Genomic DNA, 139,587 nt, shown 5'->3' on the forward strand with positions numbered 1-139,587 from the left:
TTCGAACCCAGGCCTCCTGGGGAGACTAGGTCCTGAACGCGGCGCCTTAGACCACTCGGCCATCCTGCTTGGATTCTCAGCGGCCGTTGCCTGGCAACAGCCGCTGTGATGCCTAGAGATGAAAATGAAACATTGCACCTATATGCAGCAACAGTGTGGGACTGTTGTGTTTTTCAAGATAATTATCACTGTGGTCATTAGAAAAAAAGAGAAGCACTGACGGTAAGGAAAACAAAGAATTTTGCACTCATTTTTTTAGTTTAATATGTGTAGGTGTGCCTTATGAAGTGGCTCATCCCTCTCTCGTCTTCTGCTAAAGCAAAGAAGGAGATTCGGGTTCCTGTGATGGTGCGTCCCCAGAAGAAAAAGTGTCAACTCAACCGAGTGATTGAGTGTTTTAAAAAAGTGAGTGTTTGCCCACTTCTGCATCAAACTCATGCCACATTCCATTAAGACAGACACTCAAATTTTGCGGTACAGGGATCCCTGACAAAATTGTTTTTCTTTTCCAAGGACCTCATATCCGAATGCCAATAACCACAACTACAATGTGTGCCGCTAAATACCATAGAAATTAAAAAGTAGCATTTTTTTAAATAATAGGTTAATAAAAACGAATCCCTATTTTGTCAGGATAAAATACAAAAATAAGAAAATGTATAAATTATACCGACATAAAGCCGCCTCACCTGTTGTAGTGATGGGAAAATGAAGCTTCAAATTTATTTTATGAACTATTTGTTGTATGTTTTGTCTCCTCTAGAGGGCACTATTGGTTTAAATGAAGGGGTTAAATAAATAGCAAGTCGGTGTACTTTCAGTCCAATGAGAGGGAGAGGGCGCCCTCTAGAGGAGTAAAAAAATACAGCAATTAGTGTATGAAGCAAATTAAAATAGGCAATATGATCAAATGTGCTGTGAACTCCCGAGGGTGCCACTAAATTGTGATAAAAAATAAATAAATCACCTTCAAATATACAGTGGTGCCTTGAAATATGAGTGCCCTGTTCTGTCTTGACTTGCAAGCACAGTATGGTGGCTTAACTCAACTACCTTCACAACAAACGGTGGTTTTGACGATATTGATAAATCCTCTTCAAGAAAGAGGATCCAAGCTCTTTATTTCTGCTCTTAGCTGAATATTATTGCTAAAGAATCACATAGCCTCCATTACGCAAATGCTAACATTAAATTCTAAAGACACACAGGCTACTCATGTATTCGTTATCATCTGTGAAGAATGACTATTATTGCTGCCATACTGAGAATTCGAGAGAGGAGCTGAGCATCGATTATCTGTTTTATACAGCCCCCTGGTGGCCAAGACACATAAGAATGAGCATCAAAATTGGCATTTTTTTTTTTTAAAGAAGTGTAATATCACAGACGATGCTTTTCTCATTTAAATAAATGAGATATATAGAAAATATATAAAAAATAAATAATTTTCAGGGTCTTTAATGTATTAATTGTATTTCTATCAATTTCAAAGAGGAACAATTATTTACATTTTTAACTTCCAAGTGTGGCCGGAGATCGAATTGAATTATTATTTTAAGGCACAACTGTAATTCATCAAAATTAGTTCTGATTAATAATGCAAAACAAAAATGAATAAAAAAAACTTAATGCTAACAAAGATTCAAATGTAAGGCAATGCCAAAGATCCAGTAATGAAATAGAACCAATTTCATGTCCATCATTTAGCACAGCATACTGTTAAGTTGTTGTGAGAGGAGGTTTCTAAATTGTAGACAAGAGTAACAAATACATTTGAGTAGTTATTTTTGTATTTTTATATGTACAAATAGTGTCATGATTTCCAAGTATTGGATTTTTATAGTTTTTTTTTTTGTTTTGTTATTAAACTGTAATTAATCCACCACCAGTGATGTAATGTATTGATCCAGCGCGAGCATCTGACTTTCAGTAAATGGAAGGTTTGGCAGCCGGCTCGGCTCTAACTGACATCACGGAATGAGAGGGATGAGACAGCACAAACAGGCTGGACTCAAGGAATCGTTACAGTGTTATTGCTATCGCTCCTAGCCAAGCTTATCAAACCTCCGACGCCATGGAGGATACCAGAGGGTCTCAGCTCATTCAAAATCTGACTTTGAGTGCTGGTACAGCCTTGAAGGTGGTTTCTTTGACGCCCACTTTCCAGCATGTCACTTGGATCCGACAGAACATCCGCAAGAAGGAGTGCTGCTTCTTTGAAAAAGGTGCCCGGTAGGAGGACAATTGTTTTATTGACGAAGTCGCAGGAGTTACTTTGTCCAGTGGTGACTTGAGATACAAGTTTAATTCGTTCCTTCTCCACACGCATGTCTCAAATCATCTTTCTCCATTGAAAGGAATGGAAATGCCATTAATCTGTGCAAGCCTCTCGAAGGAACAACAAAATATTTTGTAATATGATTTTGTTGAGAAAAATATCTTTATTGTTGCATACACTAATGACATAATAAAATAACATTTAATTAAATTAATCATTTTTAGTTACACTTGGATCAACTGCAGATGCTGTGCGCGAGCCCATAGATGATGTTTCCTATTATGAGTTAGAATTAAGCTAGCGGGGGCTTACCTAAAGAAAATTTGATGCAGAACATCTGAATGTCTTTGTTTTATGATTAATTTGACAGTAAACTTGTAGCGGGAAAAACCTCACAAGTCGGCTCACTTGTATCTCAAGTCACTGTTGGCGTTGAATTTGTTGTTCCTCGGCTCACCACAGAGAGGATGTGTGCATGTGCGGCTACTCCAAGAGCGAGCATGTCACCGACGCCATTCAGACGGAGGGCACAGGTGGCGGGACCTGGGACCCGCACATGCACGTCCGTGAAGTACCCACAGATGCTTTTGGGGACATCAGCTTTGGTGGTTTGAGACAGACGACGACCAAGGTGAACAAAAAAAAAAATCTGTATACATATTAAGTAGGAGGCTGGTGAAGCGGTAGTAAAACAGCCAAAAAGACCAAGGCAGCTTATAACCATTTTGGCCCAGCATGTGAACATTAATATGAACACGACATAAAGTGACACAAATCTTAAAGTATACAATACTATATAATACAATACAACTTTATTCATATAGCGCATTTCATGTATTTTTGTTAATATTATGTTTTATGCTAATAGCTCAATAATATCTGAGGGAATTGCGTTGTGTTATCGTACAATTCCGAACAATGCCCAATTTGTTAAAAAAAATGTGTGTCGTTGTTCTTTCTCCATGTTTAGTATGCTCGAGTGTCTACAGACACCAGTCCTGAGGTGCTCTACCAATTAATGACCGAACAGTGGAAAGTCTCCCCACCCAACCTGCTCATCTCTGTCACCGGGGGGGCCAAGAACTTCTACCTGAAAACACGGCTCAAAAATGTCTTCCAAAGAGGTCTCATCAAAGTGGCCCAGACAACAGGTACTGGCATGCAACTGTCAAACAAAATCCAATATGAATAAACACTAAGGTTGAATTTACACGGCATTGCTCAAGTGACCCCAATTCCGATTTTTCTCCTCCACGTGGAATCGGATATCCTCCGATCCCGATCTGACATTGATCGTATGAGGATGAAAATAAGAGATGACTCAGATATATTGACATTCTGGCGGTCTTGTAATGGGGAGATAGTTTACAACATGTCTTTTAGAGCCAGACATTATCACAGTACAACGATTGATGATGCATGCACAGTCTGGGTGCTGTATCACAATCACTGAGGCTGATACAGGATACAATTTTAATACATGTTTGTCAAATCCTGGTACCAAAGCTGCAGTGCACAAATCATAGTAAACATGTTGCATTAAAAGAAACTACTTCTACTAAGTGTTGCTTTCTGAAATCTTGCCATGAGAAGCTACTCCCGTCACACATCCTAAGTCGCACTACAAAATTCACACCACTAAAATCATGCAACAAAAGCTGCACTGCAAAATTGCAGGATAAATGTTATATTTACAGATGTTACGTTGGAAATGTTCCATTGCGGTACAAATCTTACTGTATGAAAATTTGCACTACGGAAAGTTAAGCTTGGGAATATGCGCCGATATTTGTGCCACTAGAAAGTGAATCCTGAATATTATCGATTTGAACGTGAATTGCTTAACTTGAATATTTGAATTGAAATCTGAATATTTGCATTGAAAAATTAATTATTGAATTTAAAACTGAATTATTGAATTACATAAATTGCATATTTATTGTTTAATTTGAATCAGAATTTTTTTCAATCTACAATTTATGTCATTCAATAACTCAGTTTTCAATTTAATAATTCACTTTTCAATTCAAATATTCAAGTTAAGCAATTCACATTCAAATCGATATTCAGATTCAGTTTCTAGTGGCACAAATATCAGCCCGTATGGGAAAGTTGAGCTACGAAGGATATTTGACTGTTCGGACACCCAATCATCCACAGTGCGAATACGTCACTCAAGGTTTTTTGTTTGTAGGGAAAATGGTTAAATACAATAAAATAGAAAAAAAAAAAAAACAAATTTTTGTGCAGGTGCGTGGATCATCACGGGTGGAACCAACACAGGTGTCATGAAGCATGTGGGGCAGGCTGTGAGGGATTACTCCCTTAGTAGCTCCATGCAGGGCCAGATCGTCACCATTGGACTGGCAACATGGGGCGTCATTCATAACAAAGAGGTGTTGGTGCATTCGCAGGTACACACGACACAATTTAGTGTCAGTCATCATCTGCAAAATTTTTATGAGCCGTGTTCTTCCCAGGGTTGTTTCCCCGCTCATTACCCGATGGACGTCAAGGGTCGACTACCCTGCCTTGACAACAACCACACCCACTTCCTGTTGGTGGATGACGGCACCTACGGTCGCTACGGTGTCGAGATCGATCTTAGAAGTCGTCTAGAGAAGTTTATCTCTGGAAAGACTCTTGGAAACAAAGGTTATAAAAACATACGCAATTTTGTGTTACAGAAGTTTTTCTGCGAGTTACAAAAGTCATATAACCAAAGTTCTATTACCAGTCATGTTGCTAAAGTCGAATTATGAAAGTCGTGTAATGATTAATGCATGACCGAAGCTTTTTTTTTTTTCAAATCAATATGTAAAATGTTTTTTTTATATTGCCAGCTGTTGGCGTGACCATCCCTGTGGTGTGTGTGGTTTTGGACGGCGGCGCGGGCACTCTCAATGTGAGTCGTCTCTTGTGTCCTCATCCTCCCCCTTCGCCGTCTCCTCTTTTTCTGACCGTGTCGTGTCCACCTCCCCCTCAGACCATCTACACGGCCATGCTCAATGACACACCGTGCGTGGTGTTGGAAGGTTCCGGAAGAATGGCCGACGTGATCGCCCATGCGGCGGGACTACCCGTGAGCCAAGTCACCATCAGCCTCATCCACCGCCTGCTCAAGAAATTTCTCAGCCTGGAGTACGACAACTTCACAGACCTCAAGATCATTGAGTGGACCAAAAAGGTAAGTGAGCAGAATCACTTTCTATTTGTCTTGACTTGATCTATTTATGCATCCTCTTCCTGTGTCAGATTCAGGACATCATCAGGATGTCTCACCTGCTGACGGTGTTCAGAGGAGGTGGAGACAGTCACGGAGACGTGGATGTGGCCATTCTGCAAGCACTATTTAAAGGTGAACTTGTACTTGCTTTTAGATGATTCCACATCCTTTTCCAGATGGGTTTCCAAATCTGACCTCCATTGATATCACTAAAACAATTTCCTGGAAGATTTCCTGCTGACTTAGCGAGAGTGGATCTTCTGCCACTGCATACTTGGGAGCTACTTCTGAGCAATTCACTGGCAGTAGAACCTCATTATCAAAACCTCCAGGGAAAGCCCATCCACTGCACCAATTAGACCGTTAATGGTGCTGAGACAAAGTGCTACCAAAGGGCTGATTGAATAAGAAAGTGCCAACAAAGTTCAGCGGCATTTTTATTTTAATAATTCAATAATAAATCCATGTTTTATGTATATATATATATATATATATATATATATATATGTGTGTGTATATATATATATATATATATATGTGTGTGTATATATATATATATATATATGAAATAAACCGTTCTGTTTATTAAATAGAAAAGAATTGAATAAATATAATAAATTAATTAATTTATTTATTATAAAGTAAGTAAAGTCACCGTTCTGTATTATTATTATTTTTGTTATTATTATTTTAAATGGCCGGTTAATTGGAATACATTTCTTCTCCAATTAAATCCTTCCTCTGTATTAAATATGAAATATAAATTCCAAACAAAAAGAGCATCACCAGCCAAATCTGTTTTTGGGTGATCCTACCCCCCTAGTATTGCAGACTTCCCAGTGAGAACGTTTCCTTATTTGTACCCTGTCTGTTCAACCTTTCAGCTTCAAGGGCCAGCGCATCACAGGTAGTGGAGGGATGGCGCAGACAGTTGGAGCTGGCTATAGTCTGGAACAGAGTGGACATAGCCGCTACCGAGATTTTTACCGACGAGAGTCAGTGGAAGGTGAGTCGGTCGAAAATGCACTGCTAGCAAAGAGGCCAGGAAATTGGATGAAAAATTGCGGCTGTGCATTTGGTACCCAATTATTAAGTGCCATGTTCTACAATTTCCTCCCATCCTCCAGTCCAGTGATCTTCACTGGGCCATGTTCTCAGCCCTGGCCAGCAACAAGCCTCAGTTTGTGAGCCTCCTGCTAGAGAATGGTGTGAGTCTGAGAGAGTTTCTGCAGAGCGAAGACACTCTGTGTGAGCTCTACAAGCAGCTGCCCAACTGCTTCTTCCTGCGCAAATTGGCCAAACGCGTTCACGCCTCCTGCTACCGGAGAAGAAAAGTGTTTGCCGTCAAGAACCGCGTGCGCTCCACGCAGAGCGAGGGCATCGCCTTGAGTCACGTGTCGGACGAGTTGCGCCACCTGCTGGGGAACTTCACCCAGCCGATTTACCCGCCGCCTACCATGATGTACCACTTTAACATGGAGGACGCGGCATCGGTGAGACAATCGCTCCGTTATCTATTTATTTGAAACGGCTTCCCGCTTATTACATCTTTAAATTTCTGAAGCCGTCGAAAATCACATTTGAACAAGTTTGATGATTGACACTGTCATGTAGTACAGTTCTGCACCTCGGCATATTTTAACTCGTGCTGGGCGGATTGATCTGAATTTTGATAGTTAGTGCTGGGCGGATTGATCTGAATTTTGATAGTGCTGGGCGGATTGATCTGAATTTTGATAGTTAGTGCTGGGCGGATTGATCTGAATTTTGATAGTAGAGATACCCAGTCAGTATCAATGTCAGATTAATATTGAAGGATACAATAATTTCAGTTTTGCTCTGCACCTGCGCCGTTATCAAACAGGTTGCCAGATTTGCCGCTTTTGTCTCAGCACCGAGCAGGCAACAGTTTGCTTACTCAAAGTCTTTCGAGCAAAAAGCGTTGCTTAAGCCCTACCATCATCCTTCTAGCTGTCGAGAAGCATGTCGGGTTCCCAAGCGCCTCTCAGGGTGGACCTTGCTGAGGCCCACAGAGACCCAGCCAGGGACCTTTTTCTTTGGGCCGTCGTGCAGAAAAATCGGGAGCTGTCCGAAATCGCCTGGGAACAGGTAAGCAAAATCCCAGTGGGAAAATATTCGATACCAGAAATTCTCAACAGCTGTCCCTCAGTATTTTAGTTGGCAGGAAATTGTCAAAATAGGCCCGTTGCCTTTTCACTCTTGACAACGTTATGTAAAAGAAACTTGAGAATGATTCGTTGCGATTGCGTTACTTCTTGTGCCAGTCTAAATAACACCATTTTCTGGCACTCAAGAATTCTCTAAAATAGACTAATTCTATTCTGAAAACTATACAAAGTGTATTTTTTCATTTGCTATCATTAGCTAATTCAGCGTGTTTGTTGCTTTGAGGAGTTTTTATGAAAGCCTGATCCGGCACAGGCCAGCTCAAGTTTTGTAGAATGACAAAAAAGATTCATTTTTACTTTGAGTAAGTAAATTTCAGAATCTGTAATATGGATGTTCGGAAAATCACTTCCCCATACCGTGTATATGATAACTTGTATGCTGATCGAACCAGTGTACAGACTGCGTGTCCGCCGCTTTGGCCGCCTGCAAGATCCTGAGAAAAATGGCTGAGGAGGGTAGCGACGCCGATGAGGCCGCAGATATGCGCGAACTGGCTGATCACTTTGAGATGCACGCCATCGGTATGACAATACACCACGCACTGCGGAGAACAAATGTTGAGATATTATTCAATTATTGTGTGTTTGCGTTTCATTGTAGGTGTGTTCACTCAGTGTTACAGCGGTGGGGAGGAGCGGGCGAAGAGGCTGCTGGTTCGTGTGTCACCATTTTGGGGCAAGACCACGTGCCTGAGGCTTGCGCTGGAGGCTAACTGTAAAAGCTTTGTGGCGCTGTCAGGTGTCCAGGTACACTGAACCACCTGGCCTTTTTTTAGAAAGTATCTGAAAGTAATACTTGAGTAAAAGTACAATTACATGTTGGCTAATGAGCGACGTTCATGAGCAGCATCTTTAAAGGATGTTATACATGTTCGTGTGCGTGTGTATCTATATCTGTTCTCCAAAAGGCCCTCCTGACTGAGATCTGGTGTGGCGAACTTTCAGTGGACAATCCTGTCTGGAGAGTGACAATCTGCATGATCTTCTTCCCGCTTATCTACACTGGCTTCCTGATTTACAGGTGACATTCGCATTACTGCATTATAGAAGCTTTCGGCTTATAGTTATTGTATCCTGTTTTATTGTATTAGGTTTTTTTTGTTTTTTTTTTGGTCAAAAGCAGTTGCTGTAGCTTTTATACACAGCTGCGCCTTATAGTCTGGAAAATAGGGTAATACGTCTAACGTTTGGAGCAATTCCATTACGTTCATGAAAATTTCCCCATTCTTACTAGACCTGACGAGCTAATCCAAAAGCAAAATGAGAAATGTGAGGATATCAAGACGGTGGCAAGCGTCACAGGAAGTGTGCTCCGAACCAAAGCTAAAAGCTCGTGAGTAAATATTTATGTCCAACATCCAGAACAACAGGCCATTAAGATAAATACTGACGATGCCTCCTATTTTATAACCCCAGTAGCGACCTCACGACCATGAAGTCTCTGAACTGCTGGTCCAGACTAGTTTCCTTATACAGCTCGCCGCAGGTGAAATTCTACTGGAATATCGTGTCCTACTTTGCCTTCCTCTTCCTCTTTGCGGTGGTGCTGATGATGGACTTTCAGACCATGCCCTCCCCGGCAGAGATTTTGCTGTATGTGTGGCTCTTCTCTGTGGTGAGCGAGGAAGTGCGGCAGGTAAGAAGTTCCATGCATGCAGGCTATGTTTAAAGTTAAATTTTCCCATTGTTAACTATTGTGCAAGAGTGAAATTAAACTATATGAAAATAAAACTGTACTTGGTACTAAGAAAGAATGTGAAGCTTTTTTCAGAGCGGTGCTGCCACCTAGTGATGTTTTATAAGTATTACTGGAATTACAAATAGTCCATATAAAAAAATAATACTAAAAATAAATGAAACATTTTTGAACGCTAACAAACCTGCTCCAAAAGTCATTAAAACTTAACTTAAAAAAATACATTTTAAATTAAATAAAAAAAATAACCACAATGAAAAATCCCAAACTGAGCAGCCATTTTGCCTAAATCCCACTTCTTATACTTTGGCACACCCCTACGATGTAGTTTGAGCAGCCTGAGTGGAGTCTTGTATAAGAAATTTGGGGTGTCTTTTGATCATCCGCTGTACCTTTTGTCTTTTTTACCTCAGTTATTTTATGACCCTGATGGCTTTGGGTTCCATAAGAAAGCCAGGATGTACATCCGAGAACTTTGGAATATTTTGGATGTTCTGTCCATTGTCCTCTTCATCATCGGCCTTGTTTTTAGGTGAGCTATCGTTTCTTCCAGCACAAACCGTCATCTCTCGGCTCATCATGGAATCTCGTCATCATTTGTCTCCTCAAGGCTAACGACCAAGCTGTTCTACGCCGGCAAGATCGTCCTCTGCATCGACTTTGTGGTCTTCTCCTTGCGTCTCATGGCCATCTTCAGCATCAGCCGGACGCTTGGACCTAAGATCATCATCGTCAGGAGGATGGTAAGAGGATCCGGATAAAAAAACGATGAAGACAGAGCAATTCACCAGCATCATATATCTCTTAGATGATGGACATGTTCTTCTTCATGTTCCTGCTGAGTATCTGGGTGGTGGCGTATGGCGTCGCCAAACAGGGCATCCTGATCCACAACGACAATCGACTGGAGTGGATTTTCCGAGGGGCCGTATACGAGCCCTACCTCATCATTTTCGGGAATGTCCCCACCAACGTTGATTGTGAGCAGACGTGGCAAAATCCTCTCTCCATGACTTACTAATTTAGGAAATTAAAAAAAAAGCACCAACACAGAGAAAAGGCTTTAATACTTACCAAAAAGCTAATGACTGTCGTTACGTCATCTTCGCGAAGTCCTATAAAAGTCTGAGTGCCTTGAGTGATGCATTAAAAAAAAAAAAAAAAACGAGCTGACCAGAGACAGGTAATAGATGGAAATAATTAGCTTGCAAATTTAGCTTTGTGGCTGATGGGCTTCCTCCTGCAGACATTCCAGTTATTAAATAAGACCATTGTGAGCAGGCGTGGGCAAACTAAGGCCCTGTGGGGCCACGTTAAACGTTTTAATCTGGCCCACCAAACTTGAAAAAAATAAACCATGTTAATGTTTTATTTTCTATATATTGTGGGCTGTCAAAGAGAGATATTTTGTTGAAATGCTTTTGTTCATTTTCATTTAAAATTAAATGAAAAAACATTTAATTTTTTTTTCTCTGATGAGGTGAGGTTACCAAAACTCCATCCATCTGCTCCTGGTCCGGCCCCTCTGTCAAATTTTAGAACCCATTGTGGCCCACCCATGATCCTGAGGCAACATAAAAGTGGGCGTCGGCAACATTTACACTCACTCTATTTTCCACCCTTAACTCATTCACAACCAGCCCAGTAAAAAAAAAATGGATTTTGACGTATTTATCCGTCAATGGTATTGAATGAGTTAAGATTCGTTATTAGAAAAAATAACAGGCCACATAGTATGTTACTACCAAAAGTGGAACAACCTGTTATTTTTTTTCCCTCCCTTGGTTCACAATTGAACCGTCGTAAACCGAGGTCGCCCTGCGTTTAGGGTGCGGGGAAGGCCGCTGTTTGCGAAACATCAAATCCATTTTGGTTGCGCTATTTTGGTACCAGGGAACCATGGGATTTCCCCATTTCAGATTCAGAATTTGACTTGGACTCCTGCAGCATGAACGGCACCGACCCCTTGAAGCCAAAATGTCCCGTGCTGAATGAGAACCAAACCCCGGCCTTCCCCGAGTGGCTCACCATCATCATGCTGTGCGTTTACCTCCTCTTCGCCAACATACTTCTGCTCAACCTTCTGATCGCCATCTTCAAGTAAGTCCTCCCTCCTCTTTGTTCGCTCAGCTGTCTTTGGGAATTTTACACAAACTTTCCGTCTCTGGCGGTCGCAGCTTCACGTTCCAAGAAGTGCAGGACAACACTGACCGTATATGGAAGTTCCAAAGATACGAGTTGATTAAGGAGTACCACAGCCGCCCAGCTGCCCCTCCTCCCTTCATCATACTGAGCCACCTTTACATCTTCATCAGGAATGTGCTTCTTTGCAGGCCGCCACTTAAATCACGAAAGTTCAGTGAGTACAACGCCACAAGTTCATGTTTCTGGTGTCACGTTTTCACATCAAATGGGACACTTGATTTTTCTCTTTTTTTACACTCAGGAACCGAGCTTCCTCATATTGAAGAAGAAGAGCTGCTGTCCTGGGAGGCCCTGATGAAGGACAGATACCTCCTGTCCACCCAGCAGCAGCAGAGTCAGACCATGGAACGATGCATCGTGGACACTGCGCAAAAGTAGGAACCTTTGCAATCTTGAAATCTGTCCATCCCTTTCCTATAGCGCTTGTCCTCATTTTTGGTGGCGGGACAGGTGTACACTATCTGAGTTTGGGAAAGTAGCCATTGTCCACCATGGACTAGAGCTTTTGCTAGTCATACATAATGTTTGGAGTTTGACATGAACCAATCATGTGATTTTGGCATGAGGAGGATGAAGACGCAAATGAAATGAGCCCGTAAACAATACCTTAAATGATTAAAATCTATTTAATGCGAGTCGGCTTCCCTGTCTACACCCACCCAACATCAAAGTTCTTGTGTTCAAATATTCGAATTCTGCGTTATTTCAGTGGATGAGTTGGCTATTCGTGGTGGATGTAGATTACTGAAAGCAGTCCCTCCTCATGTGATTAAAAAAATTGTTTATTTGAAAAATTAAGTATGTAAGTGACTCATGTATTCAACAATGTATGTTCTCCAGGGTCAACACCATTTCCGATAGGTTGGAGCGGGAAGAAGAGATAAGCTCCGCCATTTTGATGAATCGTCTGGTCCGACTGGAGGAGCAGGTTGCGATCCCATCTTTACCCAATTATGCCCGGAAGACAGGGGCATGTCCCACTCGGTGATGATCCACTGAATGCTACCTGCAGGTTGTCCAGTCAGCCAAAGGCCTGCAATGGATCATGGAGAGTCTGAAGTCCAAGGGTCTTGCCGGGAAAGAGGAGCAACCACTCCGTCTGCTTTCAAATATCTCACCTTTTCAATGAATGTCATATCATTCATTTCCATTCATTCATTTTTTTTTCCCTTTCCTTCAGCGATTCTTCCAACTGGGAAGGACCCTTCCGAAACCCTGGAATCCACTCAAGAGAAAGCCGGCTTCCATTTCAAAGCTCGACAGTTCCAATACCCAAACAGCAAAGTCACTCGCTTCCCCGTACCTGAGGAGAAGGTGCCGTGGGAGGTATTCAATATTTACATTTCACTCTCTGATCCACATGCACTGCTTCGAATTTTACTCAGTCACACTTTATTTTTTTTTTGATTATTATTTTTTTTTTTTAGGTCAGCTTCACCTCATACATGCCTTCGTACTATAGCTCCGAGGACAATGTGGATGGGTATGTTTTATGTTATCAGACTTGCAAACCAAAAATGAACAGTGGCACCTCTGAAGTCGTATGGAGAGAAATCTTAAACATCGTGAAAGTCCATTTAATCAAAGTGAAGCACCTAGTCCCTCTCTGAGTGTGTATGCAGGGATAGGGAGGGTATTTTTGGTGGGTGCAGAACCATTAAAACAGGCCAAAATCCAGATCCTAAATCCATGATGTCACATGACTAGCCACTATATCCGTTGCCACTTGCAAGTTTTATTTATTTAATATATAATATTACATTTATGCTAAACTTTTTACATTAGTGTGACCGTTAATATTATAAAATGAGTTATAAGAGGCAAATACAGATTTTTTTCAAGACTTATATTACAGCCTTTTCACTTGTTTGAATGTTAACAGTGTTACTTGAAATTCCCTGTACAGTGAATATCGTTTTTATGATTTTAATTTCTTTGTTTGTAGTAGGTCTTAAAGCAGCATTCTGGAACTTAGACCTTCGAGGTTCCACTGTAGTTGACTTGGCCACCAAGACGTTTATCTACAGTATCAACAAGCAACTTTTATATTATATATATTTTTTTTACTTTTATATTCATGATCCTATTGTTGTCTTCTTAACAGATTGGACACTGAAGCCTTGGAAAATTACAGGTATGATGTTCGGATGGATGAATTCTGATACCAATACTTTAAACCTGACATCTTGCATCTGACTCTCTTTTGACACTAGAAACCCTGGAGGGAGGACCGGCATCAGAGGCCAGGGTTCACTCGGCCGGCTGGGTCCAAATCTGCACGTAGACCTCGTGATTACACGGTCGGTCCATTTCAAGCAAAATATCAACACAGAGTTCTCGATTTCCGCATGTAATAATCAGAAGGCTTACATGCTTGTTTTCCCAGCTTGCGGGACAGTGGACGCTCCGTTTTGGAGTTTCTGGCAGTCGAAGACGAGCAGCATAAAATGGTTCTACCAGGGGTCAGTACGGGTTTGCTTTTTAACCTCAAAGTAGGTCATGTCAGGTGACGCCCCACATTTGACGAACTCCCGCAGGGACTGGTTGAATCTGCAGAACGTCTGCCATCGGCTCTGATGAGAACCATGGGCAAGAGCTTGTATGAAAAATTACATGAAAAAATAGCAGAGGGAATACTGGTAGGTCTATTTCAACACTTTTTTTGTAAATGTCACTATTGTCATATATTACAACTTTAATCTAAAAAAACTATGAGTTTTTAATCTATAAAATAACATCGTTGACAAATGCATTCTTATAGTTTTGCCACTTAAACCTTTTAAATATTTGACTTTGTCCTCCCATAATGTACAGTTTTATTAATGTAATAACACAAATTTAATAAAACCAAATGCAAGCATTATTCTCACAATATTAATCATTAAAATATCTTACTTTTATCTCTAAAATATACCGTATGACTATTCTCGCAATATTGCCGCTTTGATCTGAAAGATTTTTCACAAAAACATACAACTTTCTTCTTATTTCTTATTTTATTCTTACTCCTTTTTTCTCTTCTTTCTTCTTTGTCACAACTTCAGGTGTTTGAAGGCTACTTGGATGACACCAGGAACACAGATAACGCCTGGATAGAAACCACGGTCCTGAACGTTCACCTGGATTCAAGTGAGGATTCGGAGGAACTCATCAACATGGTGAGAGCCACAATAAAACATTTCTCCGAGGTGTGCCATCAACCTGAGCCCCTTCTGACCCCGCCTTCCTCCCAGGTGGCATGCAGTCGCGGCTCTCTGCAGTGGCAGGAGGTGAGCGGCAAAAACGGACTTTGCTCAGACCAAAGCGACGCTCTCCGACGGGTCGCCATGCTGCATAACAGAAATTCATAACTCATGGACATATCCACATCACTTGAAATATCCACTGAAGTCATATCAGTACACGCTACTCAAATGTCCTGCACAATCTTTCAGGTGTTACCGCTATATGTTGCTCTTCCTTGTAAATGCTCACATATGACTCCATAACATGCATCTTTTCATAATCCATAAACAACTAGACATTATCTTGGACCGTAATAAACCACATGTATACACGATAATGTTCATATGAACCTCAGCAAAGACTACTTGAATGTTTACTTCTAGAATGTTTCCTGCTGCCATTGCATTCCAACGTGAGTTTATAATTTTTGTTACTTTAAAAAAATAAAGCCTTTCAAATAAATAAATAAAAAGAGCACTATTTTGTCACCTTCTTTTGTATTCCCAGGAGCTCATAAACTGTCTGTTACACTTACCAAACACATTAATAATCTTAATTTCATTCTGTTTAATTTTTTTTTTTTTCTTAAATAATTCTTATTTGCTATGACAGGATAGACTCTTTGCATCACTAGAGGCACCCCAGGTGTCACCCTTATTTGCATACAAAAGTGCTTAAACCAGGGGTCCCCAACATGGAGCCCATGGGCATGAGGTCTCCTATAAGAACCATGTGAGTAGCCCGTGGGACAGTTCTAAAAATAGCTCACTTTGGGACATATTGATTTCTTGATGGTAAAGTGATAATTTGATAACGCAACTAGGTTTATAGAAATAAAATTGCATTTATATCTATTTTTCCTGCCTTTTAAAATCATTGTTGACAATTATCATGGGGAAACTAACACTATTACGCTCTTCACATAGATAAATTTAATTTATTATGACTAACAACAACACAATTAAATATAATTTGAGCATTGTTTTTTTTTTTTTTTTCAGAAGTAGCCCTTAACATTATGAAGTGAACATGTGCTACTCTTACCAGACACATCATTCTCAATTATAATTTAATTAATTGTGTTAGTATTTGTTATAAAAAAAAAAGTCATTTTACAACACTAACAGTTCCCATATGCCTCCATATTTCATATGCCAAAATGACCATGAATGCCACTTAATTTCTGCACAAATGTGTGTTTTTTATCAAGGTGTTTGCAGTTTGCAGTGGTGTACAAGTATGTCCTTATTCCTTGCATATACTTTGTTGTTCCATACTGTACTATAACTACAACCGCAATAGAATACAAAATAACAGTGTCAATTCATTTTGATTCATCTCTCCAGGACTGTGTTTTATTGTGCAGGTGTAACTAATATTTGGACAGTTTCTGTGGAAAATTGTGCCAACCCAGCACATTTGTGATTGTTTGTGTACGCTGCACCTGTCACGTCGTATTGAAGTCTGTAGGCATGCAGTGGTGCAGCTCTAGGAGGCCAGTATCGGTTTACACACCTTCCTCATTCCTGATCCCTCCTTCGTACAAATCACGTGTGTCTCTGTGAAAATATTTTGAAACTCATGGGTGAGGTTGTCCCGTGATTGGCTGAGTGATCTTGTGGTATTGCAAACCTATTGTGTCTTTTGTAGCTTCAAATAAGGTTATTTTTTTTCCCAGACAATTTATTTTACTCAGTTACAAGTTATATTGATTTCTTTATATATTTTTTTCATTAAGCACAACGGAAAAATGTACACCTATTAAAGTTAAATGAACAACTGAGATCTGAGAAGAACGGAGAACTATAAAATAAAATCTATGTTTACTATAATATGACTCCAGTGGAAAATCGTTTCAAAACAAAATCAACAACCACGTACAGTAGAGTTGAAAGAGCGCAGTAGAATTGTTTGTTTTCTGCAGGTCAAATCTAATTTGATGTTTTGCCGACACAAAAGAAAAAGCAAAAAGAAAAATGGTCCAACTTAAACATGTCAACGTTCTTGTAAGAAGACTGCTTTTACTGCACTGGGTTTTATTTGCAGGTGCACATGCAGTGTGGGGAGTCCGGAAGTGACGTTGCCAGCTCACGCGCCTCATCTGATTGGCCAGCAAATCCGTGGCCTGAGATCGACACACTGGGAGCCGACTGACATCTCGGGACCCGTCGACAAAGCTTGTACGGCCACAAACGGTAACGAAAAGCGATATCATTCATATAGTTAGTGAATTAATATAAACGGTCGAAATTTTAATGTTGGTGGGTCACGAGCGTTCGGTTGGCATGTCGGGTTCGAGGAAGCTAAAATTCCTCCGCGAGGGCAGCTGTCAATTAGCCGTTGTTGCCTTCAGGGACCTGACAGCTCCTGTTTATAATATTCTCTGTGTTGTTTTTCTGCGTTAAAGCTCCGAATGAACGCCCCTTCGTGTATCGTGTAGTTTGAATCAGCCGATAAAACGTCGTTGGCGAACAGCGCTGAGTATTAAAGGGTTAGAGTTCATATTCGCCGTCATTATGTAACCCAGTGTATCCACGTTAAAACCACATAATAATGTGGCATTTTCTGGGCTTGTTTTGACGAACAGAGAAAAGAAATGAGAGGTTGTCGCAGGGCTACTGTATTTCTATTTTTATTCTCAAGGTCCTTAGGCAGTGTTGTTGCGTTTTCACTGTTAAAATATATACTGGTACTATATCTAGTTTTTGCCATTCGTTTCAGTAATAAAATGAATTTTCTCCAAATAACACCACGTTTATTACTGTGCTTGGAGTTTGCATGAGAGGTTCTCGTTATCATTATTGCATTGCAGTTGGACATCACTGCAAACTAGAGATTTACCTATATGCACAGTTTCCCACCATTCTGTTCTGAATTAATGCAAGATCCCAAAATGTGTCAAAACAATCCACGTGACTTTCATACTGTATCTGCTGTTCTGGTTCTCAAGAATGTGAACCAGAAAACATAAAACAAAGAGAATTACACATGTAGTTAAAACCACCTCATAGCTTTGCCTTAGGTAAACCTGTTTAGCTTGATGCTAAGAATGCAAAATAACATTGATGTCACAGTATTACAAACGTTTAAGCAACCAATATCTGAACAAAATTGGTGCAGCAACACATGTAAGTTAATACAACAATACAATCAGGCATATATTATTTATGCTTTGTATATATATATATATATATATATATATATATATATATATATATATATACATTATATATATACATTATATATATATACACATTATAAATATATATATACATTATATATATATATTTTATATATATATATATATATATTATATATATATATTATATATATATGTATATATATATATATATATAAAAAGCACTACATCTTTCTGAGTTAGTTGTGAAAATCTTCTTTGTGTGTGTGTCTCTCTTTCTGTATTATACTACCCCCTGGTGGCCAAAGTCCGCACACTCGAAGGAGCAGCACAATGTGCAACCAGTAGTAAAGTAGAGAATGTGGCAAAAAACTGTTTATTTAAATTCTATTTATTTATGTCATTGCTGTATGTTTATATAGTTTTCTGCCAGAGGATGGAATGGATTAATGGCTTGACAATCCATAGTTTATGCTAAAAATATAGGCAGATAAATTCTGAAAGACAATTTATCTCTGTTAGAGTTATGAATGTACAATCTTTTAAGCGTTCACTACAACTTTATAACAACAAACCTCTTAATATAAGCATATTTGGATTTTCACCCTGTCCTTAGGTTTTATAAAATATTTTACTGGAACAGCAATGATACATATTAATTTGTGTACTGCCGCCTGCCGTCCGCTTATCCCCCTTTTAACGCCACTGTAGTGTCATAACCACTTCCTGTGTTGGCTGGTTGCCATTTGCACCGTATGTTCGCAGTCAGCAGCAAACGTGGCTCCTGTGTGCATGACTGCTGGATGCTGTGTACTGTCAGGATTGCGTTGCAGTCTCGCCGCTGCTGAGCAAGTGTTCACGTGTGCCACTAAAGGTTTTGGCTTGTCAGTGGCTGGTGCAATTACAGGTCAGCAGCCACAATTAGCCAAATGAAGTCCACCCTCTCACTGACTTTGCGCGGATAGATGCACTCTTGTCATGTCTCTCCGGTTTTAACTATGGCAAGAAGACACCTGACACCTGCTTCACAATTCAGCTGAACAACTATGCCCGTAAAAGCCCAATAACATGCTCGCAATGCCTGTTTGAGTCAATAAACTGTATTGTTGAAGTACATTGACATTCAGTGAGCATTTTCACTCCAGTGAGAGTACAAGAAAAAAAAGTGTGGGCCATGCAGTTCAAGTTGTTTGTATTTGTTATTGATCCCATTTTAAGTTATTTTATTTGACAATTTGAGATTGCGCTGTACGGTGGCAGTGAATTCAACTCACTCCACAACAAACAGCAGTTTGGAAGATAGTGACAAAAAAAAAAGCTTCAAGCTGCTTGTTGACACTCCCAGTTGAATTTACTGTCTAACTAAAAATCTAAAAATAGAGCAGAGATAATTATACCTAGTATATTTAGAACAACCACATAACTTTGCATAGGAACGTCCGCAAACTACTTGCTTATGAAAAACACCCTCGTCACAGTATTATACTGACAGACATAAAATGCACAGGCAAAATTATTTTTTTGTGCATGTCTGTATATCTGTATTATAATGCCTACTTGCAGCCATGAAGCATAATGTTGGGCTTGAATAACATTTTCATTCAATAGGGAATTGAAAAGTTTGAGTCACGAAAGGAATCAAGAATAATTTTTCAGTGCACCTATTGTATTGGCTTGCATTTGTCCTGAACTCTCTGCGGTTATAATGATGGCATCATAAATTGAGACTCTTGTTTTATTCAAAAACAGAAAAACAACCATCTAGGCTTGCTCACTTTTGTTATCAGTTATTTATGCATGCATGGGTTTACATGAGATGACCTTGGAAATGGAGCTCTGCTGACTACAGTATTTATGCTGAATGTTCTTGTTGCGTGCAGCACAGCCAGTGAAGGTCAGCTGAGTGGAAAAGGCCAAACAAACATTGAGGTCCGACATCACTCACGCCGCAATGTTTAGCCTTCGCGACACAACACCAATCGTAACAAATCATCTCGATGGAGAAAGAAATCAAATTTACATCCCCCACTGCTCCATTAGCTTTACTTGTCACAATCCCAGTTTCTGGTCGGCCAGCGCCAGGAGTGGGATTTTGTTGAGAAATGTCCGACAGGGGCTTTGCAGTGGTGAGCTTGGGGGCACTACGCTTAACTCTACATTGTTGAAGCCCAAGTGTGCTTACATCGGACTTTTTTTTTTTTTTAACCATGTTCAGAAACATAAAAGAAACAAGTCTTTAACTATACAGTAAGCTGGTTATAAATTCAGTAGAACCACTAAAGTTCAAGAACACTAAATTTCAAAGTGCACTGCTGTTATTTGCCCATAATAGATCCTATAGTAAGCTTTGATCCAAATGCTCTCTCTGCAGACGTTTATTGTTGTTTAAACAATTGTGTTGGAGCGTGCGCGCTCTGGTCTTAATGCATGCTTACATGCGCCATATTCATGCAAGGGCACGCTGCATTGAATGTACTTCGCTCTAGAGATGTGCTTGCTAGCCGAGCTTCTATAATTACCACAGCCTGCAGCGCCTCATGGGGAGCATATTAATACACACGAGTGGAGAATCGGAGCACATGAACTCATCATACAGGCCGCTCAGGCCTCTTGGCAGGAGTGCTGACATTTGGTGCGAGCTGTGTGTAGAACCGTGCGCGTTTGATCACAGATGATTATACAACACTTTAAATGTGTTCAGGTGTAATTGTTAAATACGATGCCCGGACAGGAGATTTATCTCCGGTCATCAAAAATAAACAAAATTACAGTGTCGTAGGTAAGCCTGTTCTTGCAGCAATTTAGCAGGATTTAAAAACTAAATGTAATGCATTAGGCGACAATATTATACCGTAATTAACTTTTCCTTATAAAGCTTGTTTTGATATTTATGAAATTTAAGTATCTAAATGTCCTATGTAAATAAATTAATCAGGCTTCATGTTGAAAAAAAAAGAAATTCCTTCATCAAAATTGGTGATGAAGTGCTGCATCCACGAGTGAAAATACAAATAATGCTATTACTTCGTCTTTATGGTGACCCGCTTTTCTCTTGAGTACAAGCAGCCGCTCGCCTCGTCGCAATGCCCTAGCTCAGGCTGTTGTCATCCTGATAATGAAAGATTTACTCTGCCTTTTCTCCACAGCACGTGGTGGTGGGAAGAGCAGTGGCTCATTTGCATGAGATTGCAAGTCTTGTACTTTTGGTCCATTGTGGGCTGAGTTCTGTATTTAACGCAGCTACCTGGGGGGGATTAAAGTTCTACTCTTGCCTTTGCACAGTTCGTGTTTGCCTAACCTGTCACACAAGAGAGCAGCTATCAGTAGCACCTTACACAAACAATTATGCGGGCGAAATACTAAGCTGACAACTGTCCTCTCTAAATTCAGAGGCCTTCATAATGTTTGATAAATACGCTGCGATAATCAGCGGTGCATGTAGATTGTGAACAGGGTAACAACTCTTTGTAGCTTACAAGTGGTGGTAGTGGCTAGCAGGTCCGGTATCTTGCCACTAGTTAATTTTTTGACTCATGGACCACCAGTCACGTGTCTTCCAGTTTGCCGTGTAATGGTCCACTCCACAGAGACACTGCTACTCACATTACACAAAACACAAGATGCTTTTTATTTTTTGCATGGCCCAAGTTGTTATTACTAAGTAACTAGCAATTGCGGCTAAATCTGGACCACTGAGAAAATGAAAGAGTTTAATGTTATCGCAACAATTTAGTACTAATCTGAATGAATTTACAGGAACTAAAGATGAGGCATACACGACTGATGGATTGTTGTGACATGGACAGAATTCACCCCAAGGGATGAAAACTCCTTATGTAATTTGCTCTCAATGCAAATTGGTCAAGCTGTTGGGTTGTAGGTGGGCTCAGCAGGATAATCTCACAAAAGCATTATCAGCCTCTCCAACTTTCAGGATGTTGTGTGCTCCATTCACTCAGCTGTACCCAACCTTTTGTGGCAACAGCCGAGCAGCCAGGCCAATTTTCACCCAACACCAAAGGCACAAATTCAACAATGTCATTTCTTTAGAGACAACGCGAATATGTCCCTGTGCTTGTTTGCTAACTCTTGGCCATTTTACTATAACAAATTCGAACCTGTAAGGTTGAACACATGATATTCTGGGATTTTTGTTTTCTTCTATGCAAGACATGCCTTGCAGCCTGGCGCAAAACAATGAGTTGTGTTTGGTTATGGTCTGACAAGCCGAGAGTGGTGTGGGAGGGTTCGTCATATCTAGAAAAGTGCCCACACTTGCTGCCTACAACTCTTCTAAACGAGTGCGAGTATTTAGTTTTTGAGTACTTACCGAAACAAGTACTGATACCTGTGGTACTTTTGATACTGTAACCTCGCTGCGAAGCTGATGTGCTTTGCGGGACTAAGACTGCAAATATTATTTAAAATGCACGTTATTTGTCAATTATGTTTCTTCGGTTCTTGTTTTACTTGTTTGATTATTTTCTGGTATGCTATTCAGTTAGCTAGCTGGGTAGAATCAAGTCTCTGGTTAAATTGGCGATGGTTGCCATCTTGGGCTGACATGTCAGTGGCTGGCTGCTTTCTGATAGCAGTTGGAAAGGTAATCCAACGCGCTGGCTGTGTTTTCTTTTATTGATGTTGGGGACACAGGAGCTGTCAGTGCTGCTGTTCCGCTGCTGGTGAAATAGTAATGAGTGTGTATAACGGGCCAGCGCCAGTGTGGTTTACAGCTGGTTTGCACTTGAAGCGGGGCCCCTGTTTTGTTACTGCGTGTCTTGAGTTATATTTGAATGTCTTACTGTGTTGCAAAAGTTTTGGAAAAACACTTTATTTGTGTTGTATACGAACGCACAGGCTGGTGACCAGCCGCCAGCCGACCTTTGGACCTTTGGAATTTGGGCTTGACGGTATCGCTTGCGGTTCACTGCTCAGCAAACAGCTCAGCTGTTTGAATTCCATGCTCCTTTCTGTTTTATGGCCAATATTTTTGTCTGGCTACCTGACTCACTTTGTCAATGTTTAACTGTATATGAAAATTTTCGGGAAATCTCTTGCCGACTCGCTGTGTCTCTGGACAGTTCGGTTCATTTTCATGTACAGTACATATCGCGGCGGCGGTTCGTGCCAGGCCTGGGAACATGTCTCCAACTTCCATCTGTCTCTTATAAATACTGTCAGTTTCAACGCCTGGATTGGCTTAACTATGGACTCTGGGATTGTTGTCGCACTCAAGAGGGCTTCTTTTATTTCTTCGCCTCCCAGTATTTTTGCTGCCTCTGACAAGTCAGTCTTGGCACTACAGCATCTGTTTTGTGGGACAAGTCTCATGATTGTTGTTAGCGATATCGCAACGTGTCCTATGTTGGTCATCTCCAGTACACCACATGGCACACACTGTAAGAGGAGTAGGAACACAACTTTATCCTCATCATGTGCAGTCTCTCACATTGACAAAATCAAGTCATTTAAGATGTTAAAAATGGGTATGCGTGAGTCTCGTTTCGTCAGATTTGGGCTTGTATAAATTATTGTTCACAGTAGCGAAGGGATGACATTTTTTTTTTATGTGTGTCCCATTCGGACAGCGCCCTCAGCCATCTGTTCAGAAATTTATCCTGGCCGCCATTTCACACTATTTAGAGGCCGTCTTTATCCTCACCACAGGATATCAGAGCTCTGCCTGCAGGGTCCCCCGCTGGGGTGGACTTTGCGGCCAGAGATCGGATGCGCACACACGCGCACACACACTCACACATACGCGCATATAAATAAACACACTTTCTCCGTGCATCTATACACTCTTCCCCAGAGGTTTGCTAACAAGACTACAAGGTGAAGCATCTGTTCCCTGAGCCACTCCTTTCATCAAAAGACCCTCCCATCTCATTGAGTCTCCTTTGATTTGGTCGCACAAACACACACAGACTCACTGAATCGTGCCTTGTCTCCACTGCAGTTTTACTGGTGACTCAACCTTTGAGCTGATGCCGTACTTTCACAAACAGCAACCTCCTCTGCAGCTGCTCTGACTTAGTGTACTTGCACATATCCTCTGAATCCATGTTGGCCTTGAATGAACTTTAAATGTCACTCCTCCGTATGAACCATTTCCTTTTGCTTTTGTGTGTGCATTCAGGTGAGAGCCGAGAGAGAAGCGAGGCCCAGACTGTAATGTGCAACCTCTGAGATGTCCAGCAAGACTCTTACGGGTCAGTACAGGCACAGAAGTACAAGGTGTGTTTGTGTGTGTGCGTCTGAGCGAGAGAGTGAAATGTATAAGTAGACTTAAGGGGGATTTTTGAGAGCTGTTTAATTAACTTGTGGTGCGAGAGAAGTTTGTCTGACAAACTGGCTCTCACTGTCAGTCCTGATTCCTTCTCCCTTTCTATTCTACTCATGTCACATTTCATCATCCAGAAGGAAAAAAATAGTTGCCAAACCAGCACACTGCACAACACTTGGCTCAGTTTCTTCTGCGTCATTTGATGTACGACGGGCTTTATGGAATAATTTCCAATCATTTTTAACTTATTGTGACAATAACAATATAAAATGTCATTGTGTTTGCGAAAAAAAAAAAGTGTTTTCTTTACATGTGTGCAGATTCTCAATAATCCAAGTTTTGGTAATCTGCAAATGTTGACTCAAGACAACTGGACTCTTTGTTGATTTTTTTTTCTTGTTTTCTGTAAATGTAAAAAAAAAATGATGATGAATGAAGTTGAGCGTGGGTGTTAAAACACTAGAGCTGAATTGATTCGTGATTTGATTTACAAAGGGATTTTCTTGTGGAGATAAAAAAAAAAAAAAAAAAAAAAACGGCTGTGTCCTACTTAGAGACACCATCAAAGCCCAACCTGCTCTTTCCAGCTGGTGCTGCTCCCAATTACATCCACCTCCCCCCTTCAACCCTTTCCCCTTCATCTCTCTTTCCTCCTCCTTTTTGAGTCGGTGCAGAAAGCTCCCCATTTCCTCCTCCTCCTTCTCCTCCGATTTGTGAACCTCGTGCTCTCTGCGTCAGACGACTCCATTCATGAAAAGTGTGACGTGAGCAGGTTGATAACGCTACCGACCGCCCACTCACAGCCCGTGTGCTGCCTGAGCAACCGGAATGCCTGTCATTCTCCCGCTTGTGACTCGCCCTCCTCCTGGATTTTTTTGTGCTGCTTTTTCTTCACCGTGACCAGTAATTTCTCCATCCCCTTGCCTCCGTTTTTTTTTTGCCAACCCTGCATCAGTGCTGAGGAAGAAGCATGAAATTGAGGTCTGTCCGACGTGAGAAGTCGAGTGTAGGCCGTTCATAAAGCCGGTTTGTCTGGTGTGTTTGGCCATTCCACCCTCATCGTGCTTATGTGTGGTAAGTGGGGTGTATGTTGTTGTGTTTCGAAGTGGATCAGCTGTTAGTGCGTGCGTGGTGGCGGTACTGCGGGAGCGTGTTGTGCAGTGGTGCGCCGGTGCATGCGTGCAGCGGCTATTTTAGGCTTTGTGGTGGTGATGCTGCTGCTGCTGCTGATTTGTGATGCAGTACGTCTCTGTGTCCTCTGAAGGACGGGTGACGATGGAGGCGGACAGAAACACATCCTGGCTCCCGTTAAAGGAAAACTCTTGAAGATATTAGACTGCTGTGTGCCGTCACTTGGTAACACGTGCCTAAAATCTGTCTGTAGTTGAACACATCCATACACATTCGCGTTACTAGTGTGTCAACTTCTACCTTCTCGTGAGTTAACCCATTCCTTTTATTTAGTCTTCTTGGCAACAGGAACAGTGGCACCCACTCTTGTTCTCTGCGACTAAGCATGTTTATGTAACTGCGCTGGATGAGTAGCCGGCAGCCGCATTTTAAAGTGGGGAAAGGAGGAATCATCCTGCTATTCGTTCTCTACAAAACATTCACACCATGGTTGAACACACCTGAGGCCACTCGAATGCTTTTGTTTGATATGAGAATGCTTTACATAGAATAAGATGACAGTATTTTTTTATTATTATTTTTTTTGTCACAATGTTTGAGATGACCATCGGCAGCGGCCTTCCAATGTGAAGTTTGCATGTTGTCTTGGATGTGTTTTCGGGTCCTCCTGCTTCCTCCCACATTCCAAAAACAAACTCGTAAGGTTCATTGAAGATACTGAATTATCCTTAGCCATGAATGTGAGTGTTAATGGATGTTTAACTATATGTGGCCTGTGATTGTCTGACGACCATTCCAGCACGTACACAGTCAGCGGCAACGCCATCGAAAATTGATGAATGGATGTTTCAGGCCGCATTAATAATCCAAGGTTGTCAATGCTTTTTATTAACACACCTCTCAACACATTGTGTGTCTTTGTGATGCAAATGTGTGGTCTAAAGCACAAGGGCGAGTTTTGAAGGACAGTTGTGGCAGCAAGTGGAGACAACATGGCGTTCTAGAGCGCACGCCTGAACACTTCGACGGTGACACAGTTGTTCGCCTGTCACATATTTGCTTTTGTCAACCACAGTTTTGTTATGAAATAGTGACCCTGTCATTTTCAATTATTTGTACTTTGATACACTTAACTACCATAAACATGGAAAATGATGACCCAGACAACACAATTATAGTAATTTCGCTCCTCTTTTTTTCCTGTTTTGGAAGACAGAATGGAATATTTAATCTTCGAGTGGTTCCTGTTTCCTAAGCAATAGTAGTAGACTAAACCCAGCTTCTAATAGCAGCACTAATGCGTATTGATTTTTTGGTTTCCTGCTGTGGTTGCCTCAGTCTTCTGGGTGCTACTTCCACTGCTTCCCATTTGACTCGTAAGCCCTCAAAACCTAACATGCATTTCTAAATTGCATATTCCTTTCAAATGATGTCAGTCACAGAAGCATGTTTGCCCCTTGTGCTGTTTTTTTCCTCTCCATCTTGTCTCTTTTTCCCCTCAGTGCTTGTTGTTAGTAGGCCAAGCAGGCCGTCCCTAGTAAAAGAGCACAAGGGGAATTGTTGTGGCAGCAGCTGCTCTGGTCGCTGTGTCGAATGTGTGCGCTGCTGTCCCCTGGCCGTGCAGGGCAGACAGTTCACATGGAGCCGGCTCCTCTTGTGTCCTTTGTTGTCGCTCGCGGTAGTCTTTCCCAACAGTGCGCGGTTACTACCGTATGTTGTTGCAAGCAGCCAGAACAATTTCTGGTCCTTCTCTGACTCTTGTTTGGATTTTTTTTTTCAAATGCTTCCAACCCACAAATTGCCTCTCTAGCTCACTGCTCTGCACCTCCATCTCTGTCTGCCTAATCTGCTTTTTCCTCCTCGCCCTCCTCCATTTCTGTCTCTTTGTATTTGTCCACCCATTTGCCATGTCATTTATTATATTCAGGGTCACATGGAGGCTGCTTGTGGTGTACAACCTACATTGATCTCTTGGCAATAAAAAAGCTGACACAATCACGTTTGCATTTACCTGTTATCTCAATGTTGTTGTTTTTTGAATGGCTTCAAAATGATCCTCATTCAATAAATCTTCATATCAGAAAGTAGGTCATTTGCGATCGCCATGGCAATATCAGCGACACTGTTCTCCTTATTACAAGCCAGTTATCATCCATGTTTTTCAAGGTTTTGTTGGTAACCATAATCCAAACTAAAAGAGCTGCTTAATACAAGAGAATTGCAAAGTCAGTGTGCCTGAACACAGCCAGTTCACTGTCTGATTCTAACTTTAATCCACCCAAAGTGGGTTGTTCAATCCCCTTCAGTTGGACTTGCTCCCAAGGTGGAGGAGTAAAGCAAAACCAGGCCTTTGGGGTTCTCATACTGCTGTATTTGTTACTGAATTTGTTTTCATGTTGGATGTTCCGACAAATATAAAGAATTGCAGCCGCAAATTTTCGAGGTCACTCATTTTGTAATCTTTGTTTACCAACATGAGATCGCTTTCCTTCACGGACCCTGATCATGAGTCTGCCCTGACAAAGGCGGCTCATCTGAGTGTGACTGTTCAACTCTGTCCCAGCAGACAGAAGGGTGCATTGACCACACATACTCAGACATCGCTTCATGGGGGTATATTTTTTCAAACGCAAGGAGTATTTTCACTACCTTTGTGGTGCCACGGGGGCCCATGTGGCAAGCATTTCTCGGTGAACAGTTCCAGCTCAGACCTTTCTGTGTGGATATGGCATATTCTCCCCCATGCTTGTATGCATTTTCTACAGTAAAGTAGGAAGCCTTTTGAATTCCCCATCGGTCTGAATATTAGAGTGAGTGTTGATTGTCTATACATCCCTTGTGATTGATTCAAGACCAGGTTCTTGAGTACCAACCCACTATGGTTATTTTGCCTAGAAACAGCAAGAAAATTTAATTGTATCCTTAATTAATTTAAAAAATAAGTAAAAGATCTTGACTCCCGACTGTCCTGCCATGCTGCCCTGACTAGCTCAGTGAAGGAGACAGCAATCGCCAAGCTTCTGAGAATGGCACTGGATGGATGCTGTGGCGACATGGAAACGAGTGAATGATGAAGTGAAATAGGGTCTAAATTGGTGCTTTGTTGGCCACACAGCTGTCAGCAAAGGAAAGGCTACCCTTCTGAGACACAGCGGGATCTCCTCTTAATTAGGAGTGGAGTGATAGAGACGCAGATGACGCCGCTGGGTTTGTCTATAGAAGTGTAAATGCATTGTTTACCTGTTTGATGTGGGTCTTTTGTTACAAAAATGACTTTTAAGGGTTCTTTGTGGTTACATTACAGTACAATATTGTGAAAATGAAAGCAATTGGGCTGAGAATGTGCTTTTTTTTCCCCCAATGGTGTAAAAGTGTCTTGCGCAGTGATTATTATGAGTAGTCGGCTTACTGGCTCCTGTCAGACACGCCCATGGCTTTTGTGCTCCTCCGGTTAATCCCAACATACATATTAATAACAAGGTTTGCTCCACTCAAATTAAAATTATACATTTGTGTAAAATAAAAGCAGTGGATTGAATAGGTTCCGTATTCTGCGAATGTGCAAGCCCGTCTCCGGAGCACTGTAAGGATTACAGGATCAGACAGTTTTCTCTCTTTATCCCCCTTCATCTTTCCTACTTTTCCCCCCATCATCATTGTCACAATATTTTGTTACGTCACAAGGACAATCAGTTTGTCCTTTTGGAAAGTCGATTAAAAGACGGTGTAAATGAAACCTTGTAAAAGCGCAGACATTATTTATGACATTCTATCCCAATAGAGATCTTCCATTAGAGGTTAATGGGTGAGGTCCGTTTCCTGTTCTTCCCGGTGTCAGATGTAGTTGCTGATTCCAGATTTTTAAGACCAGTCAAATGAAAGCAAGTGAGTGAAACTTCCAAAAGGTTTCACAACCAGTATTTAAGACAGTGGCTTTAAATTGGGTCATTTGGCTTAACATGTGAGCCACCTTCAGTCTTGTGTTTCTCACCAGCTGACCACTGCCAGCGGCGGTGTTCCGCATCAGCATGGTCCAACTCTAAAAAGTCTTGGCGAGGTGGAATTACACCTCGGCTCTCTACTCACACGGCTCGATTGTCTTGGCATTGGAATGGACGGATTTATCGGATACCCGAGAGAGCATTCTCTCGTTCCCCCTGCACTCTCAGCAACCTGCTTAGAGTCAAGCATGCATTATAGATGAGCTTTTGGCAGGTGCTACACTCTCACAGCACTCGGGTTACCCTCCCGGAGATAAATGCACACGGATACAGTACCTGCGTTCGCGTAAACGAGTAAACAACATCTCAACAGATCAGCAAATGATCAGCTTCTTTTTGGAGATCTACCAGAAGCCTTTATTAAGACTTGCTTTCCTTTGACCCACTTATCAAGACAAACTGCCACATAAATACTGCATTTTACTGTCTGGAAAATACTTTAGTCTGCTCAATCGGTGTGCTTCATACATGAGTTTCTTGTGTAGCATTTGGAAGGCTGTGTCCCCTCCCTGACCTTCTCTTTGCAGGTAGAGATATTTGGAGTCTTTTCTGAAAGATGATTGTGCGTACCAAAGCTAGCAGGGTGACTGCTGCGGCTAACAATGTGTGGCTGTGCCTACTCAGACGTTGGTCTGTGCGTGCCAGATGTTTGGCTCTGAGCTTCCCTAATACAGAGCAACAGTTTTAATCCCCGCTGTACTGATATAACGCTCCGTCGCAAAGCCCCGACTGTTTGTATGTGCCATCGATTTAGTCTGTTTGCCAGAATTTTCCCAGAAATGAGGCTATTTCTATCCAATGTGATGTTTCTCATCTCGTATGCATGAGTTTATAGCCTGCTTGATGTCTGTTTGTCATGACCACTTCCGCCCATGGAATGCTTGCACTCTGTATTTAAAAATAATAGTCATTAATGTAAGCTCATCCCATCCCAGATCTATGAGAGGATTTGTCTTTGCGGAAGTAGTGAGAGCTCAGTGAGATAGTAATCATGTTGTTGTGTTTTTTTGTGAAAGCTGTGAAATGAGCTTCATCATTAACATGTGACTCTGTTATTTGTGTTGTTTCTCAGGTGATTCGAATATTGGCGACCCAGTGTGTTAAGACCGCTCCTGACCAGGTGTACAAAGCCCATGTTCATGCATGACATCATGGGAAGTTCCCCCGAGGTTCTCTCATGGACTTCCTGCCCCAGCATGCTGGTGGGCAAACTGAAGGAGGAGCTCAAACTCAGTGTAGTTGGGGACTCCATGAAGAAATCAAACTCACCAAACTCTCAAACGCAGCCTCCGCTGGCTCCTTCCTCGATATTACCCCCTCAGATAATCACGGACCTGGCCCCACCCACGCACCTGCCTGTGCCCCTGCAGCTTCTGCAGCCGCCAAGCCAGGACGAGGAGACGGTGCTCGGGGGATTGAGTCCCCCAAACACGGCCTTGAGCGTGGACTCCACGCGGAGTGAAGGTAACCACTTCGACAACAGTGTCCTTCAACTGCAGGAGCACGACCACGAGGAACCCATCTCGCCGGCCTCCTGCGAGCATGGGGGCTGCGGGAGCGGAATGGAGGAGCATTCAGGAGACGGCGACTGTCATCTAAACCACGGCGGACAAGGTCACCCGCAACACCCCGATGACATCAAGCTGCACTTCCACAGAGCCGGGCCCGGGTCGGGTGGCTTTCTGGAGGGGCTTTTCGGCTGTCTCAGACCGGTCTGGAACATCATAGGGAAGACATACTCCACAGAATACAAGTTACAACAACAAGGTGGGCTTATGGCTGTACTGCATGAAGCTGTGCTGTTTGTCAGTTTGAATTGAGGTCAGGAAGAAGGTAGACTCACCATGCTGCAGGCTACAGGGTGCAAGTGCGGTGAGACAGAATTGGGCTGAGTCTCCTGGTTGACGTTCCAGATTATCTCAGTAGTTTTTCTCCACCCACACACAGGTAGCATATTTCCCCATATTGTGGCCAGGAGCAGTCTTTTGGCGTAGGGTCTTATTTGGGTGATCTTAATTCATATGAAGTATTGTAATGTAGATTATTTTCTTGTAGTGTCATTAGTTGTGTGTGGAAAGAACTTTTTTTTTTTATTTAATCTGATTTAATGTTATTCTGTTTTGCATAGGCTAAATATTATTCCACCAACACTCACTGAGGAGTTGTGCTTTAATTCTTGCTATTTTTCTGGGCACTGCTTCATTGTTTGTCCTGCATGGATCTATTGCAATACCCTGCGATTGGCTGGCCTTTAGCCTGAGTCAGCTGGTGCTCACCCGCGACTGTAATTAGGGCGAGTACAATAGAAAATAAATGGGTTAGATCTACTTTGAAACACCCTGTCAATAAATTACAGTGCAAAATCATCTGTCCTGCTCCTCGTTAATTTTCTTTCACTCCCTCTAAAGGCCACCGTAAACATCTGTAGTCTAAATGCCATGTTTGCCCTTCCAGAGACACCACTTGTTTGTTTGTTTTTTGTTTTGTTTTCATTATTTTTACCCGAGGGGAGCAAATAACGCAATTATTCAGGATGACGTATTTAGTGAGTTGTCATTTGGGTTAATTGCTGTCATTACTGTCACAAGACAGACAATTAGAGCACTGTGACACCTTTTTATATGTGCTTTCATCTTTTGTTTTCTTGTGGAAGACACAACACTGTACTGCATCCAAGTTTCCATTTACCTGTTTCCAGACATGTGGGAGGTTCCGTTTGAAGAAATCTCAGAGTTGCAGTGGCTGGGCAGCGGTGCTCAGGGAGCCGTCTTCCTGGGTAAATTCCGCTCTGAGGAGGTGGCTATCAAGAAGGTGCGTGAACAGAAGGAGACGGACATTAAGCACCTGCGGAAACTCAAGCATCCCAACATCATCAGTTTCAAGTAAGTTTCCAACCGCCTGGTTTGCATCATGTTGCACGCGCTGCTGCTCTGCTCACCCGTTTCCTGTGTTCTACCAAGGGGGGTGTGCACTCAGGCGCCTTGTTACTGTATCATCATGGAGTATTGCGCGCAAGGCCAGCTCTACGAGGTGCTTCGGGCTGGACGGAAAGTGACGCCCAGGCTTCTGGTGGACTGGGCCTCAGGCATCGCCAGTGGCATGAACTACCTGCATCTCCACAAGATCATCCACAGAGATCTGAAATCTCCCAAGTGAGTTTCCCTCCAGTGCAACGAGTGTTGTAAATGGCTGCAAGACATCATTTAGGTGCTAGGAGTTGAACAACTTCAGATTTTAGTTAATGAGATGACAGTTGAGTTGACACTGTTATATCTTTCTCCGTTGTCAGTTGTGGGCTTTCGCCTCAACTGTACAACCCCTGACCCGTTTATAATCACATTTGGGAGAAACTGTAATCAGAGGGACGTGTGTAAGATTCAGGAGTTAGATCATCACGCCAGGAAGCTAGTATATGTACCCTTTGCGAGAATCGGCGTGAAGCCCAACAAACAAAATCTGACTGACACATGCCTTCTGTCCATACCATCTCCGATGGACTAGTTTTATCGTATCGTGACAATTTTTAAAATAATAATTTAACATTAAATTAGAGGCACGTTGGAGCCAGAGAGGGATGATTTTTCACCAGATTATTTGAATAATATTCTACTGTCAGGTTGTAGAGAGTTTTAACATATTTGACAGGCAGTGTTTTGTTTCTTTTTTTAAAAAAACTGAATAGGCCTCATTTATTGAAACTGGTTATTGTGAAACAATCATTAAAAGGTCACATTATATGAATGAACTCAAGAGGTATTTCGACAACATCTTCATAGGACCTATAAAACGGACTTCCACACACACAGCTGTTTCACTTAGCTATTAAAGGACTTTTAGTTCCAAACAGTGTGACATTAACCTTCAGGATGTTAATAATCAAGTAGCCTTTATGCGAGTGAAGTCGCTTACCCTGAACATCCTGCGCACAGCATCCGCACCCCCCCCATGTGTTTAATCAATATTGGCGGGCTGCAGTGCTGCCAAACGCTGTGTTAGTCAGCAGAACCATTTCAGGCTGAATCTTCTGGAAATGTCATCCTCATTTGATTAATTGGATGAATCACATCCAGCAAGATTTTCAAAACGATGGGCTTCGTGTCATGCTTTGTAAATAATGATAATAATGTGTTATTATTTTATTTCTCGTAAAGTGGCGAGCGTCTGCTTTTGACTGTTGCAACTGACATTTTATGATGTAAAAACATGAGGTCTCACACCACAAGAGGGCAGTTTTTCATTTGATTATTTTACGTTCCCATGAAAATGCATGTCATTGTTACCAGTTTCATAAAATGTATATTATTCAAATGTAAACTTAACGTTGACATTAAACTTGAAGAAGAATTGGCTGTATTATAAAACTACAAAATTATGTACATTTATTGGAACACCTTTCCAGATCATTAAACCTGTCCTTCTCTGTTGTGTTTTTTGTAATAGTGTTTTGGTCACCCACAATGACTCTGTGAAAATCTCCGACTTTGGAACGTCGAAAGAGCTCAGTGACAAAAGTACAAAGATGTCATTTGCTGGTACGGTGGCCTGGATGGCTCCTGAAGTGATTCGAAATGAGCCTGTGTCGGAAAAAGTAGACATTTGGTGAGTTGTGTTTCACCTAAGAGGGCATCATTTTGAATTTCTTGATTTTTCCTGTTTGTGACGATCCCCCTGTTTCTCGCAGGTCATTTGGAGTTGTCTTATGGGAGTTACTGACTGGAGAGATCCCCTACAAAGATGTAGACTCTTCCGCTATCATCTGGGGGGTCGGTAGCAACAGTCTTCATCTCCCCGTGCCCTCCACATGCCCGGATGGCTTCAAAATCCTCATGAAACAAACATGGTGTGTGGGCGCATGTTGGAGAAAAAAATGGAAAAACATATAAGAGAATACTACAGCTATTTGATGCAAAAGCTCACATAGTAACTCCCTTACTCATTCATTACCAGGCAAGGCAAGCCCAGAAACAGACCGTCGTTCCGTCAGATCCTCCTACACCTTGACATTGCCTCGGCTGATGTTCTGGGAGCTCCTCAGGAGACCTACTTCAAGTCTCAGGTCTGCACTTCATCTGAAGACTTTCACCTTTGAAGAAGTCTGCTATGTACAAACCTGGTGGTTGTGACTTTGTTCATTCATTCATGTTCCATCCAGGCTGAATGGCGGGAGGAAGTTAAGAAACATTTCGAGAAGATCAAAAGCGAAGGCACGTGCATTCACAGGCTGGATGAAGAGCTGATCAGACGCAGGCGGGATGAACTCAGGTGGGAGCACCTTCAAGTAAAGATACTTTACCTCTGCTTTGTAGTTGAACACATTTTCTCATTAGGAATCATGGGAGATAATCAGTTCCAGGATTATGTTACAATCCCCAGCACTTTAACGTACAACATAAAAGGAGGCATTTCGGTGGAAATGTCGAAATAGCAAATTGTCTGCCACTGGTAATAGTAGCAGCCGTGATAGCCGAAATAGTTGCATAATTTGGTTCGACTTGCAACGTTGAAGTGCAGTTCAGGGATTTGTTAGAGCTTTTTTTTTTTTTTTTTTTGCTGATGTTTTCAACCCTCTCAGGCATGCACTGGACATCCGAGAACACTATGAAAGGAAGCTTGAGAGAGCCAACAACCTCTACATGGAGCTCAGTGCCATCATGCTGCAACTGGAGGTCCGAGAGAAAGACCTCATGAAGTAAGTGAATGAACGCCTTATCGCAGTAGGGGGCATCCTTCTTTACTACTGTTATTCGTCTTTACTCGTTAGCAGAGCACCACCTTCTTCTTTAGTTAGCCATTTTTTTTGTAGCGATAGCTGGTGTGTGCATTTTATATTTTGTACATCATATGACCCTGACAGGAGAGAGCAAGCTGTGGAGAAGAAGTACCCAGGGACGTACAAGCGCCACCTGGTCAGACCCATCGTCCGATCCAATGCTGTAGAAAAGCTGATAAAGAAGAAAGGAAGCATTTCTCACAAACCAGGGATATCCACCGCCAAAAGGTATGGCTCTTCCCTTAATAATAATAATAATCATAATTTAAAAAAAAAAAAAAAGTTTCAGGATACTTGTCAATCTCCAATTGCTTCAGATTTTAAAATGATGAAAAGAAACACTCTCTAGTCAAACGATCATTGACCATTGATCATATTGACCACTCCTAACTATTGGACAAGTGTAAATAAAATTCAAAGTTAAAATAATAATAAAAAAAAGTATCATAGCATAAAGTTTGATTTTTTTTAAATGAAATTAATTAATTTAATTAAATTTATTATAATTAAAATTTCTGTGTGTGCGTCCTCCAGGCCAGACTTGCTCCGTTCTGACGGGATCTCCAGCGCTGATCCCCTCCCCTCCCCCTCACCACTGTCCGCCAGCCCAAAGGTGTCCACGCCTCCTGGAAAATCTCGCTACCGAAGCAAGCCACGCCATCGCCGCGCCAACAGTAAAGGAAGCCACAGCGAGTTCCTCGGGGGGCTGAAATCTACCGCAGGAGTGCCGGAAGACGTCCGGTCACTACAGGAGCCTCCTCAGCACCATCATCACCACCTTCCGCTGCCTACCCCCGGATCGCCACTCCCGTTGAAAGGCCGCGAAGAGGCCGTTGTAAACTGTGCCAATAACCTGCGTTATTTTGGCCCGGCCGCTGCCTTGCGTAGCCCTCAGACTGATCACCTACAGAGACGTGTTTCCGGATCCAGCCCCGACCTCATCTCCACAGCGATGGATGCAGACACACGCCAGCGGACCTCTTCCACCAGTTCCAATCCCCTCCCAGGTGCCGGTCCTGGCTGTCCCTGCTGCCAGGCTCACCCGTTCCCTGGATGCCTTCACTGTCAGGAGACCACTCCTGCTTCCAGCCAGCCAGACTTGCCCGACTTTTCATTGCTCAGTACTCAAGAGGGCAGCCAGTCGACTTTGAGGGATCCCAACAAAGATCCCGGTTCTACTGGGGAGATCTCGAAGAAACCAGAGTCTCAAGAACAGGAGGCCTTCCAGAACAAACACACACTTCCTAATGCGCTTCCGCGTACACTCAGACCTCTGAGGAAGGTAAGCAGCTATTGGTCTCATAATGATTTGTGTCTATATGACGTAAAGTAAGGAGTAAGATGATCGCTTTTCTTCCAGGGTGGAGATGAGTCATCTGAAGAGGAGGAAGGAGAGGTGGATAGTGAAGTGGAATTTCCAAGGAGACAGAGGTACTGTGCCATTGCTCATTTTAATGAAATGATTACCGGTATAGAGGGGTCTCTGTTTACGACAGACCTCTGTTCCTACGGTGGCAAAGTAACACAAATTTTGTTGGAACACAGTAATCTATCACTAAAGCAGTCGTAAAGTCATAAGAATGGTAAACATTTGTATGAAAAATACCTCTTCTTTATCGATGCCCTCATCAACATTTTTGTGCTTCCTCCCAGACCTCATCGCTGTATGAGCAGCTTCCAGTCGTACTCCACGTTCAGCTCGGAGAACCTGTCCGTGTCCGACGGAGAGGAGGGCAACACCAGCGATCACTCCCACAGCGGGCCCCTGGAAAGGCTGAGCGCGAGCCAGGAGGAGCACCTAGACGAACTGCTCTCACACACGCCGGACATCCCCATCGACATCTCCACCCAATCGGACGGCTTGTCTGACAAGGAGTGCGCCGTCCGCAGGGTCAAGACCCAGATCTCCTTGGGAAAACTTTGCTCGGATGAGCACAGCTACGAGGTTAGTGGTTTTAAATCAAATGGTTTCTGTTACAGGGTGGGCTAGTCCTGTGAGCGCCACACAAAATTCATTCATTCATTCATTCATTTTCTATAGAACTTGCAATTTAAGCAAATATTAAACCATGTGGTTAATTAATAATAATAAAAGATGTCCTGTCGAAAATTAAGTCCAGTCACAAATGTTGTTTGTGTTGGAAAACATTTAATTTGAAGATCGATGACATAAAAACGGCAAAATAATAAATAGAATACTAATAGAATCCTCTCCCTGTTCTTTCTGTCCCGCTCTCTCTGTACCGTCATCCAAAAGGCAGATAACCAAGTAATGTGTTTTAAATCTAAAAAGACGCATAAACTGACACACTTTTAGAAGGATTTACCATTTGATCGAACGGTTTTACCTGAACCAGGTCCACATGCACGCACATATGCGCAAACGCACAAGAAAATCTCTTTGCAACTCGTCAAAACTATTTGAGAACATCTTTGCAATCTTTTACAAACCCTGATGAAAACCCCAAATTCACTCCATTAGCAATCATTAGATTGTGTAGGTGTAACTACTTTTTGTTCCTGGTGAAAATACTCAATTTGCCTTTCATTAAAGATACTGTCTCCTCCTCCACCCACAGAATCCTCTCCAATTTGGGGACTCAGACTGCGATTCATCCGAAGCCGAGTGCTCAGATGCCACCATCCGAAACAACAAAACAGCTCCTTCCTCATGGTGAATGCATCCTCAGGCACTTCTCTCTCTTTTTTTTTTTTGCCTGGAACCAATAGTGTCCCACTGGGTCATGCAGAGAAAACAGCAATAAGAAGACCATGATGTCAAAAAATAAATAGCAATCCCCGAACCCCTCCTCCGTTTACCAGACCTTCATTCCCTCATGTTCAGCACAGCATCCAGGCAACTCATGGCAGGGATTCCCTTTTAAAATGAACATGTACATGATATAGAATAACAGTCATAATTTATTTTTGAATTCTGAAGGACTATTCAGGACATCGGGTTGAAGAGAAAGACTCTTAAGACATATTTTGCAATTCACGCACATGCTAACCGGTTGCGGTGGTGAGAGCGACAGTGGGATGAAGATGCGAGTGGTAAGAGTGAAGCGGACGCAAGGAAGCTTGATTGGTTTTACTGCTGACAGCGAGCGGTGGCGAGTTACATCATCGTTAATCTCTCAGGTGACCCAGATGTGGAGCTCCATGCCTTTATCTGGCTGCAGTCACTGTCTTTTATTTTATTGAGTTTCATGGCAAAATCCAAAAATCAGCACCCGCCATCCTCTATTGTGGTGTTTCAAAATGTTTATTGAAGCTAAAATGACCAAAATGTGGATACACAGGTCAGTTGTATCTTCTGCGATCGAGTGGAAGTGCATTTAATTGCTCGGGCCAGAATTTCTCTTAATGACCATATTTGGACAGATATGTTTCCCCAAAATATCATCAACTGGCTTCACTATGAATTTAAAGAAACCTCGCATCCCTCCGTCCTCACCTCCAAAACCGGTGGTTCTCCCATTACAAACACCAGCATGACCACCGGCCTCGTAGCCGGACTCCGTTCTGTCCACTCATCAGGCTGTGAGTGCGCCCAGCATGCATGTGACAGCATTAGGTGAACCGGCTAGAACACGCTGAGATGGAATTGAGGAGAACAGCTGGAATGAACAAAACAAAGACGGAATCCAGCTTCTTCTCTCATCACGAATCAAATGAGGCTATCAGTGTGTGAGGACCCACAAAGCCCCCGTTAGACATTACACTTTCAAGTCTCATCTCAGGACTGTTCGAGAAGGACCGGAACAAACTGGACTGGACCAATTACTGTATGTTCGAATGTTTGGACAACCGTTGTTGTTTTTTGCACTTTTCCTCAAATGGTGGCCTCTGATCTATAATAATCCCCTGTAGTTACCAAGTAATAACTATGTAATTAACACCTCCTCCATTTTTTTAAAATAGGATAATATACAATTAAACCTCACATGTTTGTGGTTTCCGCAAATTGGTCCATTCGCAAATTTGATTAGCTGACAAAAAATATATATATGTTTTTGTGCTCAGGCCAAAGCAATTTCATCTCTTTGTATTTTGCTGCACATGTGAGTTACGGCGCGTCAGTTAGACAAAATGGTCTTTTGCCACCGTCTTGTGGCATCTGTAGATTGTGACAGTACAATATGAATCTTTTGGTTTATGTTGCACAATATATAATCCCAAAACAATTTTATTTAATTTTTTCTAAATGCACTATAAGGACATGTATACAAATGTTGAAAACCCAGGCTAAAGTTATCTCCTCTGTAACAATTCAACACGGGTTCTTGACACTGCTAACACTACTGCTTTCCTGTTTAGAGAGGGCTTTGATGCCATCTAGTGGCATATTTTTGTTTCAGGCAGCGAGTGTGAGAGAGCAAAATTGCAGTTCTGCAAAGGATTACGCTACTACATTATTGAATGGAAATAGTAAGACAGAGAGACAGCTCTGAATTTTATTCTGTGTCAACCAATCTACCAACATCAGCATGTCTAGCTCCACTTTTACAAAATCGCCCCAGCCACTATTTGAGGAAATAGTTTTCAGGTGCGGTATCCCATTTCTCTTCTCATTTTCATGCTCATCATCATATCTCATATAACACTTTCTAGCAGGGTACTTTTTACTGACGTAACGCTAAATGTTTGAGTAATGGCACTACTGTAAGTCCACAAAGAGCAAACCATTCCCCCTGTGCTTGTGAACAAAACAAAAACAATTAACAGTTGAGGTTGCTTGCTTAGGATCAAGAGCGTCTAGCTGGCTAGACACGAAGGCTGGTGGTTAGTAAAGCTTTTATTTGAATTTTGTATATTTATTTTTTGGTTTTGATTTTATTTTTTTTTATGCTCAGGTTTGTCGTGGCCAGCTGAAAACAGGAGCTAGGTGGTGACAAATATGATGACATATATAAGTGGCTCTGCTGCTTTTTTTAATTGAATTTGTATTTTTTATTTTTTTTGCTGGCCTTCAGATGTTCTCCAAAGTCGCTATTTTTGCTCTACTGTATTTAAACAAAAGAAAGGGATGCTGCATCTGCTGGATCTTAATTTATTCCCCCTTCTTTTGAATGTTTGTCATTCCTTTGTACAGAATTTTGGGTGAAGGCAGAGTTGATTTTTGTTGTCTGCTCTTATGTATGTAAGCGGGCTATTAGGAATATATAAGCCAGAGATCAATAAGGCCACGGGGCTGTTTTAATTTTCCTTCAGTTCAGTGTTGCTTCCCTCTATAAGTATCAGCAGTTGTAACTTGACCTGTCATCAGTGAGCTGGTCAAACTGTTTGAAAGAATGTTAGTGATATGTTTGACATCAGTATTGAACTGGATGAACCTATGATTGGACTGCTTCAATATCTGTTTATTTGAGCTTGAAAGGTTTTGCAAAAGCTGCGTGAGCTCAGGCCTCCCCCGAACGTGTCCTTTGTGTTTACGTTGGTGTATATGAATTAACCTCATGCGTTGTCATGATCAAGCTATGGATAATGCCTGGCATACATCCTGTGAAGTATGATTGTGGTTCTTTTTCTTCGTAGCTGGCCTACATGATTTTTGAATTAATTTATTACGAATGGCAAGTAAGTGTTCTTTTTAATTTCAGGCAGCTTTAGCGGGTATATTTAAAGAAAGCACAATGAACAGGTATGAGGACAGTATTAGGTTTATGTTCGGTGGATCAAATCGTCATATCTTATCGTCATCATTCCAGATAAAGTATGGATGTGGTGGTACTTAACAACATCAACAACAAAAATGGTTCCAAATGTTTACTCCAGTCAACATATCTCTTCTGTTTTCACCAAAAGCCAATCAGGGTGCAAGGAGACCACAGATCTGAAAGCATCTGTGATGCAGATGTTTAATTTTTTTTTTTTTTTACCCCTTTGTTTCTGTCGTTGTCACTCATATTTAATTCCAATTTGTGTCTGTGAGGTTGTTTCTAATTGTGGACATCATCTCATTTATGCGGTAAATTGTTTCTTTACTACACTAATTTTCCAGCTCCTCCTCCTGTCAAGTGGCATTACGATCAAACCAATCCTGTCAGATTCCTGTATTTTCCAGAGTACAGTACAGTGGACATTTGGGGGAATATTATCCAAGCAAGAAACTGCACGGAATAAATGATGTACTGTACCCAACATATTGTGCTGGTGCTTTTATTATGAATTGCTTCCATCACTTTTCATGTTGTGCATGTCCTCATTGGGGTTTCTATCTGCACCCCATCTCAGTTGACCTTCTGTGAGAGGCCAATCACAGGACACATTTAGACAAACAATCTAGAGGCAATGAGAAAGATGCTAAATGAAGATGTATCAATTAATAGTAGTGATGTTTGATTAACAGATTGCAGTTGAACAGGCCATGGTTTACTGTCAACGGATATGAGATAATTGCGTAATTTTTCATGATTTTGAAGACTGTTTTTATAAACGCCATGATTTTTTTTTAATTCTTCACATTTGGCAGGGTTATTTTCACAACACTCTTGCTGCAACTTGTCACATTTAGAAGGAATTTTCACTTTACATTTGTCTCTGTCCGTATATAATGGTCTTAATTTTGTACAATCGTGCATCTATCTATCTATCTCTCGCTCTCTGTAAAAAGTACAATCAGTACAGTACACGTTCAAATGTTGTAACGCTGTTATAGTTTCGGAGTGGTTAGCAAAGCCACGCCCACCGACAGGTATCCGTGTTGGACGTGCTGAACGTTTATCCGTCGTCTTGAACTCAGGGCCTCGCGAGCGGGCGGAGCTTATGTTTATACCACTTCTACAACTGCGTCGCTTGTATTTCCGGGCGGCCTGGGTAAACAAAACAATACTCCTTCGCTTTTCATACAGGCGGAGTCTAGAGTCCAACTACAGGAAAGACGTGGGCCACTGGTTGAGGTCAAGTTAAGCGAGCTCCGCCACTCTCAAGGAAAGGGAACCCACCCACAAGTGCTTGAAACGTGCGTCTACTACTTCAGAACTGTCGGGAGCGTCATATTTTGACTGACAAGACAAGTGACAAACATGGCGTCCATGGACCTGGAGAAGTTGAAGATGACGGGGGCTGGCCGTGCAATAGCGGTGCTCACAAGCGGCGGGGACGCACAAGGTGACTCCAAACCCACCTCATCTGTCTTTTTCTGTTCCAATTGAAAATGTAATTCTGCATTTTACGGAGTGGTCGAATACAAGTACGTGAAGCTAAGCTTACGCTAACGCGGCTAATGTATGTCAAGACTCATTTTAACAGGCTACTCTCTTGTTTCACGCTCACCTAAGCAAGATAGAACACAATATTTACATCAAAACCAATGTTAAAAACATACTAGTGGAGTAATGATTTATGGGGCGTTCACGGACCGTAGTAAATGTGGTCTATTTCGTCGTACACGGAATTTAAACTAGTTAATACTTAAACAAAACGACGCTCAGCAATAACCCTTAACCCATATAAAGTTATGAGGTAATAAACTTCACTGACTTTCTCAAGACGTAACGCCATCGTAGTGGCTGTCAAATTAAAAACAGTGATGCCTTGAGATACAAGTTTAGTTTGTCCCAAGACATGTTCATAACTTAAAATCTCAAATCATCGTTACCAATTGAAATTAATGATAATGCCAGACGAAGCATGTCACTACTACTATAAGTGACTTTGTCAACTTTCTGTTTGATTTTTTTTTTGTGGAGGATAAAGAATGTATGCCCGAATTGTCACACTATATTGTCTGTCTACGTGTGATGATGCACCGTTTTTGTTTAAATATCAGTTCCGTAGCTGAAAGGTTTTTAGCAGTTAAACTATAGATGTTATACATTAGGCTGTCTATGGTGTTTTGTATTACGCATTAAATTAGCAAAAGAAAAAATAGTCTGCTCGTTATGTTTGTTATAAAGTGAATTGACTTGAGTTGTGGTCATTACCACCAAAGAGCGATCGTATGTCTATAGCAATTCCTGATGTAGAGTATAATTTTTTGGATCATGTATTTTAACACTACGTGGGCCAGTTCCATTAGCTGCCATAGGTTCCCATATTCGACACTTGATGTGGTATGCTTTGGATCACAAACGGTTCCCATCGAAATATATATATTTTGAAAATATCTTGTGAAATTGTTAATCAAGATGTTTGTATTGTTTTTTTGCTCAGGGATGAATGCTGCTGTGCGAGCGGTGACCAGAATGGGCATCTATGTTGGTGCCAAGGTCTACTTGATATATGAGGTAAAAAAAAAATAATAATACATAATGGTATGGCATCATTGCATTTTGTTATAATGTGATGTCTCTTTTTGTAATCCTGTAGGGCTACCAGGGCCTTGTGAAGGGCGGCGATCACATCAAACTGGCACACTGGCAAAGTGTGACTAACATCATCCAGCTGGTACGTTGAACAATGTCATCAGTAGCCACCTGGCTGCGTTTGCGCCGAAAGTGGCTTACAAAAAATATCGATTTTTTTAACATGTTTACAAATTCTTAAAATCCGTACTATCCGTTCGTTTATATGATGTACTCGAGATGACTAACATAGTCTTGGAAGAGGTAGCATTGTGCCACAAGGCATCCAGGCGGTTGGAGGATCAGAAGAAAATACAAAAAAGAAAAAGTACTAGTCGTAGCTTGGCCTAAATTGATGTTGAGAAAACATTTAAGGATTTCTAATCGTGAATATTGAACATGTTAATATTTACAATTACAACCAGTGCCCATATTCCGAGATCAGGTAGGGAAAAATTACTTGGGACAATATTTCCCACACGTCCGATAATCGCGCCTTTGCTGACTTCGATTAAAAGGGGGGGAAAATGCTCAACTATGTACCCCATTTTCCATTTGAATTTTCCATTCAATGCCAGGGTGACAGGAGGAGCATTCTCCCCTCCCCTCTGTGACATGTAACGTTAATTGTGTTCTCAAGTACTCTGTCTCTTTTTTTTTCTTTATGCTAGGACTTTCATTATTTCATCCATCTTCTTGCCTAGTACAGGTTGTAATCTGGTAAGGGGCCTTGCTGCATGTTTGTTAGCCATCCTCGTGTCGTGTGTACTTGCAGCAAGTTGCAATCTAGTGCTACGAATCCTGGTGTCCATTTGTAGGAACTTGTGTAGTACTTGAAAGGCATGTTCTCCCCGTTGGAAGTGAACATCTTTTAGTGTGCCCCCCGCCCATCTGTTTTTTAAGACACCGTGCCAATAACAGTCCTCCCACATGTACAGTGTGGCCTTTAAATTCAAACTCAATCTGAGACGTCGACCACCCGCAAGCATTGTTTGCAGTGACTTTTTTTGGTAATCGAGTTATTTGATTAATTGTTTCAGCTCAAGGGGGAGGCAAAACGTATTTTGAATGTCATTGTCATTTTTCTGTAAAAAAAAAAAAAAGGGGGGGGGAGGGGGGTTAAAATGGGAAACTTTTTTTAAGATTTTATTTTAAAGCCGTCTGGCCGAGCCTTAATTTAATATTTACTGTGCCCAAATGTCTTTGATAAGCATGACAATGTTTCACGCTACTCCACAATTCTGACTCTGTCCTGTGACCCGGACCGCGTAGGGCGGCACTGTGATTGGGAGCGCGCGATGCAAGGTGTTCATGACCCGCCAAGGGAGGCTGGCGGCTGCCTTCAACTTAGTAAAACGGGGCATCACCAACCTGTGCGTTTGCGGTGGTGACGGCAGCCTCACCGGCGCCAACATCTTTCGAAGCGAGTGGAAAAGCCTGCTGGATGAGCTCGTCCAGAGTGGTGAGCCCAAGCCCGACGTCAACACCTCCTTTGAATGAAAATTATTATTTTATTTTATTTTATTTTATTTTATTTTATTTTATTTTATTTTATTTTATTAAATTAAATTAAATTAAATTAAATTAAATGTAATTAAATTACATTTAATTTAATTTATGAGCTGGTGTCGCTTTCAGGGAGAATCACGGACGAGCTGGCGAAGCAGCACAGCCATCTCAACATTGTGGGTCTGGTGGGCTCCATAGACAACGACTTCTGCGGCACGGACATGACCATCGGCGCCGACTCGGCTCTGCACCGCATCATGGAGATCATTGATGCTATTATGACTACTGCACAAAGGTAAAATGAGCACGGCAGACATGGACTATTATGACAAACCATAACCAACTGTACTGATTTGTTTTGAAACATCATTTTAACTTTCAGACAATTGTAAAAAATAGTTAGCATGCCTAAATTCAATGATGAATGTCAAAGGTGTGTCGTTACACAAGATAAGAAAAGAAGTTAGCCACTGTAAAACGTAAGCACAAAACATTTTTTTGCACTTCTGATAAGATGTCGCACTTTTTGATTCGATTTATATGTTTTTAGGATGGATACCCTTCCTGTTGCATTGCACTTTTTTTTCTTTCTTTGAATTTTCTTTCTTGAAACTTTAATTTCAAGCACAGCTCAAACATGCAAAAAAAAAAGGGAGAGAGTAATGGGTGATCAGAGAGTGATTCGATTTTTTTGGGGGGGCCACCTAAACATTCTGCAAGTGTGAGAGGGGAAATGGAAGGATTACAGTGAATTTTAGAGTAACAATGAGTATGAAGAAAACACGACTATCCAAAGGTGAGTTTGTTTGAGCCTGCTTGTTCTTGCCCAGACTTGACTTGAACTCTTTTTGCATCTCTCAGCTACACAATCTCAGTCAGTCAGTACGCAGAAGGTCCTGAAAAAAACAAACACCTGCTGTGCTTGTTGTTTTTCTCCTGACAGTCACCAACGCACGTTTGTCCTGGAGGTCATGGGGCGTCATTGCGGGTGAGCCTGAAGAATTATTATTTTATTTTATTCTATTTATTTATTTATTTTTTTGCTGCTATTGTCTAAATTTATCCAATGTTAATGTATTTTTTTTCTCCAGCTATCTGGCTCTCGTGTCTGCGTTAGCATCCGGTGCTGATTGGCTTTTCATCCCAGAGGCTCCTCCCAAGGACGACTGGGAGGATCGCATGTGTGACCGTCTCGAGGCGGTGAGCGGTCCAAACTCTGTTCAATGTTGGGAAGGGCATAATCATCGAGGAATTGTTTGCAAAGAAGATATCAATTGTGGATGTGCGTATTTCCAGAGTCGTCTTAAAGGGTCCAGACTCAACATTATAATTGTCGCAGAAGGCTCGATCGACATGCACGGCAAGCCCATCTCCTCCACTTACCTGCAAGATGTAAGTTTGGCTGGAAGAAGATTTTATTGTTCGGTTGAACATGTAACCATCTCTTCATATATCTCTGCAGCTGGTGGTGAAGCGGTTGGGTTACGACACCAGAGTCACCGTACTGGGACATGTTCAGCGAGGAGGGACGCCTTCGGCGTTCGACAGGATACTGGTGAGTTGTGTTTTCCGCATCTTGAAAACAGAACATGCAGCAATTATGTAACGAGTATGTCGCAAAAATCACTGCATTGGATGGGCCCAGTGTGTTATATCACACGCCTATGTTGCTTATTTTGGGCTTTGCATCTTTTTTTTGTGTTATAAAACGGTGCTCCAACATCTAGTAGCACTGTGTATGGTGATGTTTTGGGGGGAAAAAAATATTCAAAGGTTTTGAAAATTACTTTTTTTGTTTCTAGAAACAAATGTCTGTTTTTGTAGCGTTGGCATTTTTGGCTCATTTCGGGAAAATTAAAAAAAATAAATAAATAAAAAGGAGCTATCCTTATTTAACCATACTGAATGGTTTGAGGGACAAAATAAATGGCACAGAATCTGTTTATCTAAAAATGTGCTATGACAATGAATGTATCACGCAATTACATTTGTTGTATTTGTTTTGCTTTGTTTTACTCTCCTACCAAGTCAACCTTGCAAAAAATAATCTATTTGCTATTGACTTACCTGGTTAAATAAAGGTTAAAAAACAAATCATTGAATAAATAAAACATTTGGGTAGGACCGCTTAATGGTTAAATTAGTTTGAAGTATGTTTGAATCTGTCATGTTATTCCATATTTCCGCATACCGTGTTCGGTTTGACACTTTGACTTTTACTGCTCCAAACGGTCAGTTTCAAAGTTTCCGAAACAGGCGCTTGTCACTTGGCACTGTCACGTTCTGCTTTCAAAGGGATGACGTGTGTAATCAAATTGCTGGTCCGTACATCGGCAGTAAAATGAAATCAAGCTCTCGCCGTCGCCGTTGCCGCCGTGTATGTCTTCAGAGCAGCAAGTTAGGCGTGGAGGCTGTCGTTGCCCTGATGGAGGCGACTCCGATCACCCCGGCCTGCGTCATCGGCCTGTCTGGCAACCAGGCCGTCCGTCTGCCTCTCATGGAGTGTGTGGAGATGGTGAGCCCATCTTCCGGTGTCGACGTTATACCCACAAAGAGGTGCCGCCCTGCTTTGCTTAACTCACCCTCTCGCGCAGACACAATTGGTGCAGACGGCCATGAATGAGAAGAGGTTTGATGAGGCTGTTAAACTGCGTGGGGGGTAAGCACTAAGATTTCTGGTTATATAATCCAACTGTGGCCAAGATCAAGTTAAAGTCAGCCAGTGAAATTAAAAAGTTACAATTGAGCTAAAATGTCTTTGCAGGAGTTTTGAGAACAACTTGAACATCTATAAGCTTCTTGCCTTCCAGAAACCTGCCCAGATGAAGGTGAGTCTCTGACTCCAGTGGAACCTTAATTAATCCTTACTACGGTGTTCCCTGGATTAGTAACGATAATTTTAACATTCCTAAATTGGCCATATGTGAAAAAAATGACTTTAATTCCTTTTGTAGATTGTTTCTGAAAAAGTGTCTTTGAGTGACCATTTCCGCACTTAAAATTAATAGTGTGGCTAATGTACATAATCACTGCCACCTTGCACCTTCATTTGCAGTCTGGACGAGGTGTGTTGACCATCTGGAGTCAATAGGCAGATCACTTAAGATTTAAATGTTTATTTTTAACCCTTGATGGGTGAACAGGCACTCCAGAGCTATTTTTTTTTTATTTTTTTTTTTTTTCAAGTAAATTTCCCAATCATGGGGCATTCATGCGCCTGTCATTTTTGCTTTTAGAAGTTAACCACTGTAATAAATATTCCACTTTAATTTTGATGGTAAGCATCACAGTTGCACGGGTACACACACTCAAGTCAAAGTACTGAGTCTGAATTCTCCTCCCCGTAGAGTGACTTCTCACTGGCCATCCTGAATGTGGGCGCTCCGGCAGCAGGCATGAACGCGGCCGTGAGGTCGGCCGTGAGATTGGCCATCGCTCACGGACACACGGTCTACGCCGTGCACAACGGCTTCCAGGGCTTTGCCAATGGCGAAGTGAGCCCCTCCACCTCGGCGTACTTGACCCGGTTGATCACCATCCATCTATCTTGGTAACAAGGACAATGTGACTTTCTGTGACTCTGCAGGTGATTGAGATGGAGTGGCACAATGTGGCGGGATGGACGGGCCAAGGGGGCTCGCTGTTGGGTACGAAAAGGTGAGCTCCAGATTATGATGAGTGATGGTCTGGTCTTCTTCATAATGAAAAATCTACGACACACTTCACTATCCTTGTGCAGAACTCTTCCGAGCAAACACTTGGAGAAGATTGTGGAGAACATTGCCAAGTTCAATATCTCGGCTCTGCTGGTCATCGGAGGGTTTGAGGTAGAGTGAACCCCCTTGATGGCCTCAAAGATCCGGAGCGGGTTGAACGATATAGACTGTATTTAAAGAACTTCTGGTCTTTTACAGCAGTCTTCACTGTTTCTTTGCCACTTTCAAAGGCCTACAGAGGCGTGCTGGAGCTCTTTGAGGCCCGAGCCCACTACGACGTGCTGTGTATCCCGATGTGTGTGATTCCCGCAACCATCAGCAACAATGTCCCCGGAACCGACTTCAGTCTGGGGGCCGACACCGCCGTCAACGCCGCTATGGAGGTAACGCTGAGCAATTGTAATTAATATGCATAGCCAAGTGATCTTTTTCTTTATACCATAGTTTTTAAATTGAGCTGTAATTTTTGGGGAGGATATAATAGGTTTTGTAGACTTTTTGGGCTTACTTTTTTCTTACTGAGCAGCACTCTTTGATCAGCTGTTCAAAAGTGAAAAGGTAATAAGATTGCTGCGTTTTTTTTTTTTTTATGCAAGTACTTGGACTGATTCATAATTTGTCTGCAAGGGCTATAAAAACGTTTTAATCTAATCTACTAATATTTAAATAATCAACTTAATCCAATATACCAATCCTACTGCTGTGTGATCAAATTAGTTCAAACTTTCAGATTCTTGCAGCGCACACACACAGCCTTGAGTTATCACCTCCTGACACCTCCTATTAATTAATCTCCCCCTTAGGGCTGCGACAAGATAAAGCAGTCTGCTACAGGGACAAAGAGACGTGTTTTTGTGGTGGAAACAATGGGGGGCTACTGCGGTTACCTAGCGACCTGCACCGGTATTGCCGTGGGCGCCGACGCGGCCTACATCTTTGAGGACCCCTTTAACATTCACGACCTGAAGGTAACAGCCGTTGATTCTCTCCGCAATTTTTTTTTTTTTTTCCAGATTTAACTCCACATTATGTTGCCTTTTCACAGACCAATGTGGAGCATCTCACAGAGAAAATGAAGAAGGACATCCAGCGGGGGCTCGTGTTGAGGTCAGACTTTTTTCATGCTGTTCCATACATTCTACATACTTTGTGTTATCCGGGTTGGCAAACATTTGGGTTCATTGTTTAATTTTTAAACGAACACATTTGGTCTGATGATTCATAAATGTAGAAAAATAAATAAATTTTTCCTTTAAAATACAATTTATTTAACTAATTTTAGAGAAAAAATATTTAAATTAATACCCAGAAATATTTTGGGCTACTACCTATACAGTTTTATTAAAAAAATTAAAAAAAAAGAATAAGCCATAATCCATATTGTTTCTTTGATTTGGACTTATTTAATAAAAAATAAAAATTTAAGTAGCAATTCAAAATAATTTGTTCCAGTGTCATCACCCGTGTATTTGCAGATGTGATATTTTTTGGGGAACCTGTCCTCCATTATTCACCGAAAAATTCCCTCATTTTTTTTTTGTGCTTAGCCCAAAGCCCCGTCTAAATAAAAGCATTACTTTAATGTCATTTTGTTGTATCTTTGGGCCATTAAACTATGTAGATATAATCAAAAGTGCTTGTACTTTGTATAATTTCAAAGAGCAGCTGTGTCAATTGTAAACTTTTTTTTTTTATTGTGGGCAGCATCAATTACTTGCAGACGTCCACTGTTGGTTCATCCCGTATCTCCATCTATCATGAAACACTCGTCATCTCTTTTCTGTATTTCACTTCTTTTACTTGACAGAAATGAAAAATGCCATGAGCACTACACGATGGATTTCCTCCACAAGTTGTATTCCGCTGAGGGGAAGGGCATTTTCGACTGTCGGGTCAACGTGTTGGGACACCTTCAACAGGTGCTGCGTCAACTTCATTCAGATGAAAAAAGAAAACAAAAACTGAGTAAATGTATCTCATTCACCAGGGAGGGGCACCATCTCCCTTTGACAGAAATTACGGCACCAAGCTTGGAGTGAAAGCCATCCAGTGGATAAGTGAAAGGCTGACAGAAAATTACAGACAAGGTTTGTACCCGACAATCTTGTCTTGGGGCAACATTTTTCATTTTAAGCGCTTGAAGCAGCTGTTTTGCAGATAATGAACCCATTTTCAACACCTAAGGCGAAGTAGTTGTTCTATTGATTACCATTCCCAGTTGAATTTGATTGTAAAAATAAACATAAAAAAAAGAGAATTACGCGTTGTCCGTATAAACAAACCACATAAATTTGTCTTAAAAAAGACAAGCTCAATGCTGACAAACAATGCAAAACACCTCAGGCATATATTCTTTATCCTCTGCCAAAAATACTGTAATTATATAATAATAATATTACTGCAGCTTTCTGTACAGTTGTGAACGTCTTCTTCATGTTCGCACGTATGTATGTATCACACAATTACACCGCCTAAATGTTTTGCATGAAATCATTAAACTGTTCAATTCTTTCTATTTATATACAATACATTTAATTATTACAGTTTTTTTTTCATGTAAAGTTCAGTACTGTAGTGCTATTTCTCTTGGTGGTGGAACTGATTTATGTTATTTCCATTCATTTCAGTTGGGAAAATTATTTTACATATGACGGTTTGGACTATGTGCTATACTTTACATACAAAAAAAAAAAACACTGACACTCACATTCACAGGCCAGTATTTGGAAACCGGAAGCACCGGCAGGTCATCGAACCCAGCAAAGCATCCCACGACACCACCATAGCCTGATCAGTTAAGCGAGCCTAATATCGGCTGTGTGTGTCATCCTCAGGTCGCGTGTTCTGCAACTCCTCAGACACGGCGTGCGTGCTGGGCCTCCAGAGGAAGGTGGTCTCGTTCAGCCCCCTCACCGAACTCAAGGACGCCACCGATTTTGAGTAAGTCCCCGGGGGTGGATTATTATAATTTTTTTTTTTTTTTTCATCAAAATTGTACACACAACTTGAGGCGCAAATCTCGATCTGGTTGTGCACCAACATTTCCCAACCTCCTTGATGGAGCTTGAAAGCCGAAACTGCCCATAGATTGATAAGCCAAATTAAAAAAAAAAAAAAAAGTGGCAACTATTGCTTCATCAACAAAGCATTGAGTAAAAGCTGTGAATACTTAGATTAATCAAAAAAGCTTCAACCATATTAATAAGCACAGTGTAAACATATCAGAACACAAATAGAATTTCAAGTTCGTAAACTGTATAGAAAAAAAACAATTCGTTCTGTAACCACACCCATGACAGATGCCTCCAAATTGGCCTGAACGTCTTGTGACTTGACGATATGACGCCGTGTTTTGTCTCTCAGGCACCGCATGCCCAAAGTCCAATGGTGGTTCAACCTGCGGCCCATGTTGAAAATGTTGGCCAAGTACCAGACCAGCTTCTGCGAGTACATCCCGGGAGAGATCGAACACGTGACCCGGCGCTCTCTCAGCATCGACTCGGGCTTCTAGGCACCCCCAGACTGCACCTGGCACTTTTTTTTTTTTTTAAAGAAAAGAAAAGAAAAAAAATCTACTACTCTTCCTCCCGTGACATTTCTACATGCCTGCTGACATTCGTTTTTAAATCAAAACTGTCCAAAATATTGGATTTTAAAAAGTTACGGACATACTGCTGTTTTCTATAGAATGGGGCATTCACAACATTTAAAAATTTTTTTTTTTACAGTGGAACCACTAAGGTCCAACACAATTCTTTCAGGAACACGGATTAAAGGAAAGGGAATTGATCTGTTCCTGGGTTAAAATGTCACTATTATAAGTAGAGTTCCTGCGGTGTGTTTTAAAAAAAAAAATTAATATATATATATGTGTGTGTATATATATATATATATAATATATATATATATATATATATATATATATATGTGTGTGTGTATATATATATATATATATATATATATATATATATATATATATATATATATATATATATATATATATATATATATATATGCATGGATCTAAAAACAAGGCCTTCAATGGCATTCAAATGTTTAAAATCTTTTAAAAAAAGTCTTTGCAAAATTTAATGCATGATAATTAGGATGTTAGTTGTGAATAGTCTAAAATATCAAACATAACGTACCGAATGACTCTTGTGGGGAAAAACAGGCAGTTATGACAGCGGAACAGGATTTTTGTGCAAGTTAACTTTGTTGCCATAAATGTCAATAATTTACATTTTAAAGTTAAATAGCTAGTTTAGTCCCCCCCCCAAAAAAAAACTTGTTTTCTTTTTTTTTTTTTACACTGTACCAAAACAATATTATGGTTTTAGACGGGACGTTTACAGATGCACGTCATTTATGTATTGTGTTATTGTTGACCCTTTGGACAACATGGGACATTGGAAAGTTGCAATTAAATTTAATTTCAAATGTGATTTAAAAAATCATAACTTTAATCTGCCTTAAACTGTTGGAACCCTGAACAAGTCATTATTTTTACATGATCTACAAGTGTTAAATCATATTCGCTGGATTAAGAATCCATCCATTTTCCATTGGCACTTTTCCTCCGTGGTGCATTCCGATTTTGAGTGTCCTGACATCGGCTTCGGCTCACCCGCCATTCTTACAAGGGCAAGTGCTAGAAAAGGAATGGATGGATGAATGTCGACGTTCAACCATGTTCTTTATTCCAAAGTGCAGGCAAAGCTTTACCTTGTCAAGAGCGACGTTACGTTGTATTACTACTGAATCAATCGTCTCCGACAACCGAAAGATAACAGATAGTCCGATACCCGTTGTCGCCTTGGCTTGTCGTTTTACACGTAAATGTTGTTGACTTGAATAAATAGTTACACACTGTTATTAGACAGAACTGTGACTATTTGTGAATAATTCAAAGAATGCATGATTGGTTTAGTCTTCGTGGGTGGTGTTAATGATGAGTGTGATCAGCTGAAGAGGAGTAAAAGCATTACACGAGATAAGAATGCTCAACATTGAGAAAGGAACACAAAAAAATATCTTTAAAATTCAGATTTTTTTCTCAGAACTTGTAATGTTACAATATTCTTATGTTAGTAATAAACATATACTATTTTGAAAATACTGAAGGCAAGGTTGTCATTTAAAGTAAAAGTCATTATGAAATTGAAAAAAAAATGGGGGGAGAAAAAATAAAAATCAATGCGTCAAGAACCAACATGCGATAGTTACGAGAATGAATTTTTTACATTACAAAAACAAATACTTTACAAGGACAAGAAAAAAGTTTTAAAATGATTACAAATCGTGAATAAACCCGTTACTATACTTTTTAAGAAAGTCATTTGAAAAGAAAAAAATTAGTAATGCAACATTAAAATCACATTGTTACTCTGATAATAAGGCCCCTTTCCTTAATTAAAAAAAAAAGTAATGAGATTATCATCCCAATTTTTCAGGAAATAAATCTCAATAATACAAGAGTGAGGTAATAAATTCTGAGAATTTATTTTTATTTTTTAAATAGTGTTGCAGGACTAATGAGTAAGTTAGAAGAAATACATGCTTTTCAGAAAAAGTTCCAACAGTAAGTCATATGAAAAATAAAGCAAGGGAAAAAGGAGAAAAAAAAATCTGAATCAGAATATTAAGATTTATGTTGTAAATTACCAGAGAAATGTTTTGAAGGCTTTAATACATTCAACCAGATGCCACAACACAGAACACATATTTAGCCGTTTACATTGAACATTCTCTGAACACTCTTCTCAACGTTGTAGTAGAGAACAAAAGCAAACCGTGAATGTCTCTCAAAAGTTAAATGAAAAGGGAAAGTTTGTCGTGGTGTTTTCCTTATTATCTGCGGGGCTCTCAGAGGTGAAGGGGAACTGGAAGTCGTCTGTTTGCTCCGGCTGGTTGAACAAGAAATCCAGGCCTGCAGAATCGCATGTGTGAACATGTACAGTTGGGGGTTGGGGAGCGGGTGAGAGGGTCAGGGGATTCGATCCCCGGCTGAATTTGGAGGTTTGCTCACTTGCGAGAAAATGAACTCCAACAAATTCAAAAAACAGACAAAGTGTGTTTGGGATGTGAGATTACTTACCGCCGGATTTAGTCCCCTGGTTTTTCTGAAAGCAAAGTTTGGGGTTTTGTTTTTGCTTTGAATTGAAGGATGAAAATGTCAACACAAGAAGTGACTCCCATACCTTGTCGTCGAAAAAGGAACTGCTGAACGAGAATGACAGATCCTGCAAACAAAATGAGGTGCTAAGTATTTGGTTCGGCAGCCATTTGGCGTGGCGCTGTACTTTCTCCATCGTTACCTCATCATGGGAGGAGACGGCATCGAAGCCGAAACCGGAGTAGCCTGGAGTGCTGGGATTAGAGTTGAGCGAGAACATGAAGGCTGGAGATTTGCTAGTAGATGGGCCCTCAACTGGGGAGCAAGTTGGGCTAAAGCTAGAGTCAACAACACACACACACACAGACTCTCATCATTTTATCGTGCACTTTTTTTTTTTTTTTAAGGATTTGACATACGGAGCCTACTTAAATTGGAATGTTGGCGTTCCAGGTGCAGTGGAGGACGGAGGTTGTGTTTGATGACTCTGCAGTGGCGAAGGAGCGCCACGTTCCTGTGGTGGCTGCTCCTCTTCCTCTGCTGGGCATCCTTCCTCCATTTGCGCCTGCAATGCCTCCTCTTCCTCGGACACAGCTGACAGATTTGCCTCAACAACAAAATGGAATAAAAAGTAAAAAGAATGCTACTGTCTAAGACAGCACAAGCTTCAAAAAGAACTAAACCACAAAAACAACAAAGAGCCCTCAATATTTTCATTACATTTCAGTAATACTCTTCAGATTTTTTTTCCAATTCCAAATGCTATAGTGGTTATTATTGTATTTTATTGAATTATGTAAAATTATTTTAAGACAGAAATAAGACCATAATATATATCAATCTATTTATGTCCTTTGTTATAAGAGTGGTAATTGTTTTTAATAAGTTTACATTATTTATTCAATTAATAGTAGTAATTTTTAAAAATGGATTTAGAAATAGAAGAAAAATATAAACAAAATTATTAAATATGGAGACTGTACTGATTCGATAGATTTAATTTCATTCACATTAATTATTCTAATTTGAAAAATTTTTTTTATAAAGAAACATGTTTTTTATTTTATTTTTTAGTTCATTCAAGGCTAATAGATGGATAGAAAAACTAATGGTTAAAGTTAAAGTTTTCCATTCAATTAAAAAGATTATCATTTAAAAAAAAAAATGTTTTATTTCATATTCTTATAGTGATTATTTTTAAATCTTTTATTCAACTTTGATTTTTCATTAAATGCACTAGCTATTTTGAGACAACTATAAAAAATAAAAAGTACATTATTCAATGTAATTATTAATGGATATTTAAAAAAAACATACTAATTCTTTCCCGACTGAGATATGATGAAAAAAGCGTCAATGACTAATGTAGTGGTGGCCCAAGACTTATGCACAAAACTGTACACCAGCCACAACACGAAGTCACTTGCACACATCGACACATCTGTGTTCCTCTCCAAACTGATCATTTCAGATCACGTTGGTTGGGTGGGTTCAGTTGTCATTACTTGGCTGAATGGTTGGACCTCCCGGTCGTCCTCTTCCTCACCGGGCATCTCATCTGATCCTGAATGATCTAAAGAAGTATTGAGCACACGGGTTGGATTGTGCATGCAAAGCCGGCAAATTTGAGCATTCGAAAGCCGCGTGCTTACCTTGTGCCCTCAAATGTTGCTCATTGCTTCTCGTTTCATCAGCGCCGCAGGAAGACAATTCCCAGGCCTCTCTTTGTTCCTCCGTTTCTTCTCCAGTGTTTGCATCCGCAGAGGTTTCTGGACCGCTTGGATATTTCTTTGTTTGTCACAGTGAGTCGAAAGCGGGCCATCAAGAGAGAGTCGTGATCTATGATGACATCATACCAACGCACCGCAATCTCACCCTGGTAGTAGAGACAACAGCTATCGAATCCTTCACAGGTGAAGTCTCCATTTCCATTTCTGCTCCTTTGGTGGTCTTGAGTTGAAGATCACTAGAGGGGGTGGAAGAAGTTTTCATATGATTAATCTTGGTGTGATCACAAAACATGACATTTTAAAAGGGGTGTGTAGACTTTTTATATCCACTGTAACTGCGACTAGTCTATTTTCTGTGTAAGGACACAGTGAAAATACCTGTGTAAACCTTTGCCTGAGGAGGAACAAGGAGCACTAGAATCTGCAAAATCAAACATTTAAATGTTTAAAATCAATTCACTGCAGTACAACTCGAGAGCTTCACACTTGCAATGGCGTATTTAGGGACTCACTGAAAGAAAGACACAGTTCTTGAGAATTAAAACAATATTTCAAGAATAAAGAAATAGTATTATTGGTTAGGGGAGGAATAATATTAGATGGGAATTGTTTTAATCGAAATGTAATAGAAGAATAGAAGCATACAATCACAAATGAAACGTGTGTGTAATTTCGAAAAAAAATCTAATCTATTTCGAATAAAGACAAGAAAATAAAATATCATGTAAACACATTTGTAATATCACAAAGAAAAAGTTGTAAATTTAAGAGGTAAAAGGTGGAATATTACAAAAAGTATTCATTTTATGACAATGTATTAATATAAATAAATAATAATTATAATAAATTTGTTTTAACACATTAAAAAAGACAGAAGCAATTTTATGAGAAGAAAAGATGTGAAAAGGATGAGGACAATATTCAAAGAAAAAGTTGAAATTCACAAAATTGCAAGTGTAAACCTTAAACACGGTCATTCAAACTTTATTCTTGTAATATTGAGACTTGATTCCACTACACCTTGGCTGGCTTCACATGGTAATTACCGGTGACAAAGGCTCCACCCCCTTCCTTGGCTTTGACTGGCACATCATCATGCGACAACGTGTCATCATTTTCGATCAGCATCTTTTGTGCAAGTGATTTCTGATGAGTCTGAAACAGCTTCCTGTAACTTGCAATTTTGTCTTTGAAGTCTTCCCTGGATAGGTCAGAGGGGGTTGAGGCGGATATATACAAAATATACTTCAAATATAATGTGCTAAACCAACAATTGCCAGACCCACTTGTCATTGTCGTAATTGGCTTTTACACTCTCCAGTTCTGCTCTCAAAGTTTGCTCGTACTGAAGGAGCAAGCCCTGAGTCACCTTCATGCTAAGAGAAGAAAAAATAGTTACACAGCACTTTCAACAACAGCTGCAGCAGTAACTTACTGGAAGCCTAAAGATTTTTGCCGACTGAAAGCGAATTTGAAGGTTCATAATCCCCGCCACCACAGAAGAAGAACATTTCCACATCATGATGCTGCCAACACCGTGCTTCGCTGTAGCTGTGATTGACCATAGCACATTTTTGCCAGACTTCCAAAGAATATGTTTAGTACAAACACAACACTGCTCATCACCAAAAGAACGCCGTACCTAGTGAAGCATGATGGTGCAGGCAGCATCATGCTATGGAGGTGTTTCTCTTCAGCTGACACTGTGACCTCAGTCAAGGTGTAGGGAATTATGAGCAGTTCCAAATGGCAGTCAGCGTTAGCACAAAACTTGGCTTCTGCTAGAACGCGAAACATGGTCAGTCAAGGCCGACTAGAACTTTTTTCGTGGTTGATTAAGGTCACTTGTGTAACCACATTATTTCAGTTGTTTGACTAAATTGGTCCTGAGAAATACACTCCAATTATTGAATCAAATCAATTAATCAGTTGTTGGCGGACAAGCATATCCTCCGCACAGACATCTTTGGTTCAAATCCGGGCTCCAGTTTAGTCAGGGTAAGGAGTATAAAGAATGGATGAAAACATCAATTAATCGTTTCACACTAATATAATGGGTTAATACCTTTTTGCAACTGCCTTGTTATGTTTCAAAGTGTTGTATTTCACGTCAGCATCCCCTTCCTGTGTCTTGATATTTGTGCGCGTTGTTTCAATAAAAGTCCTCCTTTCAGCAATGTTTGCTTTATGAACTGTGGGCGCACAAGTCAAACTTAATGAAGCAGGAAAAGACACCCAAATGGGTGCCTTTTGGCAAAATTGCATTTAAAATAAAATTATATATATATCTATATATATACCTTCAACCTCTCGGTCAATGTCATTCTTCTTCTGAGAAAGCTCACGAATTTCAATGACTGAAAAGAAAAATAGATAGCACAGCATTTCTGTTTGCCATTTAGATCAATCTCAGCCAAGATCAAATAAAGCAATAACCATGTTAGCCTAAATTCCTCTTAACTTTTGGAAACAGACGACCCTGTAATTAACATTATGTTTATTCTAATTTAACAAATTAACTTACCCAAACGACAGAGGAGGCTATCAATGACATTGGGCATTGTTTGATACGCCATTATAGTTACAGTGCAGTATTACTTTAGCTTTCGCATTAGCTAATTAGCATAACTTCATTCGTCATTTTGAGGCGATAAAGCTTAGCTAGCATATTTGTTTTACAGAACATTAACTACAAACCAAATTAAACATTTAAACAAAATAAACGTTTAACATTTTTACCATGAAATACCATAAAATATGTTATTTTTTAACAGTAGTAGTTCAACCGCTTATCTAATTTAAGCGTTGGTCTTTTTCTTTTGGAAAGAATTGACAGATTTTCGTAGCGTTTAACGCAAGCGAAGGCGGGGCGAGGTTACAATTCAGGAAGACGTTTTACGTAACGCATCTGTACAGCCGGTAGCTCGAGCAATTCTAGAAATAACTTTACGTAAAGCGTCAGTTTGGCAGTCTTGAGCGCTGTCCTGGAGTAAGAGTCATTTTTGCGTAACCCATCTGCACGGCTCTTATGTGTCGCCCCCACCAAGTGCAACACAAATATCTGGTTTTATCTTTCAAAACATTATATTTCTACCCAAATGCTGATGCCGCTCTGTTAAGGTAAGAGTTTCTATCGGTTGTACTCCGTACGGAAGGGACGCGTCGTTTGCCGGCTGTCGGTAGACAAAAGAGCAGACATGGGTGGGATTTAAATGGGAGGAGAATGGCTTACATTGGTTTTTTTTTAATTCCTTCATTTCTGGTTAAGATGTTCCCAGGAACCGCGTAGCTCAATTAAAAAAATACGAGTCTCGAGCGAAACTACATTACATTATGATATATAACTCGCTGAAGCATAAACGATTCCATCCAATCAATCAAACATTGTTTGATACTCATAATGCGTATCCAGATAAATCTATATACAGTAAATTTAATTGGTGTGTTTTATATGCAAACAGCAATACATGCATGAACGCACAGAGAATGTAGGTCACCATCATTGTGCACGTGATTCATTTTGTGACTGGAAATAGAAAAAGTGTTGTTTTTTTTTTTTATTTTTTTTTTTTTATTGGCTCTCCCTGTATGTGTCTGTTGATGTCACCATCTAGTCGCTTCCTGCCCTGAACGCAATGAGTGGACAATAGTCTTCATTCAGTATAGTCTTGATAGAGTCGACGATACGCCAGCTGATAGGATGGCCCATATGGAGGAGTCTCAGACAGAAGGAGAAGGCAGCCCCCAGATCCTCTCCCTCAGGTCAGAATCGTCGGCGAACCACGTTGATGACAACGACGTGGGACCTTCCGTGAGGAGGAAGCGGAGGAGAAAGCGAGAGCAGCGTCCCGAGTCCATCATCGTCTATCGGTCCGATGTGGAGCGAGGGCCTGACGTTGACCAAGGAGGTGAAGAAGAGGGAGCGGAGAGGAGCGCCGAGGAGGGAGCCAAGTTCCTCTGTACACCCACAAATGAAGGTGACTCATCTTGCAATGTTTCAGTGCGACGGCAACAATATTACTTACATGTACGCAATATAAAGGAGGCATTTAAAAAAATCGTGCATGTTAATAACACATACACTCCCTCTGTCTACTCTACAGATGGAGGCTGGAGTCTTCCCCCAGACAGCCGCTATGTAACTCTAACAGGCACCATCACACGGGGCAAAAAGAAAGGCCAAGTGGTGGACATCCACGTGACCATGACAGAGAAAGAACTCCGCGAGCTGGCCAAGTCGAGGGAACGACTCGACGCCGAGTGCGAGGCCGGGGATGACTCCAAGCAGACCTGCAGTCTGGGCGTGTGCCAGGGGCCTCACGTTGTCCTATGGAGCATCTCCTGCGCCCCCGTGGTCTTCCTGCTCTCCTTCATCACATCCTTCTACTACGGCACCCTGACCTGGTACAACGTCTTCCTAGTGTACAACGAGGAGCGGACGTTCTGGCACAAGATCACCATCTGCCCCTTCCTCATTATCTTCTACCCCGTGCTCATCATGCCTGTGGCGCTGTCCCTGGCGCTATACTCGGCCGTGGTGCAGGTGTCCTGGGCCTTCAGCGGTTGGTGGCATGCCGTGAGGGACCTGGAGAAGGGATTCTGCGGCTGGGCTTGCGGGAAAATGGGCCTGGAGGACTGCTCCCCTTACAGCATCATCGAGCTGCTCGACTCTGACACCGTCTCCAGCACGCTGCAGAGCAAAACGCCCAGGGAACTCGCCCAGACGTCGTCTGTGTGAAACTGGATGGGACCGGTTCACGTGTGAGACGCATGAACAAGTGCAATGAAGACGACAGTGTGCTACTTTTGATGACTTCATGAACAGCAAGCGCGACATGCAGTACTGTGCAAATGTCCAAGGCTACCATTAGCTGTGTTGCAGCTGGTGAGCTGGAGTCTCTCCCAGCGACTTTGGGCAAGAGATATGGGACACCCTGGACTGGTCACTAGCCAATCACAGGGCACATAAACAATTGGGACAATTGAGAATTAACAATTTCTAAAGCCACACAAGGATTCTGATTCTGATTCTGATTCTGATTCTGATAGGGAGAGTAGGCAAACTCCAGATTCAAGCCTACAAATATTATATATATCCCATATTCATATATAATAAAGTCAAAGAAAGTATTTTTTTAATTTATTAATTAGATTATTCAATGTATTTACCCTGGTAAACCTTTTTACTAATAAACTATAAAAGTAATGGGTATGATAACATATATTTATATAAAAAATGCACAGTAAACCCTATTACATTTTATAATTATTTTCACTTATTTTAATCATGTATAGCTATAATATATTTAATTATTTTGAGTACTATTTAATTTATTATAATACACTATAATAAGTTGTCGATAGTGCATATATTATATATTTGAATATGCCTCTTACTATTCTATTATTACAGCCACTTATTTACTTCAGCTGCTTCGTTTCCATTTGCTCACGTGGAAGACGAACCAAGCGATTAATTGAGGTGCAGCATTTCGTTGAGTGGACGAGTCCACTTGTTCATTGTCTGTAATTTTTCCCCTTGTATCTATCATTATTTTGGTCCTACCAAAATCTATTTGCTTCTTTCTCTACGCAAGCGGCATCCCTCAGCAAAAATTTGCACCCTACTACTGATGGTTTATGTTGTCATAGAAACTGCCGTGAAAAAAGAATCAAACTAACAAAGCCTAGTGGTGGCCCAAGACTTCTGCACAGTATTGTATAATTCTACGATACACACAAAGGGCTCTGATTCACTCGATTCATTTGCGTGTGTGTGTGGAGAAATTGCAAGTTTACTTACTATTATTGTTAGTCACTTTTTTTAAGACTAGCATTCCGCTATTTCCTTTTGGGGCTCACCTGAAATGAGCTTCCTGCACTGTTAAAGTAGTTTTTCCTCGCTCACCAACATGGAAGTTTTTTATACTATTTAGAATCACTGTCAAACATATTAACATGATTTGTATTTACAATCAATTAATTCACATTGCTATCTGCTGTTTTTTTTGTAGCATTTTCAAAGTCCATGTGACATGTCTTATCTTAGTGTTTAAACATCATTGTACCGGCTGTATGTTATCTTAAACTGTCTGGTGTTAATTTTGAGTGAAAATTCCTCTGTATGACATTTTCAATACTGTCTTTTTTTTTGAATGGTTAATTTATTGTAACACACATATTTAACTGATGATGTGAAAATGTCAAAGATATTTGTTTTATACTGAGATTTTTGAAAGTTTGAACATTTCACCCTTGTATGGTAAATATGAGCTTCTCCAAACGATTGACGGGGATCATTGTTTTTCAAAAGGTCAGGTTGGAGCGTCTCATTCCATGTTGTATGAGGTAATCGCTTACAGTTTCCGTACACAATTAAAAAGATCAACTTGTTGCATGACAACGCCATGAAGATGATGCATTTGTGTGTTTTATTTTATTCCTGCAGCATTTCATTTTGTCCATCAATTTTCTGATTCCCAGCCAATTGTAGGGTTCATATAAATAAATTACTATTCACTTTCACATTCTCACTCACATGCAATTTAGAGTCTTCAAATCAGCTTAAAATAAACCCAGCATACATGTGTGTGTTTGAAATGTGGGAGGGATACGCAGTACCAGAAGCCGGAATTCAAACCTAAATCAAAACCCAATAATACTATTATGACGAACCATATAATAAAAACACCTGTTTTGCATTTATTATACAACAATAATAATAATAATTTGCCCTTTATTAGTCCCACAATGGGGAAATTCGAGATTCGAACCCAGGCCTCCTGGGGAGACTGGGTCCTGAACGCGGCGCCTTAGCCCACTCGGCCATCCTGGCAGCAACAGATTAGAATATAACTTCCTGTCATTATAGTGCTTCCGTCATTGTGATAAACACGTAAATATATTTTCAAAACATTAAATAAAATCAAACAAATGCAATGTTTATTTGTATTCAATTAGAAAAAAAAATAACAAAACGAACTGCCGTGGTAACGTGGTATTGGAGCCAATTCTTTCTCATCAGGAAGTGAACGCCATTTTCACCCGGACCTTTTATCAGGTAACACGAACGGTCTGAAGGAGGGAAACAAAAACACTAAAATGTCAAAGTCGAAAGTAAGTACATTTTTATTGAATGATTTATTGTAATTTTCAAACACGTTTCTTCTTCCTGCTTTTTCAATAAACTTTTTGCATTCGCAATGCATCGTCTCGTTCAAGAAGTGAATGGGCATGTTAGGACATGTCTGAAGGGGCAAGCTGACAAGCCTTCGTAATAATGCAATGACTTGAAATAAAATGGCCAACTTAATTAAAAAAACGTTTTTTATTTATTTATTTTTGTCTACTGCAGTCGTTTCACGTGCTGTGCATGGATGTTGGGCTTTCCATGTCCAACTCGGCACCGGGTGAAGACGCTCCATTTGAACTAGCCAAACAAGTTATTCAGAAGTTTGTCCAACGTCAGGTAAGATACCATTCATTTAACTGCCAAATGTTTTATTTACTCAGTACATAATATTAAGGACACACTGAAAAGCAAAATGACAATAACACTTCATGAATACAACTTTATTATCATACGATTTTAATAATAATAATATAAATATTTTTACATTGAAGATATACAAACAACTTGTATTCTTATAAATATACAATTTTGATTTAAAATTATTACAAGAATCTTCCAAATAGACCTGTTTTAACTGAAATATTATTTTTTTTACAGAAATATAACATTTTATTCTCTTATTATGCCAATCTTGAAATTATGTACCTTTTTTGTTGAAAATAAATGGCTTGTTTCTTCTAAAATTGAGACTCAATTCTGATTCTCAATTCAATTTTTTTTCTTTTCAGAGTGGTCACGTCAAGTAATAATTAATTAGAAATTTAGACTACACAGCTTATTTGATTATTTGTTTTCACAGGTGTTTGCAGAGGTCAAGGATGAATTGGCTTTGGTTCTGTTTGGCACAGACTTAACCAAAAATCCACTGGCTCAAGATGACCAGTACCAAAACATCACTGTTCATCGCAACCTGATGGTACCTGACTTTGAGCTCTTGGAGGAGATTGAGAATCAGGTCCACCCAGAGAATCAACAGGCAGACTGTATCCTTTGCTAGCATTTAACACTCGTGAAAAAAATATATATATACATATATATATAATGACATTAAATGAGATGTCTCCTTTAACTCTTGTAAAAAGGGTTAGATGCGCTTGTAGTCTGCATGGATCTTCTTCAAACAGGAATAAAGTAAGATTATTTGTTAACTATTTTGTTATAAAAGTGATTGAAATGCATACATATTATATATTTTTTCTTTTTAAGGGGAAAACGTTATGATCGACTCAACATTTACTTCCTGAGTGACCTCAGTGTTGAAGCAGACTCGGAGCAGTTGGACATCATTGTTGAAAACCTGAAACAAGCTGACATTACGCTGCAGTTCTTGTAAGTTCCAACATTGTGTTTTCCCAGTTAGGGGCATCCGCTCCAATAGATTCCACTTGAATAATTTAACACCTCGCCTCAAATAGATGCCCCCCGTTTTCTCCTCATCAAAACAATAACAGGTGGTGCCACTAGACTGCTGGAGCTGTAATAACTTTAACTATGAATGTAACTGCCGTGTGTTACATGAAATGCCATTACCACAACACATCAAAGCAGATATGGCATCTGTAAAGCTAAAGTGGCAGTGCAAAATATATACATCTATATTAAAAGGGATATTATTTACATGTCATTTAAATTCCTTGAATCTATCTTTCAATTTCATTTCAATTTTATGGAAATGGTTGATTTTTTTTGCATTGTGTAGTTTACCGTTCTCTGCTGAAGATGACTCGATGAATGAAGCAGGCGATGCGGGAAGAGGAGGTCCCGGCGCAAGAGGCTCAGGCAAAGGCTTGTCCCGGGAGCAGAAGAGTGGACTGGAGATGGTTAAACACATCATGCTCAGCCTTGATGAGCAGGACGGTCTCGATCAGATTTACACACTCAGGTGAGAAGGCCTTTTGAACTCAACAAAGCTCTGCTTTGACGTGATAGCACGGCTTCACACCTGTAAGCGATGTGGGTGTTATGCATTACAAGGGTTTAAAAAAATATTGTGTGGCCGATCACTCTAAAGTGGAATCTCATTAGTTGCGTATGTCTTTATATGTTTTCTTCCCTTGCACATGACTCGCAGGAATGCTATTGAGGGGCTGTGTATGTTTAAGCACATTGAGAGAAGACCCATGGCATGGCCCTGTCAGCTGACCATCGGCAGTGCTCTCTCCATTCGCATCGTTGGCTACAAAGCTGTACGTGAATTGGCATGCACTCTACACACTCACCAACCAGCACATACAGTCGCATAATCTGATGCGCTACAATTGAAAGAGAATGCCCACATCAAAACAACACTAGGTCAGGTGTCACTCACATTTTTTTTTTTTAACTCCGACTGAGATTTCCTAGGTACTGATTAAAAGGATGGACTATTAAATGGAAAACTCGACCCCTTTATGTGTCCCCTAGGTGACCGAGGAGAAGCTGAAGAAAACGTGGCTCACGGTGGACGCACAGAGCAACGAGAGGGACCACGTAAAGAGGGAGACGGTCTACTGTCTGGATGACGACAATGAGACGGAGGTGCAGAAGGATGACATAATCCAAGGTAAATACTTTCCGTTGTGGTAGCGCTATTTCTTTTCAGAGAATGTCACGCTGTCAATTTATCCACAATGCTTCCCGTAATGTGACTATTTACGGCTATCACTCCTGAACATGTGTGTTTCCCAAGTAGGGGTAAATTGCAGGGGGTACTTGAAAACATTTAATATTTTATTTTCAAGGTGATAAGTAGATATATCGTCATTTCATAAGACCGTCAATAAGTGGTGTATTTACGCTACTGCTTGTTTTAAGTTTGAATGAATGCTTAAAGAGGGCTTATTCAATTGAGCTTCAGTTTTATTTGTGGTAAATGTTATATCCAACAAAGGCATATTTATCATTTATTCTGATTGAATTCTCCAAGGCAATATTTTTTTTTATTTTTAATTTGTGTAAAAAGAGAAGATAATGCCTAAGAATTTAGTTTTTTAAATTAAGAAGACAAATTTTCCTAGAATAATCTTTAGTATTATATAGCACTTTTGGAGAATCATCAACATGTATGAGTTCCTTAGCTAATAATACAGATTATACTCAATCAAACATTGGTGGTCTGATATTGTATCTCTGTAACAAACCCTCTCTAAATAGATGGTGTATTTTTTTTTGTGTTACCAGGTTTTTGCTATGGGAGTGACATTGTTCCCTTCTCCAAAGTGGATCAAGAGCAAATGAAATACAAACATGATGGGAAGTGCTTTGCTGTTTTGGGTTTTACCAATCAAAACCTGGTAATATGCCATTTTCTGTTATTTATTTTGATTAAATTTTGTTATTGTTTGTGATTTCTATACAAGTTTTATGTTCATTTTGTTACCGGCTTGTCTACAGGTTCCTCGTCACTCTTTCATGGGAACTCAGACCATAAAGATGTTTGCTGCAGGCGACGATCAGGTAAGATCCACTTGCAGATTTTCAAAAATGAGTCCTGGCTTTGGTTCAATACCCAATGGCTTTTTCCCGCGCTCAGCATGCTGGGGTGGCGTTGTCCGCTCTCGTCCGGGCACTGGATGAGCTAAAAATGGTGGCCATTGTTCGGTACGCCTACGACCGGCGGTGCAATACTCAAATCGGAGCCGCTTTCCCTTGCATCAAGCTGAACTACGAGGTGATGTCCCAACGTCCTAATCTCAATCATTGTTGTGTATTATCCATCCATTCATTTTCAAGAACGCTTGTCCCAATTGCATTACTCTGCATAGTGATATTGTAAAGAAACATTACTTTCACATGCAAGTAACTAGTAATATGTTTCACAGCATATTTTGGAAGTCACTTGCTCAACACTGTCAGCCACAATGTCGTTCCTTTTTAGATGCTCGTTTATCACAGCCATGATTCCATGAAAGGCACGTTTATGTCGCAAAAACTAGTTTTGGTGAAATGCGCTCTAACTTTCAGACTCTGTTGCTAACACCAGTCATGCCGCTGTATTACCCGAAGTGCTTCTGTTTATATCATGGATGAAAAAATATCTGCCAATGCCGACTATTTAATTCATTGTCGACGATTTTGAACATGGACCTAGTCATGACTAGTCGTCTGTGGCATTGTGAATTAATTGATAAATGACCTTGTTTTACGTCTTTACAATTGTCAAAAATTCATTGCCATACTAAGGTAACACATGCGTGTTTCTCTCCGCAGTGTCTCATATACATCCAGCTGCCCTTTATGGAAGACCTCCGACACTTTACTTATGCTTCCCTGAACAGCAAGAAATTCAGCCCCTCAGGTATTGTTCTTGTTTTTATACCATCATTTTAACCATAGATAATACAGTATTGGAATATGTTTACAAAGATAAACATGTTCTATTAAATTTAATATTACACTCTCTTTCCTAGTAGAAATTCTAAGACCTCACTCACCTGGCCGATCAAATGTGAAATTACTGTCTATACACAGACACACAACTGCAGGCTGTTGACTCGCTCATCGACTCCATGATCTTGGTGGAAAAAGATGAAGATGGGGACCTAAAGGACTTGGTCAAAGTCCACCACATTCCTAACCCGGAGTTCCAGAGGCTTTTCCAGGTAATGTCTTCTGTTCGCACCAGCAGAGTCAGAGTAGGAAGCATCATTTCTTGCCTTGTCGGTTTTTACCTTATGTGCAGTTTGTCAAGCTACCACAATCACAGAACATAGAATCTATTGTCTCGGTGCGTTTGCTTTAGTTGATTCATTGATTCATCTCAAGGTGTGGTAGCTAAAAGTCTCATTCAGACTAACACAATCATTCCCTGTAATCCAATTTCAATGTGTCGTCTAATCCAATCTCTCTCAGTGCCTGCATCATCGAGCCGTCAGCCCCGGCACAGCCCTCCCCCCAATGGAACCGTGGCTGGCGGCTGTACTGGACCGCCCGGATGTCATCAAGGAGCGTTGTCGAGCGCCAATAGAGGAGGTCAAGAAGATGTTTCCTCTCAAAGTGGTGGAGAAGAAGAAGCAACTGAAAACTAGTGCTCAGATCTTCGGAAATGAGTAAGTGTGGTTGCATCAAAGGTCACAAGGCGCACTTGGAAGTCAAACTAGAAATTTTTTTTCACATTTTTGGGGGGGGGGGATACGTTTTTTTTTTTAACATTCTAATTTTGGGGATTTTGTTCAACTTTAGTGGTTCCTCTGTAGCATTACCGTTGTGTGCCCCTGTGTTGAAGATTCATGTGTGGTTAAAGTTATTCAATGTACTTTTCACTGTCTTCTACTTGACCCCCTTCTACTGTCAGCCCTACACAGCCGGATGCCAAGAAGGCTAAGGGAGATGCAGCAGGGGAGGATGAGGGGGAGGAGTATAATCTGGTTGACATTTCTGAAGGCTCCGTTACTTCGGTAAGAAGCTGGGTGGGAGAGACAAGCGCTGGGGGGGGCCCGGGTGGGAGTGGACTGAGCTGCAGTTCACCATTTTCAACGTCATTCCTCCTTTCATCCAGGTCGGAAGCGTTAATCCCGCTCGTGACTTCCGCATCCTGATCAAGCAAAACACACTTCCATTCCAAGGGGGTAAGGTCCAGTTTATAATTTTATTCACATTGTGAAAAAGATTGGGGTAATTAATGTTCTACGTGAAGTCGTTAAACATTCAGTTCACAATTTTTAGAATCAAGTCGTTTCTCATTCAACACTTTGAACTAAATTCACTGTTCCAAAATGAGCTAATTCATATTTGTTTTTTTTTTTTTTTGTTTTTTTTTTTTAAATATGTTGCTGTAAATTATGACCCTCAACTACTGGCATTTGCCTCATTGTTGCCACCCATTCAGTCTCCGCTAGTAGACGGCTGCAACTTTCATCCTACAATCGCATGAATGTTCTTTTTTTAATGTAAATTTTAAACAAGAACAGGACTGTTATCCTTAATGTTCAAGCACAAATACAATCTAAGGTAGCAGCTGAAGTAGGAAATTAGCTGTCACAAACTCCTGAACAAAAATAGATTTTCGCTCATTATATTTGTTCATGTATAACTCTCGAACACCATGATTAATGGTTATGGTCTCTGTTGTAAATTCTGTTTCTTTGTTTGTGTGTGATGACCAAACCCTCCCCACTACCATCGCTACCACTCACCCATCCAGCCTGTGAACAGCTGACTCACAGGATCGAGCAGTTGCTAGGCAACAAGAACACACAGTACTACATGAAAAGCATCACCTGTATCCAGGCCTTCAGAGAACTATCTGTAAAGGTAAATAAAAAGACTATTTCCCATTCCTCACAACTTGAACCAATGCCACTTCTTGCACAAATATGTGTTCGCTAGTCAATGTGCATTCTTGGCAAGTGTCTGAAGGATTTTGGAATGTTTCATATCTTTGGGTACACAGCTGGGGAAGGCCGATCTGTACAATAGCTACCTCCAGTCGCTGAAAGGAAGCATCACAAACAGGGGGTTGGAAGTCTTTTGGGACCTGCTTGTTCAAGGTATGCAAAGCCTCCTCATTCATTCCGTCCCGTCATGAGATTTCCACACTGTTTTCTCAGAAGTGCGATTCAATATAAATCTGTTGCAACGCAACTGTGCCTGGTTAATCATTTTAGCTTCTTTTTGTTGCTGTTACAGGCTCCATATCTCTTATTGGCCAGGACGAGGTAGAAGGAAGCTCTGTGTCCAAAAATGAAGCCGCTGAGGTGACTTAGGCTAATACTTTCACAGTGACACTGACTTTGTCCTCATTTCTGACAAAGATGTGCTCTTTTGTCAGTTTCTGCTGGCTGACAAGAAAAATGAAGAGCCAGTCGAGACAATGGAAGACGACACTGGCGATGTTGACGACTTGGTAAACGTTTTTTTTTTTTTTTTATTCTCCACTTACTGCGAGGCAGCATTAGGTCACTCCTGTGAGTCAAACTCATTTAAAAACAATTTCCTGCGTATTTTGCATCAAGTGTCCCTGATGATCCAAACCTATTGCAATCTCCAATATAAACTCTCCAATCACTCGTCTTGCTTCTCCCTCCCTCTTCCTGTGCAGCTGGACAACATGTAAGGGTGAAGGCGATGGGAGAGTCTGCGGGAAAAATGCGAAGTATTCGTCCTTGGATCCGTCTGACCATTGTTCCGCCTCCCACATGGAGTCTGATGGGTACTTGAGAGGAATACTGCATGGAATATTATCTTAACCTGACTCTAATCTTTTGTGGGGGTCTTAACAAATGCAACTGGGACTTGACAAAAGACAGGATATTGTACGTTTATTATCTTCAATATGATTTATTGTCTGTGTGTATATATAGCACTTGGGGTTGCTGCGGATATAGACTGTACAGTTCAACATAAGATGTGGTATGTTGTAATGCCAGATTAATTAACAGCAGTGGCACAAAAATTAAGTCGATGGCTCTAGTGTGGTTTCTCTTTAACATATCCACTGGATGAAATGGTCAAGCAAGCCTGACTGCCACTGGGACCAGTGTTTGGCCTTGAATATGGCATTCTCATCTCCCATGGCCAGCTTCGTTAAGACTTCATGATCCACATCGCTTCCCACAGCGATCACTGTGGGGACGACCTGTTCCCTACGCATGGCGTGCAACGCCGCGTCCAGATTTTTCCTATCTGTGACGCCGTCTGTGATGAAAACGAATGCGATCTCGGCAAGGCGTCTCGTCTGGCGAGTTGTTCCCTTGCCAAGCACTCTATCAATAGCGTGGGTGATGGCTGGCCCCACACTCGACGAAGAGTCCAGATAGCGCAGACGAGCCACGCCGTCAGAGACAATGACAGGATCGTGCGTGAGAGGGAAAGCCACGTAGTTCTCCCCAGCCTTGCCGTATTGCAAAAGAGCCACGCGAGCTCGCAGGCGATCTGTCCTGCTGCGGGCCAGTACCAGTCTGTCTACCACCATTTGTAAAAATTCACGGACGTGGCGGAAGTTGTCCACCCCGAGGCGCTCTGAGCCGTCGAGCAGGAATACCACATCCACTGGTCGCTGGGCACAGGGGGCCACATCAGGCTCTATGGAAAGTGAACAAATTGCTGAATAGTCTGGATTTGACTTGACATCGACTACAACTTGTACTTTTTCTTCAGTAAGTGGATCAAAGTACAATTGAAGTTTAGTTTCACATACAGTACATTATTTAATCATCCACTTGAATCCCCAACTCCAAACCGAACTCGAATGCTTTGCGCTGTAAACAGACAACCGTGTTCGGCGCAAATTCCGGGGAAATTTAAGACCTACCAGTCTTGCAGGGGAGATCTGGGCACACCACAACTGGATCTTGAAGGGAAAACATGGATGTAGTTAAAACACTCATTTGACAACATTTCAGGTCATCCTACTGAACTTACCAGGACACAACACAGTCTCCATTTTATCGATGAAGTCCTCTGAGACAAGGTCAACAAAATTCTTCATTCCGGTGACCCGATCCTTTTTGTCGCATGCTATGGAACCCAGGATCTCATCATCCTGGGCTTTTCTAAACATGTCTCCAACCCCGATGGCGTTAACCACTACGCTGCTGTCATGGCAGAGATACGTGAGAAGACCATCATCATCGCGCGGGTCAAAGCGGCCATCGGTGATCACCACCACGGAAACTTTAGCGAGGGCCCTCTTGCTGTCCCTGATCAGGTGGTCGTAGGCAAACTTGAGAGCCGAGGGGGTGAAGGTGCCCCCGGCGATCCACTGAAGGTTCTTCACCGCCGTTTTAAAAGCAGACATAGAATTAATATCGGGATCGTCGAGACGGATCACTTCAAAAGTCCCGTTGTGGCTGTATTGAACAACTCCAACTCTTATTCCTGAAATAGATGATTGTAAGAATGATTAAAGTGAGTAATCCAAAAGTAAGATTCTGCCTCCTTTGAACGAGCTGCAGGATAATCATTACAATTTAAACGGATTCTCTCTTTTAATGACAAACCCCCGTGTCTTGGCGCGTTTTAATCTATCATTTACTTTACCGGTTGGGGATGCAGGGTTGTTGGCCATCGATCCCAGACGATTAATGGTGTTGATTACAAAGCTCTTTTCCAAGGTGAAATTAGTCAGACCAACGCTCTCCGAGCTGTCTATGACAAATACGATATCCAGAGCACTGCAACGCTTCTCACAGTCTATGACCAAAGGTAAGAACCGCTTTAGTAAGTTGAAATTTAAAATAATAATGAAATGCATATTATTTTACGTAAGGTTTGTTCACCACAACAACCACAAGTCTCCCTCGTGTATGTCATGACGTCACAATCCTGTAATGACAGTGAAGCAATATGAAGTGAGGGTGGTGACGACAGTTTTTCCCCTTAGGATGTAGGTACTCACGGTAAGTGCAGGATCGCCCATTGGTCCAGGGTAACCCTGCACACAAGCAGTACAAGCACTTAATTAGCAATGTACTTGAATATGCCACTTATTGTGTGTGCTGTTGCTCACATCAGGCCCAGGGTCTCCTCTTATTCCCCTGGCTCCAGGTTCTCCTGCATGACCTGCCTCCCCCTGAGTGGGGGAAAAAAAAGCCCAAGTAATCATCTCATAATGGTAACACGTAATTTCTGCTTCAATTTTTAAAGTTCCTCTAAGAACAGAATGTGAACTAATACTGTACTTCACTAACTTCGAGGCTGCTTTCACACCTGCCCATTTTATTCTCTTCTAATCAAATTCATCAGGTGTGAAAGCCACCATAAACATACCGGCCATATGTAACCAGCAGATTGTTTGGAAAGTACTGATTATCATCACCCTTAGCAACGCTCTCTGACAAGATTAGAAATGTATCCATATTTTCATGGTCCAATGATTTAAAAAAAAAAATGCCATTGTGAATGTTGGATTCAGAAGGTGCCGATTAGGTGTGTAAGTGAAATCGAACCACGAATGGATTATTCTTACCGACTCCCCAGCCAGACCTTTGTCTCCCAGCTCTCCCTTGGCTCCACATTCCCCTCGACCACCCCTTGGTCCTTTTCTCCCTGGATCACCTCGGTCGCCCTGAGAAATACAGTTACTGGGCATACTTTAAAACAGATCAACCATTGCACAAATATCACAACAATGGTGACTTGTTAGACGCTAAAAGAAAACAAAGCTTCCAACGGAATCTTTTCCAGTCTGTTTAAGGACTGACGGCCACCGTGCATTAAACTACATTGAGAATACTGCAAACTTAGGTACATTGCTGGTAAAAGGAATGTGTTTGTCTGGTTATTGCCAGAAAAAAAAGAAAAGATTACAGTAGGCCCTCTTGGTCCAGGATAACTGAATCCTTGTCTTCCTTTATCACCCTAAAATGAAGAAGGAAAAAAAAACAATTAGCTGTAACAGCTGCAGTGTATTTTATGGTTTGTTATAAAACACCTTTGGGTGGATAGCCCATTCAAGTAATTCATAATTAATGAGAGCCAATGGATTTGGTTCCATAAAATATTAGTTTCACTCACCTTTGGTCCTTGGAGGCCTGCATCTCCTCTTGGTCCAGGATCTCCTGGATTTCCGAAGGTGCCCTGCAACGCATCCAAATGTGTTGATCTCCACTCACTATAATCATTTCTTCTTTTTTTTTTTTAGCCTGATTGAATATTTTCAACTACCCACATTAACTCCAGGACCTCCTGGTTCTCCTGCCTGGCCCCTCGGTCCTGGGAGTCCCGTATCGCCCTAGAACAGAAAGAACATGTTCATGAATTTCATTTTGAGCGACATCATATGTCATCAATTTGACAAAATCTATGTTGGTGCAAAAACCCGAACCTCACCTTTGCACCCTTAAGTCCGTCCTCTCCTGGTCGCCCCCTGCTTCCCTGTAGCCCTCGTTCTCCCTTTGAATGACGGCGGTCCATCCATCAGAAACATTTGGCGCATTTCGTTTAGGCCAGTTAAGACCAAACTTGATACACATGACATTGTAACTTTAGACTCTGACCCACTCTGTAGGCGTTGACTAAGACACTATATGAATAGGGAATCATTTTAGAGGGGTATGACCTTTGATCCTGACCTTTGACTTGCAGTCCATTGTTCTTGTCTCGGGGGGAAAAAAAAGAAACTAATGCCACAGCACAGCGGACTCTTATTCAGAGTTACTGGTCACTAACTGAATTGTCACTATCAAATATGAGAGACATATTTTCCTAGAATGACGCAAACTGAATAGAAATGACATGTAGCCTAATGCTTATATTCCATAAATTTGGAACAAACTTGCCCCAAAGGCCACACTAGACCATAAAAACAAATTAGGCACCCATCCATTTCTCTTTATTAGGGTGGCGGGTGAGCTGGATTATATGTCATCTGACTTTGGTCAAGAAGCGAAGGAAGGAAGCTGGAGTACCTGGAGAAAACCTACGCAAGTGCAGGGAGAACATGCAAACTTCACAAAGGAAGAAGAAACTCGCCCACAATGGTGTGGATACATTGTAATGTGATTACAAAATGTTTAAATGTTGATTTTACCTTTTCTCCTTTTTTCCCGACAGATCCCTGAGCTCCCTTTGCTCCTTCGTGACCTCTCCTTCCCTGTGGACATTCATTTGTTCACATAATGCAGCAAATTCCCCCAAAGGAAATTATTGTGAAACGAAAGAAATCTACCAATTCGCCTTTTGGTCCAGGTAAGCCACGCAGTCCCTGAAAAGGTTCATTGTATTATTTGACTCTCGTTAACTCTCTGGGTTAGTCAAGCTAATCAAATGAAAATCAATTTCATGTACCGCTGGTCCCTTTTCTCCCGGGGGTCCTGGATTTCCTGGATTTCCTCTTTCACCCTGCAGACGTTCAGTCCAGGTGTTATGACTGTGATCCAAATGTGATTAGTTAGCGCAACGTTTGAATTAGATTTGCACCTTTGCTCCTCGTTCACCCTCGGGGCCAGCAGCACCTGACTTGCCGGGAAGGCCAAGGTCTCCCTGAACGACACGAAAAACAACCATTGAGTATATGACCTCACCTTAAAAAAAAAAAAAAACTGTCACGAATGGACACTTTTAAACAGTTGAGATGAGTGGATGGAAGATGCTAATTGCTAGCTACGAATGGCTAGCTTGCTAACCATAAGATCACAGGAGAGAGCAGCCGAAAATTTAACAACACCTTTTAATAAGCTTCAGTTTATGTGTTTTTTTTCCCCCCACCCTGTAAAACTTATTTTATGAGCCTGGTATCATGCTTTGGAACTAAAATCTTAACAGTTTAGAGTTTTTTTTTTTTTAAATACACACAGAGCTGTTCCATTTTAGCAGGACCACACTCGGCCTGTGAAATGTTTAACAGCTCAAATTGAATGTGTCTGTCTCACTTTGTGCTGTCGTCTCATAACATTACATTCGCGGGCAGCCATGTGAGGAAAAAAAAAAAACATTCAGACTCTCGGTCCAGCTGAGAGATGTGAGGAAGCCTGCCATCCATCTTCAGCTGTTGAATAAATCCTTATTATCGTGTTCTTCCTAATCAAATTAAAATACCTTTTCTCCTTTTTTGCCCAGCAAGCCAACATCCCCAACTTCTCCTGGGGAGCCGTCATGTCCCTTATAGAAACGAGAAAAAAAAAAAAAAAAAAACAGTTCTCTGGTCAGGTGAAGTTCACCAAGATTCATCATGGGGAAAAAAATGAGAATTAACTCACTTTGTCACCGGATTCCCCTTTGCAGCCAGTAGCTCCAATACGGCCAATCTTCCCCTGAAGATAAAACATACATCAGCAGAGTCACAAACTCTCAAGGTTGGCTACACTTGCACAATTTGTATCAGTCCTAACGTCACCTTTTGTCCATCGGTTCCATTCTGGCCGGGCACTCCAATCAAACCCTGAACATTTGAAGATCAGTAAAGAAAGGAGATGATGCTGCTTCTTTCTTATCCACTTTATTCTACCAACACAAGTAAAACTACCTTTGCTCCACTTGCTCCTACTTCACCCTGTTGGAGAGGTTGTTGTCAATTTTAACCCTTTCCCTCAGACAGATCATCAGAGGACGGTTAATTAACATTTGTTTTACCTTCTCTCCCTTCCAACCGTCTTCTCCCTATGTCAAAGCACAAAGCGGGACTTGTGAATTGCCGAAATGATAACAATGTGAATACATGATTTGTTGATCAGTAACCCTCAGAAAACCTTAGGTCCAGGACGTCCAATTGGACCCTCGATGCCAGGATCGCCCTGTCGTAGTAAGAAAAAAAATTCTGAATCTTTTCAGTGAAGTGTCATCAAAGAGAGGATTAAATGTCAGCATAACCTTCATACCTGTCCTCCCTTTTCACCTTTTGGTCCGTGAGAACCACTGTCTCCTTTTGTACCCTGTTATAAATCAAAATGAACGATATTATAATTAATGTTTGATGGCCAAACCCTCATTAGTGCCTCTTTGTGTTGTTTTGTGTGTTTATGATTATGGATAAATATCGACAAAGTAGAATTATATGGTGCATATAAAAAAAAAATTCATCCAATACAAAACATTCCATCTCAACCTGAATGTTCCCGCCGTCCGTCCAAATCATTCCATAAAGCCAAAAATCCCCCAATACTTAAAACTGCCGCCGCTCATGCATTCCATTCAAGCTCATCGACATCATCCATTCCTCATCCTAAACTTACTTTTGGCCCTCGAGGCCCTCTTGGTCCAGGAACCCCTGGGGTCTTGAAGCACTGTTGTTGTTGTTGGTAGCACTACAATAGCAAAATAATAATATGCGCTTGCAAATCACGTTAATTCCAATGACCAAAAACAAAAGGAAAGATTTGTCACACATGCACAGGGTTGAGAGCCGGCCACACAGCGCTTACCTCTAAATAGGCTTGATATTTCTGCAAGCAAAAGTCTAAAGTGAGTTAAAGGTACCTGGAGTGAGATGGTAGCATCATGAGAATAAAGCTAGGAGATCACCATGGCTTGTATGATACGATCAATGGAGTCTCTCTTTATTTTCGGTCTGCCACCAACGATTTCCACGGCTAAGTAGTCATCGCGGTAAACTTCAGCAGGCGAGCTGGCGATCTCCCTCATTCCCGTTTCATCGATGGACCTGGATGCCGCCACTGAGAAAATACGAATCCCCTGCTCACGGGCGCTTTCCGCCGTCGCCTTTATCCCGCCGCAGGGGCTTCCCGTCACATGGCCGTCGGTGATAACCACGGAGAAGAGGACAGCCTTCATTTCCGAGTAGTGTTGAGTCATTTGGCGCGTCATGTTTTTGAGGGCGCAGTCGATGTAGGTGCCTTTGCCCAGGTATCGAATCCCGCCGAGGTTCCTGATGAAGCTCTCCCTGGTTGCAAAGCGGCTGAAGACCTCTTGCTTTTGCGAGAAGTGCAGACCGCCAATGGACCAGGTCATGTGGACCAGACCTCGGTACTCCTCATCCGCCAGCTTCTGGGCAAAAACCCGTATGAACTCCTTGATGTTTTCCACCAGTATTCCCGGCGGTGACTCTTGTAGGGCAATCGTCTCGGAGGTATCGATGGTGAAGAACAACCTGATTGGACAGTTGATTGTCCTGGCTGGAAGGAGCAATTATAAGGAAATTAACCACTTGGCATGAATTATAATGCACAGTCATTCCTCTAATCTATAAAAATGATGCCAACTCACTCTCACAACCTTCTGGTTTTGGCAGATTCTGATCTGGTCTGTCTCTGGGCATGGGTACCAGCCTTGGTCCACGAGGGGTCAGTTGCGGGATGGTGACATGGACCATGCAGAAGATGATGAACCCTGAAAAATGAATTTTTGCCATTTTCTTGGATCGCCCAGCCCCTGTGAGAAGTAAGACAGAAGAAGTTGTGGAGGACTTGAATTTAAGGACAGGAACCAGATGTCAAACAAGTGGGGCCTCACAAAGACAGCGCCATAGCAACCAAGTATGTTTATCATTGTTTTTAAACTGTGTCTGTGAACAACGTAGCTGTGTGGTAAAAGAGCAGGATTTTAAAGATTTGGCTAAAGTGGAGCGTATTACAGCGCTGTTAAATCATCGTTATGGGAAAGTGTAAAAACGAACAATGATAAGTTATTTTTCTAAGAGTATGATTTGCGCAATATTCTGTATGACTTTTTGGATTTTATCATTCGTATCACCCAAGATCATTTAAATAGATATTGCAAGCAGGGCAAAAAAAAAGAGTTCTGGATTTGTGCCCTTTCTTCCAACTCCGAGTTGTGCAATACATCTTAGTGTAACAAACAACTTAATAACGAAAACATAAAAGATGAATATGTGACTGGAAATGCTTAAAAAGCTCTGATTAGACAAGATAAGAGCGATGTCTGCTGGAAGCTGGAATCTTTAAACATTGACTTGGGAGCCAATTCCACTGTTATCTGCACACTTTGTCAAATATTCATCGGAACACGTCCTCCATTTTCCAACATTCCGTTATCGCTATAATTGTACAATCAGCGAGCAAGTCTTCCAAATATATTAAACGGTTCACTAAAACAGCTTCAACATTAAAATACTGTATTTACTCAGATTGTATTAATGGAACTCATGTCTATTTTGACTTCCACATTGCTTTTTAACTGACCACATTATTTGGTACACCTCATCCATCCAATACAAGAGATAAATGGCATATTCTGCGTTTCCAAAGATAATGATTGCCATTTTTGATTGACACTCTCAGAGCATTATTGATTTAAGTATTTCTTTGGGGGGGGCGCTTGTAATTTTCAGCAATGCGCTGTTTAAGTGGTTTCTAAAACTTATTTAGTCACATGGATTTCAAATATCAAATACCCTTCCGGTCATACAATGATTAACATTGTTTAATGTGTTTGTGTTAATCAAAAGATTATTTTCATGTTATTGCAAAGGCAGAATGTTTTCTACAGCACCTGGGCTAGATTTGAAGTTGTCAAGCGTTCCTAATAATGTGACCAGAAATTGCATACACTGTACATATTTATTTCCTTTATTTCATAAAACATTGTTTTCAGACATTTTACTTGAAACAGTTAGTTTGCTTTAGCTATAAAACTATATCTGTAGTTCTTCCCCCAAACAAACCAATATAAAGTTAGGAACAAACTATAAAATATATAACCCCAAAAATGGATCAATGGAATATAAAAAATAGTTACTCACCCAAATTGTGCAAAGTGCTCCTTCAAAAATTTCCTCAAAGTATAAAGATAAGCATCTTCGGCGGCCTCCGTTTGGGAGGGGATGCTTGTCGGTCCAGGGGAGCTGGCCAATTTATTCTATAGGAGAGTGCGCCCCCACAATGGCTGCTCTCGTGAACACGTCTGACAAATGGAGACACGGCGAGATGGTTCAGCCTCAGCCACAAAAAAAAATGTAATAGGCGTCTACAAAGTAAATAGTCTGGATGAAATCGTGTATTTATGTTGCTGTTTGGACACCAGAAGTGTTTCAAAGACAAACACAGCAGCTGGTCTCTTTCTTCTCCTTACATGGAGACACTCCCCTGTGTGTTTCTACGGCCTGGACATAGCACATTCGTCAGGGCTGATGACACGTATGCTGTCAAATTACTGAATTATATCACCTAAGTATTAATAGGATAATACAGTGGATACTGTTTGAACTCAAAATTGTTTAAATTTAGGGTATAAAAAAATAATTGCCTTCGAAAATAATGGATTTTGCTTACGTGTACAAACTCAATTGTTGTGCAAGTGTAAAGGACGTTACCCGAATAAAATTTAGAAAATGACGCAAAAACGCAAAATAGCTTAGAGCTAGCTTGTTAAGTAGATAGACGCTAAACTGAAGTGCTAATATCCTGCATGAATTTTTTGGGAACATTTTGTGGCATATTTTTTCCCTTTAATTTTTTTATCTTGATCTTAAAATAACATTAAAAAATTAAGCTTTGATTGTCATCTAAATGTATCTGTAGACGTGATAATCAACGAAACTCGCAATATTTTTGATGATCGTCGTAAGGTTGCCTCATAGAGTGGCAACGTTCCATCACTTATTGAACAAAAAAAACATGAACGATTGTCACCAAAATTTATGTGGATGTGTAAGATATGATAATCGTAGCCTGAAAATATTAGAATGAAACTCGCTATATTTTTTCACGTCGGTAGAATTGCCTCATTATTATACATATGCGTATTAACACTTCAGACGTGACAATTTTCCAAAATATTGCGATTTTTTGTTCTAATATTTCCAGACTATGATTAGCATATTTTGTCCACATACATTTCAGTGACAATTGTTTATATTTTACGCCCATAGAGCGATATAGACGTCACATTGTAGGCTCGCAGGCTGCCTGCTTTGTCAGCCATTGCTTCTTGGCACCTGAATTAGAATAAGATTTCATTCAAAGTGTTGAGAAAATTCTTAAATAGACCGAAATATTAAAATCTGCTCGCTTCTGACGCCTTGCAGTAAAACACTTCTTCTGCCAATCAAAACAATTGATCCATAATAGCCTTAATGGTTTTATAGCTGCTGCTGAAATGCGGCCTCTCACCGACAGCGCATTAACGTCATTCATTCTTGTTTCATACGGACAGGCACAATCTATAATAATGACCTCCACTATGGCCTCTATGTAGTACAATTTATAGACTCTTGCTAGTTTGCAACTGCCATGTATCACATGGAAATGCCCTTGAGAGACACAATAAACGTCCTGTGGTCATCAATTACAGCAGCAGCGGTGTTGAAAATAAAAAAATTAAAAAAAAAAAAAGGGAGGGGAGGGAGGGGGAGGTGTAAACAATGATTTAAAGTGCTGTCACACAAGTGCCTGCTCTCACACCTTTAAATCTCTCTTGCATTTCATCAACACCAATGTCAACATGTGAGCAGTGCCCCTTCAGCGACCCGCTCCTCAATGTCGGCGATATATTCACCAACAGTGGTGGTGCATCAAAAAAAGAGGATGGAGAAACATTTTTCCTGTAATGGGAGACTTGAAACTGAAATAGATTTTGGTGTTGAAAGTAAAATTGCATTGGAAATTTTTTATTTTTTTTTTTTCCCCCACATTGGTTTTTTTAATTTTTTTTTTTTTTTTAAATGTGCAAAAAGGTGCAGCAGTGCAGCTCAGCCACTGGATAGCGGACATCATTGCTAGCGACATGCTTTTGTCGGTGCGTCAAACTCATTTTGTGTTTTCATGGCTATTTTTAAACAATACATGACAGTACTTTGTTCTTAATTTCTGAAGAAGTGGGTCACAACTTTTCAACAGTAGGAAAGTGCGGGCCTAGGGTGACAATTTTACACTTATTGGCAAGACTCCACCCTATCTTCGCTTTGCGTTCACCATGCATACCACCACTCACACTTTCGTTTCCAGCAGTTTTTTGAACCTCATCGTTTTTAGTCCACACTTCCTTTTTGCCTAACTTTCGTGGCCCACTCGAGTGGAACACTCTGCAGCAACGAACAAAACCCTCCTAATTCATCCCAATAAAAAAAAAATGAAATTCGATATACAGTATGACTGCTGTGATTTTTATTCTTTTTCCAGAACTTTACGTTGCGCGACGCTTAAATCCAGACAATTTGTTGCATTTGCTGGTTTCAAACTCTGCTCGTCTCCATCCCCTCTCAGTTTATGATTGTTTGAACATAATGCACCAATTTATCTCAACAGTGACATGCTCAGCTTGTCTAAATGACAACTTTCCTTTGTAGAGGCAAGAGAAGTGCCACGGGGAGTTATGATAGTTATGTTAATATGTCGCTTTTATCTCGCGGTGTGTTTTAGAATTCAAATGACACCGACTAAAAGCAGTTCGTCCACTTTCAACAGTTCTCTGAGCCCATTTTGGACCGTTTTCCGTGCCTTCAAGCTCATAGTTTTTAATCACACTGCATGGACAAGGAAAAGAACAACTTGTGAAATTACTGTACACTTTGTGTGTGTGAGTGTCTATCACTCAAGCTTCGAGATCACTGATTGCGTGAGCGGAATTACTGGAAAAGCTTTCAAATGAAATACACTACCAGTGATTTGTATAAATACATATTTTTTTAATATGGCATTGTAAAATAAGAGAAATTGTGTGTGAGGACAAACAAAGGACCTGGGAATTCTAGTGCACTTGTAATAATGAATTAATAATGTCAAAAGGCTACTACTATTTTATTTTTTTCGCAAGTGGAGTGTATTAGCTTAAAGTTCCTTGTTTTCTATGGAAGTGACAGACTACTTTGATCTTTAAATGCATCTTGAAGCCAAAACAAGATTTTGCTGTAGCAACATAAATGCTAAAAGTAAACAAGGAGTGCATTTCTTCCTGCGTTGGTTATTTTCTTAACTTCTTTTTCATCGGGCCGTGTGCTCCTTTAATTTTAAAATGTGTGACGAGAAGCGAGGCGAGCAGATTGGCAATGAACTCTCGACAACCTCCACGGGGCTCGCTGTTTGGCGCTTCAATAATTCAGCAGGCAAATCGTGCTACGCTACCTGATTCTATCTGGATGCTGGACTGGCACCATCTTGTCAGATAGCAGTGATGGGGGAAATAATGTATTGGAAAAAAAGCATCAGTAGGAAAGCGCTGTAATCTGAGTGTTTTGGGAGGGAGGTGTGGGGGCATTGCCCTTTTTGTTTTTTTTTTGCAAAAACGACATACTTAGAGCAAAACATGATAGTGGCAGCATCATGCTTTAGGAACATTTGTCTTGTTTCTTTGACAAGGTGTAAGGAATTACAAACTGTTTTGATATTCTCGTGATTTCATTTTTCTGTATCACCAAAACTTGACATTCAAACAGGGGTGTGTAGACTTTTTATATGCCCTCTATACTTTATGTTCACTATTTGGCTTAATAGTCCAGGTTGTCATTATATGAAGCAGGAAGTAGTCTGTCACTTAGCGAGCAAACAACACGTTTTTTTCCCACTTTTGTGCTGCTTGGTGGAGGTCTGCCAACTATTGAGTAAATATGATCATTTTTATTTATTATTTATTGCACCATATTTTAACTACCGTAGAAGTAGTGAGGTTATGTTGGCTATCCCTTTAGTCATAAAATATATAACTTCTTTTTTCTTTTCTTTTTTTCTTCAGTTTTAGTACATTGACCGACAGCGGACACCCTCTTCAAACTGACATTCTGGGGACATGAAACAAGAGCAATGAAAGAGCATATTTGAATGCGTGAGCTTAAAAGGCTGCGAGATCACTGGCGGCGTTAGCCAAATGTGAGCCATGAATACTGTATGGAGGCAATAGACTGCAAGTGACACCCATGCTTCGCAGCAACTGTCCCTTCGCCTTATTTTTTTGCAATAAATGTTAAGACCAATTTCTGAGAGGAGGATGGCGGATAAGGAGTGCTGCAATCAACACCTCAAAGGTTATTAGTCACCTAATCATCGTGACAGGGAATGGAAGACATTTTCAGGAAGGGGCTGATTTTTTTTTTTTTTGACAGATTTTTTTTTTCTTTTGGAGGCCATATTCATATACTCTAAAATACATTCCGGACACACACGCTCTCAACGTTTTGTGGCACCTAGGTGACCCCAAATGCTGATTCATTGGTCAGAAAAATAATACCAATGAATATCTCTTTGATGCTGTGAATCCAAAGCAATAATAAGCAGGCATTATCATACTCTTGTATAAAATATTTCTAAATCAATCATGACATCAAAAGACATCATCATACATTAATGCCCCACTGCCCGTGTTACATTATTGTTATTTTGAGGAAACTGTATTAAAGTTGTGCCGCAATACTCCAATGACAAATGTACCGCTTTTTCTCCTTTTTTTCCCCACGCTGCAGGCACTGAGCTGATGCAATGCTGCTTCCAGTTCTTTTAATGATGCTCACACGTCAGCACAGTAAGTCGCGCTATCCTTTCTATGTTTCTACCTTTTGAAGTTTGAAACGTTGGTTCGTGTTCTCTCATAAATTAGAACTGAACACACTGTCGTTGACTACTTCAAGTAGAAAATCGAGCATGTATGTCGGGACTGTTGTGAACTCAGTCCCCCCCCCCCCCCCCTCTTATTACAACTCCCCAAAAGAATGAATTTTCCAGGCAGCTCTGCAAATTAACCAATTTGTATTTTATTCAATCCATGGATGGTCATTGATGATGCAAACAAGAAGAGAGTATCAGCGTAGTCCAGTTCTGCTGCTTCGCGAGCATTCCCCCGCCCCTCCATGTAAGAGATAAGGCCTCGTCTGACTTCCTCAGACTGTTGTGACTCTCATGACCAGCTCTCGCGTGTTACCGCTGCCTTGGCCGCGGGGCTCCGATGGCCTCAGGTGGCTGAGCAGGTGCAGGAGGTTGTAAGGGCAATGCGGGTCGGCTACCGCGCCGCCATCAGGGTTCCCGTGTGTCCCCGGTCCTCCGGCGGCCGCCGCCACCACAGTGGTGGACGTGCCGCCGCTGGCCGTGGAGGCGACCACCATCAGCGAGGAGGTGGAGGTGGACACTCCGAGCCCAGTCTGGTAAGCCTGGCTGGGCTGATGAGTCCTGTCCACTGCGACGTCCTTCAGATCAACGTTGTCCATAGACTTGTCATAATTGAGGACCTTCCACTGCTGGTTGACAGCCTGCCAGCGGTGGAAGATGCGGAACACAGAAGGCCCCTCGTGGACAATTAGCGCTGTGGAGGGCATCAGTCAGAAAGAGTAACATTTGTTAGGTTCAAGTTAAGTTTAGCACAAACTAAGATTCCTTGAACCTTGAACAACGGTCAACATGGCGTTCTGTTTATTTTCAATTCAGGTTCGCAAAAGTAAAGCATTTGTTTTCTGGTGTCATTCAATAAGCTTTTTGCGCAGTTTAAAATTACTTATTGATTTTGTGTTCTTTAAACACATTAGAGAGAAGAATCTATTCGTAACACACGATGCTTGGTGGAGAGTACAGTCGAGCGTAAATAATCAGCTTAACTTGTATGCTTCTGCCAATTTCTCGTGGTGCCTCATAAAGGTAAAGAGGCCACAAAATTAATGTCCAAATGCAATTGATCCAGCTGTGGCAAAAATTCTGGATTTACTCGAGAATAGAGGTTGAAACTTTAACATATCTAAAAAAAACATTGTTTGTGACTGGGCTAGCGGGCCACTTCCCGGTCCACGCATGACAAAAGGAACATACTGTAGCTTTCTTTCTAAGGCTTAGCGTTTTACGCATTTGAGCAATTTTCTTGCGATGTTGGGTTAGTTGAATTTTTTTTATTTTTCAGTCCCCAAAGAATCAGAATCGTACTTGTTGAACCTCTTGAATATTTACGACTGCAAATCCTTGAGTGCGGTGGCGCCAAGCCATCCACTCTGTGATTTCACACTTTTCATCTCAACTCACTTGTTTGTAAATGTAGATGATAATCACAGTAATATGAACTCAATATTCACTATTTTCACATTGTTTAGTGATCAACACAAAACAATGTATTTTTTTAATTATTAAAACACCCACCCTCACTTTAAATCTGCCAGATGACAAGTTCATCTCTTAAATGACTCTGCTGTCAATCCTGACCACACTGGAGATAACCAACCTCCCCTCCTTCACATCCTGCTTATTCCTGCAGTGACACTCCAAAAGAGTTTTCCTCATGCCGGATGTCATCCCACTGTCTTTCTCGCGGGAGGACGTCGATCTTAAAACGGATGATGCTACAAATGTCACTTTCATCATCACATGCAGAAAAAAAAAACCTCCCCCTTCTCATCAGTCCTTCAACCAGGGACTCTCAAAGTGTCACTTAGTTCGAAATCTATTCAAATGTATGCAGTGAAACCTACTTCAAAGACGAGCATGTTCTCGTTCAGCGGATCAAACAAACTGTGACCCAGCATTGCACTTGCGATATTAACGCATTTCATTTATTTCATGACCTCATCCATCACAATATGTTCAAACAGACTAATGATATCCCAATACGAGTATTATGTCTGAACAATTGTGCCTTTACAAAGATAATGCTCGGAAAGTCATTTTCCATTATGTATAATACGGTGCAATCAAAACATGGATGAAGAAAATTTGCAATTATATTATTTCTCAAAATGGAATGGTTCCAGGCAATTTTCGGTGTCCAGCGTGGAGTAGCTCACCTATGCAGACGACGTCCATGAAGCCGTACATGCCGTAGCAGATCTGGAAGAGCAGGTCTTGGCGTTGCCAGCGTGCTGACGGGCTGAACGAGGACCACACCAGCCAGGAGATGCTGGCCATCAGGAAGAGAGAGCCCAGGAAGGCCGCTGCGATCTGCACTTTCTCGATCACGGTGAGTGAGATGGCCTGCCACTGCGGGGACCACGTGCAAGTAAGGTTAGTCTTAATTTTTTGTTAGTACTTAATTAGTTCAGTCTTAATTTTCATCATAGCTTCCAGTTCATGAAAACCTGAAATTCAACATAGATTTTTTTTCCAGTATGAAATTTAGTTTGGAATTGGGTGGGCCTGTGTTTAATGAATTGATAATACTGTGCATTAGAATTTGATTCAAAGTTATACCTTTGTGTATGTGGAAGACATGATTGCAATTGACTCACTTTTACTGATTGGACTGTAAATATGTTGAAAGGAAGAGAGCAATGCATTGACACAAAGAAAAAAAAAGTGAAATAAAAAAAAATGAGTGAATGTGGAGCAAATTCTTAAGGAAAAATTGACTGTAGGAATTATGGTGCAGTCTTGCTGCGTCCTCTGGGCAACAAATTCTTATCCGCATCTTTACTTGCTGTGAGCTATTTCTGAAACTAATGCTTCACACGTTCCTCATCATTAATCAAGATTGAAATATGCTTGACATGACTTATATGATGAACTAAAGCCAAAATGAGAGAGACAAATTAACAGCTACCCATTGTCAGACATTTTTACGTGTGATTGATAATGCTGGAAACAGAAAATTGTACTTAATTATTTGCAACTTGTTCAAAGAAATTAGGAACTTATTTTTTAACAAGTAGTTTTCAGAAATATTTTTCTGATAAATGTACCCAAAAACTCATAGTTTGAGCATTTAAATCTTGATATGATTCACAATAGACTATGGATGACACACATGATTTAAATGAGGCGCAGTGTCTGTTGGATGCAAGGCCACAATTTGAGGGATTACAAGAATATTTTGATTTTTTTTTTTTAATAATCAATGAATCTGTCCATTGTTCCGTTGATTAACAAATTGGATAAAAACAAAATATGTTTTAATTTCCACAATTTCCATAAAATGGGACATTTATAATTGGCATTGCATAAAATGCAAAAACAAATTAATTAGGATTCCTTTTCTGGTTTGATCCATAACATGTCAAAAAATAGGCAAAAACCTTTTCTTTTTTTTTTTTTTTTTTTTTTACCCAAACTAATAGCAGATTCAACAAAGTCTGCATTGAAGGCAGACAACAACAATTGAAGATTTTTTTTTTATTTAAAAAGTCTCTAAATGATGAATCAATTATCAAAATAATTATGCATTATTTAACAAGGATTAGTTGTCAGTTAACGTTACACCGCTACTGAGATGTAACGTTTCTTTCCAGCTTTCTCTCAGCAATCCACACATAATCTCAGAGGGGAATAGTTTGCGCACCACTTTGAGCAAGTGCCTGAAAATTGAATACATGATGTAAATAGACTGCAATGCCACCAAAGCACTTTATATTGCGAGTTAGTCACCCGTTTTACCTCCCACTCATGTGGCAGAGTTGCGGTATAAGGCACTTTGAGTTCCGCAATATGCTCACAAATGCTTCCTTTGTGGAACAGTGAGGGAAAAACCTGTCTTCCTTTTCAAGTGTAAATTGATGCTGTCCAACATTGTCAGCATTTAGGGCAACGCGGCAAATCTCGACAGAAACCGACTTTTCAATTGAAAAGGTGGGGCCGCTCCACGTCCTCACCTGCAGTGGGTTCTTTGTGCTTATGGCGATGACCTGGTACTTGTAATAGCAAAGCTCACAGGCCCAGGAACCTCGCTCGCTGATCCACTTAATGAGGCAGGGTTGGTGGGTGCAGCGGACCGAGCCGCTGCAGCGACACGGGCTCAGGAGCTCCCCCTGCAAAGAAAAAAAAAACGAGTGGAATAACCATGTTTCTTATGGAATGGAAACACACGCATGACATTTCTTTTACATCTTTTTTAAATGTGAGAGACCTTACAAACGATAAAGAAAAAAAAATGTGTGCTGACTGCTCTCAGCGTGTGCTGTACTTGAAATGACCAACAGAGCACACCACACACATAACCATGATGTGCAGCGAGTCGCCCAACCAAAATCAAATGTCTGTTGTAGTACCAAGACAAACCTGTGAGAGGCAGCATGGTGCCACAGGACAAATAATACAAAGAAGAAAGCATACAAGCTTGGCTAACTCATCTTTTTCTACATGGCTGTAACAAACTTCAATTTTTATTGTGGTGATGAAAGACTTGCGTTACACTGGTTGTCCACAAACCTTTTACATCAAATAACTCCTAAAAAATTCTCTAAATTCCATCATGACATCATTAAAGTGCAGTAGCATAGTAGGTCTAAGGGTTTATGAATATAATACAATTGCAAGTCACTGTAACATGTTTGAGCATAAACGCAGCACCTAAATATAGGAAAATTGGACACAAAATTTCAAGACAACTGAACTGCACTTGGGCAGGAATTCTTTTTTTAATACAATTTAATATAACTATTTGCTCCTCTAGTTGTGTCCAGACGTGAATAGCGGACATGTACGAGTAATTGATGCCTCCCCACCCCCCAAAAAAGAAAAACATCCACCGTGCTGCCTCGATTGTAAAATGCCAAATGGAAATATGTCTCCACATTATGAGTGCGCTAAAATCAAGCGGGAAGGGAAGTAGTAGGGGGGGGATGAGAAAAAGGCCCGTCCACAGATGGTCCGAGTGGGCGTGTATTGGCAGGGCCGTCAGAACACTTGTGACGTGTCCGGCAGGACTCGACACGCTCGCTGTGATTGTCCCGATTGGCGCCAAGAGCTGAAAAGCCAGGCTGGAGAGCGAACGGGAGCATCTGATAACAAACGTGGCATTACAGCCCACCAGCCGGAAGTGACAACTAAATGTCCTTTTGTTGATCAAACAAAAAAAAAATAGGACAATGTACCCTTCTGTATTCCATTTTTGCATTGTATTGCCATGCTTTGTGTTGCATTATCACTGTGGATGTAAATAATATTATGCTAAATTAGCATTAGCTGCTGGCATTCCTCAAAGGCCTGGCCTCCATCCAAGTGCACTCCATTAACTTTAGGAGAAGGGAAATTGCAGGATAATAAACTCAGCTACAGAAAGTGCATGATTTTTTTTTTTTTTAATTGGCAATAGCACACAGGCCACAAGCATTTCTTTTTATGAGCTCAGGCAATACCGCGGACATCTGGAAAAACAGACAAATAAAATTGTTTTGTGGTCTTATTCAAGTTCAGGGGAGGATCGGTGTTATAGTCACTCACTCTGTATGGGGTCAAATAAGGTCAAGCGCCAACTACAACAACATTCAGTATTTTTGTCTTGGTCAATATTTGACAGATCTTCCTTGCTGGAGTGCTCCAAATTCAACGTTCCAATCACTCCACAGATTTGGGTCCCGTGCTCCGGCTGGGCCATAGATATTCATATTCCGAAGATATTCTTTCGTTAGTAGAGGTTAAAGAAAACTGCAAATATTGGAATTTGTTTTTTAGTATAGTATGTAATATGAGTATAAAGTTGACTAGCCTCAATTTTGTTCATGTGGGAATTTTAGCACTTAAACTTACTTTCTTGTCATAATGCAACTTATTTTTCTTGAAAAAAAAATCCTAGTTATAGTTTTTCTTAAAAAAATGTTATTGCAACATTTTCATTTAATTTATTTACACTTGAAAAAAAACGACTGTTTTTCCAATACGCCTCTTTTTTTAAATTTAAGAACAACTCTTTGTGGTAACTTGCCATCCTTGCGATGTTGCAGTTTTACTTTTGAGCTATTAATTGTTTTTTCATTTTTCATTCATTGTATTGTCGCAAGTAGCAACCCTGCAGTTGTTACGTTAATTAGCGTTAGAGTTTTAGTTCTGATTTCCAACTGTTTACGAGGTGATGAAACTGCCTGAATGTGATTGGGTGAACAAGCTAGTGGGTGGGGCCTGTGCAACCAAGGGCGGCAATGAAAAAAAAAATATTGCTGACCTCATTTTCAAAAAGTCTTGTCATTTAATCCGTATGCAACAATTTGACGTTCATGTCATGAGCTAAAAAAAAAAAAAAAAAAAACTTTTGCAGCACATTGAGATGATTGGACACGATCACGGCGCCAAATATGCAATATTATGCAGAATCTGATTTGCATTTCACCGGTGTCTCAAGTGATGATTGCTTGAGGAATAAATTGGAGCGTTTTAAGTGAGCCGAGACATGAGGAAGCTCACTTCCCAGGAGATTAATTTAAGAGGTATGACGGTGGGGGGGAGAAAAAAAATCTATTGGCGTTCAAATCAGCGCCGTTATGTCTGAGATAAAATGGAGGGGGGGGGGGGGGGGGGGGCTGGATCAAGATGAGCTCTTACTCTTTTTTTTATTTTTTTTTATTTGCTTTTCCTCAGGGCCATTTCCAACAAAATGGCAGAGCGTCTGTCCTCCGTAAGATGCAGGAAGTATCACGCCGAGCCATATAGGAAGAATGACACAAACTCGTTTCCCTCGAGGCTTCTTATTGTGCTGCAGACAAGTCCGAGTGCATTAGCTGTGTTGCCATTTAGCAAGCAAAGCAAAGATTGTGAGGTGAAGACAAGATAGAAGCGGTCGCTTCCAAATTGCACTTTTAGATCCCCCTGCAGTAATAGTGCATTAATTTTCTTTCAAATTGTACATCATTTCTCGAAGACCTGGCTATTTCTTCGCAATTATAGCGGCGAGAGAGCTGAATATGACTTTGAAGGCAGCGAGGTGTGGAAATGAGCGCAGGCAATTCGGAGTAACCCCAAGCTAAATTACTGATGGTGTCGTGATGGGACGAGAGCAGCTGCCACACTGTTTAACATACTCTATGATCCATTCAAGTTATTAGGAGATTGTGCAGCCGTCATTTTTGCTCGGGAAGTTCAGAAGACATCCAAGTTGTATTTTGCAGTTTTGGGTGTTAATGTTAAAGAGGTGATGATAACCATCTGTGTCCAGGGCGCTCCGCACTGTATGTTTGACTCAACAGGAATCATAAAAGTGGAGCTTTACTCAATTTGGTTTAATTAACATTTGCTAAAGGTTATATGATGACTATCGTAATTATTTTGTGATGGCAATGTTTTAAATCAAAAACCTAACACGAGTTATGATCATGATCACTAAGGTCACGGATGTGCTCGGGCATATCCCAGCTAACTTTGGGGAAGAGGTTGGTTGCACCCTGGACTGGTCAACAGCCAATCACCATTCACAATCACCGTCACACCTATGAAAAAGTTTGGAGTCTTTAATGAACATACAACGGATGCTTTTAGAATGTGGCAGAAAATCATTTATTTAGGTACAGCTCAGGGTTAGAAACGCTTTGGGATTTTCATTATAGATCGTTTTTTGAATTGAGTTTGAGTTTAGAACATGTTTGTTGGTTTTCATTCATTTTGCTTACAATATCAAATATACTTTTTTGTGGGAAAAAAAAACTGTTGGGTTACAATGTTGAAATATCTGCATGTGTAACTTTACAAACACGCTGTTTGTTAAGCATGGGACAAAAGCCTTATATTGTAATTTAACTCCCACTGGGGACGTCTCGCTTGACTAAGAAAGAATGAGGAAATTGTAACGTGAACAAAAACAGTGTTGCGGCTGTGATCATTCCGCCTATCCAACCTGGCAACGAGGCGATGCCATTGTTGTGGGATTCTTGCGTAACAGCGATCATCCTCATTATCTCATTCTGTGCAAACAAGAGGGTTATATTCAGAATTAGTCTTATTGTATGTCGAGAGATTGTAACACAAAGAGAGAATTAGGTTGTAAAACACTTGATCTGGTTCGAAGCGACCGCAGGCGGCAGGTTTTTCGCGTATGTATTTTTAGACACGGTGGCAAGGACGCTTGGATTCGCTCCCTCGTTTGTTTTAGCGGGATGCTGCTCGAAGGTTTGAGAGAGAGGGAGCGAGGACGACTTTCATGGCTCCTGTGTGAGCAGACAGATACAAAATGAAGAGGCTGAGAAGGGCTAACCGTGTCCACAAAACACCAGTATCTTTCTTTACAGCGCCGTTATATTACCGCACCCGTTTTTTGGAGCAGGAATCTTGGACGGAATGTGCCAAAAGGCCAACGCTAGCTTAACTGTTTTTGTTACCTTTTTTCATGACATCATAAAACCTAAACGATACATCATGGAAAAAAAGATACATCATTTTATCTCAGTCTTACTTTCCAAAAATAAAAATAATCTGAGGATTAGGAATTCTCATAGAAAATCCATTTGAGCCTCCCTAAAAAACGACATACATTTTTGTCATGTGTTTTTAAAAAGGAAAATAGCACTTGGCAATATTGTAGCGTGTAAAAAAAAAAGTTATAAAAAGAATGTAAAGAATTAATCAGTTGCAGGATCATGATTAATTCATAGCTGCTCGTTCAAATATGTTGCTTTAAGTGTCATAACAGATGACATGCAGATGCTATTCGTTAGCCCCATTATGACATTTCCCATTATGTATTAGCATTAAGCTAATGGGTTATGGCAATTTTTGTTTTCTCCAATAACATAACTTTGAAACTTTAACAGGAAGGGGCATTAAACATCTTGGAGCCTTGTCTTTGAATGATTGTTCACTATCTGCCAAACGGCTGCTTTGCTTGTTGTCAAGTGAGTTGAGTTCATTTTCACCATACAGCACTTCTCAGTTATTTGCTTGCAAATCAGATTCGTAAAAAAGCACTGCTGTATTTCAATGATGTCACACTCACATTATTTGATCCCAATCTGAAGCTGTCCAATTCCATGTTTTTTTTATGATGCCACTTGAGAGCAAAATATTGTGTAATTGTGTCACTTGACTTGAAAAATGTCGCATAAATCCTGCCAAGATCTCGATGGGCAAACAGGCACTGTTGTGATTGTGTTTTGTATACGGTCATAATCGCTCCAACCAGCCATCTAAAGAGTTTTTGCACAGCACTGATGTATCTCTCACGCCATTTTTTGTCTCGCAGCCTTGGGGATGGAAGTGTTGTTTGGAGGATTGTCACATCAGATACGAGCCACCTCGGTCTATGTGACGTTAAAAGCGAAGGCAGAAGCGAGGAACGACTAACATCGCCGCCGGCTCTATCACTCAGAGGCATGCGGACCTTCCACTTATCTCCCCTTTCAGAAACATGCACGGTTCACACCTCAGCAGATCCATATCTGGGTTTGGCGGAGAGACAACACCCCTCAAACACGAGGCAGGCTGGCGAGGGACAAGGACTAGCATAAAGAGATAAGTTGGCGTTCAATCAAGCTTTATTGACAAGCCGTGACGTACCGAGGAGACGTCGATAACGTGGCGGGACGAGACCATGGGAAAGGCGTTGGGTTCTCCGCTGCTTTGTATGCGTCGCAAAATGTGCTGACTGTGCGGAGAGATGGTGTGGGAAAGAAATAGGTAGGGCGGGAAAAAAAACAAAAAAACAAAGCAGCCTGTGGACCTTGTATTAGTAATAAATGCGAGCTCGGAGGTGGAAAGATGCACTTCAATGCAGAAAGCAGAATTAGCTGAGCAATTATAGACCATTAAAAAGGACATGACCATGAAATGATACAGTAAGTCACATGCTTTACCGCTCAATGCTTTCCTTCTTATCTTCTATGCACTCATTAGCACTACGATTTAAAGACCAAAAGATTTTTCGGGGCAATTAATCAATCATGTCGTTTCTATTTTACATGGGTTTTTTTTATTCTATTTGAGAATAGACACGTAAAGCCAATTAGTGTGCTGGCGTCTGTCATAAAGCGAGACAAGTGTCGCTACACGAGGGCCGCGATGTTCGTTGATTCTCTTTAGCGCAGTCGCAGTCAGGATTGAACATAACATTTGGTGACAAAAATGAAGTTTCTCTTCGCAGCGCTGTCCTCGTTCCTCACTGACAGTCCCGAGGTGCTGCCGATATATATATCTTTTAAGACTCGTAACGATCGGAATATCCGAAGCTAGCGACGCTAACTGCCACGCTCTTTCGCAGCAAGCTTATTTTTGTACGCTTTTGCACGGACGATAGTTTAATCTTTAATCTTGTAAAATTTGTATTTTATTTTCATAAAATTACAAAAAAATGGCTTAATACAACTTTATTCTTGTAAAGTTTAAACCACGATATATTGTATTTTTTTTCCCCCCCTTATAATTCTTGTAATATTGTTTCTGATTTTGTTCCTTTATCTATGCCAGTAACATAAAGACAGATGTAACAATTCATTCCTCTTCTAGTAGATGACAGAAGGTACAATTAAACTGTAATCGCCACCTGTTGCCATCCATACAGCAGAATAAAGAGCTTGCCTTCCTCTAAACAAGCCCAGATTTCACAAGGGAAATACATTTGTGAGTAAAATAAGATCAGCTCGTTAGTCCCTATAAAGGAAAAATGCCTTTTGAATTCGACACACCGCAGATGACTGTCAATAATCCTGCCAAATTTAAATGTCCAAAAAAAATCAAGTACATAAAATGAGCCTTGAAAATTGTGAAAAATCAGGCCCTTCTCTCTACTCTCAAATCCTGCAAATGCTGAATGTGCTGGGTTAAAAACGCAATTTTTTTTTTCATTCATTTTGGTGAGCGAATTTGATTTGCTTTGTAGTGTAGTGCAATAAACAAAGTCCTCTCATGAATAGTGAAAATCCACAAGTACTTGACAACCCACTGGAAAGCGTTCGCAATTTCCGAAAGTTGAAAATTTGTCCTTTAAGCATATATTGGTTTTGGCTGATAATCGATCAATTAAAAACTGGAATATTTTGAGATATTCAATTTTCAGATGGCCAGTAGCTGCGTTGAGAATAAACTTCTTTCAGTTTTGAACTTAAAATAAAGATAATGAGTGATAAGTGAAAGATTAACATTTCGATTATATTGAAATTGTAAAAAACTTTATTTCGTGCAGAAAACTTTTGGCATCTATTTGTTGACATTTGTATGCACTTTATAAGACACGCTTCTTAAAGTCTGCAAGCTCACGGCACTTTTTGTTAAAATTTTAAACCCATCTATTTTAGATGATGTATTTTTTAACATGTAAATCTGAAAAGCTGGTTGATGATAATAATAAACCTGTTTTAAAGGCAGTTAAATGAAGTCAACTGTTGAGAATTGTAATACTCAAAATTTTGCTGGCAATATTTTCAGTTATACCACAAATGTGTATTGGCTCCAAACAACGCTTATTGACCTTCTTAACAACTAATTATCATTATCGTTTTGGGCCCTGAAAAAAAACTTTGATCCATCACCACTGGGAATGCCACAAGATGGTGGAAAAGACTACTTAAATGTAAATGAAACTCTTCAACTCACTTCAATGTGTACCATCTGGAACAAAGACGCCACCAGATGGAGCCCGAGCAATACTGTTATTCAATTCAAGAATGATATTCGCTGTTATCTTTTTCAGTAAAAAAAACAAAACAAAAAAAGCTAATGGGAAAATTCTTGAATATGTGGGGTTGACCGTATGATTAAATAGAGATACAAGCTTGGCCCAAGAACTAATAAAACTCGTAAATCTAGGTCTAACTTTTGGGGGCATGATTGAGTGCGAAATGTTTCAAATGTGTCTTGGCTCAATAAAGGTTGCCAAACACTGCAGTATAGCACAAGTATTGAGTATATGCGGCTGTTTGGCAGTCAAATGTGCATGAAATGTCGTGAAGGAATAAAAAAAGCTTTGCACTCACATGCTCCGGTCCCTGAAAGCAAATCCTGCAGACGGGGGTCCTGAAACCGCTTTCCGTGTAGCTGGTGAGGGAGAACCTCTCCTCCAGTTTCCCCTTCGAGCAGTCATCCGAAGGGCTACCGCATCCGCGCAGCGCCGCCGATAGCTCCGTGGCGTCCACCCAGCCCGGCACCTCCGGTCCTCGCTCGGCCCCTCCGGATGCTGCTGCCGCGGGCGGGGTGATTCGCTCGTCGACGCCCGGCTCGCAGCTCTGCGTGGCTTGTCCGCTCATGGGGCTGAGCGGAGGCGGCGGAGGTGCCGGCGGCCCGAGCAGGAGCAGCCTCAGGTCACTAAGCAGAACGCAGCAGCGGCTCTTCAGCATGCCCTGGCCGCGCAGCATCGGCCCTGCGGTCCCTGTGTTCCCACCCGGCCACCGAGTCACAGCAGCACGGCGGCGGCGCAGGGGCGCACTGCGCGTCCCCTCATGTGGCACTTGGATGGGCTGACCTGGCGGGATATTTACGACCTAGTATTCCGATTGAACGCCTTTTACCGTCCGACCAAGACCAAGTAAATCCAAAAGGCGGACAAATCCCACGGATGTAAACAAGTGTCCGAAGCCATTGGGCGGAGTGAATGGAGATGCTGGAGGAGGAAAGTCAAACGTTAGATTGATAGGCTTTTGCATTCGACTAATAAGGATGTGGCCCATCGGTGACCACTATCGTGGTCTTCTCAGTCACAGCCTCAATGGCACGCTACAAACTAAAATCTGCCTTTACACGAATATTAATTAAAGCCACGTCAGTGTTATTATCATCGCCTTTATGTGGGAGGCAAATCGAGTCAGACGTGTCTTACCTGGACAGCGACGCCGATTTCTTCACGATTTTTCTCCCGCTACCCCGTCCCTCCACGCATGCTGTTAATGTCACCCCTGTAGGGGGGAGACGTGGACGACGATAATGAGGGGTTAATCCTGCGCGGCTGTCCGAGCGTCCTGCCGTGAGCGAAAAAAGCATCCGGTGAGCGTGGTGCTGTGTGAGCACTGGCTGTTGATGCTGCCGAGCATGATGCAGTCTGGGACAGAGCCCAGACCAGACGCCCCACACACACGTCATGCATGTGCTGTACACAACACACTCACACAAGCACAGGAGAAAAAAAATATATGCTGTAAATAAATAAGGAACTTAGCTGTTTTCACGGGAAAAACTCAGAAATAAACCAAAAGTCACCTTCGTTTTCCAAGGTTTTTTTTTTTTTTTTACTTCACCCGGCCGATTTTCTCAACCTGTACTTTTAAGTGTTGGGTCGGCAATAGCTTTATGTTCTTATTTTTACATAATAAAACGATAAATAGTAGTTATTACATTTGTCCTTTATGTATTAAGACAGTAATTCTAAAGGTCTACACGCCCCTGTTCAAATGCCATTTTTAATGAGTTTTTTTCCCTTAATTAATGTTACTTATAACCTGTACAACGTGATTGATTTTTTTCCCACCTAAGTGGGGAATCAAAAATATACCATTGAAATGTACACATTTGCACACCCTCTTATAACTACAATCTTGTGGTGTTCCAAATGAACTAATCACATTCACATGTGTATTAGTTACCCGCTTCAATTTAAAGTGCTTCTGATTAATCCAAAATAAAGTTCAGCTGCTCCAGTGGATTTGTACTGACCTTTTCTTTTGCTGTATCTTATGCCAAATCAACTAAATTGCCTATTTCTTTCACTGTTGGCAGTGCCCTTAGTAATGCTCAAAAACTATCACTCACATGAAAACACGTCTTCTTACAAATGCTGCCAGACATAAAAAAATACATCAAGAAAGAAAATACAGTACAGCAAACATTTGTCAATGAAGTTGATAATATGGGTATTAACCTATTGACATCTTACCAATACTGTTTTTAGTTGACATTCTGTAGTTCTTTCTTGGTCATACAAACGTCATTATTGATTCTATGTATAATAATTTTAAAATAATTAAAGAATGCTCTACTGTTCAACCTTTAGTTTTTTTTTTTTTTTTTTTATTGATCTTGATTTGGTCTCGGACTCTTACAAGTCTTGGTTTTGTCTCGCTCCCCGTGAGTTCTGGTCTCCAGCAAGTCTTGGTCATGGATAATGGTCTTGAGGAAATAATCACAGATCCCAGAATCTCGGAACTGAGGTTGACATGGCTGACTGCACTTTCCTGTAATGCAGTTACAGCAGGTAACAATAATTAAGGAAAAATACAATAAAAAAAGAAAGTGCATTTTTTTTATTTACACTGTGTAATAACCTTCCGTCTTAAGAAAAATAGTACAAGCAGGATTTATTTATGAATCTCTTTATTTATTTTATATATCTACACATCTATTTTATGTATACGGAACTAAGGCATTTGGGCCACGCCCTCAGCACGTGTCATCTTGTTATTTTACGTCACTTCCTGCGCGCCAGATATGTACTACGTCGTACGAAATATCCTCTACTCAACGGGTTACCAAGAGCTTGGAAAGTGGTTTACTTTATACGCCTCTAAAGGACATTCATGCGACCTTGCTGCATCGTTTGATTGTTGTCCCACCAAATGAACACTCACTTATATCCAGGTAAAACCATTTGACATTTTGAGCCGTCTTTTCATGCGTTGGCTAGCGTCGATAGCCGCTAACGTTAGCTTGTCCGCCACCTGACAGTCCAGATGTGGACACTATCTCCATGCTAAGTGAAGTCTGGAGGCAATCATGTCCATTCCGCTGACAGCCGAGCAACAGCGAATGATTGAGGAGAACAGACGGAAAGCTTTGGAGAGAAGAGCCCAGAGGCTCGGTCAGAAGGCGACTGGCACACCGGATCAACGTGCGACATCTGGACCGAAATCGTTTTCGCCGACTATTCGGCACGAAGCACACATCACCGGGAACCTCAAAGACGCAACGTTTGGCAACGGAGTCTCTTCGTCAGCACTGGTGAGGACAACATCGAGTGTTAACGTAGTAACGTTGACTATAATACGAACAAGAAATCAACCATCCAATTTTAATAAAATCTTTTTCCCCATGTTGGATGGATGGATAGATACGCTTTGTTGTTTGAAGCAGTTATAGATGAAAGATTGATTCAAAGTCTCCTTTAACCGGTGGATCAGAGATGTCATGAATAACAGCATGACGAAAAGAGAATAAATATTTATATTTAAATACTTTTTGACAAGTAGAATATTCTAAATTTGTCTTATTTTGATATATGTTGGAAAAAGTGTTTATTTTTTAGTTCTAAACATTTTAGATTTTAAATACATTTTAGGAGATTAAATTTATATTTTAAAAAAGTTCTACAATTTTAAGTTAAAATGCTTTTTTTTTTAAATAAATGTTTTCAAAATCAAAGCCCTGTATTTTTCAAGTTTCAAAAGTCATTTTTGGAGGGGGATTACAGTGGTTCTGCTGTATTTGCAGGTGATAGGGACTGGGCTGTCTCATAAATAACAAACGTCTGCGTATAATTGACACCCCTTTAAATTCATACATGTGTGTGTATATATATATATATATATATATATATATTAGCTGACAAAAATAATTTGAAATGCGTTATGCGCTTTCCATGAAAACAGGGATGTCCTTTGGGATTACATATGGTGAAAATAAACAACTCAAAAATAGCTAACAAAATACATTTTGAAGTCCACGAATATGCTAATCCACAAGTGGAGAACCACGCATAACCGTATGTGGGGTCCACTATACGTCAATGAAAGGTAGTAGTATTTTCATACTATTATAGTCAATATCACTTTAATCTTGAAATAATTACATTTTCATTAAACATAATTTTATCTCAAAATATAGAATTTTGTCCTTGGTAATGACTTATTCTCATATTAGAACTTTAATCTTAGATAGACGTGTGCTGAATTACTTTATCTCAAAATATGCAACATTTTAATTAAACAAACGTTTTCATTGCAGAATTAATCTACGTTTACTGTAATATATTTTCTCTTAAATGTTGCGCTAACATTCCTTCCCGCATCAGTGCTGGGTTACCCCGTGACGACTGTAATTCACTACAAATGCTGTCTTTCCTCGTAGACATCGACCAGTGATGCACCTCCCCCAGCCAAGCGCCAACTCGTCAACCAGCCCATGTTGAGCACTGACAGCAGCAGTAGTAGTACGAAGCCTGCTCAGCTCAGTTGTAAGCAGTCCTCTACCAGTGGTGCAGCAGCAGCATCCTTCTACAAACAACCAAACAAATCTACCTCAGACTGTACAACATTAAAGGCCGTGCCTGCTAAAAAGCCTGCGGTATCCATCTGGGGCAAATGTGTACCGCACACTGACGGACGCTTCAGGGTGGAGGTGGGCTACCACGCAGAGCTCATTGCTGCTTTTAAATCCATCCCATCCAAGACATATGGTAAGTATGCTGACAAGTAGTGAGCACAAGTACGTACACCCCAACACACTTCATTATTGTGGCGGCCGTTTTACGTAGCGCGTACCTGAACTGTGGACGACTGCTTAGCACGATGGCCTCACAGGTTAGAGGCGCAAGGTTCGATTACGGCTCCGGCCTTCCTGTGTGGAGTTAGCATGTTCTCCCCGTACCTGCGTGGGTTTAAAGGAAACATTTAAAGGGGAACAAATGAAGGCATTAAAAAAACAGATGGATTTAAGAGATTACAAGCAAAGTACAGAAATAAAAATTGTAACTCCTTTCCTCCAAGTATGACCTGAACCATTTTTGGACTGTTCCATTTAGTCCTACCCAGGTAGGTATTACCTGATGATAACTTGCAGATATAAGATCAAAACTGACTTTATAATAGCTATTTGTGAAATATAAATAATTAAATACTATTTGGAATTTATGATGGTTGTGCTAACCTTGTGCTCAGGCGTGCTTTTTTTTTTCAACAATAAAAGAGTTGCTTACCCGAGATTGATCAGTGTTGCCATCCAAGTCAAGCACGTAAACAAAAATGTCATATCTCTTGCTCCATTGGCTATTATGACCACTCGTATATTTTTTTTCCATGTGCAGGCCAACTGCTAGCAATGGCAGGCCAAAAGCTGACATATGTTGGCTAACGTAATCCTTGGCTCTGAGCTGACACCCAAATACTCTTTGTGGCCACATAAATCCAATTTATAATGCCTACACTCAGCAATATGGACATCTGTCCGGTGCAGATTTTATTTTAGAAAATAATTAGGCTGGCACCAACCACTTAATTGGTTACAGACCACAAAGGTTATCTCACTTACTGTCTTAGTGCTTTTTAAATATCTCACAGCTGAATTAGTCATTTGTCTTCTCAATTTTCTGTCATGTAACATTTGCAGCAACTTGTTGCTTTAAGGCCAATGGAAAGAAATTTATATGGATAATTTAATTCATCCTGTGAAGGAAATTACAGACTCACTCAATATAGACACCCAATTTTATAACTAAATGTAATCATTCACTACCAGCAATTAAGAAAAAAAATAGAGCTTTGTCGTCTTTAGCCGTCAATGGTCGTGAATGAGTTTTAAGAAGGGATTAAAGAGTTTATGTAAATTAATCTGAAATGTGAATTATTCTAACAACAATATAGCATTTCTTTTTAACCAACTATTGTTAAAAAACAAAACAAGCTTTCTTTGAACATGGCATAAGTTTCACTTAATTGCAACACTTTTTTGAGGACCAACTTGACTTTGCTGCCAAATTAATATCTAAATGTTTTTCTGACAGTCTTGTCACACATTTTGTACTTAAGGTAATTTTGCCATCATTGTCAGAACACTGAAGACCAAAAATAAGACATGAAGAAGGAATAAGAGATACAGAGAACGGTGGAGTCTTGTGGATATGCCATTTTGGCGCATTCAGACTTGTACATGAATTTGTGTTATGTCGCCAAGGTAGCAACAAAACTATCATACATCCCAAGGATCCCCTGTTCATTTTTTTCTTTAGACCCTGTCAACAAAATGTGGAACTTCAGCATGGAGGACTATCAACAGCTAAGTGTGTTTTAACAGTGTGCAACATCCCATTCATATTCTCCTGCTCCTTTCTAAGTAGATGTTTTTCTATTCCACTGCAGTGACCCAAGTGGCGTCCATCTCGTCGGTGTCTTTGCGGCCCCTGGAGGGCGCGGAGGCATTGGACATGGCGGCGATGACCAGCCACGCTCAAAATGGCTCTTCGCTGACCGCTCTGCTGAAGCTATGCAACGGCTGGCAGAAACCGGACGCCAACGTCCAGGGCCAATGCGTCCTGGTGTCACCCTCCAGATTTGAGGTTGATATCGGTTACCATGCCGACGTGATTGCAGCATTCAAGGAAATGCCGACAAAGTCTTACGGTACTAGTAACAAACGGTATTTCATATGTTCCTCAAATGTGGAGAGCCATATTGAATATGATTGAAATGTACTGCACATGGAAATACGCAATAAAATAATTGGATCTTGAGACGTTAAATCCGAATTGGACACTTGGACCTGCCGCGTAAATCAGTCCTCTCATCGTTAAATGATTGCAGACATGAAAACAAGAAAGTGGAGCTTTTCTCTGATGGACTACAAGAGACTGAGTGAGTTTTACTCAGTGGAGTTATCCACCCCCTGTTGTCCTTAGCCATCTTGTGTAATCGCATTGTGTTCCATTCTCAGTGGAGCTCCTCAGTAGGACAGCAGCCGTGGAGGTGGAGCCTCTACCTCGGGCAGTGGTCCAGGTCTTTTCTGCCAGCTTCGAGGGGCCTCGAGCCAGGAACTTAATCATCCCTGAGGCCGACCTGTCCTGCGTTGACCCTGCGATCACTAGCAGCCTCATGCCCTTCCAGATGGAAGGAGTCAAGTAGGTGCTTGTGGACAGCCGTTGGCGCCCCTTTTGTGGTAACCATAACATAGTTTCTGATTAATTTATAACGTTGTAATAGTAAACAGATTTCGCATAATGTAATAGTTAAAATATATGTGAATTATAATTACACTTTTTTGTTATTTTAAACTAATGAAATGTTTTAAAAAATGTTTGCCTAAGAAAAGGGAAGCGTTTCCGCACATATATTTCTATTACTTACATTAGAAATATGTATCAAATTTAACAAATAAAAAAAAATGTACACCTTTTTTTCTACACCAACCAATTTAAATCAAAACTGATTTTTGATTTTAACCGAACCAATGGAGTCGTTACATTTCAAAATGTACTGTCCTTGAATCGTATCGCACCCCCATTTATCAAGATATCTATCAAATCTTCTTTAATGAGTGATTTGCAGCACAGCAAATATAAATTGGTATCAGGTGGTTTGATATTGCTGATGATTCGTTGTTTCTTAGAATTTAACTAACCTGATAAGTTTGGTCTTTGGACAGCTTTTACATTGCGTTACATAAACATTACAAAAGCAATAGCTGTATTATATCAATCTGAACTTTTTCCCCCCGTGAATTCCAAATATTCTTAAAAAAAGAATGATAAACATGCAATATGTGTTTTCCACGAAAAATGTGTACCGTTGGGACAACCTTGAGGATCTGGTGATCCACTGTATAAATTAATCACAGAAACATTTTCACATGCTCACAGTTGACAGATATTAACGACATCCCCTGATCTTGAGGACAAGGAAATCTCCCCCCAAAACAACCAATCCCATAAAAATATTTTTTTTCCTTTTCCCCCTCATTTGGGAAACAGGCACACAGTTTTAGTCCAAATTGCCTCATCATCTCAACTGTCTCCTTGCAGTTATGCAGTGTCTAAACAAGGTCGCCTGCTCCTGGCTGATGACATGGGCCTGGGGAAGACTGTGCAAGCCATTTGCATCGCTGCCTACTACAGGAATGAGTGGCCTGTGCTGGTGGTGGCTCCATCTTCTGTGCGCTTCACCTGGGCCGTGGTACAAAAAAAAGAGACACATGGGAGACTTTATGGCTAATGCTGTATCATTCTAATCTGCTCAAAATGCTACAGCTTTCAAAGCTGGCTATATTGTTTTCTTTTTCCATTCCAGTGCCCTCTCCGAAAGCAGGGTAAAAATATACCAGGTTTCCCAAAAGTCACCATACACATCAGTTTTTTGTATGCACAACACGAGGCCTGCTGCATATTAGCATTGGTCAAGTAAAAAAAAAAAAAAACTTTTTTATGGTCTTTACTATTTTCTTTCTCCCCACCAAAACTCTTCTGTGCTTATCTCCAAGAAGCAATAACTAGCCACCGGCACAGCATTTTTCGACAAGACGGTCTTCAGGCATTTGACATGGCCCTCTCTGCCTGCCTCCTAAATGGCTATCAAACACATTCCCAATCAGAAGTTGGAATTGCCGCTGGGAGTAAAGTCAGATGATGTGGTCGAGATTGACTTGGGTCTTATCTTAGCTTTTAGCTCTTCCCCTCTGGCCAAATCAGCCACCAAGCACAGGCATAACCGCAAAGTGACTTGAAGAGAGAGGGACAAGAAATCTCTCTGAGGAATTAAAATGTGTCTTCAGTGGGTCACGTTTTCATGGCAGTGTTTGAACGTTAACGCGTGTCGTTTAGTATGTGTTACTACCCTCGTTCCCCCTTATTTTTGCCATCATTAATATTGTACACTTTTTGTTCAACAGTCTTTCCGACGCTGGCTCCCCTCTCTGAGTCCCGACAGTGTTAATGTGGTGGTGAAGGCCAAAGACAATCTGCGGGCGGGGCTGGTCAATATCATCAGCTATGACCTCCTAAGCAAGATGGACAAACAATTGCCAGGGAATCCCTTTCACGTCCTCATCATGGTGAGTTTGAGTCGTCCGATTTGTAAAAGGAATTTTTGTGTTCGATTGAAAATATAGACTTGCAAAAACATTGTTTCCTCCTTCTGTGCAGGATGAGTCTCACTTTCTAAAGAACATAAAGACGGCTCGTTGTAAAGCTGCATTGCCATTATTAAAGGTGCTTGTCTTTAATCTTTTACATACCATGAACTTGTCAGGTTCATACACTTCATTATGTGCACTTGTGCAATTTATTGGAATTTATAATGTATAATTATTTTACATGTATTCTAACATTTTTTGTAAATTTGATGCAATTAATTTCATTGTCTATTTTTAATTTGTCTCGGATTAATAATTTCATTACATTCATTAGACTTAATGGTAGTTTGCACTTTACTGCATTCTTCTATTTTAAATCATTTAAGTTGTAAAATTTATTAATTAAAATATAAAGGTGTTATACTAACTAAGGAAGGGCATTTGATAAAAAAAAACATTTTTACCATAGTTTTTACTTTTTACTATTTAACATTTATTAGACTAAATATGATGTTCCTTTACTTTTCAAATAATTCATTTATGGGTAAATTTTCTCCAATTTAATCTCTAATATTTCATAGGTTGGGCATTTGAGGAAATAAACTTATTTTAATTATTTTTTTAAACATTTCATTGAAGCTACAATGTGTTTTACTCATTACAATTATTAGACCAAATTGGAATGTGCAGTTGACTGAATTTATTTATTTTTAATTATTTGTTCGCATTTATATATGTGCTTTATTATACCATTTACATTAATGCTATTAAGGATGAGTATGTGGCAAATTATTATTATTTTTATTTAAATGACACTATTCATCCAATGATTATACAAAGTATAGATGGGCATTTTACTAAATGACTTGGTCTGCGGGGGAAAAAAACTAATATTGAATTAATAAAATAATGTTTTTGACATGATGTGACTGGAATGGGAATTTATTTGAATGTCGAACTTTTGTTTTAATCTCAGTGTTGTCCTGTTGATGCCAAGAGCAATTCATATTATTCTTTTGACAGTAATCTAGTTGCCAGGTAGTGATTTCCATATTCTTCAAGTTGCCTTTAATCGAGTGTGGTCCTGCTTCATGAACAGGAGTCATTTCTTGACTCACAGCCTGCATTGTGTCGTTTCTTCTTTTTCCCCTCAGACAGCTAAGAGGGTCATTCTCCTGTCGGGGACCCCCGCCATGTCCAGACCCTCTGAGCTCTACACACAGATCCTGGCTGTTAGACCCACGCTATTCCCTCGCTTCCATGAGTTTGGGCTGCGCTACTGCGCTGCCGAACAGGTGACTAACCACTCACTGATACCTGCTGATAGAGAATTGTTGGTTAGTTCCAACACTTTGTTTGGTCCTGTGGATTCATTTTACTTTCTTAAAAGAGATATTTAAAGGAGATGAAGTCCTTGAGACCACCATGAGCATGAGCAATTATCCAATATAGATTGTGGTACACCGAAGACTGAAAATTGGTTCTTAGCCGACTTTGATCAGAATAATTGGAAAAATGCTCAAATATGGTCCAATTCATTGTATGCGTGTAACCAAACGTCTTCCAGTTGACCTGGGGATGGGACTACTCAGGCTCCTCCCATCTGGGCGAGTTAAAACTGCTGCTGGCCGAGTGTCTGATGCTGCGGCGCCTCAAGTCCGACGTCCTCTCCCAGCTTCCCTCCAAACAGCGAAAGGTTGTCACGGTGACAATCGACGGGATCAGCAACCGAACCAAAGCGGCTCTGTCGGCCGCCGCGAAGGAGTTAGCCAGAGTACATAATAATGTAAGTTAGTTCACCATACTCCAGTATACTTTCCCCTTAGTGTTTTGAAATGCAACCAGCACTTTGCCACAAGTGTCTTTTTTTTGTGCTCTTTTTCAGAAAAGGGATGAAAAGGAAGCCCTCCTCATTTTTTACAACCACACAGCTGAAGCCAAGCTTCAAGCCATTTCGTACGTATATGCTTCCTTTACAAAAAAAATGTCAAACCTGGTTGAATGTGATGAGGTAAAATTATATATGTATACTTAAACGTACGTAAAGAATTTCAAATGTCTACAATAAATAAATAAGCCCAAACTGAGGCTGTAATTATCCTTACAAAATGACAGTTAGGCTTAAATCTGTCCAAAGATGTTTAATATGAGCCTAATCGTTTAAGAGGTGCAAAAAATATTTTATTGTAATTTTATAAAAGTGAAACAGAAATAAGCACTCGCAGTAAATGTTGCTCTTCCGCCACTGACAGGGAGTATATCACAGACATGCTGGAATGTGGGAGGGAAAAGTTCCTGGTCTTTGCCCATCACAAGTTGGTCCTGGATCACATCATGAGTGAACTCATTAAAAAGGTGAGTGACAAACGTTAACAGGAGGCGGACAGAAAAAGAAGAAAAAGCAGCAAATGCTATTGAGTTAGGGGTGTATTATTGGGGTCATTGTCAGTGATGGGGGGGAACAGCCCCCCAACTCTCCTTAAAACACAGTGCCCTTTTAGCCTCGTCTTCGTATAAGATCAGAGAAAACTATGCATGATTGTCTTTGCTCCAGCTAAGAGCACTTAAGACCATCCCATTAACTTACACTCCAAGTGGAATTTTCCAAAGCTGTCTGAACCATCATCACATTAAATATTGAAGCGCCGGACAGTAAAAACACTCTCCGAATGTCTTTTTACCCTTTTACGACACAGTATTTGGGCCATACGGATGAGAAGCATCCATCCGTCCATTTTCTATACTGATTGTCCTGTTCAGGCCCACGGCAGGGGAGCTGACTTTGACGCAATATCAAACTACACCTTCGACTGGTCGCTGGTCCGATCGCAAGGCACATATAGAGAGAGAGACAACCACTCACATTCTCAACTGTCAATTGAGCACACGCTACCTGCAATTATGGGAATAAAATTTTTATCAAGATTATTCAAGAAGGTTTTGTGAATTTCCCAGGCAACAATATCTTAAGAATTTTATTATTTCTTTTTTTTGCACTTTAACCTTTAACCACTGATAGCATTGCACCAATAAAGAATGGGCGTCTTGTGTGTTGTGGGTTCTTGCACGCTCCTTCAGTGTCACGTTCTCAACAGGATGTCTCGTTCATTCGCATCGATGGCTCCACGCCGTCGAGTGAGCGCCAGAATCTATGCGACAAGTTTCAGTATTCGGCCAACACGTGCGTGGCCATCCTGTCCATCACCGCTGCCAACATGGGCCTGACGCTGCACGCCGCCGACCTGGTCATCTTCGCTGAGTTGTTCTGGAACCCCGGAGTAAGGATTGATGATAAAAAATGATGCGTCAAATGTTCTTTTTTGTCACTTACTACAGTGGTACCTTGACCTATGGGTTTAATTCATATCCGGGACCAAGTTCGTAATCGTATTTCAAATAAATAGTCTCCACCATTCAACTTCCAGAAATGACCGCATTTTTATTATTACCTGTTTTTAAAAAAATTAAAGCATTATTGTCTCAATGTGTATTGTAATTCTAATATATTGTGCACGGCAGGTTCTCATCCAGGCTGAAGACAGAGTCCATCGGATCGGTCAAACAAACAACGTGAGCATTCACTACTTGGTCGCCAGGGGAACAGCTGATGACCACCTGTGGTATGCATGACAGCCATCCGTACTACTATAGAGAGTGCGGGAATTCTGATGGTCCCCCCCCCCCCCTCTCCGCAGGCCAATGATCCAAGAAAAAATGAAAGTGCTGGAGCAGATCGGCCTGTCCGAGTCAGACCTCTCAGCCAATGCAGTGACATCTGAATTCCACTCTAAGGTAGCAAAATGGCCTCCCATTTCCTTTCCATTAATATTAAAGCTGCAAGCAGTGATGCATGGACACTACACCACTTTTTTTTTCACGGCTAGTCCTTAAAACGATCATCAAACTGAAAGAATGAGACGAGTAAATAATGTATTTTAAAAACTATTTCGAGACTGAACAATTTTTTTTAGATAGTTTTAGATCATGTTACGTCCACTGTATAATGTTCTGATTTGAAATTGTGTAGGATCCCGATCAAAAAAGCATCATGGAGATGTTCGAGAGGTCTTTCAATGATGTCGACGACGACGACATGGATGCAGGAGACCAGTAGGACAATTCAACTTTGATGTTCATAAAAAGAGTTCATCCATCATGGCCGAAAGACTTACAAATAATGTTCTAACTCACCTGGAGAAAACAAAATAAATGTGTACAGTAGGTAAAGACTGAATACGGCAAATTGACAGGTTGTTGCATGTTAAAAAGGACTTCAGCTCAAGAGCCGTTTTCAGGTTGTCTTCCAGTGATGATAGGTTTTAAAACGTTGGTCCTTCTTTCGTTTCTGTGGTTGGGCTCTGAAGATTTGATTCCCGTCTGTCACCTAAAGATGAAGGAAAATACAATCAGGTCATTTTCATCATCAGTGCAAAAACTGTACATACACATGCTGCCTTGAGTACAAACTCCAAAAAGAATAATAAATATATTGTTACTTGAATACCCCCCTGACTGTTTTTGTCAAAACTGAGTCGTGTTGTCTATGTGTGCCCTGCGATTGGCAAGCAACCAGTTCAGGGTGTACTGCACCGACTGCCCCAAAACATCTGGGATAGGCTCCAGCACGCCCGTGACCCTCGTGAGGAGAAGCATTTCAGTTAATGGGTGGATGGATGAAATGTCAATTATATTAAAAATAATTCAATAAGATAATACATAAAATTATCAGAATTAATCCTAACAACAATGTGCATTTATAATGGATACAAATTTAAATAGCATTGATGTCAATATTACTAATTGATGCTATAAATAATTCAATCATTCAGTCATACCTTCATATTGTTGCTGATGTTTATCCGGAGTAGCATCATTTGTTTGCATGTCGTTTTTATCTGAATAAGAATTAATATTAAAACAAGCCCTAATAAATAGCAGTTGTGTAACAGACACCTCCATGTTTTTACCAAAAGTCTCAGTGAGCTCAATTTGTTCACCAAAAATGAGCTGGATCTCGTCCTGGGCGTGCTTCTGGCTCGAGGAGCCGTGCACGGAATTGCGGAGGACGTCAGAGGCCAAACGGGCCCTCAGAAAGTCGGGGAACTCCGCCTTTGCCCGGTCGGGATCTGTGGGACCCATGGCGGCCCTCCACTCTTCCACTGCGTTTTCTTTTTCCAGCACCATCATCACACTCGGACCACTGACATGTGAGAAGACACAGTGGTCACGTGGGCATTTTATGTTGTCTATAGTCAGGTGAGATAATATGCTCACCTGTAAATTTGTGTTTGGTTTCTGTGTGACATTAACCAAGTAATTGATTTCCGCAAATGTGTTTGTGAGTAATGCGTTCTGCACTTATGTCCTATTTAACCTTAACAATTAACAAACGCCACCAGACTGATTCCCTCCTTGATTTTGTCAGCTAGGCTGGCAGATGCAGAGCTACTTGCAAGTGATGGTCGAACAACACAGTTAGAGGCACTATTCCCCATGAGTGTGACGCCCCTCGAAACTGAAAGGTAAGCAGAGCTGCATTTAGTTTTATTAAATGCACAGACTTACCAATGGTTGGGCAGAATATGGCCTGTTGTTTGAAATGGGATCATTTCAACAAGAAAAATGGTGTAAAGTGGCGTCTTCAAATGCGACTAATTAATTTCGTGACGACACTCATAACTTAAAACACTCCTATATCAAATAATATAACATGAAAAGAAATGCCATTAACCATTTTCAGGCTCTCAATTACAATGTTTAAATTGACAGTAAACTTAAACCTGGAGTGGCATTAAAATGTTTGGAGACTTTTTTTTTAAATAATTATTCCCTATTTGGCAACATGCCACTTTTTATGTGTTGAGTTGAATTTTTGCTCGCAAGTCAAAGCAAAAAAATCAACCAAACAATGGATCGTATTTCGAAAAACTTATTTAAAAAAAAAAAAAAAACAAAGAAAAAAATACAAGTCAGGTCACGCTTATTTTAAGGCAGAACTGTTGTACGATTTTTGGGGGTTGTGTCACATCTTATTAAACAACTGCATAATGAAATTAAAATTGTAGGGGAAAAAGCAGAATATGTCTCCATGAAGTAGCAGTACTAAAACAAGTCCCATGTATCGTACATTACACGAACTTGAAGTGATGTTGAGGGGAAGTGATGCCAAAGTCTGAATTGGTCTACGCTCACATCCCTCAGTCCGTTCTATTAGAGCCGTTGTGTAATAGCTAAGTGGAAGGCGCCCGAGACGCTCATTGAAGCGGAAGATAATTTCACAACTTAAATGTGCTGTTTAAAAAAAAAAAAAAAAAAAAAGACTTCCTGGCTGCCTGCCTGAGGCTAGCTTCTGCTTCTAAAAAGTGCAGAAAAACTTGTTGTGTCTCCTGTGGGGGTGTTTCTCCGGGTTGGGGTGGGGGGTCAACTAACCTGCACATGAACTCCACAAGCTGGCTGAAAAAGGGCTGCTCCTTGTGCTCTTTGTAAAATCCTTCAGCCATCTCCCTGGAGAGAAGCTTCTCCTCAATTCGCCTGATGAAGAACCTTCTGTTGCGGATCTCCTCCAAAATCTTGTCTGTAGGGGAGCCATTGCGGCAAATAGTCAGCTACATGACTTTTTTTTTTTTTTTTAAATGCCGAACCTTTGTGTTGGTCCACAGCGTCTGGTTTGATGACAGCCAAAGTTTGCTGCACGGGAAAGAAGAAGCTGATTTCTCTGGAGGCCTCCTCAGCAGATTGACTTCCATGCAGCTGGTTGACCGAATCGCCTTCCACGGAAAAGCGGGCCCTGAGGCTAGGAAGTAAGATCAGAGGCAGCGTCATGGTTACAATCAAGTCGTCGTTCAGTGATCACCAACGTATCGACAGCTTTTGCTTTTTCTTTGGCTTTTTGTGCATTTGTAACGATGCCGAGAGTTCAGATGGGAAAATGGTTTTGAAATCCCCCCCAAAAATCCGTTGCCAAGCATCCAAGGAACTTTTATGCTGGAGAGTAAATTATCCAATATATCAGGCAGGAGTAACATGTTTAAATTTTTAGTGCTTATTATTTGACGAGAGCAAAGTTTGAGTGAAATGAAAAAAAAAAAAAAAATTTCACCATTCAGGGTGCTCCTCATTGGCTCTTTTAAGATCAAAAGGACCGAGCATGTTCTTCCAGTGTTGGACAGCATCTTCTCTGGTAAGCGCCAAAGCCAGGACTGGCCCTCTGTGTGAACATGCACATGGTGAGTCAACATCACATCAATAGTCGTCGCCTTTGTGTTGCAATTACCTCGTCATGCTTTGGAGCAGTGCAGGGAAGTAGTTGTTCTCATTGCAGTGGACGTAAAAATCTCTGGCTTGCTCTTCTGTCAGCATCACCTCTCTTTGCAGAGACACTTTGAAGCCTGACTTGTTTATATGCGTCAGAATCTCCTCTAAAGAGACCACACATAGCGAATATGGACTTGTATCAGTGTTGTAAACACAAAGGATTGCATCTTCAAGTAAAAAAAAACGATATTCCGACTGACATTGTTAAGGGACACGTCTGGTGAGTGACGTGGGTGTCGGCGAATGAACGAGTCTGCTGTTATGAGCGCAGGTATGAATGCTATTTTGTTTGCGGCAGATATTTTGTTTTGTATGATTTGATTTATTTGACTGATCTTTGATGCATCTCAGGTGCATTTTTCCCCAAATCAACTGCTGGCCATTGATTAAGGGTAAGTTTGAAATCAAGTGTTTTAGGATCACAGTTTGTAGTGTATTTATAGTTTGAATTGTTGCGAGAAGCAATTGTCGAAACATTTTTAGAGGTGCTGTTAACAGATCATATTTTTTTCCTCGCGAGGGCTTACTTTATTGCTGACAGTCGGTGTTATTCACTTGGTGGATTTGTGTGATGTACAGTTGCAATTCCATTTTCTATCCCGACCACCTTAAGCTCTGTATGGTTGCAAGCACATGCACAGACATGTGCTTTTGCATTTGGCTCCAACCCCACCTCTGTTTTCCCTGGCGACGTCAGGGCGGATGAGAGCCAGCGTCCTCTCCACACGCTCTTCTTCCGCATCCTGCGCCCTTCCCGAGGCCGCGCTGAAGTCGGGGAAGAAGAAGGCAAGCTCCCTGCCGGCCTGATCCTTGTCCTCGCTGCCATGCACGGCGTTGAACAGCGTGCGCGTGCCGTATTGCGCCCGCAAGCTGCCGACACCCGGGATGGGGGCAGGGAAATAAGAGAAGAGCAGATGGTGGCTCGGCTGGTTCTGTGGCCGTGGAGGAGCATCATATATGGGTGTGTCTGAGGGAGCAGACGGCTCTTTTTGCTGTGTGGAAAGCTGACATTCTTCCACACTAGTGCATCGACTTTCTAGTTATATCTTCTGCACCGGTGTTTCCCAACCTTTATTTGTGCAACGCATATATTTTATCTAAGAAAAACCTCCTGGCGCATCACCAAACAAAAACTGCACAAAAATATTGTGGCCTATTTGTTTGGGATAGTTGAAAAGCATTTTAACGATCTCACCTCTCTGGCTTTTCTCGCTTGGCTTCTTCGATGTTTGCGGGGCCAATGAAGTGGAGCCACTCTTGCACCACGTCCGACGAGTCCTTGGGCTGAGAGAGCACCAGAATGTGTGAGGGCCCGCCGGACATGAACTGGACCAGGTCTTCGAAACACTCCTACAGGTCAAATACACACACACAAAATAGACACGGAGCAACTGAATTATTGTAATTTGAGATTAATTGCATCTTCATAAATTCAGTTTTTTTTATGTGTTTAATAAATCAGTATTATTTGAGTTGAACTTTAATTCATTTCGATGTATGTGTATATTGTATAAATGAATATTTCAAGAAAATGATGCCAATACCCTTTCTGGCATATTTAGAGTATTTATCAAATCTCTAAAGATTATGACTACCAACAAATTGCACACCATGCAAAATGAGTGATGAGTCAGCAGTTGGATTTAAGCCCCTGCAGAAAATATGTGCAGAGTGTGTGATGGAGTGCAGACAAAATGAAGGATTTAAGATTTTACTCCCATGAGAATGTTTAAGAATTCATATCAACCAATATCACACCTAGTTGCTTTTTTGCCGTATCGAATTTGCTGACGTGGCTACTAACATGAGTATGCACAGCGGATATTTAACTCGGTTTACTATAACTACCCGTAATATGACAAATTTGATGATAATGATAAGCACTGCAATGCGTCACATCATGTCACACCCACATTAAATAATTTTAAAAAATCCCTTTGAATTAACATTTTTTAAACACTAAAATGCTGATAAAAATTATTTTTTATTTTAAAAAAAAAATGGAGGAAATTAGGTGAATATGCCAATACATGGGTGCCAAATCGTGAGTATGCGTTCTTTAATGTTATAAAAATGCAATTGAAAAAAAAATAAATAAATAATGCAAAGACCGTGCAATACAAAACGGTTGCACTTAAAGACCCCGTGGAGTGATTTCAGACTATATCTTCAACATATAAGTACATGTTTGAGGATATTTCTAAAACTCTACCCTACCTCTGTGCTTTTGTCCTGGTAAAATTGTCGCGCTTGGGCCTCGGTCAACATCCGCTCGTCTTGGGCCAGGATCTCAAACCCTGCGTCTTGTATCTAATTGGCGACAGCAAAATGAATTTTTGACAAGAGGCTGGCAAAATAACGCGCAAGGTGGGGAAACAAAAGTCCCTTGTGTACCTTCATAATGATTTCATTAGCCTTGCCGTGAGCAACTGCATCCGGTTTGATGACGGCCACAGTGTAGGACTTGCTGGCGGGAACTGCGGGGAAAGCAGTTGGAGAGATGAGCAACAGCAAATGATGGCCATTAAGAACTGTTGCGGCCATTAAGACAATAGCCGCATTGTTGTTGACGCAAGAATGAAGAAACAAGATTATATTATTTCCACAGCACCTATCATGCTTTCGCCGTCATCTGAACGATGATGGGCCCCCTGCTCTTCTGTCTTCTCACCCTCTGTGAGATCATTATCTACAACCTGGAAGGCAAATGAAATAATGAGCAGCGTCTGACTCACTGTATACGTTGCAGCTGACTTTACCACTTTACGTTGACCGCCGTTCTCCAGCACTAGTTTCTCCTTGGCCAGTTGCTCTACGATCATCCTCTGAAGGAGAGGTGCGTTGGCCCCTCGCAGCACAGCCACGAGCTCGCCACCCTGGAGCACTCAAACACAAGTTAAGTAAGTCCTCATTTATCATTACGGCTTATGGTCCACAACTTTCACCCGAGATAGTGAAAATCTGTGATTTAGCAACGTTATGTATATATTTTATTATCGATATAAATTTGAAAATGTTATGACCTTACCTACACTCTTATCTACCGTTCCCATATTGTAATGAACACTTTCTATTAGGGCTGAGAATCTAATCTGTCAAATTTTAGAACCCATTGTGGCGGGCCAATCAAAAAGTTTGACTAGGAGCAGATGGATGCAGTGTTTTGGTAAGCTCACCTCATCTGAGAAAAAAATACATTTAAAAAATACATCTTTGACACACCGCAGCATTTAGAAAATAAAACATTAACAAGGTTTATTCATTCATTCGGCGGGCTGGATTAAAACGTTTAACGGGCCGCATGTGGCCCCCGGGACGTAGTTTGCCCACGCCTGTTCTACTGCAGTTTGCGTGTTCAGTGATTCGATGTCAGTTGTTGCCGGAGCAGCAATTGTATGAATGTGGTAGTGACTGAAAGTGCACCGGATTGATTATGTGTCGACCTTTGACCTCTTTGTGGATGGCATTACAACACAGTCTAAATAGCAGCTATAATAAATAAGCAAACACTGTTTATGTCACGGTGTCGGCTCATAGACGTGTTTTGCAAGTCCGTTCATCTTTGCAAGAGGCACGTGATCTTTTTTATTTATTTATTTATTTTTATTTGTGACGTAGTCTCAAATGTTTTACACTTTGTCTTCTACCCACTCTGCGAAACTTGAACTGCCATACGGCGAGGGATGACTGGCGCTCCACCTTCAAGACTATCCATCCAAATGTTTCTAAGGCGCTTGTCCTCATTAGGGTTGCGAGGGAGCCGAGGCTTATCCCAGCGGACTTCGAGTGAGAAGCATGATGTGTGTCTTCTTTATTCCGTGCTCTAATAAAATATATACCTACGTTTTGAATTTGAAGAAAAAAAAAAAAATCCCATTTTATTTTTTCCAATTACAAAGGCTTCAGTGAACGCCTGTATTAAGCTAGCATGGTTCAGCACCTCCAACAAGATTAAAAAACATTGATTTAGAGTCATTGACGAACCTAGAAGATATGTTTTTGAAACGGGGGAGGAAGGTGTAGCCCCGGGAGCAAAACCACATAAGCAGGCAGAGAAAATGCAAACTGGGATTTGAACCCCAAACCTCAGAACTGTGAGGCACACATACAAACCAGGAGTGGGTTGCCTTAAAAGCTTTATAAATCATATAACAGCATCGACTAATAATATAATGAGGGTTATAAAAATAGTCCAAGTTTTACAAATAGATGCCTCCCTTCAATAAAAGCCGATCAACATTCCGTACGCTCTTCAGTATAGTAAATAAATACCCCTGGCCACTTTATGAGGAAAATACAGTATGACACAGCAAATAAGACTCTCACTCTGCTCTCACTCTCTGAGCATCTATGCTGTCTGCCTTGCCGCAAACACACGCACACACACACACATGCACACACACACTGTAATAACATTACAAGAGCCTTTGGAGTAATACTGAGTCTGACTCACCCCATAGAACAGGAAGGTGGGCTCACATTTCCCTCGATATTTCTCCAGAGCATCAATGCAGTCTGCCTCGGCCTGTACACACACACACACACGCACACCCCCGCACGTACGCGCACACACAATTTCAGGCATTCTAATGTGAATTTTATCATTTGTAGCATTCCCACCAAGATTGTGCAAAGGGTTTCCCCCAGGGCCACATACGACCCTGCTCAACTCGTTATTCCGAATTACATCCAGTAATGTTTGTAGAATTAATGAAGCTGTGAGTCACCTGTTTCTAAATAATTTGTTAATTGATTTAATATTTCTAAAAAAAAGTATTTGTAAAATAATTACAAATAATTCAATTGTTCTTTCACTCATTCGTTGCCAATCTTCCCAATTACAATATGTATTTGTCATCTACAGCCTTCAATGTCACCAAGTTAATTTTATGTAATTTAAATATACTTCCTAACTATTTTACCGCCTCATCTATGAATCAGCAGGTCAATCTGTTAAAAATATAACGTAAGCATCAATCCATTATCCGAGCTGCTTATCCTCACGAGGGTCGCGGGTGTGCTGGTGCCTATCCCCACCATCTTCGGGCAATAGGCTGGGTACCCCCCGAACTGGTTACCATTGAGCAGACCAGTTTACCCATCCATCATTTATCACACTTGCCTCACTCTAATCGCCACCAAGATCGCAGGTGAACCCACTCATCCCTTTGTCTCTGCAGACTGCTGCCATCAGTGAAGGAAACTGCAGAGCCTTCGGACCAAAACTAGCAAGCCTCAAAGACAATTTCTTCCAGCAGGGAGTCAGGATGCTCAACTCACTTTCTGCTTTGCCCCACTACTCCTCCTTGGCACCATGATAGGAATGCTATTCCAGGTATGTTGTATGTATATCATCCATGTATAACTCACACATCTGACAATAAAGTCACGTGAAATTGAACTTGCTTACTGTAGCGAAATGTAACAGGTCGTCACCGAGTTCATTGTTGATTTTTCTTAGGAGGCTGATCACAGCTCGACAGGGGCCACACCAGTGCTGGTACACGTCCACCACTGACGAGACAAGACAGAGGAGGGATGCCGTTCCCGCAGTCACCACTCGGGGTCGCCATAGTACGATAAAATTATCGTTCAAACAGCAGACAGGTACGTTAATGAGCAGTCTGAAACACGTGTCGCTCAAAATAAATTGATATAAATGGAGACAAGTATACAGCTCTTACCCGTTAAACCCTTTGTTGCAAGAACATCCTCCCATTGCTCTTGGTTAGTGGCGGAAGCCTGTGAAATGCGTATATAAATAAAGTTGTATTGTATTGGAGTGGAAAAGGGCGAAATAATGTCAGTAGAATGAAGAAGGAACTGCTCATGGCTGTGAGTGAAAACTTTTTTTTTGTCTGTGTCTGTTGAAATAACCTGTTCGTCATACCTGCAAAGTAGTTTCTTTCTTCTTCCCTGCCATCGGACTGAACTTAAGGTACTGTGTGTGCGTGTTTCTAAAAGTACACTGAAAATACGCAAAAATGCAAGCGTCGAGGCTAGTACGACATGTCGCTATTGCTCGTGTGGGCATTCAGTTGCTAGGCAACGAATTCGAAATTTCCGGTGCCATGACTGAAATCTTCTAATATGACAAAATAAATGGCAACAGAAAAAGCCGATTATTGTTATTATTCCTATGACCTTTATGTTGGACTTAATATTTAGTTGGAGAATAAACGAATAAACACTGTATCGTGTGAGAATACAACGTTCAATACACTTTATAGCCACCAGAGAGCGCACTTGTTAAAAAAATAACTCCAACGTTCACCGAAACGAACAACAGATAGATAATGCTCAGATTTGATCGAGGCTGTCATTGAGCGTTTAATTTCAAATTGTTAATATGGTTGAGGTTTGCAGTGCACTGCATCGGACTGAGCTCATTTAAATGTTTTGGCTCTCTCGGTTGGATTAGGTAATTTTAATAGATTGTGTAGGTTTACCTGCTTAAAACAACTAAAATAAAAGTATAAATTTAAAATGTTGGGTTTCACAAGTCAGGAAGTATGACATACTAGCAGTTCATGTTTGTTTTAAAGTTGTAAGGTTGAATGATTAAGTCTTCTTGCCCAAACTCACCTGTGATAGGCTTCAGACTTCACTCAAGACCGGAATGCGGGCAGGCACAAATGGATGAGTAGGTTTCAGAAATTGATCAAAAGATTATAAAGCTAAATCACTTTTTCTAAAAAGTAATTATGTCTGTAATTTAATTCAAATACTCTAAAATTGTCAGTTCCTGATACATCTTTCTGGTTAATATGAAAAGTTGACTTGCAGACCCGAGAACTAGTCCCAGTTGGTCGCTCAAGGTCGTAGCCATTATTTCAATCAGCAGCGACTACGTGGAGAAGGAAGGGGATGAGTGATTTGAAGTGCAATTAATAATTTATCACGAAGAGGCGGAATAGGCCCTGACAGAAAGTGGGTCACCTCAGGAAACGAGGCTTATGAATTAGGTGCTTGTGATGTGGAGGAGACTCGCCTGGAGCTTAGACACCGGAGGTGGTGAATGGTGATGTAGTGTAGAGCTGTGTTGTCTATTTGAGGGATGGATTGGAGCCGGGTCATGCTGGGGTGCCACTTGACTGACAACTGATGGAGAGAAAACTTGTCGAAACTCATGAAAGGCCGTGTGTCAGTTTGGGCTTGAAGTCAGTGAGCTGCCCGAATGTAAACTGTAGTAAAACTGTGACTTTGTGTGTGGCAAAATCATCCCGTTTATTTATTCATTTGCGTATTTATTGTGAAGCTTCACAACGCTCATCTTCTTTACCCCAGCAGCATATTTAGGTCACTTGTTGTACAAGCAAAACCTTCAAGGCCTAATTAGTGCCTGTGTTGTCTCCTTTGGGTTGACACTCACATTTTCTTGAATAAAGTCTTGACGGGACGCCTCAGGTAGAATCAGCTCATTTCACTAAATACTACATGTGAAGTGCCACAACAACAAAAAAAATATTGTATCGCAAGGATATGTGGTGGTTTTTCAAGCGTCATGAGTGACTCAGTAACTTATCTAAAGGTTCCCATAGTTCCCCAAAACTTCCTTTTTTCCCCCCTACTAATTCGTGCCCCACATGTACTGCGGTTCGACATTCGACTAAGTCATCATGTGAGCCGACTGGCCAAAGACCCAAAAGATCGGCCTACTCTTGACTGTTCAATTCACATGAATTTCAATGACCTGCTGCACTTAATTAAAATGTTTCGCCCTACCGCCTCACTCTCGCGGGGGAAAAAGTCACACACTGAAGTATCTTTTAAACGCACACCATCTGATGTGTTCGGCAAGTGCTACATCCTTATCTAAAGTGACAATTAAAAAAAAAAAAAAAAAGGGCCACGACTTGCATAGCACTGAAAAGGGCACGTCTTTTAGTGAGCCTGTATCTTGCTCTGAGTTCACACAAACAATATGGATGGAACAGCGGCGCTAATTGTGTTCAATTGTGTAAACAAAGCAGTAAATGGGTTCTTTTAAATATTCTTAGGCAAGAACTTGTGGTCCAAATCCGTATCTAATTTGTCAAGTGGAGAAGAAGCCAGCTCAGTGAGCATTTAAACTAGGATGAACTCCTTTATTGTTGCCTTTTCTTTGGATCGCATGATAGTGTGACGTCTGCCTCATTGGCGAAATCTTAAATAATGTTTGCACTAATTTTAAATTTGAATACCATATTAGTTGTACCTCTTTGGTGTATCGTTCAGCAATTGTATTCAACGATCAACAAAAGCTATTAGAACAGTCTTTGATTCAAAATAAGCTTCATATTTCCCCCCCGCATTCATTCCAAGATTTTATTTGTTACAAGCTTCATAGGAAATTGTAGTTGAAAAATGAAAAATACAATTCATCGTGATCAATTATGGACAATTTCGCACTAATTTGTGCTGTTAGTGTGCAAAATTGTCCATAATTGATCGTGATTCATTAAATTTTTTAAAATAAATTTCCCAAAATATGCCCCCCTTTAAAGCTTCCAGTGTAATATTTTGTTTTGCCATACACATGGCGACAAGATTCTGAGAAGTTGTCAAGTGTAACTACGCCTCAAAGAAGTTGACGCGTTTCAAATGAAAGATGTGTGAGTCCAACAGGACTTCACTGCTGACCTTAACTGAAAGCAGAGTAAGTCTTTGCCCAAGGCCGTGTAGCCCACTTTGAAGTTCTTCGCTTGAAGTCGAGTTCCATGCTAACGTTAAAGCTTTCAGGGCTCCATCGCAAGGCATCACAAAGTCTCTCAAAGGGCCTCTGGTCGCTATGTGGACGTGCAAAAATCACTTAGCGCATCCCCGAGTGGATTGGGCAGAGGAAGAGGATTTGACGCTCGGTGTTGAAGATTAGCCTCCATTTGCACATCTGAGCTAGACAAGTCAAATGTAACTCATTTTCATTACCGTCTCACAGGGAACCTGATGTTGTTGTCCAATTGCAAACGTTGGGCAGAAATCCCAGATGACATTCAAGGATTAATTTATTTCTATCCTATCCGTTTGTCCACCATTAAGGGAAATGTCAGAATGCTCATTGAAAGCAATCACGAGCGCCACCGATTACACTAGAAGGGCATCCGGTTAAACGCAGGCGTGTTCATTGGTCATGTTTGATTCACAATTAATTAACCATCCTTCAAAACATATTTCAACCTAGACAACTCGTGCAGTCAACATCATAATAATTGTAATAATTTATGCTGTCCTTTACGTAATTTAATTATTGTGCATAAACATCACATTTTTATACTGACATATTCAACTTTATTATTCTAAAATATTATTCATTCCTGTTATACATTTTATGTGTTCATAATTAAATAATTAATAGTTATTTTTCTAAAAATCTGTAATATGCATTTTATTTTAATTTGTACCCGACAAGGAGGAATTTGTTCACAATAAACCTCTCAAAAGATTTGTGGAGAGTTTGGTTTGCTGGGGAGGTAGAACTCAGTTTCATCCATGTAGCTGTGAAAATATATTTTGTAATTGCAGAAGATATTGCAGATGGGAATGAGATATATAATGAAGTTGACCCAAGACAGAGCCCTGGGGCACACCTCCGGTGACAAGTGGGAGATAAAGTATTTACATTCATAAAAACTGGTTTCAAACATGTTTAAAGGACAGTGGGCGATGATGACTAATAAGTGTTGCATTATTTTAGCCCCTTCACCCTAAAATTGGTTGAAATAAAATGGTTCAATTCAATTAAATTGTAGTTTTTTTTTAATTCATCTATGTATTGAAATAAATTGTTTGCAAATCAGAAATGTCATAAAATTCCTCAAATGGACAATTTATTTATTAAAGAAATGGTTATTTACTATTACATTTTATTTATTTTTTTATAACATTTAATTTTTCCATTCGTCCTCCATCTTCTCCCCTTGCGAATTATGTGCCATCTGTCTGCTTTAAACTCTGGAGTTGACTCTAATACCCAGTCACGATCCGCAACATCAACAACACCTTCACAATCTAATGAAAAGTTATTATAATCCCCTCTCTGTATACTGCTGCACAATTCTACAATATTGAAAACTATACTACACAATTTGAAACATATCGTTAAATCTATGCGTCTCTGACGCTGTCAATCAGAACCGAGCATCTCATTTTGGGTCTCACTATAGCTTTAACTAATAGTGTGCAAACTAATTGTTTCTTCCAAGAGGGCACTGTTGCCTCGTTGTTGAAAGTCCTTATAAACACACACACAGCCCCTCCACCCCCTCCCCAAGGAAAAAAAAAAACAGGAAAAAAAAAGGGGAAGCCCAGCACTCTGAGTATGCCAGTCGCATGCTTACCAGCCCCCCCTCCCAAAAAAAAAAATACATCGTCTGTATGCAATACAGCAATGGAATACAAAATAGTTGCCTTTTCTGCCATATTTGTCACCAGTCACACTGTATTGTGTTGTCACGCTGGAAAAAAAAATGGCTTTGTCGTCTCACTTTTTTGTCCGAACAGTGGCTGGCAGCTAGTCTTTTCGGAGACGATTGAGAAAGTTCTAAATTTGTTGCCAACCCCCTTTAGCTTTTACCTGCCAGCAACCTATAAATATCATGACAGGCAGCCACGAGTGTGTGAGTATTCCTGAAGAGAAAGAGAGAGCGTGAGTGAGTGAGAGAGGGCTGGTTTGCTCCCTTAATGCTGCATTGATGGATAACTTAAAGCATGAAAAGAGGAATGGTGTTAGCCAAAGGCGCTTGAGATGGAGCTCGGAGAGGCACTGACAGGCAGCCATGTTGACTAGCAGTGTGGAGGGAGCAACACACACACACACACCCGCACACACACACCCCCACCGCCACCCACCATCCTCCTTCCTCTTCTCCCTGACAGCCAACTGTGGCAATGACAGAGGAAGCTAGTGTGGAGGAAGTCATCTGCATCTAAATAAAGGCCGCCAATGGCTTTGTCAGAGTCCATTAAGCAAAGTGCCGGGTATGAAAAATGTCTCCCACCCGTTCATACAAATGAGCCTGAAGCATTTTTTTTTCTCTCTCTCTCTCGATCTCTTGTCTCTTCAAATGAGGAATTTGGAAGAAAAAAAATAAAAGTGAAGCAGGACTCCCTTGAAATATAATTTTCATTCTTTATTGTGGTTTGTATGTATGTAATAAGTGCCTCTAATTTGACACCATGAGGACCTACATACTGTAGTCATATCCCCCCGACCCAAAAAAAAAAAAGGGAGGTGGATGGTAAAAATCCACAACTTGAATAATGTGGATGTAGCTGTCTGCAGGATTACGTAACTAATCACATTCAAACTTATGTGAAGTGGGAGTCCGTACACACCCGCCGCCAATTCAAGCAACTCTGATTAACCCTGAATACATTTCAACTCATCTAGTGGGCGGTTCAGCGGCACGCTGAGCGGCTGGTTAGCACAATGGCCTCACAGTTCACGGGGTGCAGGGTTTGATGATCGTAGGCGATCCCTGATTTTTATTTTTTTTTCTCCCCAGAAATCTGAAGGCTTCCTATTAAAACTGACTGACAGAGGTAAATGAGCTGTCGGTTGAGTAGAAGCACCCGTGGCTGAAGTCCAAACTGTCTCATGGTTTTCATCTTCTGATCCTGGATACTTTCCACCTCTGCTGACTGCTATTGCCCGAGGCCCCACTTCCAGCCGGTGAAAAAAAAAACTTTTGGTGATCACCAGTGGTATGTTAGCGCCAAACATCACTTTGAAATTATGGCTAAAAAGGAATCCTTTTGTGTCATTGGACCGCAACACATTTCCACTCGGGTGTGTTTGGGAAATTTTGTTGCAGTCCAGTGTTAGAGCTCCTTTTTTGGCTAATTCTTCCCTCATTTACGGTGTTGGACTTTAACTGCGAGGCATCATTAGAGGCAGACTTCTGTTCTGTCAGCTTTGACGAAGCTCCAGGTTAATTGCTTCAGTCACCCGCTCCGACTTTTCAGCTCAGCTACCCATGCAAAGCCTCATTTCACAGCTGTGAAATTCCGTCTCGTTCTCCAGCTGCAACAAGAAGGTTTTAGCGCTTAATGACTTCCCTTGTGTAAGACAATTGTAATAACACATTTATAAACACAGGTAAGTTCTACACAAATCCATCAAGTATCGCTAAATTCTCATCAGAATTTTCCGTTACAGTACAACACTTTAATCAGTCATTCATAAAACACTTGCAGCTAGCAAAAGACAACCAGTTCAAAGATTAAAACCAAAAGGACTAGAAATTGCACACATTTGAAGTTTTCATTGGACTTCAATCACCAATAACACCATCGACTAGACGCCAGGGAGCCTGACCAAAAATGCAGAATGACAGCTCAAAGGCATTTCTTTATATGAGAACAAAAGAAAAAAAACAAAACACAATGTTGGCGGCCGCAGCAGCTGAGGTCAAAATGAGATCTATTAAGGGCGCACTTCGTGATCCTCGGTGCCATGTCTAATTGGTTTTGTGTCAAGGTTGCGAGGAAAAATAGGTGCGATTGAAAAAGTCACTTTGTTATTGGGTATGCGGTCTTCAGGGCATTCGGGTGTAAATATCCTTTCGGACAGCCTCCACTATAATTATTACAGATTGCAGGGCGCTTCCACTGCCATTTTTCTACTCATTTCAGCCTCCCGTAACTGCACCTCTTGTGAGAATAGAATCAATCGTTTCGGCAGCGGTGCATTGAATAGCCCAAAATTGTCCTCACGTGAGTGCACTGTTGCGCAACTATGTCGCATCACAACTATTCTGATGGGTACATTTTCACTCAAAAAGTTATTCTAGTAAATTGTAACAGAGTAAATGTTATGTACTATCCACCGCTGTGTGACTTTCTTTCTGAGAGAAGTATCAACCCTGCAATCATTTTCACCTTTTATTTGGAAAATATATTTTATTTCTTGAGGTCATTTCTCCCCGTTATATAGTTCAACACTCAGCAAGGATTTTTGTGACGCTCGCTTGTGAATTAGCAGGAGCTGATTTATGACTGCCAGGCTTATTTGGCCGTGACCAGTACACGTGAATACAATTGAAATAAAGCCACTTTCTCTCTTCCACTTTTCTGACACTGAAATAACACCCAAGGTCTCTGTTTGTGAAGCCAACAAATTATTTGTGGACTGCACAGTATTTCTTCAGCATTAGTTTTGCTGCGTTGAGTTTGTCAAAAGGATTCCTGTTTTGTGTTGTGGTTTGTTATGGTGTCAACCCTTCAAGTCCTCGAACGTTCAAAATGTCCTTTCTTTGACACAGGTAGACAATCAGTAAGGCTTCATTTGCTATGCAGGTCCAAGCGCCCGAATCTGATTTACTGCCTCTAGATGTGTTTTTGTGCACATGGCCAAATTTCATATGAATAACTACACAAGTATCGGAACCAGTCAGTGACATAACTAAATAAAAAATTCTTTAAAAAAATTGGGAGTCAGATTCACCCTGGTTGCAGTCAGAGCTATTTATGTTGCTCAGTAAATGATGGCCAATCCTAACGTGGTTTTAGACACGTAATCATGTGATTGAAGCATAACGATGTACATGACATGATACCAGCATGTAGCCGCTAGTTGTCTGCATTTTCAAATTTATATGTATGCATTTATGTATGTGAAAATTATTATTCACATTCATGTCATTATGCTGTTTTTTTAGGTAAGAATTCTTTGTCCAATCAAAATCCAGCTATCTTGTGTTGCCAGGCAGATTTCATAATACAGTGGCACGTTCTTTTTCGCTGAGCCTTAAGATTGTTACCTGCAGGCGTCTCTGTGCTGTGTGTCAACGGCTCTCACATTTGATAGACACTTGCGATAGCCAATCAGATTATGAGTTGGTTAGAGTGAGCCTTCTCGTTGGCCTTACGTTGAAAGTGATGAACGCGACTTGTGATTGGATACTCACTTGTGAGGGGGCAGCGCTATTTGGAATTGTTTTATTTTAATTTTATTTTATTTATTTTTTTTAGCTCTATTCGGAATTGACACACCAGAACACCAGAAAATCTAAAATAAATATATATATATTTTTTTAAACCACAATGGCCGCAGGCGGGAAAAGTGTGGATTTGATTGCAAAGGGCATTTTCAAAACGGACCTTTCAAAAGAAGCTCTTTAGTGAGTCGAAGTGGTGCAACACTCAGTAAGTGAATCTCTCGATATTATCTTTCCAGTTGTGGTGTCATAAATGAGAGCATTATGAGGGGAATTTATTCAAGTCGGACTAAGTAGGACTTCCCTGAAGGCCAAGATGGGTAATGCACGCCCAACCTCCATCGGTGATTTGCTTGGCACGTCAGGGGAATATTGGACTGCCAGGCGTGATTGTCCAAATGAGTGCAATTTCTCGTCATTCTCTTCCTGTGAAGTTTGTTGTGCCAGGATTCCAGTGTGTTGCCTTAGGGGCTTTGCTCCGTGACCATTATGTTGCCCAAAAGTAATCCAGTTAAAATGTACTCTGTAATAATTTTGGCTGGCTGGTGGCAGTTGGAGATGTAACGCGTTGCCACTCGGAACTGAGAATGAAATGAACTGTGAATATGATGTCATTTCTATTCAAATGTACGGCGAGATGAGGTGCGAGTACCCGCGACGCCATCCTGCCCTAACGCGCACTAAGTGGAGGGCGGTGCGCACGGGTGTGCTGTTCAAGTCAACGCTATTCTGGGCTTGGCGGCTTGTTGCTAGTGTTGTGATGGCTGCAGATGGGATGGCAGTCGTGTGTGACTGTGAGCGGAACAGACTCCACTGAGGCTCGGGCATCTGCTGCTGATGCATGCAGCTAGCTTGCATGCATTATTCAACGCCTGAATGCAGTAAAAATGATGTGCCTGACTCACATTTTTAAGGATGGGCTGCCACCGCAGACCCTCACTGTCAGCCCGTTGCCTCAACAAGGGACACTTCACGTTTCCATTTGCAAGATACAGTCATCTATTTCCTATTTATTTGCAAACTAAAAAACTTAACGTCCTCATCACAAATCATGCCCACCGGTGTACATTATAAAATGATTGTACAGCTGTTGCTTTCTGTTGGCGTAAATCGCAGGATTATAGAGGATGACGTTCAAATATTTTCATAAAATCTTGGCTTGGCTAAAATACTTTTTACCGTTCTTCTTCTTCTTTCAAATTTATTGTGCCACAATTTTGTTGTCAACAGTGGAATTATTACCAAAAATATGGTTGCAGAACAATATAGATTAACTGTATAAAAAAAATAAATAAATCACGAAATAGCAAAACTGCACACCTGAAATCCACGTCGGAGTGTTTACTGCACTGTAAACCTCCGCTCAGTTGAGCACTCTGTATTTAAAAGCCACACCCGTTACATACACTACGTACCTTGATTTACTAGTCGTTCAAATTACAACCTGTTGCTTGGTTGATTTAAAAAAATAATCTTAATAAAAATAAATACATGAAATTTCCCCCAACTGTTGGTTGCGAGCTAATTTGTGAATTCCCGTTGAACTTCTGATATGCCACCTGTCTCGAGAAGTGAAAAAATTAAGGTACTGAAATGGCCTCATGTTTGGGCTTGCAGAGTTCCAGTCGCTACTGCACTTTCAGCCATTCATTGGACGCACAGTCAGACACACAAATGCAAAATGAGGACACGTGCAAGGAGCAGGGGGGCTCACAACAAAATGGACGAGAAATCGAAGAGAAAATAAAAACTGATAGCCTAACTGAAGAAAATAAACTGGTTGAAACAGCGCAAGCTAACACAGAAGGGAAAATATTCGAACAGCAAACATGATTTGGCGACTCCAAAAAAAAAGATAATGAATGTGAAAAAATATGATTTATATTCTGAACTTTACAGTATAATGTGCACCATTATGACTATTTGCTGTTTTAGTTTGCATTGGCACGTCAGACTGAGAAAGCCCTTTCTCCTATTCCGATGCTCGCGAAGCTAAATGGGGTTACCAAAAGTAATCATGCAGTGCCACAATAACGATCATATTATCAGCGATCCCCCCCGTCGGGGATTAATAAAATATTCTGACATTGTTAAATTAACCTGCAAAATACGTTTGCTGGTTCACGTCTAACCTTATTTCCTTGAATCACACCCCCACCTCAGGTAGTTTCCCCCTTTCTAAAGATAAACAATGCAGCAAAGCTATTGTGCTGTTCGTATTCCCGCAGACGCATCTTGGAAATAAGAGCGGAGATTGCTTTCTGTTGCTGCCCTCAAACCGAGAGGCTCGTCACAAAGCAGCTGGTCGATGTCTGGTACCTTTGTTTCGACGGTGACGTGTAAATGGGGAAAATGGAGGCCAAATGAATATGCCTCTTCTTTAAAGTGTACGGGAATTGATTGTCAGGTTCACTTTTATTCCAGTCGGCGGGGTGCTTTTCCTGCCAGAGCGGCTGATAGCAACACTCGGTAGCCCGTCTAAGCTTAATCTTCTTTGCCTCTGCACTGAAAGGCATCAACCAGTCTGTGGTATTAGTATTTGTCACAATGTGCGATCCATAAAGAGTCAAATTTAAATATTTGGCGTCCTAAATGGATTGCATTCAGATTCACCTTTATTTGTTTTTTTTAGAAGTGTTTCTTATGGGATGAAGGGTTCAATGACTGGTCTCGTCCAAGATGGGCGCTCGCTCGCGGAATGACAATTTGGTGGCAGAAAGTTAACCACATTTAAAGGGAATGAGAGGATCTCTGGCTGTGATCACTCCCACCGATGCGCAGATGTCCCTTTCTCAAATCAGATAGTCTGTGTTCGTCGTCAAATTACCAAAATCGAGTCTAACTGAACTCCAATGCGGACACGCCCCACTCTTATTTGATTGCATCACAATATTGTGTGTCCATGGTCTAGTGCTGTTTCCTTTGGTTCTTGCAGTTTTGCTCGACATCAATTATAATTTACCAGCAATAAATTTAGTCAGCCATTTTGTTTCGAGGCAAATCAAAGTAGATTTACTTGTAGAGTGCATTTCGGAATTATTATGCTTCACATAATTGAAAGTACAACATTTGAAAGTATACAAACAAAAAAAACATTTTACACTTCTGTTGGCAGTCCATTTGCCTGCAGCATAACGGCTAAATGCTACTTCATCATGTTTGTTTCGACTCAGGCCTCCACTAATTGACCCGAGTCTGCAGACCTCAGCGCTCTACTGAGTTTAGCATTTCTTTCATGTATACAGGACTTCAGTGGTATTTTCAAAAACGTAGTCCCTACCTCCCAAAGACGTATTTATACGTCTTTTTTTATTTTATAGCATTAGAACACAATATTCTGTTGGCCTCGCAAAATCAGTCAACATCCAGAAAAAGGCTGGAATTGAGGGGTTTCCTCTCGTGAAAATTTCTGGGATAAAATGAGTTCAAATCTACTGTACAAGATGACTGGGAGCTGATATAAAGACGACAATAATCTGCTTTTCCAGGTTCATAACATTTTATTGTATGTTCCCAAGGCTTGAGGCCCACTGATGCTGACATTGACTGACCACATCCTGATGAGCCACCAACACCCACTGAGGCGGAGAGCAGCAGGCCACTTGTTTGCTCGCTACTTGCGGCACTTAAAAAGCTGCACTTCATTGTCATCAAGCAAAGCTGCGAGATGAGCTAGCTGATGCTCGTCATAGCAACCAAGGTCACAGCATGGGCCCCGTGTTTACTAAAGAGATGAATAAAAGAATGGCTGGCAAAACAGAGTGCACTGAATAGAGCACGTTTAAGGGGAATGCAATCAGTTTCAGTACAATCAGTGGATACAAATTAGGGGACAATTGCGTATTGTAATACAGCTGTAAATAATGTGCCGTTATTACGATAAGGGGTTGATTTAACAATGTGTTTTGTATTGTGGTTGCCGTGCTGAGATGTTTCCAATTGTTGCTTAGTAGCTATTGTTTTTGTAAAGCCACAATAGTAGACATTTGTATTAGTCTGATCGATTGTGGCAGCATGTTGTGTGCAACACATTTTAGGGTTTCACATTTTTGAAGCCTCATTTCCCGTATAGTATGTGACGGGTTTTTTTTCTTCATTGAAATTGGACTTTTTCTGTTGTGTAGGTTCAATGCAGATGACATTTCTATTCACTTTACAGGGAACTTGAATTGCTAATGAGGCCACGCAATTGCATAGCTTGGGGGTCGTGTGCTTTGCTCGACCGAGCCACAAACCGTATTTATTAATCGCCTCGTCAAATGCAACCCATTGGGAACGAGATTGCTTATCATAAAATAATTCACACTCGTTTGACTTGAAAGCAAGTGTTGGTAATGTGTCACAGGCTAACCTGGCGATGTTTGAATTCGTGACGCGAAATTGGACATCCCATGTGCAATCCCATTAAATCAGGGGTGGGCAAACGCTTTGATTGGCTGGCCACAATGGGTTCTAAAATTTGACAGAGGGGCTGGACCAGGAGCAGAAGGATGGAGTGTTTTGGTAACCTCACCTCATCGGAGAAAAAAAATACATTTAATTTCAAATGAACGTGAACAAAAACATTACAACAAAATATCTGTGTTTGAAAAGCACAGTATTTAGAAAATAAAACATTAACAAGGTTCAATTTTAAAAGAAAGTGAACAAAAGCATTATAACAATATATATATATGTCTTTGAAAATTAAACCTTTACAAGGTTTATTCATTTCATTTTTTTCAAGTTCGGCGGGCCGGATTGAAACGTTTAACGGGCCGCATGTGGCCCCCGGGCCGTAGTTTGCCCACACCTGCATTAAACTCTTCACACATCTCATGGTCATCTTTTCGATGCATTTGAAAATCAGGCCATTGCTGAGTGGTATATTAGTCCCCTGCTTTACCCCCATTTATCTGTCACTGCGATACGCCAGCTTGTGTTATCAAACAAAACAACACATAGCTGAATAATATATAACTGGGACTGTAAATATTGATGTGAATCTCCGAGCAGTGGTACATGTTGACACGCGTAAATGGGTTTGATCAATCTGTGCAACAAGCTGCCAAGGCAAACCTTGATATGTTGTTGTCACTACTAAGAGGCCACCACGAGCATTTGCACACAAACGGGGCAGCCGTCATATAAATAGAGTTGATATCGTCACCTAGGGAAGCTTTAGTGTTCTTGTTTATGCGTCTCATTAAACTCTACACACTGTTTGTAATATTCCCACCTGCTCGGTGATGTATTGAGCAAATATTGCATACATTAATTACACATTTTGAATCACCGTGTACCAATTATTAGACTCACTGCATTGGGGAACGGTGCCCAGCCGCCGCCGCGGTGTTACGTCATCTTTTCTTGTAACAACACGCCCGAAGCTTTTGGGAACTGAGGGCTTTTTCAAAGTCTTGGCAAGGCACGATTAATTGTACATGTGCTTTGCTTTTTCTTTGTTTTTAAGCGGCTTTTTGCAACACTTGCATCATTTTTAACACAGCGTCCAACTAATGCGTCTGCCTTCACAGTTCTGCGGTTTCAGGTTTAAATCTCTTGTTTTGGAGTTTCCAATTTGTCTGCTATACTCAGGCATTCAAAGACATGCATGTTCGATTTATTGAAGACTTAATTTGTCCGAAGGTGTGAATCTGAGTTTAAATCAGGAGTGGGCAAACTTTTTGATTGGTGGGCCACAATGGGTTCTAAAATTTGACAAAGGGGAGCAGAAGGATGGAGTGTTTTGGTAACCACACCTTATCGCAGAAAAAAAAAAATTATAATTTTAAATGAAAGTGAACAAAAGCATTCCAACAAAATTTAGGTATTTGAAAAACCACAATATTTAGAAAATAAAACATTAACAAGGTTTATTCATTTAATTTTTTTCAGGTTCGACTGGCCGGATTAAAACGTTTAACGGACCGCATGTGGCCCCCGGGCCGTAGTTTCCCCACACCTGGTTTAAATGGATGGTTGTCTATATGTGCCTCGCATTTGACTGACAACCAGTCCATGGTGTACGCCGCTTTTCTTCCAGTCATAGTTAAAGTTTCCCGCTCACCTGTGGCCCTAATGAGGACAAGCGCTTCCTGGATTTAGATTTTGAACTAATTTTCAGGATCAGCTCCGCTTTAAGCCTTAAGAGTGATACCCTTTATCCAAAGCAATTTACCTTGAAATGTGTGTCCCGAAAGGAGTAATTCACATTAAAAGGCCCTTTGAGTTAGCAAAGCACCGACTGAAAGTAGCACACCCGCCATGTACGGCCGCTGATTAAAAGTAATCATGACACTCACAATACACAAGCAGTTTTAAGTGATAACATCTGAGCCGCAAATGAGTCTGGATAAAACATTCTGTGAACAAATGCCCAATTATTTGGCTGCAGACGCTTGAATAAATATTCAACACACAAGTCGGAGCAGCAATGTGCTGTGATCTCTCGTGTAAAAGCTGTCTTAAATCGGTGCGTGGCTTATAGGTGCATGATTATGTTCCTAATATTCAACCGAGACAGTAAACCCTTGAGAGCTTAAAAATAAAAATAAGTAGTGCGCGCATTTCCTGCCTCCAAATTCACATTCATAACACACTGGTCACCCTGATGTTTGTTCCTTGTCTGAGAATTAGCAATGGGCTTTATATAAGAATAATTACCATTATGTTATAACACAATCTCCCGGTGTTAAAGCTTGGGATACAATGAAAAATATTATCACACTTAGTGAAAAAGAATCAAATGAATGCCTTGATGGGAAATTCATTTTTGCTACATCAATAGATTAAAATTAATTAAAAAAAAAAAGATTTGGTTATGAAAATTGTAAGAATCGGCCTTCTAAAAAGGATTGTCCTAGTCCTACAGTATATAATAGAAAATGTATTTTTCTTGTTTTTTTATTTTTATTTTTTTATTTTATATTTATTGAGTTTTGCCTGTTCTTGATATACAATTTGAGAACAACATTGGTTTTTTTTGGTCTCATTTTGCCGTCGTACAGGCCAGTAATTTAAATTTGAAATTAAACAATCGAGCTCTGATTGGAATGTTGTACAAAGTGAAGTCATCGATTGGTTGATACTTACTTTCCCATTTATGAAGATAATTGTTGAACACAAAATGCAAAGATGAAGAAATATTTGGTATTGATTTGTGGACATACAGCATCAAACTGTTTTCCAACTTTCTTTTTCCTGACAGCGCCAAATATTCCGTCGCGACGATTTTTTTTACAATTTGACTTCATTTGTTGTTTTATTGTGTTAAAAAAATCTTAAATGTGCTTGTGCATGTTGGTGAGGCTGGTCAGAGACTCGAGAAGTGAAGCGATACGTGAATGGAGGCTAGATTCAAACCTTATAAGCAGTCAAATATTTGCCCAGCCCTGTCTATTGACCATCCCTTGTGTATAAAAAGAGTGTGGGTGGAAAAAAAAAAACCTCACCATGAATATGATTTATCAAGCATTTTCTTGTATTTGCAGCATCTCCCATTGGCTGCCCTGGTGGTGAGGCTAATGTCTCTTCGTAACGCTTGACGGTGTAGTGCGTAACACTGAAAACTAACTAGGGGCCAGTCTTCATCTCTCCTAATAGCACTTCAAGATGGAAAGTAAGTGAAGCATGAAGGAGCAGTCGCTTCGCTCGTGACTCCTCCAGTGGCTTCATCTCCTTACTGTGACTCCCAGTCCAAGCTCCCCCTCAGGCCATTATTAGCGTTGCTGTGCAAGAACAACAACACACCCGGCACGCCAGATGACCGAGGTAGCTGAGGACATCCTGCATTGTTTATCCATGTTGCTGCTCACCTTTCTGCTGTGATTCTCATTCGTGTCTTTCCGCGAGGGATTCAGCAAACATCAAAGCACGATTTATATTGAGATTGAACGACGCTGTATGTAAAACGCAATAGCTTCTGTGTCTATTTGTGTCTAGCACAAGTACGGCGTGTCTTGCAGAATAATTGCGAAAAGGGGCAAGTTTTGGTCTTTTCACGGAAGCAAAAAGCTGGCCGTGGTTGGAAACAGGCAGTTTGCGCCGTTGTGGGTGTGAATACATCGGACTTGCTTTGCAGCCGATGAAAGCCACCCTTCTGATTATTTTTTAAATTAGCGTACAAGAGGTGCACAGTCCTTAACATGAAGCAGAATCTGATTTGCTCATAAAGTGGATTTATAAGGAACTACAAGGCGACCCCCACGAGCGGATGACGGTATCATGATGATGTTGTGTATGGCAAATCGCAACTTCGCCGAAGCTAACTATTTATGTTTTTGTTTTTTTTTTGTTTACTTTCATGTTGCCACTGTTCCTTTGATGTACTGTCCACACATTCAGACCGGATATTCGTTTCTTGTCCAAAAAGATGCCCTGATATACAAGTTTCATTGGGTCCATAACCAAAATCATGACTAAAACTACTCATATCTCAAATAATATTTGCCCTATGAAATGAATGGATCCAAGCCACCTTGGAAAAAAAAAATCCAACACATATTTTTAATAATGCCATACTTATTTCTCAAATTCCTTCTCACAAGTGTTTGTTGACCTGTGTCAAAGCAAGAACTCTGGGAATGTGGAATGATTCAGCAGACAGAGATCCAGTAAGCACTATGATGTTCATTTCTTTTTTTTTTTTTTTTTGTGATGCTTTCGCAATTCCGAACTCAAGCAGTGCTAATGAGAGGTTGCACCTGCTGTTTTCGGGGTTACCGTTTATGGAAAATTCCAAGACGCCCCCGCTGGACCCCGCCTCCTCTTATTGAGTCACACAAATATGAAAGATCGTATAAATGTTAGCCCGCACTGCGGAGTCAAGTAATGAGCCCGCTTGCCATCTGGGCTTTCAATTAGCGTCGGAGTAGACAGCTGGATACGAAGCACTTGTGGATTCCCAATCGATCCTGCAGGGACGCAGGAAGTTCACCGTACGTCACGGCGCTGACATCAATGGCACGTGTCGGCGAGTTTGTTTGCAAAGTATCGGCTTCATTGCGTTGGACGTCGAAGGAAGCTGAATTATAAAGACAGTAATCTGCTCAGGGGCTGCAAAGTGAAAAAAGACATCCGAAGGGTTGGTAAAAAAGTGCCGCAGATGTCTTGCTTTTCTCTTCCTTGAAAGATAATCAATTGTTGCTTGCCAATAACACAAGTAAGAGGAGGAACATTTTTTTTAATCAAGATGTCTTTTACCTGGGCCAAGGATGTTGTTTTTGAGACAAAAATGAATTTTTACTCATTTTAATAAAAGCAGGGAACGCACATGCAAATAATTTGGTCTAATTTGAGCATTTCTACTCTCTTCCCATCAAAGTCAGCAAAAATGTTAAGAATGTTTCCCCCCCCCCCTTTTTACAATCTCTCAAACATTTGTGCATTCCTCGTCGCAGCAGATTGCTTTGTTTGGGGTGTGTTTGGTCTTTCCTCATGCTTACTAACTTTAAAGTGTACCGGAATGTTCTACTTCTGACTTTTTCAGGTGGACTATCTCATACTTAGGGAAATTTTTGCATCTGTCACTCTTTGTCCTCATTCGCCGCGCTTTTGTTCACCTTCTGGAACGAAATGTATTCCCAATGCCCTCTGAATAAAATGACTTGAATGATATTATATTACCGACATTAAACTGATAGTCATTGCAGCCTAGTGTGGCTGCGAATATATCGTCTGTGCGCTCACGCGCATTTATATGGTTGATCTCGGAGCGCTGTTAAATGCGTAAGCACGTGGAAGTAGCACGACCTTAGTGGGAAATGAGCTCCGGCTGTGACTGCCAACAGCTGTTATCAGCGGGGGAAAAAAAATCAAGAAAATGACTTCCCTCCCACCTCGGATCGGATATGTTGACTTTGTTCCGACTGCGGCCGATCACGCCCACGAAGCCCAATTAGCATGTCCTGTCATTAAGCTGTCATCTTCTGGAGGCTATGTCTCTAATCAAACCATCGTGCCGCTGTCTCGATAACATGCGAGCGTCGGGCTATTTTGTAAATTGATGTCCGACGGATAACATTGCGCCTCACTGCCCAAACAAATGATAACATGGTAGAAGGGGACAGCGTTTTATGTTTTACAGCTGTTGTGGCCCCTGCCAACAGACAAATAACGCCATTACCATCAGCATAATGCCAGCGCTTGAAGTTAATGAGCTCCCATTGTGTGACGATGAAGTGCACCTGATTGTGCATACTAATGGCTCGCGTAAGCTCGTGACAATGACAGATTGGCTGTTTTTCGGAGACAACAATTGCATATTAAAACCAGTCGCGGCTTATAGGAACCTCTTGTTTTGTAATTACTGTGTTTATGTGTTCATAGTAGCAAAACGGCTCATTTGCTCTAGGCTACTGAAATGACGCTTTTGTGGCAAGCGTGCTGTTTTAGTTTCCACTAGTCGGCTTCACGACTTCGCAATGATTTTTAGATGATGAATAGTTGCTGATCGGAAATATTTTTAAATGATAACACTGTACTCAGAAATATCTGAGATGTCATTGGTGACTTGGCGACAACTTGACTCTTCACATCAGTGTCATGAGTGACATTCACTGGACTATTACCAAGTATTTTAATTTTAGTCAAGTATAGGTGTCAAATTCATCATCCCAACGAAGGCATTTTGACAGGAAGAGTCTGCTTATAAAGGGCAGCAGCATAATAATTTTTTTCTCTAACCTTCTGGAAAAATTGGTGGTAATACCACACTTCATAAAGGCTTGGGATTTTTGGGGGTGATTATTAAAAAAAATTAAATTAAATCAATGAATTAAATTATTTTTTTCTGTAACCTTTGGCGAAAAATTGGTGGTAATACCACACTTCATAAAGGCTTGGGATTTTGGGGGGTGATTAGTCCAAAAAAAAAAATAATTTAATTAATTACATTTAATAAATATTTTTTTTCTGTAACTTTCTGGAAAAAATGGTGGTAATACCACACTTCATAAAGGCTTGGGATTTGTGGGGGTGATTAGTCAAAAATAAATTAATTAATTAAATTCAATTATTAATTAATTAATTTAATTAATATTTTTTTTCTGTAACCTTCTGGAAAAATTGATGCTTATTCCACACTTCATAAAGGCTTGGGGATTTTTGGGGGGTAATGAATGAAAAATAAATAAATAAATAAATAAATAGATAGGTATGTTGCTGCAGGGGTTGGAGGACCCAGTGTTCTGTTTTTCTGTCTCAGCCAGATGTTCGTAGCCTGTCATTGTGCGTGCGGATGCACTGATGCTTGAGGAATGTGTGTACATACAAGCTTAGACAGTATTGCGTATGTACCGTAAATGAGCGACCTTTACTTTCAGTGTGTCTATGTTTATTAAACTTGAGGTTCTATGTATGTGAATAGATACAACGGTGTTTACTGTATGTGAAGAGATGTATACACCAAGTCTGTGCAAATCCACTATACACATGTTTAATTAATGAGAATGAATAGACAAATGTTTCCATTTATGTAAGGACAAGTAGATGATTGACAGATGATAGGTACATTTTGTTTTCATCTACAGTCTGTGCTTATGGCAATGGACATATATGCGAATGGATGGATTTGTTTTCACGGCATGTGTGTATGTGAATGCACTCAGTTCAGTCTATGGATGGACAAAGGGTGTGTGGGGGTGTGTGTGTGTGTGTATGAGATAAATGTTTAAATTGTGTCTGAATAGATGTGAACGTAGCAGCCCTATGGCATCATTCTCTTTGTATTGCACAAATACCGTACGGTCCCATCAAGCACAATATAATCTGTGCTTGCTGTCATTCATTTTCTGGGGAACAATACACAATCTCCGTCACCACCTCCCTCCAGTGGCGGAGGTGTTTGTGGCTCATTTATCTCCGCAGCTGGAGAAAGGTCATATGAACAGGACTGATGGCGAGGCTCATGTGAGGCGGACGACGCTGATCCGATAATGTCCTCATTTAGCTGGTCTCCACCTGGCAGATACCGATGCCTAAAGGACGAGGTGTGACTTGGGCAAGTGATAGGTGGGGAGCCGAGGGCTGCCATGGCTGCACAGAAACACTTCTGGGTTCCATCGGATAAGAAGCGAAAACGAGGAAGAGTCACAAGGGTTTGAATCGTTTAGTTTAGTCAAGACAAAGGTGGAAACTACAACCCTCAATAAGTTGTGGGATATTTCGCAAGATTTCATGTTGACGCTCACAAAATAAATAGGTAAATAACGTAAAAATATATTAAAAACGTATTTACTTACTTACTTAAATTGTTGCTAATAACTTTTTTTTTTTCTTATTTTGGGGGTAACATCACAATTTACTCAATGTTCTCATAATATAATTTTTTTCTTGAGACTATTCGCAATTTAAAAAAAATAAATAATTTTGTACCATAAAAACTTGTATATTTTTTTATTATTTCTTTTCTGTAAATTTGCCCCGTCATTTTTATACGTCAGTGAACTGCTAAGGACCGGGCCGGCCCACGATTAATTAAAATCAGTCAATAATTGACTGCAATTGAAGTGCATTAGGAAAAAAAAAGAAACTTTTTTGGGATGCAAAAACACATTTAATAAGCAGAGATATATTTGCCAATCAGCGTTTTTCCACGGAAAACGTTCGTTAGCTCCCACGAAAAAAAAACCATGAATGTGCTGCAATATTGCTCTTTGTGGATTTTGGATTCTTGAATGAATGCCTCTGTCAAAGTGATCATATATGTCTTGTTTTGGATGTAACGGATATTCTATTGGTGTACCTAATGTTGTGGCCAGTGATAATTTTTTTACCTCTTTAGGAAAGTTTTTCAGGCATCAGGATTGAGCAGTTGCGTCCACCCTGTTCGTTTCAATTCTCGGCCCCCCTAAAGCATCCGACCACCTAAATCCTTCTAAGACCCAAAGAGGGCTCTTGAACGTTCCATCTGTCACTTGTGTCGGCCGTGGGCCCAAAAATAGTCTCGACTTCACAGCCCGTTTCGATGACGTGTACACACGCTTGGCGTTTTGTGATCTTGTCTCCTCACTCAACGCGGGTGCAAAAAAAAAAAAATAGAAATAAGAGCGTTTGAGAGGGAAATCATGTAGTGAGTCATGCAGCCCCCACTGGGATTCACCCAGAAGCGTTTTTAAAAGCAACAAGAT

The 139,587-nt window shown here is 40.8% G+C and overlaps 10 protein-coding genes across 21 annotated transcripts; 6 read left to right on the plus strand and 4 right to left on the minus strand.

The window, feature by feature from the left end:
- Positions 1–1,985: 1,985 nt before the first annotated feature.
- trpm2 (transient receptor potential cation channel, subfamily M, member 2) lies at positions 1,986–15,299 on the plus strand. Of its 3 annotated transcripts, none has more exons than XM_088315888.1 (32): positions 1,986–2,232; positions 2,741–2,909; positions 3,249–3,429; positions 4,529–4,692; positions 4,759–4,933; positions 5,122–5,183; positions 5,265–5,465; positions 5,534–5,636; positions 6,389–6,510; positions 6,632–6,997; positions 7,476–7,613; positions 8,086–8,215; positions 8,295–8,440; positions 8,602–8,714; positions 8,928–9,026; positions 9,110–9,329; positions 9,803–9,921; positions 10,000–10,132; positions 10,198–10,369; positions 11,309–11,489; positions 11,567–11,748; positions 11,836–11,968; positions 12,435–12,522; positions 12,607–12,691; positions 12,775–12,920; positions 13,022–13,077; positions 13,699–13,728; positions 13,808–13,894; positions 13,981–14,056; positions 14,132–14,233; positions 14,639–14,752; positions 14,828–15,299. In XM_088315888.1, the coding sequence occupies exons 1-32, from the start codon at positions 2,075–2,077 to the stop codon at positions 14,942–14,944; spliced, it is 4,368 nt and encodes a 1,455-aa protein (XP_088172014.1). In that variant the 5' UTR covers positions 1,986–2,074; the 3' UTR covers positions 14,945–15,299. The 3 variants fall into 3 exon arrangements, with proteins under 3 accessions (XP_088172014.1, XP_088172015.1, XP_088172016.1); XM_088315889.1 differs by having other exon boundaries at positions 9,113–9,329; XM_088315890.1 differs by lacking the exon at positions 2,741–2,909 and having other exon boundaries at positions 2,127–2,232.
- Positions 15,300–16,910: 1,611 nt separating this feature from the next.
- map3k13 (mitogen-activated protein kinase kinase kinase 13) lies at positions 16,911–41,290 on the plus strand. 4 transcript variants are annotated; one of them, XM_088315176.1, is made up of 15 exons: positions 16,911–17,014; positions 24,098–24,195; positions 30,449–31,143; positions 32,075–32,258; positions 32,337–32,528; positions 33,817–33,975; positions 34,058–34,216; positions 34,324–34,432; positions 34,529–34,638; positions 34,949–35,065; positions 35,231–35,374; positions 35,681–36,428; positions 36,507–36,577; positions 36,800–37,091; positions 37,726–41,290. In XM_088315176.1, the coding sequence occupies exons 3-15, from the start codon at positions 30,510–30,512 to the stop codon at positions 37,822–37,824; spliced, it is 3,018 nt and encodes a 1,005-aa protein (XP_088171302.1). In that variant the 5' UTR covers positions 16,911–17,014; positions 24,098–24,195; positions 30,449–30,509; the 3' UTR covers positions 37,825–41,290. The 4 variants fall into 4 exon arrangements, with proteins under 4 accessions (XP_088171302.1, XP_088171303.1, XP_088171306.1 ...); XM_088315177.1 differs by having other exon boundaries at positions 24,098–24,170; XM_088315180.1 differs by lacking the exons at positions 16,911–17,014; positions 24,098–24,195 and adding an exon at positions 24,997–25,318.
- A 628-nt stretch (positions 41,291–41,918) lies between these two features.
- pfkla (phosphofructokinase, liver a) lies at positions 41,919–52,205 on the plus strand. Its single transcript, XM_088314923.1, has 22 exons — positions 41,919–42,259; positions 43,304–43,377; positions 43,460–43,537; positions 44,707–44,896; positions 45,073–45,238; positions 45,887–45,931; positions 46,035–46,143; positions 46,240–46,335; positions 46,406–46,498; positions 47,333–47,458; positions 47,538–47,602; positions 47,708–47,771; positions 48,291–48,437; positions 48,530–48,600; positions 48,683–48,770; positions 48,890–49,042; positions 49,463–49,627; positions 49,705–49,766; positions 50,467–50,578; positions 50,647–50,746; positions 51,494–51,599; positions 52,023–52,205. Exons 1-22 carry the CDS (start codon positions 42,175–42,177, stop codon positions 52,168–52,170), a joined length of 2,343 nt encoding a protein of 780 aa, XP_088171049.1. The 5' UTR covers positions 41,919–42,174; the 3' UTR covers positions 52,171–52,205.
- A 2,011-nt stretch (positions 52,206–54,216) lies between these two features.
- Positions 54,217–59,686, minus strand: LOC148323508 (uncharacterized). Of its 3 annotated transcripts, none has more exons than XM_088315843.1 (14): positions 59,455–59,686; positions 58,805–58,861; positions 58,570–58,696; positions 57,791–57,880; positions 57,551–57,705; positions 56,883–56,925; positions 56,650–56,740; positions 56,427–56,562; positions 56,280–56,347; positions 55,203–55,381; positions 54,977–55,112; positions 54,860–54,901; positions 54,757–54,781; positions 54,217–54,588 (listed from the first exon to the last, which is right to left on the minus strand). In XM_088315843.1, exons 4-14 carry the CDS (start codon positions 57,877–57,879, stop codon positions 54,464–54,466), a joined length of 1,089 nt encoding a protein of 362 aa, XP_088171969.1. In that variant the 5' UTR covers position 57,880; positions 58,570–58,696; positions 58,805–58,861; positions 59,455–59,686; the 3' UTR covers positions 54,217–54,463. The 3 variants fall into 3 exon arrangements, with proteins under 3 accessions (XP_088171969.1, XP_088171967.1, XP_088171968.1); XM_088315841.1 differs by lacking the exon at positions 59,455–59,686 and adding an exon at positions 59,029–59,405; XM_088315842.1 differs by lacking the exons at positions 58,570–58,696; positions 58,805–58,861; positions 59,455–59,686 and adding an exon at positions 58,147–58,483.
- On the plus strand, positions 59,460–62,902 carry tmem169b (transmembrane protein 169b). 2 transcript variants are annotated; one of them, XM_088315844.1, is made up of 3 exons: positions 59,460–59,624; positions 60,119–60,481; positions 60,608–62,902. In XM_088315844.1, the coding sequence occupies exons 2-3, from the start codon at positions 60,205–60,207 to the stop codon at positions 61,240–61,242; spliced, it is 912 nt and encodes a 303-aa protein (XP_088171970.1). In that variant the 5' UTR covers positions 59,460–59,624; positions 60,119–60,204; the 3' UTR covers positions 61,243–62,902. The 2 variants fall into 2 exon arrangements, with proteins under 2 accessions (XP_088171970.1, XP_088171971.1); XM_088315845.1 differs by lacking the exon at positions 59,460–59,624 and having other exon boundaries at positions 59,637–60,481.
- Positions 62,903–63,542: 640 nt separating this feature from the next.
- LOC148323510 (DNA repair protein Ku80-like) lies at positions 63,543–71,012 on the plus strand. The gene is made up of 21 exons (XM_088314585.1): positions 63,543–63,620; positions 63,859–63,972; positions 64,436–64,619; positions 64,719–64,767; positions 64,843–64,965; positions 65,336–65,518; positions 65,708–65,822; positions 66,040–66,178; positions 66,796–66,908; positions 67,009–67,071; positions 67,148–67,285; positions 67,825–67,912; positions 68,086–68,216; positions 68,467–68,663; positions 68,909–69,011; positions 69,113–69,182; positions 69,758–69,867; positions 70,007–70,103; positions 70,243–70,310; positions 70,385–70,459; positions 70,655–71,012. The coding sequence occupies exons 1-21, from the start codon at positions 63,606–63,608 to the stop codon at positions 70,667–70,669; spliced, it is 2,190 nt and encodes a 729-aa protein (XP_088170711.1). The 5' UTR covers positions 63,543–63,605; the 3' UTR covers positions 70,670–71,012.
- LOC148323511 (collagen alpha-2(VI) chain-like) lies at positions 70,860–79,991 on the minus strand. Its single transcript, XM_088314588.1, has 28 exons — positions 79,712–79,991; positions 78,217–78,381; positions 77,515–78,125; positions 77,415–77,435; positions 77,226–77,297; positions 76,872–76,925; positions 76,743–76,787; positions 76,627–76,653; positions 76,520–76,546; positions 76,391–76,435; positions 76,254–76,307; positions 76,093–76,155; positions 75,475–75,537; positions 75,343–75,396; positions 75,224–75,259; positions 75,086–75,148; positions 74,386–74,448; positions 74,225–74,287; positions 74,071–74,133; positions 73,864–73,914; positions 73,523–73,621; positions 73,064–73,126; positions 72,953–72,988; positions 72,834–72,879; positions 72,595–72,747; positions 71,977–72,432; positions 71,867–71,905; positions 70,860–71,637 (listed from the first exon to the last, which is right to left on the minus strand). Exons 2-28 carry the CDS (start codon positions 78,359–78,361, stop codon positions 71,039–71,041), a joined length of 3,111 nt encoding a protein of 1,036 aa, XP_088170714.1. The 5' UTR covers positions 78,362–78,381; positions 79,712–79,991; the 3' UTR covers positions 70,860–71,038.
- A 4,636-nt stretch (positions 79,992–84,627) lies between these two features.
- On the minus strand, positions 84,628–98,639 carry LOC148323512 (E3 ubiquitin-protein ligase MARCHF4-like). Its single transcript, XM_088314586.1, has 6 exons — positions 98,522–98,639; positions 97,306–97,444; positions 96,467–97,089; positions 88,451–88,606; positions 86,654–86,846; positions 84,628–85,194 (listed from the first exon to the last, which is right to left on the minus strand). The coding sequence occupies exons 3-6, from the start codon at positions 96,842–96,844 to the stop codon at positions 84,776–84,778; spliced, it is 1,146 nt and encodes a 381-aa protein (XP_088170712.1). The 5' UTR covers positions 96,845–97,089; positions 97,306–97,444; positions 98,522–98,639; the 3' UTR covers positions 84,628–84,775.
- Positions 98,640–98,880: 241 nt separating this feature from the next.
- On the plus strand, positions 98,881–109,749 carry smarcal1 (SWI/SNF related, matrix associated, actin dependent regulator of chromatin, subfamily a-like 1). Of its 4 annotated transcripts, XM_088314689.1 has the most exons (18): positions 98,883–99,056; positions 99,144–99,416; positions 100,542–100,869; positions 102,418–102,468; positions 102,548–102,808; positions 102,989–103,039; positions 103,119–103,302; positions 104,203–104,353; positions 105,066–105,227; positions 105,319–105,384; positions 106,403–106,543; positions 106,816–107,034; positions 107,134–107,204; positions 107,501–107,603; positions 108,344–108,526; positions 108,768–108,868; positions 108,944–109,040; positions 109,276–109,749. In XM_088314689.1, exons 2-18 carry the CDS (start codon positions 99,192–99,194, stop codon positions 109,360–109,362), a joined length of 2,481 nt encoding a protein of 826 aa, XP_088170815.1. In that variant the 5' UTR covers positions 98,883–99,056; positions 99,144–99,191; the 3' UTR covers positions 109,363–109,749. The 4 variants fall into 4 exon arrangements, with proteins under 4 accessions (XP_088170816.1, XP_088170817.1, XP_088170813.1 ...); XM_088314690.1 differs by having other exon boundaries at positions 98,881–99,416; positions 108,768–108,865; XM_088314691.1 differs by having other exon boundaries at positions 98,881–99,416; positions 108,768–108,818.
- Positions 108,644–118,578, minus strand: nme9 (NME/NM23 family member 9). Its single transcript, XM_088314693.1, has 17 exons — positions 118,453–118,578; positions 118,247–118,304; positions 117,973–118,076; positions 117,016–117,087; positions 115,322–115,438; positions 115,174–115,258; positions 114,957–115,039; positions 114,780–114,872; positions 113,758–113,912; positions 113,236–113,432; positions 112,522–112,666; positions 112,348–112,455; positions 111,890–112,041; positions 111,678–111,822; positions 110,216–110,448; positions 110,084–110,143; positions 108,644–109,632 (listed from the first exon to the last, which is right to left on the minus strand). Exons 1-17 carry the CDS (start codon positions 118,483–118,485, stop codon positions 109,568–109,570), a joined length of 1,905 nt encoding a protein of 634 aa, XP_088170819.1. The 5' UTR covers positions 118,486–118,578; the 3' UTR covers positions 108,644–109,567.
- Positions 118,579–139,587: the final 21,009 nt, after the last annotated feature.

This window comes from Idiotropiscis lumnitzeri, chromosome 14 (assembly GCF_059441095.1).
Source record: "Idiotropiscis lumnitzeri isolate Australia: NSW breed Sydney's pygmy pipehorse chromosome 14, RoL_Ilum_1.0, whole genome shotgun sequence".
NCBI classification, from domain to species: domain Eukaryota; kingdom Metazoa; phylum Chordata; class Actinopteri; order Syngnathiformes; family Syngnathidae; genus Idiotropiscis; species Idiotropiscis lumnitzeri.

What these genes read in the sequence shown, in the direction of transcription:
- trpm2 (XM_088315888.1), top strand. Translation starts at nt 2,075, where the DNA reads ATGGAGGATACCAGAGGGTCTCAGCTCATTCAAAATCTGACTTTGAGT. An exon ending in GCGGCGCGGGCACTCTCAAT is followed by an intron (nt 5,184 to 5,264) that starts GTGAGTCGTCTC and finishes CCTCCCCCTCAG; the next exon opens with ACCATCTACACGGCCATGCT. An exon ending in CCGACGAGAGTCAGTGGAAG is followed by an intron (nt 6,511 to 6,631) that starts GTGAGTCGGTCG and finishes CCCATCCTCCAG; the next exon opens with TCCAGTGATCTTCACTGGGC.
- map3k13 (XM_088315176.1), top strand. Translation starts at nt 30,510, where the DNA reads ATGTTCATGCATGACATCATGGGAAGTTCCCCCGAGGTTCTCTCATGG. An exon ending in ATCCTCATGAAACAAACATG is followed by an intron (nt 34,217 to 34,323) that starts GTGTGTGGGCGC and finishes ATTCATTACCAG; the next exon opens with GCAAGGCAAGCCCAGAAACA. An exon ending in GGGATATCCACCGCCAAAAG is followed by an intron (nt 35,375 to 35,680) that starts GTATGGCTCTTC and finishes TGCGTCCTCCAG; the next exon opens with GCCAGACTTGCTCCGTTCTG.
- pfkla (XM_088314923.1), top strand. Translation starts at nt 42,175, where the DNA reads ATGGCGTCCATGGACCTGGAGAAGTTGAAGATGACGGGGGCTGGCCGT. An exon ending in AGAAACCTGCCCAGATGAAG is followed by an intron (nt 47,772 to 48,290) that starts GTGAGTCTCTGA and finishes TCCTCCCCGTAG; the next exon opens with AGTGACTTCTCACTGGCCAT. An exon ending in TCGCTGTTGGGTACGAAAAG is followed by an intron (nt 48,601 to 48,682) that starts GTGAGCTCCAGA and finishes ATCCTTGTGCAG; the next exon opens with AACTCTTCCGAGCAAACACT.
- LOC148323508 (XM_088315841.1), bottom strand. Translation starts at nt 59,080, where the DNA reads ATGGCGTATCAAACAATGCCCAATGTCATTGATAGCCTCCTCTGTCGT. An exon ending in ACGCCAACATTCCAATTTAA is followed by an intron (nt 55,113 to 55,202) that starts GTAGGCTCCGTA and finishes TGTTGACTCTAG; the next exon opens with CTTTAGCCCAACTTGCTCCC. An exon ending in CCGTCTCCTCCCATGATGAG is followed by an intron (nt 54,902 to 54,976) that starts GTAACGATGGAG and finishes TTTTGTTTGCAG; the next exon opens with GATCTGTCATTCTCGTTCAG.
- tmem169b (XM_088315844.1), top strand. Translation starts at nt 60,205, where the DNA reads ATGGCCCATATGGAGGAGTCTCAGACAGAAGGAGAAGGCAGCCCCCAG. An exon ending in CTGTACACCCACAAATGAAG is followed by an intron (nt 60,482 to 60,607) that starts GTGACTCATCTT and finishes TCTACTCTACAG; the next exon opens with ATGGAGGCTGGAGTCTTCCC.
- LOC148323510 (XM_088314585.1), top strand. An exon ending in CTTCTTCAAACAGGAATAAA is followed by an intron (nt 64,768 to 64,842) that starts GTAAGATTATTT and finishes TTTCTTTTTAAG; the next exon opens with GGGAAAACGTTATGATCGAC. An exon ending in GAAGGATGACATAATCCAAG is followed by an intron (nt 66,179 to 66,795) that starts GTAAATACTTTC and finishes TTGTGTTACCAG; the next exon opens with GTTTTTGCTATGGGAGTGAC.
- LOC148323511 (XM_088314588.1), bottom strand. Translation starts at nt 78,361, where the DNA reads ATGGCAAAAATTCATTTTTCAGGGTTCATCATCTTCTGCATGGTCCAT. An exon ending in AAGGTGAAAAGGGAGGACAG is followed by an intron (nt 76,788 to 76,871) that starts GTATGAAGGTTA and finishes TTACTACGACAG; the next exon opens with GGCGATCCTGGCATCGAGGG. An exon ending in CAGGAGGTCCTGGAGTTAAT is followed by an intron (nt 74,134 to 74,224) that starts GTGGGTAGTTGA and finishes GATGCGTTGCAG; the next exon opens with GGCACCTTCGGAAATCCAGG.
- LOC148323512 (XM_088314586.1), bottom strand. Translation starts at nt 96,844, where the DNA reads ATGCTGCGCGGCCAGGGCATGCTGAAGAGCCGCTGCTGCGTTCTGCTT. An exon ending in GCTTTCAGGGACCGGAGCAT is followed by an intron (nt 88,607 to 96,466) that starts GTGAGTGCAAAG and finishes TTTTCTTTGCAG; the next exon opens with GGGGAGCTCCTGAGCCCGTG. An exon ending in CATGGACGTCGTCTGCATAG is followed by an intron (nt 85,195 to 86,653) that starts GTGAGCTACTCC and finishes TGCCCTCCACAG; the next exon opens with CGCTAATTGTCCACGAGGGG.
- smarcal1 (XM_088314687.1), top strand. Translation starts at nt 99,192, where the DNA reads ATGTCCATTCCGCTGACAGCCGAGCAACAGCGAATGATTGAGGAGAAC. An exon ending in GAGTCTCTTCGTCAGCACTG is followed by an intron (nt 99,417 to 100,541) that starts GTGAGGACAACA and finishes CTTTCCTCGTAG; the next exon opens with ACATCGACCAGTGATGCACC. An exon ending in ACAGCTGATGACCACCTGTG is followed by an intron (nt 108,869 to 108,943) that starts GTATGCATGACA and finishes CCCTCTCCGCAG; the next exon opens with GCCAATGATCCAAGAAAAAA.
- nme9 (XM_088314693.1), bottom strand. Translation starts at nt 118,485, where the DNA reads ATGGCAGGGAAGAAGAAAGAAACTACTTTGCAG. An exon ending in TGCAACAAAGGGTTTAACGG is followed by an intron (nt 118,077 to 118,246) that starts GTAAGAGCTGTA and finishes TTGTCTCGTCAG; the next exon opens with TGGTGGACGTGTACCAGCAC. An exon ending in ACATCAGCAACAATATGAAG is followed by an intron (nt 109,633 to 110,083) that starts GTATGACTGAAT and finishes CTTCATCTTTAG; the next exon opens with GTGACAGACGGGAATCAAAT.